This window comes from Rhipicephalus sanguineus, chromosome 5, assembly GCF_013339695.2.
Source record: "Rhipicephalus sanguineus isolate Rsan-2018 chromosome 5, BIME_Rsan_1.4, whole genome shotgun sequence".
In the NCBI taxonomy this organism is placed as follows: Eukaryota; Metazoa; Arthropoda; class Arachnida; order Ixodida; family Ixodidae; genus Rhipicephalus; species Rhipicephalus sanguineus.
The window spans coordinates 58,241,807-58,385,985 of NC_051180.1; the positions used below are offsets into that span (position 1 = coordinate 58,241,807).

Genomic DNA, 144,179 nt, shown 5'->3' on the forward strand with positions numbered 1-144,179 from the left:
ATTAGATAGATAGACCCGCAGTCTGCTTTTAGTTAACGTGCACGCTGCGAATCTTTATTGTTCAACTATGCACAAGAAAAATCTCCCAGCGGCACTACATTGCAGGTCAAGATCCAGTGTCTACATATACGGGGTTGCCGGTGAACGGTTGTGCAGCGCGAGCAGTCGGTTTTAAATGCGAAGCATTTCGCAGCGAACCTCAGGCGCTTTGAGCATTTCTATCTATCTATCTATCTATCTATCTATCTATCTATCTATCTATCTATCTATCTATCTATCTATCTATCTATCTATCTATCTATCTATCTATCTATCTATCTATCTATCTATCTATCTATCTATCTATCTATCTATCTATCTATCTATCTATCTATCTATCTATCTATCTATCTATCTATCTATCTATCTATCTATCTAGCCGCCTACGTCTGGGCGCACTCCAGGTCGTCTCCATAACTTGTAATATACCAAAATTGATACAGCAGGGGATCATTGCATGACAAACACGATTCAATGGTCATGACATGAATAACGCAAAATACCTGTCGCGCAAGTCATGAAATTCTCTCTCTCAGTCACGTGTGGCACATACCCGCATACCAGAGTTCATGTTATGCGGGTGTGTGCCTCAGGTGATACAAAGACTCAACCAACACAGTAACCGCGAACACACACATTGACACGTAAGGAAAGTGACAATAATAATAATTGTTGGGTTTTTCTGTCCCGAAACCAGGATACGATTATGAGAGACGCCGTAGCGAGGGGCTCCGGAAATTTTGACCATCTGGCATTCTTTAAATTGCATCGATATTGCACAGTACACGGGCATCTAGCATTTTGCCTCCATCGAAATTCGACCGCCGCGGCCGGGATCGAACCCGCGACCTTCGGGTCAGCAGCCGAGCACCGTAACTGCTACAACACCGCGGCGGACGCAAGGATAGTGAGGAAGCTGAAGACAAAAGACTCCTGGAAGACACTCAACTACCATGCGCTCGCTTACGTGGTCCGCAACGTGGAGCACATCGTATGCGCAAAGACCAGGATCAATGCTTCCTACAATAAATCTGCCGAGAGAACCAGGCCTCTCAACATTACCGGTGACTTCAACATTGATTTATCAAGACTCAACAACGCCTGATCTTTATACTGCGTGAAAGAAGGCTTGAATATGGACAGAGTATCAAGAAACCTCGCTGCCACGTCCAGGACAGGAGGCATCATAGATCATTTCATCGTAAGAGGCATCCATGATTTTCACCAGCTTTGCTATACCTCGCACTTCACTACACTTAGACCCCTCGCCGCCGCGATCACGAACGGATCCTATTAACAAGTCCGGTCCAGCTGCTGGTGCTCACTGATCACGGTGCTGGTGCTCACTGAACAGTTCAAAAACTGTCAAGAACCCCTTCTGCACATACACACGAGTTCGTGAAATGTGCGTGCGTTCTCCGTCATAACGGACAAGTATAAGCATAACTGTAATGCAACTGTAGCATCCAAGTGTGACTAACATGCGTGCAGTGCGCCTGTGCGTGCCACTGGCTGTGTGTATATCCAGGGAAACTTTCCTGAATGAAACTTAGTTGCGAGTAACACCTGTCCTGTGCATATGTTTCTTTTTTGTGCTGTTCGAATTCGCGCTATCCAGTATTGAAGAATATAAGCACTACATGTCAGCTTACCGCGTCTGGTGTTGGTAACACCCAGTGCTGGGCAGTATCGAAGATACATGTATTTTCGATACTATCTTAGATACTCTTTGGGTATCTTGTATCTGTATCGCGATACATCTCGCAAAACAAGTATCTGTATCTGTAATTCCGATACAATGAAGATTGTATCGTGTATCTTAAGATACAAGATACTGCGATCGCCCCACCACCGTGCGAAGCAACAAACGTTGGCTCAGCTGGAGCTTCTCGAGCTGATACTGCTGCCACTAAGTCACCGAAATAAAACTAAACGCAGTGACATTATTTTATCTCCTCGCAAGAGTTTTCCAACGAGGATAGGCGATAAGCTCTGAGCGTCCCTATATACTGGTTGAGCAGAGTTACGAGGTGGCGCTCGCGTCGTCTCGACAGACAAGCGCGCGAACGTCTGCGCCCAGCCGAATTTTTGTTCAATTGTTTTTTTTTTAGTTTTGTCAGTGCCATGACACTTGCCACTTAGCCACTCTCCTGTACCGCGTACTACAATGCGTGCGGTGCCTTTCGCACACATGCTGATGACGCTGTGGAGTCATTATCGAAGTTCCTCTTGTGTGGTGCTTTGTTACGAAGTCTGAAGCATGCAAGAATGGCGGGCTGCTTTGCGTCTCGTGGCTTTCACACATCGGCGATTTGAAGGATCTCGTGGATGTAAGTTTGCATTACATGCGACGAGATTGACTTATAGGCAAGTAAGATTCTAACAGTTACAGCACCAGCAGTGCCGATGCTGGATTTAACAGAATAAGCATTCACCTAACAGGTGTTATCTTGGCGTACGTCTGTTTTCATTTTATTGAGAGTTCTTAAAATCATGATTTGATTGTTAGCAGACGTTCTTTCTTAGCTGTCCATCCCATACATTACCCATGTTTCTATATTTTTTTTCGGCCGGTCTGCTTACTGCAATATGCCTTTAACGTGCTGCTAGGTAAGCTCTCTGCTTTATTCCTAGTTTTTAACTGTCTGCGTCATTTCTGCTGGGTGACTCCACGTAAGATCGAACAAACGATGGCTGGTCGACCTCTTAAATTTATTTCAAAATTTCATATATTATTGCCTGATGAGTGGAAAGAAGAGATCCGCAATTTGTTTTGCCGCCAAAATCTTTTTCGAAGCACAGGAAATCAATAATGACGAAGAGGTGGAGTGGAGCGCTCATCCGCTCTGCTGTTTTGGCCAACTTTCGTTATGAATTGCACAAAATATATTAAAGTTAAGTAGATGAAATTTCTTTAACTAAATAGATGCATGATTTTGCTTCTGCTCAGGTATTTTTAGTTTTTATGTGTAGTGTAAATGTTTTTATAAAAAACCTCAAAATTGGCCCAGGAAACGTTATTTTCTTTACTTTGAAGGTCTTTATCTCAAAAAAGCCTTGTAGCAGAGCGACAAAAAATCCGCATTACGTTTTTCGCATACTTATCTACCAAACTGCCGAATCTTATATTTATATACTTTTTCAGTAAAGAGATACGATTGGGCTAAGTTCAAGAAAACACCGAACAATGGAAAGTTCTGACAGTTAAAAAAACCCATTTTTTTATATTTCCTAAACTTTGTCCACTTATTCTCCTCCACATCAGATTTCACAATCATTGAAAACATATTGCATAATTTTGTTGCACTAATAGTTACGGCCCCTCCAATGAGACACTTAGGCAAGGATTGGCAATTCCGACTTCTTGCCCAGCAAGTATATAAAATGCAGGCACGATTGAATTTCTTTTTATTAAAAGGCTTGCAGTACCGAAAAAGGTGTCGTCGGCACTGAAGACGTTAATCTTGAAATTATTTGGTCACTGAAGCGGTCACGAGCGCGGGGCTACCAAGCAGGCGTGTGCGCACCCGAGATGCTCGTTGTAAGAGACGGCGCAGTGAGAGCTCGTTTTCGCGTCCTCCGAGTCTCCGACCGACTGCTCCCCCTAGGTTGCGGCGGTCGTAACTCGATGCCCGTGTGCTTACATTTAAGTTTTATAATACCACGTGGTCGAAATTTCCGGAGTCCTCCACTATGGCGTATATCATTATCATATTGTGGTTCTGTGCGACGTTAAACTCAACAATTATTAGCTCTTGGGAGTTCCGCCTGTATCGTGTTCCCATACTTATTCCCCGATTTTGATACAGAACCGCTTTTCTGGTTTACTTAGTTATATTTGTTTTTCTTTCTTAGTCTTCTCTAAATATTTTTACTTTAGTAATCACCAGGTAATCGGAGCATAATTGGCGATATAGTGTGAATAGCGACGGTGTCCTGCGGCACTTCATGCAACTTTGAAACACGTCTGACACGTTTTCTGGGCTGCAGATGTTCTCTCATCAAAGAAAAATTCTTAGAAGATCGCGCATTACTGAATACGTCGCTAACGAACGCTTTACGCCAGCAAATAAGTAGAATATAAAAGTAATTGCAGTTTTATGTCCTCTGCGTAAACAAGGTGGATAGCAAAGAATGTCGCTACCAGCGTTCTCGCTGATGCACGCCTGTCTGGTGATCGGGTATTGCGAAAACCATGATATGTTTACGGGCAAGGTAGAACTTAACAACGGCATTTTCACCATTGTGCGGAGCCATCTTATTGAAGATGGCAGTCCGTTAGCTGGTCGGCAAGCAGAGAATCGACTTCACTCAATTACAAAAGCGGCAAGCAAAACCGTTATCAGCGAAGTGTATAAAGAGCTGTCATGGTAAGCAGCTAGATCAAACCGAATAAGTTGTTTTGGAACAAAAGTAATATAGCTTCAGCAAGAAATACAAAACTTTGGAGATACTAACAGACATTTCATTCAAATGAAACAAAATTGGTCGCAGTTAATAAACAATGAAGCGAACATTTTTGTTCATGGACGTTTAGTGCTGCATTACCGTAAATACCGATATATGATAAAAGATTTTCGAATGTATCGAAGTATCTTTAGATACAATTGGAATGTATCGTATCGGATACAATCGGCGTTGTGGTATCTTGTATCTGTATCTCAAATACTTATTGCCTGAGTATCTTGTATTGTATCGCGATACAATTTCAAGGTATCTTTGCCCAGCCCTGGTAACACCCATGTTGCTGTTGGCATCGTTACGTAACTGTAAACAACTCGTTATATAATACATATGCGACTCTTCAACATATGAGTGTGCGTATACCACTTCCACATTTCTCTAGCGTCATTCCGTAACGTTTGGCTCAATGTAAAAAATTACGCCACAATCACCATCCCGCGCATGCTTCGCATAACATCGATTCCCACAGTACATGGGATCTGCCGAATTTTTTTCAATCAAGAAACTCGCTAAAAGACGCTGCCTGCGACGGCGTTGTCTCTCGCGGGCGATGGCGCGTTCTCGTTCCTTGCGAGCTGGTAGTTCTGCGTTCATTGCAGAAAGAGCGTTTTTATAGTCAACGCACGCCGTTCGCTCTCTCGCCACACGGCGAGCGCTGAGGCGGTGGCGCCCTCTTGCGCTCAAGCAAGTGGACAGGACACGACGATGCCCGCCGACACGCCGAGACCCTAAGGTGCTTCGCCCCTAAAAAGTAACTTTGCAGAGAAGCCCTCTGTTTACAATAGGAAAAAATAATATTTGCGATTTTACGTGCCAAAACCTCGATATCGATATGAGACACGCCGTAGTGGAGGGCTCCGGAAATTGCGACCATCTGGTGTTTACTAACGTGCGCTTACATCGCACAGCACACGGGCCTCGAGCATACCGCCTCTATCGACATGCGGCCGCTGCGGTCGGAATCGAACCCACGACTTGCGGGTCAGCAGCCGAGAATAGGAAAGGAAACCAACCTGGGTGAGGTAGGAGACCATGTCGTAGCCCAATGGCCTGTCGGTCCGGGATGTATTGGCAACGCAGAAGTAAGCGCCGATAATCCGAGCTGCGTAACGAGCACCTGCGATAAGAAGTGCCCTATGTTATTGCAGTTGAACCACGTTCAGCAAAGTATATCGTTCGATTTAATCAGATAGCTTATTATAACCAGTGCCCCACAGTATAGGACCACGAGCAAATAGACACAATAAAGCGAAACCTAATAATCATGTCACGACATTACTTTATTGTGTCTACTTTCTTACGCTCCCACAGTGTGAACGCATAGTTTGCAGCCCAGCTCTCCATTCTTCCGCTGTTAATCAGCGTCAATGTACGATCTATCTTGAAAGAACCGAACACATATCAATGCAACAGAATTCCTAACCCCCTCCCCCCACCCTCGCTTCCGCCCCATTCCTATATTTTCCTCGAGGGGCATAACATTATCCCGTGTATTTATACCGAGACGATATCACACGCGATAAGAATATACTTGTGCTGTCAGTTCTTTGGGACGAACTATCACGTAGCAGAGTGTGCGCAAACGCATTTTGCCGTTCTGTTTCGCTTTGTTTTATTTATTTATTTCTGATCAAAAATACAGTGGTGACGACCCTACCGGTTACTGTTAATTTGATTTCCTAAATTCAAAGATGCACCTCGCTCGCCTTAAAAAAAGACGTAGGCTATTCGGGCTCTCAGGGCTCTTCTGACGACAAGAGTAAATTTTTTATATATATTCTTGTAGGGGATAACTTGCTCATAGAAACCGAATAAAGTTCTTTTTTTTTATAGTGCCTATTTCTAGTGCTAGTATCAGGAAAATGGTTTCTTGGGGCATGTAAGTGTGCACATTTTCTTTCTAGTGCCATGCATTTATACCAGATGCAGTCATACCCATAGCGTAGTGTTGCCTGTGCTCCAGAAAACGGGAGAAAGGGTACGTGACCATCGATGCAGGCATGACACGCTCCATCGAGTCTCTGGGCGGATAGGAATGTATGCCGATCTCGGTCACAAACCGCGGCATAGGGAAACTCGCCGGCTTCCAGAGCTCGTTGCTGTAACTGTAAAAATGCACTGAAAGTAATAAAATACCAGTGTTTTGGAAATTTCTTTCCAGGTCAGCCTTTTCATACATTATGTGAGTCTACTAAAGACTTGAATGCTCACCTCTGTTATTTGACAAAACACATTGGCACGTACATAAACGCACACGGCCCCTTACGCATTCCACTAACACGGTGCCTAAGATGACTCCAAGGCGAAAGCCATCTTCTGTTTGTTCTCAGTCGACTGTATTATTACACCCCCTCCCCTTCCCCCCTTTCCCAAAAGATTTTTGCACTGCCTCCAGTATCGGAGGCATTGGAAGTTTTCTCTACCTCACGTGGTGCCTCCGAGATCGGCCCACCTTTGACCAAACGACGATGTCATTTGATGATGTCATCACGTGACGTCATCATATGACGCGACTTGTCCAGGGCTGAACACGCGTGGATTTGATCAAAATCCACGCATGAAGATATTTTTGCAGGCAATGGAAAGTTATGCTAGAACGTGATCTTTAATTTTGGATAGAGATGGTTTTCGTAATCTCCCAAATGCAATCGTAGAAAGCGCGATTTGTGCAGCCACCAGGGGCGTAGCCAGAAATTTTTTTCGGGGGGGGGGGGGGGGGTTTCAACCATACTTTATGTATGTTCATGCGTGCGTTTGTATGTGTGCATGTATATATACACATGCAAAATTGAAAAATTTCGGGGGGGTTTGAACCCCCCCAACCCCCCCTCCCCTTGGCTACGCCCCTGGCAGCCACGTACGTCTATAGCGTTCGGCACATGCGCTTTTCATACAAGCTGCTTTATAAAATGCATATAAAATGCACAAGGGTTTTTATTAAGGTTTTTACAAGACCACCTGTCGCTATGATCTACCAGTGACATATATGTTAAGCTTGCACTTACGATCGCCATTCATTTCCCCGTTGGGCGTCGAACTAATCCAGCCATTTTCGGCAGTCTTTCTGCCGTCGCTCGGTGTTGATGACACGAAAGGTCTCGTCTTGTCTTCGGCCTCAACGACGGTCTTGACAACGCCGATGTACAGTTTTATGTAATCGGTACGGTATAGGTCGTAGGCGTTCTTGACTTCAACCCTTTAAAAACGTGCAATAACGGTCTTATCCATTGTGTGCTGCAATAAAGGCCTATATACGCCGGCGTGCGCACACGTAGGGGGGAGGGGGGGGGGGGCAGGCTACCCCCCTAATCACCTAAGGGCGGTGCTAAGCTGCCCCAAAGTTTTACTCGCTAGGACGTGTCCCGTCATAATTTAAAGAGCATGATTATGTCCACGCATGATTAAGGCCCTTGATGTTTCATTCCTTCTGCTTACTTCCTATCTTCACTCACGGAAAGCCAGGCACCAAAATCAGGTCATTGTGAGAAGTACGTGATCACTTCATTTTCATTTTTTCATCAATGCTGAAGCATGTTGTCTTTTGAACTCGACGCACGATAAGCAGGGGGGGGGGGAGGCTGCGATGAAACTTTGCCTTTAGGTAGCTCTAAATCCTTCCCTCCCCCCTAATCGGAGCTCTGCGCACGCCTAAGCCTATATAAGCCCCTTATTCGGTTACATATGGTAATAAAGGCTTCCTAAATTTCTTTGAATGATGAGCTGACAGGCACTCCTTATCGCTGATGAAGTTTCATGTCTATTGTAATTAGGAATAGTTAACCTTACATTCCACATCTATCATGTTGCATGTATACCCAGCTGATTTCATTCAACGTAATACCAGATGTAACTGAAACTGTTATGTTCTTTAGTGAATATCGACAACAGGGCGTACCACCAACCAGAAGCAAGGGCGTCTTCGTTTTCGTTGTTTCCCGCCCAAACAACAATAGAAGGGTGATGTTGTAGGCGCCGAACCTGAAAAGGGAAAAAATGTTTCTTTCGTGGTTGTTTTTGTAAGATATGTACAGACCAATTAATGACTCTAAGCTACTGTGAGATATGACCAACACGCCATGAGGGGTGCTTGAAGTGTCCTGATACAGAGACTTTTCGGCACTTGAGCACAAAGTTTCAAAGGGGGCTATCACTTTTAGATGAAACTTTGAGAAAAGGCAAACTTAAACTTACTTATTGAAACGTGCGTGAAACATGAAAATGGTCTAACTTCATAACGGTATAAACGCTTTCTAACTACGTCTTAGTCCAGTTATGTTCGTTTTTTATGCTGCCGCGCGTCGCCATGTAAAGGACAGCGGATGCCTTTATTCCAACCCCAACGGATTTCAAACCTCCCCCCTACCGTTGCGAGCGCGAAAGGATATAAAAAGGGCACACTACACTCAGTTTTCTGTTGACATGTAGCCAATAAAATTTAAAGTTCACGGCTATATGACTTCATTTTCATAGCATTTCTTATATTCATCGGACGATGGAGTTGAATCGGCAAATGGGGTTGGTCAGATTGATTTCGTGCAAGAGGATTCGATAATTCAGCTAGTGAACGAAAGGACAGCACATGACGAGCGCGTGGAAGGCTCAAGTATTTTTTCGCTTACATAATTACGCAATTCCTTTAGAATGAACCGAATATAGCCCTACAAAATATCCTTCTCTACTTATTTGATAGAGTTCACAAAACTTTCCACGTCTAGAAACTGCTTGTCGTTATAGTCTCCGTCAGTTGCTGGTCGTGTGCATATCAACACACTTGACTAGAGTCTCCACTGCAGAAAATGCTTAGCCCACAAGGTTTCTTTTTTTGTGCGTGAAACCTCCTCCTAGTTCGCACTCATTATCTCTTTTGTTGAATCTGCGCCAGTGATATCGGAAGGTAAACGCTTGTGCGTTTCGTTGCATCAATGGAAACAAGACAAGCTGCGTATGAGCATACTCCTCGCCACGCAAATAGGCCGCCACAAGGGCAGGAGTTCAGTTCACTTCAAGCAGGTCTTTCTTATGCTCGAAAGTTTCAGTTAGAACTACAGGTCGAGTCCACGCCAAAGCTTGAACACTCTAATATTTGGAGATTGCAACAAGGCAGCTGAAACGACACACCACATTTGAACTAAATGCAGATAAGGAGAGAGATTTGTCATTACAAAAGCAGAGATAATTTCATCACAAACATATTTGATGAAAGTCACTCATAGTGCACTAGCGCAACAAACACAAGGACACAGGCAAGAGAGACGATACAAGAGAGACGGCCTGTGTCCTTGTGTTTGTTGCGCTATTGCACTGTGGATTCGCACCAACTAGCTCGGCTTTGCGTACTACTGAAAGTCACTCGTTCCTGCATGTAGATTTCGTTTTCGATCAGTGTCACGCACCATTTGACAGCGCTCTCATGGACGTTATCTATCGGATGATCACCTGCTGCTGAACTTCGGTGGCGACGCTTTGGAGAAAAGAGCGATCCGCTGGATAGAGGCTGGCTGAAAACATCATGTCTTGCCAGATCAGGATCCCGAGCTCGTCGGCAAGGCTGTAGAAGTAGTCCGTTTCGTACACGCCGCCAGCCCACACACGAAGCATGTTCATGTTCGCCTCCTGCAAAGAATGGGCGCGGACTCTTCTGCCTTTCGATTGCCTTTCTATTAGGCAATTGCTTTTCTATCGGGTGTGAGTAATGCATTCCAGTTCGCTGAAGTGACGCAATTTCAATATAAAAAAATTGTGACAGCAACGCACTAGTGACGCCAAGCCTGAAGGAAGAGCGCAGCTGGGTGGCCATCCTTTTTTCTCTTTTTTTCTTTCCTTCTCCTGTTTTTTAACACGAAAGTGTTTTATGCCGGGGTCCACCAAGACTTCACTGACGTATTTCCGTCACGGATATGACGTTCTTAAAATGTACACGAACATAATACAAAGAAAAAAAAACCAGAAGAAAAAGTTCCACAAGCATGCAAAATTTAAAAATCAAACCCACGACCTCTCGGGTCCGCGACGATAGATCGCCGAGCGTTTAACCCATTGCGCCACAAACGCACTTGCAGGGAGCTACACAGACGCGCCTTATATATTTAACACTCCTCCGTGTACCTGCGCTCTTGCTCGCGGCGGTGCCGCCGCCTACGAGCAGAAAAGAGAAGTACTGCATTACGAAACTAACGCGCACCGACAGTGAACGCTTCGGTGGTCTCAGCACTACGACTCCTCGATGTCAGCATTCGAAGGGACGCTGGTAGGGTGGCTAGAATGGGGAGGTGTGAAAAGCGGCCTCGGAAACCGGTCCCCAAAGTGCGCCGATGCCGCAAGGGGCGCTGTACGCAGGGGCGCGTGGCGTTGAGCAGACGACGTATTTAGCGCCGCTAGCGTGCGGCGAACTTGGCTCGCGCTATTTTTTGCCTGTTACACTTTCCAACGCTAATCGTTTTTGCTCAGCAAGTGCACTAATAAAGGGTTGACTTTATCTCCTATTTTCAAAAACAGCGTTCGTATGCATTATCATGTAGCAGGCTGCATACCGAGTAACACTGCGCGCGCCAGTAATATCGCTCGCGGCATATCGGGCGCGCCACTTTTAAGCACCGTGTTATCTTTTTTTTTTTTGCGCTTGTGTCGAGCCCTTTTACAAATTGCAATTACGCATCACTGCAACATACTGAAGTCATTTTCAATGCTTATTCACACTGTTAAAACCTTACCTGCTCTCGTACTTGGACTCATTACTATTCACTTGCTTCTGGTCAAAACGTCATCATGATCGACGTTTTGAAAACGTACACATGACAGTCATGTGTACGTTTGGCTGGCAGAGGTGGAAAAATTAGTTGAAAAGAAAACGCATTTGTACACGAAGCAAGTTTATTTTAACTGTGCAATAAAAAGTTTTTTACAGAACACAGGGCTAAGCCCACTTGGCTTTCTTTTCTTCCTCCTTTTGGTTGACTCCTTTTAAAAAGTGCACCCGACTTACGCAATAAAAGCGTGCAACAGATCGCGTTAACGTAATGCTATGCTCACTGCATGCCAAGCTGTGACGTTTGCCCGATCTTTTGCCACATGTCTGCAACGGACTGTGCGTGGCGGCGAACTGTGCTAAAATGTGGTCAGCTTGCCCTCAACCGACTAAATCATGCCGTACGGCGCACCTGATAGATAAAGGAGTCCACCATGGTCCTACTGCACGCGCCAGCAGATTTAGGGTCCCATATTGTCTTTGGTGATGAGGCAAGCTGCTTTGCAAGGTTCACTGCAAAGAATCTGCTTCCTTGTCACATAGCCCGCGATGTAGTTGACAAGGCGGACACCACTTCTTCAGCTTCAGCTCTCAGTATCGCGCGAGCCCACTTCTCAAACAGCTCCTTTTCTTCCTTTTTTTTTTTTTTTTTTGCACGCCGGTGATTGGAACAAAGATGCTTTTTCTGTGGACGACCTGTACCTGGGGCTGTGCGAATAGTCAATTTTGAACCGAATCGAATACTAATTGAATACTATTCGAATAGTGTTCGAAAAAGTCAACAATTTTCAAAACAGTTCTATATTTCAGCAATATTTTATTTGGAACAAACAGTCACACACATTAAGAAAGGAACATTACGATTAACTTTAACCGGCAAAAAAATGCCACAATTTTGTAAACTGAGGTAAGCTCGTATAAGCATGCAGTGACAGCCTACGAGATATTTTTAAATGTACGTTGATATGCAGCGGTTCCTTCAGAATTCAAGGCGGTGCTTTGTCGCCAAATTTCAAATAAAACTGAGACATAGAAATCAAACGATGTTTAATAATGAATCAACCTCAGGAATCTCATCATGAGCATAGCAGATTGAGGACACTATCGCTTGGCGACGCTAAAGTTTTAAATAGAAGCACATTCATCTGTGATTAGCACGGTATCGATAGCCCCGTGAGAAATTCGGCTGCATGCATGTATCTTGGTAATCCAACAGTTAAAACAAGAAAAGCGCTGCCTCGATCTCGATGTTCTAATGTGTTGCACTTTTGGGGTTTTTCCACCAGTCTAATAATTCGAAAAATATTCGGCATTTCGAATATGTGCTATTCGATTCTAGTACCGGATTGAATAGAACACCATTCGATTTGTTATTCGAGCTTTTCGAACTTTCACAGACCCTTGTGCCCAAAGTTGCAGTCAGGAATTAAGCAAGAAGGCTCAGCTTTCTTCTTCGCTTTATACGGCATTATCCTCACAGCTCAAAAATCCATAATCCATGTGCAATAAAAACCACGTGAAAGCTGAAAGAAACGACGCCGCGCTGCCGAGCGCTAGGCTCCATTCGGCTAAAATGTGCGTCAGTGGCGGCTGTCCCATGCAGCGTCCCTTGCACCAGCGCCCCTTGCGGCATCGGCGCGCAGAGGGACCCCGTCTGGCAAGGGAAACGCGCTGCGCTCAGCACACCTCCCCATTCTAGCCACCCTAACGCTGGCATCAAGATGCACTACCAACGCCACCTAGGTGGCGTTCGCCCTACTCAGCACAGCGGAGCGTGGCCTCCGCAATTAGCTCTGAACATGGCTCTGAAAATGTTTCTGAAGTTGATCGCGGAGGCTGCAATTGCGACGCGCTATACGCGCTGATTTGACTCGGTGACGATTCAGTTACGTGCTCTGTCTTTGGCGTTGTGTTAGTGTGTCAGTTACGTGCTTCGTCTTTCGCGTTGTGCTAGCGTGTGCAGCGTAGTGCAGCTTTCATATGCACCAACGGTGTTTCTCCACTGTCTACTGATACGAGTGTGATGGCACCGACTACGAGAACTGCGGCATTAAGCGCCGTCGAAAGACAACGACGTCGGCGAGCTAACGTCGCGCAAGTGAGTTTGGTGCAGCGATGGACACGCCAGGGGGGAGCGGGAGGCCTTCGCGCGTTCACGGCTCAAGCTGAGAACTCTGCCTCTCGCTTTCCAGAAGTTGACCGCATCGCGACCCAACTGGCTGCCATACACACACCGAACCAAGACCGAAATGATCGTACCTTCGCCGAAGCGACCCGCCAGTGGGACGCCGCTCGAGAATACGACGCAGGATGCCCAGCACACCCACAGGATGGTCCACGACCCGCAAATCATGCACCCTTCGCTGCAGCGGACCGCGAGTTCACCAAACGATTCAGTGATAACCTGTTCGGTTTCGCCTGCACGGTTTGCGAACGCCTGTGGTTCACGTGTGACTTGCGCGATGCTCCGGCGCGTGCAATGCAGTGTCTCCGTACAATGTATCCCGGTCGCAAGTCTTTCCAAGACTTCTGCTTATGTGCCAACTGTTTCACTTTCGTGTTCTATACCGATTCCTATATCAGAGGGATCAACGACATTTTTTCTCTTTCTCTCTGTTTCTTGTATCTATTTTTGTATCTGTTTCTTTCTATTTCTTTCTCTTTCTCACTCAATCTTAATTTACCTTGTTTTTTCTCTCTCTGCTTCCCTCTCTCTATCTTTGCTTCTCTTTATTTCTCTCTCTCTCTCTTTCTGTTTCTCTGTTTCGCTCTCTTTTTTATAATGTCTCTTTTTCGTGTTGGTTTCTTTCTATATCTTTCTCTGTGTGCTTCTTTCTTTCTTTCTTTCTTTCTTTCTTTCTTTCTTTCTTTCTTTCTTTCTTTCTTTCTTTCTTTCTTTCTTTCCGTTTTCCTTTTTCCATCTTCTTTTCGTGTCTGTTTCTTTCTTTTCGTGTCTCTTTCTCTCTCTCTCCATGTTTTTCTCTGTCTCGCTATCTTTTTATGTCTTTATTTCATTTAATTCTACGTCTCTCTTGTCCTTTCTTTCTATTGCTTTATCTCTTTCTTTCTCTCTATTTTCTATCTCTTTATTGCTTTCTCTGTTTTGTTTTCACGCGTTCGTTTTCGTTTGACACTCGCGCCTGTTGTACGCGGTAATGGGGCTTGCCCAATTCCTGTGGCGCATACTCAATTGGGTTTTCTGGTGACATCGCACCAACTACGGCGAGCCACAACAACTTCGCTCCCAAAACAGCCCCAGGAGGGCTGTATTTGACAACAGCGCAGTGAGAACACTATGGAAGACTGCCTCAACGATGAGTTTACAAGCAGATAGATTAGCTGAGATAGACACGTGCATCTGAGAGCCTGGCAGTACCTCGCTTATGAGACAAACAATTACAAACAAAAGCAAAGAGGACACCAGCGCTCGTGCTGCGCGACTTTTTTGTTACCTGCGTCCTTTTCGCGCTGTACATCTTGCAGCTTTCAAAACCGTCCGCGTCGTTCAATATTTGTTCCGCAAAAGCGGCAATAACTGGTTGTAGCAGCCACGAACATAAACATGCATCGCTTATTACTGTTCTTTGAAATCCTATATTCGCGCAGGTAATCCAACTTTTAGAATGTCGCCAAGCTTACCTTGACAGAAAGCAGCAGCTCCTTGACGTAGTCGTTCGTGATTCTCTCGGGAAAGATATCTGGCGGCACCCAGTTGCTACCTTTGGCGTATACGGGGATGTCGTTAACCACGAAGTAGAAAGCAGTCGCAGTGTCGAAGCCCTCTGTAACGCAATGGAACCGAGTGCCAAAAAGGCAAGCTCTATGTCAACCTGCCAGTGCGACCTTATATTGTTTCACAGCAGACATGGACCTCATATTGTTTCGCAACAGACACGGTTTACTCAATACGCAGCGTGAATGCTTTAGCAAATCATCTAGTAATAAAAGGTCGACACGGCGTGTATCTTCTATAGTTTCCAAATAACTTACGGATCATGTCTTCGTTTAGCTGAACTGTTCGAAATCCAATACGGACGGTCTGCTCGAACAGATCGTCACCTACGGAGACTAATATCTGGAGCGTGTACAAACTCTGCTGACCGTAACCGACTGGCCACCAGCGATGAATTGCGATGCCCTGCGTTTGATAAAGAACCATCAAGTTTTCGAGTTAACGTGCGAATAAAGCAAATAAGTATATATTTGACGTCTTCTCTGAGAGGAACATTATATCGTCCATTATTATGAAATAAAAACCAGGCGTTACAAATTAAGTAGCTTTCCAAAAATATGTGTGCTATTTATTTGGACGAGTATGCTTTTAAATGTCGCTGTTGCTTTATCAAGAAAATGTTATTAATACGCCGGTAACTGTGCGTGACAGGCTGTTTAGAGAACCGCTATAGCGTGATAGCAACCGCGAATTAAGCCCCTTCTTATAGTTTACAAAAAATGGCCAACACGCAATAAAAATGAGCACTGCTTCTTACGAACCAACCGAAATGCATATTACAAGATTAAAAAAAAATAGCTTACATCTGGTACTGGAACAAGTATCTGGAGCTTGCTATTTAGTTGCACCGACGACTCAAAAGTAACAGATTCCATTCCCAGAAACGCATCCTCCAATGTGATCCAGATTGTTCCAATACGCGGCTTAGTACTAGAAGACTTGTAGCAAAGAGTAACGCTGAGACTCCAGCTGTCGATGCCATTCTCTTGCTCTGGAAAGGGTACGCAAGTTACGTGTAGTCAGCTCCACATTGATATGCAATGCGCATTCGTCTATGGAAGGGCGTGAACTGCATTTGAGTAGACCTGCTGCATTATAAGAAGTTAGTCCGTACTATTATTTCCTGCTACGTAGTACTACGCTTATCTGCTTCTCTATCGGTTAACTTTAGGACCCCCCCCCCCTTTGAACAACAAATATGAATCACCGTTTCAAATGTTCACAGGCGTGACTGAAAGCCCATAAATAAACAGGAGGATGACAACAGATAAGAGACGCTAATTGTGTTTATATTTTAATCATCGCATACCATGTTGTTTCCAATACTAGACTATAGTCGGTGACAAGCTAAGAATAAAAAGTAAACTGTACCGCTGTCCATTTGTATTATGCGCGTCCAACTACGGCCGATCTTTACATTGACGTAACGGTTAAGACGAACCAATGAAAAATGCAACATGGCGCCGTTCGCGACGAGAGGCGAGGTACCGCTGCACCGAGACCGAGATCCGTCATTTCGAATTTCCTGCGGTGTTTGTTTCTTCCAGAAGATGCTATTTTCTACTGTTATTCGCACGTACCCAGCATCGTCCTCGCCGGTCGTCATCCGATGCAGTAGAAGCTTGCGACTGTGCCGCGTTTGAAGTGCACCGAAGTGGCAGCAGCTCGGAGTGTTTTAGAACGCTTTAGATCGTTCCGTCGTTTCCGCAGCGTCAATTGCAACACGGCCTTGTGTTCCCTCCATCGCTCGGATACATCAAGCATATCGCCTGAGGGTCACCACATCGGCGATTGTCGTCGCGTTCATTCGTGTGCAGTGAGGTGAAAGTGAAGTCGGAGTGTGCGCGTCTGTGTACGATTTACCGCCCGCAAAAGCCATGGCATTAGCGTTGCCACATGTGCGCGCGTGTGTGTTGCCTGGAGCTCGCGACATGGGAATCTTGGTGATCTATTGTGATATGCGCCGTGCTGTGCGCCTATATAAGTGACGTATGTGCGAACGAAGCGTCAGAGAAAGAAAGCGACCAACGTAGCCCGTTAGCGCAACACAGTGCGAAAGTAAACAAACCATGGTGTGGAGAATATGCAAGTGGTGTGTGATTTATAAGAACATAATTGTGGTCATATGATGCGTTTGTGATTATGTGACGTGTGTCTATTGGCGCAGTTGCGTCGTATCAACGGAATTTAGTTCCACCAGCCCAGAATGATTTGCTAGGTTGAAGTGCCTGTCGCGTAAGTATCGCGCTCGATGTACGAACGGCTTGCTATGAGAAACGCCGTGAGAAGGTAATCGTTGTCTGCAAACCGTGAAATGATGCGCTCGCTATGACACGTCGACTGCATGGATCATGATCGTAACTGAAGTGACGCCGCTAAAACTATTATTGAGGAAACAAAAAAGCTTGTGTTTTTAATGACGTTGCATCATACTTCACGATATCATATTCGGAATCCTTGTTTTTGTCTAACGTGCGTTTTTTAGCATTTCGCGTGTATTGTGTGCACGTATTACGCAGTGATAATTTGTTTATATTAAACTCGTGAAACTTATAGTGCATAGACACTTTTTTTTAAGCTCTTATCCCTTCTTGTGAAGCCTCACCCCCTCACTATGCTTCACGAACAAATGAGGAGGGGGGAGCCGGAGAGCTGGGGCTTGACAATGTACGAAAGGAATGTACTTACTCATTGTGTCCACCGAGATTATCTATGTAGACATCTATATGTTTTCCTTCTTTTTCTTTGAGGATGCATGTGCTTTTTCTATGTCTGAGTGTATATATGTGATCTTTTGGCTCCTGATTTTTTCATTTCCGCATTTTTTCTTCTTTTTTTTGGCGCTCTACCTGCACGGAGGACGATGCTATAAAAGCGCATCGAAGCCTCGTAAATTTTCCCTTGATAAAGATCTGTCTCCGATCAAAACGTTGACAAATAAACTCTTTTGAGAAGCGTGTATCCTTTTCCTATTTGTCTTACGGCAACCGATGACAGGCTCTTCACAATCTACGTATACATATACCTTCGCACAGATACACACATATATAGAAGGTAGGGTCCCCTCTTCTAGCAAACGTGGGCCCCCCTGCTGTAATTCCCACTGGGGTGACACAGTTATGTAATAAATAAATAATAAATTAACTAAAAACTTGAACGTTCAAGGGCTTAAGGGGTAATGGCAGTGCCAGTGCAAGTTGTCGAAGCGAGAAGCAATCCCACGTAAAGCTTTTAGTCAATGCCAATTTAGCCGCGTGCACCTCCTTGGCGTGAACGGCAACGCATGCAATGGCCCCGACAGTTGAACGCCATATGTGTGCTACAGGCTTTTATTTCGTTGAAACAAGACGTCAGATGAAGCCTTGGCGTCTTCCTCAAACACGATGACAAGCACGGCGACTAGAGACGCAAATGCGGTATTTTCGGCAACAGAAAAGTCGAAATTCTCAAAGGTGATCTCAGACCACTTCGCCATACATCGCTTTGAATCACAGTTGCCATAGTTACAGCAGTCAGTGAAGAAAACTGGCGGCAAGAGTTTCGCAAAAAAATTACAAACGACCTCATTAAACGTGAATAATGTCCCTGTTTTGTTCTGTGAAACCGTAAAATAACGATTCCTTTATTTTAAGTTTTATGTTAAATCTGGCATTCTTTGTTTTAATATCATATTATATACTGCTCAGAAACATCGCCTTTGAGATGTACATTACTTTTTCATATAGACTCCGAGATGAACGCGGCGGGGGGTGCGATTTTAACAACACATATATTGTTATGCTGACGCTGAAATCCGTGCCTTCACAATTTATTTTATCTAGCTTTGCTTTCTTTATTTCAATATCAGTGCAGTATTGCAAAATAAGGTATATATGCGTGAAAATTATTGCCATTGTTTAGGAACTGCTTCGTTTGTAGCGCGGAGGCATGCGAAATATGAACAATGCGGCCTCGTGGGCGGAGCTTATATTTATTCTTAGGTTGTCACCGACTATAAGTCTCACACAGGATGAGCTAAGAGATCATGCTTACTGTGAGGGATCGTTTCCACTAAGACGTCACGGATGACGACGCCATTGCTCCCTTCTAGCCGGATAAGCTTCCTGACGAGAGAAAGAAGGAATATTCATATTACAACTATCGAAATAGTTGCCTGCTTGGTCAGTTGGTGCGACATGTAGCACGGCTGAGCGCTGAACAGAAACTTGAAGCTTTCGCATACACCTCTATTCTTCCTGTCTTTTTTTTTTCCCACAATGCGTTATAAGCATCTCTCGTTCTTTTCAGGAAGATTTTCCGGAACCGACTCGAAAGAATTTGGTAGGATGCTGTGGTAGACTGGTAACCCGCTGTTACACTGTACAAACACTCTTTATGAAGCCAAACAGAGCTTTCAGGTGCAAGGTTAACAACTTTTCTATTGTAAATGAACTATAGAGACTGGGTTGACGAGGACGTCGCGGAGGCGTCGCATACTGCCACGTATTGTAATGTGGCAAGTAAATAATGTACACAACCTATGGGACGTTACTCTAAAGAAGACTGTTTTGCTGACAGCTTTCGCAGATTTTGGAGCGCAGCTTTTAGGCGCCCGTCCCTGCGCTGAGCGGCGTCGCCTTCACCGTCGGTGGCGTAACCACGCGAACAAGCACGTTCCACAGGAACTGGGCGAGCCCCACTACCGTCTCCAAGAAAAACGAAGTATGTGCCACAGGAATTCGGCAAGCAAGGAAGACGTGCATTGGTCGAAAGCGCTCTTTAGCCGTCGCTGTGCAGAGGAAACACATCGAGAGCCTTCGAAACAAGTACAAAGCCATGCACCAGGCCCTGGAAGCGACCATCTATGACTCAATGGCGCAGTTATGGGAACATCACGGCGTCATGGACAAGGCAGAGTACATTTCGGTTCTCCGAGCAGGTGCTCCTCGTCCCACCCTCATGCTACCCCGCACCGTACAGCAAAGGTGGGTGAATTACTTTAACCCATGGGTGGGGTCCATCCTAGATTCAAAGATGGATCTTCAGATAGTGCTTGACACGTACGCATGCGCCGCTTACGTGGTAGAACATGTAAATAAGGCCGACCGAGGTACGTCCAATCTGAATCGGGCAGCGCAAGAAATTGTCAAAGAGAAGGGCGACATGGATTACACGGAGGCACTGACACGTCTGGGTGTGAAGGCGCTCAACGCGATCGAATAGCAGTATGCAACTGTACATACGTACATGCCTCTCTCAAATTGTTTGCCTGAACTTATCCCAAAATCAAATACCTAAACAGCTGCGCTCAGAATTCGCATTAGGCAGTATCGTAATCGTCGGTAAATTTTTTTATGCCGCCGCTGTAAAGCATAAGGAGGCGAGCTGTGCCTTCTTGCCCGAAATAATGACTTTACAACCTGACACCCTAGTCTAATCTTGCGCGGTTATAGCGTGCATGGAACTTGGAAGGGAAGAGCTTTAGAATTACGGAAGCCGTGACCTTGCCGTAGAGGTTAATATGAGTTTTCTTTCTTAAACGCACGTTGTTTTCAAATCTGTGAACATGCAAGTAATCACACAAAAATATAGAAGGAAAAAACAACAAGTGCATTGACGCAATAACAGATTGCATAGCTAAATGAAAACAGTTCGTTACAGAGCATAGACACCTTGCGCTGGAGCTGGCATGCGCGACAGCAGCGCCAGAAAGCTTACCCTAGTGTGTGGAAGGAGCAAACTTGGACACACGTAATAAACCTTACCCGTGACATAAAATTTCTATGAAAAGGCAAGGATATCCGTAACCTGAAAGTGCCTAAACGCGCACGCGCTGCATGTGGAGGAACAATGAACACTCAAGCGTGTTTTTGAGCTTTACCGGCCGATGTCGGTGAACTGGATGGATGGATGGATGGATGTATACGGCTGTGCCCTTTAGATCGGGCGGCGGCTCACGCCACCTAGCCATAAAGTTAAGTACTATCACTATGTATTGAAGGATTGCAATTCACTCGTGCCTTGATTGTAGCCACCAATCGGTTAGCCTCCTCCTGGTTTCATGTTGAAACTTTTTTAGCGCGCACAAAAGACGGAGGACACAGAAAGAAGGTACAAAACGAGCGCTTACTCACAACTGATTTCACAACTGAAGTTTCAACATGAATTCATACCAACTCGCCCAGCGTTCAGTTTTACTACTCCTCCTGGTTATTTCTACTCGTTTAAAGCCTATTTTGCCTTCACTGTCCCTAAACCCCAATGCTTTGAAATATTCCGCGCCATTATCTTGGACTGTAGGGTGAAGCCCTTTACAGAACCTTATCAAATGTTCAGCCGTTTCCTCCTCCTCTCCACACGAACTACATAACGTGTCTGTGCCTTCGTATTTGGCTCGGTACGTCTTGGTCCGCAATACTCCCGTCCTGGGCTCAAACAGCAGAGAACTACCCCGAGAATTATTGTAGATCTTTTCTTTTGCAATTTCCTGCTTGAAAGTTCGGTAGGTCTCCAGTGATGATTTCGTAAGCATCCCCATTTTCCACATGTCCCTCTCTGTTTCCTTCACCTTCTTCTTAACCGATGTTTCCTTTTGGCTTGGTATTCTGCTGTTGTCTAAATACTTGCTTGACAATTTTCGAGTTCGCTTCCTCCATTTAGTATCAACATTCTTCATGTACAAGTAGCTGAAAACTTTCCTAGCCCAACGCTCCTCTCCCATTTTTCTCAATCGCTCCTCAAATTCTATCTTGCTGCTAGCCTCCCTGCCCTCGAACGATGTCCATCCCATGTCACCCTGTACCCCCTGATTTGGGGTATTCCCGTGTGCTCCCAAAGCAAGCCTACATATGCCACGTTGTTTAATTTCCAATCTTGCTTGAACCTCTGATCTCATGCACAAGACCGCATTGCCGAACGTCAAACCTGGGACCATTACCCCTTTCCAAATCCCTCTCACAACGTCATACCTATTGTAGTTCCACAGTGCCCTATTTTTCATTACAGCTGCATTCCTGTTGCCCTTAGTCATTACGTATCTTTCGTGCTCCCTTAGGTACTCATCCCCGTTGTTTATTCATACGCTCAGATATTTGTATTTATCCACTATCTCCAGCGTGACTTCCTGTATCTTATGCTCGCTGCCTTCATTATCATTAAGAATCATGATTGCCGATTTTTCCCTACTGAACTTCAAATTTAACCTATCTCCTTCATTACCGCAGATGTCTATCAATCCCTGCAGATCTTCCTTGTTGTCGGCCATTAATACTATATCATCTGCATACATCAATGCCGTTAATGACTGTTCAACGTGTTTTCCTTGCTTGGCAAAAGAGAGGCTGAAGGCGAGTCCACTCCCCTCTAATTTAGCTTCTAATCCTTGTAGATACAGCATAAATAACAGAGGTGAAAGGGACACCCCTGTCGAAGCCCGCGTTGTATCTCTATAGGTTCGGATACCAGTTGTTCCCATTTTATAACTACCCTGTTACTTTTATAGATGTCCTTTAAAAGATTAGTTATTCCATCTTCCACATCTAGTGTGTCCAGTATTCTCCACAAGTCTTCCTGAATCACACTATCGTAGGCTCCCTTGATATCTAGAAATGCCAGCCACAGGGGCCTGTGTTCTTTTTCCGCTATTTCAATACACTGCGTCAATGAGAACAGATTATCCTCCAACCTCCTTCGTTTACGGAACCATTTTGTAGTTCCCCCAGCACCCCCTCATTCTCCACCCATGTCTGTAGTCTTTCCTTTACGATCTGCATCACCAGCCTGTAAGCTACTGATGTCACTGTTATAGGACGGTAGTTGTTTATATCAGCCTTGTCCCCCTTTCCTTTATAGATCATGCTCATCCGGCTTAGTTTCCACCCATGGGGGGCTTCACCATCCATTATTGCTTTGCTCGTTGCTTCTCTTAGTGTTTGCTTAGAGTTTGGACCTAATTTCTTTATTAGCATAATTGGGATGCCGTCAGGGCCTGTTGATGTGCTATTAGGAACCCTCTTCTCTGCCCTTTCCCACTCTCGTTGTCCCAGTGGAGCCACTGCGCTAATTGGTCTATCCTCATCCATTAGGGTGCATGCATCGCTTCCTTGTTTAAATTTTTCTGTCATCATTGTTCTTATAAATTGCATTGCCTCATCCCCTTCTAGCCTAACCACTTGAACTGTAGTTATAAACCTCTGTTCCATGCTTGTCTTATTACTCAGAGAATTGAGATGGTTCCAAAACTTTGCAGCTGCCTTTCTATCCTTTTTGTTTACTTCCGCCATCCATTGGGCCCCCTTTCTTCTAATCTTTTCATTGATCAGATTGGAAGCTTCCCTTCTGCAGCTCAAAAAGTTGCCCCATTTTCTTTCGACATCATCTTCCGGTTCACCCCTCTGTTTAGCATGCCTGTGTTCTCTGGAGGCTTCCTGACGTCTTACTATGGCTCTCTTAACTTCCTCATCCCACCAGCTCTTGGGTTTGTGTCTCCTTTTCCCGGTTGATTTGGCTCGTACCTTAGCAAGCTCCAACTCAAACAGTCTAGTTAGATTTGTGTACGTCCACACTGTTTTAGTATCCTCGGTGATTACTTTCTCAATCTCTTTAGTTGCTATTTCTATTTGCCTTTCTGAATAAATATTACCCTGTGGTTGCTCATATTGCCTCCTTCCTATTTTCATTTCTCTTCCAAAACTCAGCTTGATACGTTTGTGATCACTACCCAAGCTTCTGGAACCATATTCATCTATGTTCATCACCCTTAGCCTATCATACATACTATGTGACATCAGTGCGTAATCTATCGTCGACTGCAGCCTTCCCACCTCCCATGTTATCTGCCCTTCGCACTTCTTGGTACTGTTGCAAATGGTTAAATCATGCCTTTCACACATATCCAGCAGCATTCTGCCAGTTGGGCTGATAAATGAGAGCGCCCCCTGGCCACTGCACGGTGCCTATGCTCATTCATGTAAAAAAAAAAAAGATTTTGCTGCGGAACTTTGGCTCCATTTTAAACAGTAAGTGTAGTACGCTGCTTTTTGCGCACTATGTCCGCACCAGGTGTGACAATAACACGCTAATAAATGGTTACCAAATGCCAGTGGAAGGAAAGGAAGGCGCCCAGTCCCAGCTGAAGGAGCATGGCATCTTGCGGATCAAGTTGACGTGACACTGTCCCTTCTGCACCGCCGGTGGGCAAAGCGGATACACAGGGTAGGGGACCCGCTGCGCATCGTGCATTCGTTTCGCATACTTCACAGGTGACTCGCAACGCACTGAAATGGTGCTCCTCCGCTGCAAAAGCATAAGGCGCCTCCTAAATGCCCTGGTGTTTCACATCATTCTACATAAGCCGACAAACACCTTTACTGTTGCGTTCCGCGTTAAAAAGAAAGCTACATGTTCCGCTATCCACAGCACCAGGCAAAGGTAAGAAGATATGCTGTTTTAAAACTTCTCTTCCTTACTGACTACGTTTAGCGTGCACACGAGCGCCTTAGCGTAAGCTGCTTATGCTAAGCAGAACACGAGTCTGTGTTTTGCTACGCTTTGCGTCGGGCTTCTGCGCAGCTTCATCTTAGAAGCTAAATGTCGTCAGCTGTCTAAGCCGTCAGTACTGAAATAAAATACAGACAAAAAAATCATGCCGAGTCTCCTTTGGGAGTTGTCCAAGTGATGCGCGAGCGTATACAGTTTTTTATTGTCAGAAACGCTACGGTTACGGGCTTCTCCGGAACGTTCTTTTCGGGCAGCATCGGCACGGCGCCTTTCATCTTCTTTCGAACGTTTGTCAGCAGCTTGAAAGACCCAACGGAAGGCGCATCGCACAACCGAAACTAGTTTTTGGGATTACATTTTCACAAAGTAGGAATTTTGCTGAAGTGCACAATGCTCCATGTCGGATTTACAGCTTGTCCTAGAGAGGGCTTTTATCCTACAGTCACGAAATATCTCAACAAAGCCTTCACAGTAAGTCTTCTTCTTGTACATTTGTTTTGTACTGCATATACGACGCATTCATATGGCTCAGATATATTCCCGCACCCTCTGTGGGTGTGGGTCTGTAGCCCCGTCAGTAAAACGCTCGGCGTTGGAGCGTCGGGTCTTATTTTTACATATATAGGTTCGAAACCCAGCACCGCCAAGATAACTTTTGCTTTACACATTTATTTGTTTATAGTGATTCGTCGTACGCGACAGAGGAACGGACGGACGGATATAAAGTTTTCTTTTTGAGCCGGCATGAAACGATTACGCTGTTTAAACAAAATTTCATTCATGTTTTTCTAAGGGCTTGTGGCCGATGCCTACGCCGGGGCTGAGACCCGCCCCCGCCAACTTTGCTGAACTGTATAAATAAAGTTGTTTCATTCATTATTCGTACTGTTTCTAAGGCTTGGTGACCAAGACGATGGATGAGCTTCGCCACAAGTGCTGTACTGATTGATATTTGGAGGCCAGCGTTGGTGACAGGTCCTTTAGTATTTGGGAGCGCTGTCATCCCAAATATAACGCACTTTGGCAGGGAAGCAAGGAGGTGTCTTTAAAGAGCGGAACCACTGATGACGGATGGTAAAGTGACAGGACACCGAGGTTAGCTGTCAGGTGTTGGTGTGCAGCCCTCGAGATTGAGATAGCTGAGTGTAGTTAATTCGTTATGGTAAGAAAAAACGTAAAGTGCGGAATAAATAAAGAATATGCTAAAACGAGGTTGCAGTCGTTCATGGTATCCGCATAGAATGATATGAAATAGAACAATCGGAATAAAATATGGAACTGTTAGCCCGCTAGCGTCCAGCTGGAACTTTGATGTGGCATTATTGATGTAATTGGTATACATATGCACGGTTCAACTTCGCTTAATTATGGAGCTACCGTATATGTGTTTTTTTTTCTTACAATCCTGCTACCTCGGAAGCCGCACATCTGGTACACTCAAAGCAAGTGCCATCGACACTCAGGGCATTTGCATTTTCCCAAAAGTACAGTTTCCACTGAGAGCGCTGGCCTTCTTGGGCGACGCCACGTCTTTCATTTAAAGTTGAGAAGGCGTGCGCAGTTCAGACAACTTCGAGATGCCTGAACACTGAATGAATCTGCACATTATGTAGTAACCAATAGATGAAAAGAGCCATTCACTTTCCCATCGTTTTATGATAAGCGTACTGAGAAAATCGTACTCGCAAATTTTCAACATTTTCATTACTTAAAATGAAGTCTGTAAACTACAAAAAAGTAGCACACGCTGAATTAAAGTTCTCATAGTGTTTTGTACAACTGCGCCGTCTGAAAGAAACCGATGTCGACCAAATGTCACAGTGAAGACAGCAGAGTACTTCCGTATTCCCCTGATAAACAGCTCTGGGTGCAAAACACTTTTTTTATATAGATTGTAGTTCTCAGTGCATTTTGCTGTCGCAAACTGTAGCCACTAACTTGAGCCTTCATATTATGTCACAATTGCGAATTAAAGAGTACCGGTGAAAGGCACGAACAAAACCATATTTATTTCGTTTACAGCTTACCTTCAGCACAGACTTCACGGAGACCTCGTATCTAACGAACATGTTGCTCGCATTGAGCACGCGAACACCGTTTACCACAATTACGCACGCAGTGTCGATGCCATGAGCAACGAGAGTTACCTCCCGTTGTTCCAGAAGGTCCTTCGGAGCTGCGTGCGAGTGAATCGTGCAGAAAACGCTTTCGTTAGGTATCTTTTACGTTTGCTGGAATGACGTTAAATTTGTGCAAGAACTGTGTAAGCCCTACCTATAAACGATCTGTAAAACGTCCAGTCCTCCAAGGCGATCCACTCGTAGTTCACGTCGTTGAAACCGTAGTACGGTTCACTAATTATGCCACTCCTCATTAGGTCCGTGTATATGCCACCAGGAACGATGGCGCGAACTTTGATCGCTAAAAAAAGAGGGGGCACAGGAGAGTGGAGACTTAAGAGTGGCAAATGATTGCGCTTAGTCAATAAAAAAATCGAATTAAAGATAATTTTAATAACACACGTCGTTTTTAGAATACCGCTAATTCTTGAAAATGTATAAAGGCTCACTTTGGTTGCTATCATGGGAAAGATTAATACCGTCGTATTGTGAAGGGTATAGGTAAGGGTCAGGCGATCTTTTCCACAACCTGTTCTAATCTTGCGTACACTGCTACTCAAGGTTTTTGCAAGGTCAGCGAGTGGTGTAAAATTTTGAAAATTTGTTGCCCAGTCTATAGAGCAGCATGTGAATAGGCTAAATTTGCCACAGCGCACAAAATACTCGAATCGGGGGCTGAAATTTTCTATCCAGTCTTTTCAGACTCACGTTCGAAAAGCCTACTAAGAAACCGGAACAGTAATGTAGTAGGTACTGTAAGATTCATCGCTGAGTTCCTTTTTTGTTGGCCAAAACGATATTAATAATTTTCCGGGGATATATTGACGAAGTAAAAGTGGATGAGCTTCAACTAAGGTCGTCGAATACATAGCTAATTTTTAAAGACAAAGACATTTAAATTACCGCGAGAAAAGAGGCTTACATCTGTTGTGGTTGTACGCTCTCCACAGGCCATCGAGCGGGAATTCAGCATACGTCTTCACACAAGGTACGCAGCAATGTAAGAAGACAATAACCACGAAAAGATATGTCATACCTTCGTTGACACCCCAAGACATATTTCTTGGTTCCGAGTGAAATGGCACAACCCACTACGGGAGGTTTTCGATTAATCAAACGGTAGTAGATGGATGGATGGATGGATGAATAAACTTTATTTCGGTCCCTCGGAACGCGCCCTAGCACGTTGCGGGCCGCTCCCACGTCGGAACAGAAAGACCAAGTCTCTCTGCTGCGTCGCGGGCCCGTTGGACTGCCCATAGTTGTGCTTCGAGTCCGGAGCTTGTAATAGCTTCTTCCCATTTTGACGGCGTGATGACTTCGCCGCCGTGTAACGCGGGGCACCGCCAGAGCATATGTTCGAGATTAGCGATATCTGCGCATAATGAACATGCATTAGTTGGCTGTATTTCAGGATAGATCTTGTGCAATAGCGCGGGGTTAGGGTACGCCCCGACTTGAAGTAGCCTGAGTGCCAGAGCCTGTGGTCTGCTTAATTTTCTGTGTGGTGGAGGGTACTGTCTCCGCCCCAGGTAAAAATGTTTGGTAATTTCGTTATACGAGGTGGGCGGGTCCCGATTCTCCAAAACCTCAGCGCGCCCTCCGGTAGCTACGCGGTCTACTAGTCCTCGCGCAGCTATGTGGGCCGACTCATTGAGATTGGGCGGGGCTCCCTTGATCTGTCCCATGTGAGCTGGGAACCAGACGAGTGTGTGTGGCTCGATGTTCTTGTCCCGGAGGATCCGCAAGGCCGGTTCCGAGATGGTGCCCTTGGCAAATGCTCTAATCGCTGATCTCGAGTCGCTGTAAATCGTGGACCTCTTGTTGTCCAGCAAGGCTAACGCAATCGCAGCTTGCTCCGCTATTTCGGCTGCTGTCGTCCGGACCGTTGTCGAGTTCGTGATTATCCCCTCGTGGTTGATGCTCACTGCCACATACGCCTTCCCCTCGGGATACCGGGCCGCGTCGACGAAGCAACAGTCCCCGGCCTGATCGTGAGCCCTTTCTAAAAGAGCCTTTGCCCTGGCCCGTCTCCTACCATCGTTATGCTCGGGGTGGACGTTTCGCGGGATGGGGACAACGGTGATTCGTCCTCGCTGTTCACGAGGAATGCCACGAGGATGACACAAAAAAAAGTGTTAATGCTACATCTTTAAATGTAGCCTTACATTACGTGTGGTCGGTATGATGGCGCGTCAAAGTTTTATATTACCTTTTAAAATAAAGCTTCTTGTTTACAATGCACTCTTTTTTTCTTCCTTATATTATTGTTTTTCGGTACGGGGTACGACGACATATACCAATCTTGAGAGACTTCATATACTGCAGAAAAAGTTTGTACGAGCACTTTTCAATGTACCCTATATTTCCCACACTTCAGATTTATTTCTGAAGGCAAATATAATCCGCGTGTTTAACCTGTACAATTATAAGTTAAGTCTAGCGTTCAAACGAGAGATAAAAGAAAACTTAGTTTTTTCCATGAGTTCTTATTATTCTCACAAAATTAACTTGTAAAAAATACTTTTGTTATACAAAATAAGAAATTATTCTCATTTCTAGTTTTTAACTATTTTTTTCTAAGCTACCCGATTCTTGGCCAATCCCCCTGAGTGGGTGTGAGCCATCAGTACAGGATCTACATCTACATCTACATCTACATCTAAAAAGACTCATTCATATGGCACTCGTTACATAGAACAGTAGAAGGTGGTCACTGCGCGGGCAAATTTTTCTATGCAGAGAATATTATACACGCTACCAACCCTTTTAAATTCATTTCATAAATTACACATTGAATTGCAAATAAATTTTGCACGAACACTGCGCGAGCATTTCATCAATCCATGCTCACATAGTAAAGAAGAGTGAAATATTGATTTCTTCATTCTTTCTTACTGATGTGGCTGCTTTTTGTATGACATTGTATAAATTTTTTGGATATGTTTGTATTCTGAATCTATATGATTTCCTTTTCTTTTGTTTTTTTCTGAATGTGTGCTATCGCTGCCTGCATTGTAGAGGTGGCTGCGGGCCTCTGTCAAGTTGCTTGTGTTTCAAGCAACTTTTACCCGCAGTCTCCTCCATCGTTGATGGAAATAAAGAAGTTATTATTATTATTATTATTATTATTATTATTATTATTATTATTATTATTATTATTATTATTATTATTATTATTATTATTATTATTATTATTATTATTATTATTATTTCGCACTATCCAGTAGATATCAGCTTACTGCGTCTGGTGTTGGTAACACCTATGTTGCTGTTGGCATCTTTAAGCAACTGTAAACAACTGGTTATATAACACATGTGCGACTCTTCAAAATATGTGTGTGCGCATATCATTTGTACATACATTTCTCTAGCATTATTCCGTAACGTTCTCCTGCAAAGCTATCTCCTGCACAGCAATCTCCTGCACAGCTATCTGCCAATAGATCTTGTTATGTTGCCGTAAATGGCCAAACCTCTTCTTTGTATAAAGTGACTGGTGGGGTCCCTCAAGGGTCGGTATTAGGCCAACTCCTATTTTTAGTTTACGTTAATGATGTTTCTTTTGACAATCGTAATTCTTCTGTCCTCTTGTATGCCGATGGCGTCAAGATGTTTAAGGATATTCATTCAGTTAACAACTGTCGCTTGCTGCAGTTAGATTTGTGTTCTTTTTCCGAATGGTGCAACGGCAATAACCTTTCTCTGAATACCTCAAAGACGAAATTCATGTCTATCACTCGCAAAACATCTAGCGTGTCATTACAATACTCTGTCAATTCTGTGTCGTTATGCAAGGTTTATGAGATCAGTGATCTTGGTGTTGTTGTTGATAGCACGTTAAACCTTTGTGCTCACGTTTAAGCGTGCTACTATGCGGGGCCTTCTTTCTCTCGGATGTGTTTGCAGAATATCTCGAGAATTCAGTTCTCCTATAGCCCTCCACAAATTGTACCCCGCAATATGTCTTCCACAACTTGAGTACGCGTCCGTTATATAAAATGGCGCTGCTCAATCCAGCGGTAACAACACTGAACGAGTCCAGAAAAAATTCCTCAGCATATATAACCATCGCTTTGCTAGAAATGAATCTGGATCTCGTTGAAGTGCTGCTGAATTTTTATCATTGCCATCACTTTATTGCTGACGAAATCGTTATGATCTGTTATTTATTTACAAGCTAGTTCATGGTATCATATCCTGCCCTGTACTTCTCAATTGTGTTAAATTTCGAATTCCGCGTAAGTTAACCAGAGAGAATAGACCGTTTCATGTACCCGTCTGCTTCTTCCAACACTACCGTTCACAGAATACAAAGTCTCTATAATGTTAATTTTCTTGATCTTGACGTTTTTCATAATCTACAGTCATTGTTTTTATCCGAGCTTTGCACTGTCTTGACATAGTACGGCAAATTGTACAAAATCTTCCCTTCTCCGTCTTTCCGCATAGTTGTATATATGCAATCTAATTTTATTGCGATAGCAATTATATGGACAGTCTCGACGGGTTTTTACCGTCGCCGTCGTCGTAATGTCCCGTCGCCGTCGCCGTATGAAGTCGAAATTGATAAGATCCCCCCGCGCATCGTATGTTCTAACGCGGGTAAAAGCGCGCGAGCGGGGGCAACGAACGCCGCCGAAGCAGAGATCAAACGAGCCGGCTCATTTCCTTCGCTCGGAGGGTGCATGCGATAAACATCACCCGCTCGGGAGGCCTGCCGTCGAAGCAGACAAGAAACGCCCCGCCCGTCTTTAACGAGCATGAAAGACACATGCACCCTCCGTCGCTCGGAGGGTGCATTCGCCTGGAGGGGGGGGGGGAGGGGTTGTCGCGCGAGGAGCAACTTTGAACTTTGAAACGAAGGGCGCGGTCGCGATCGCTGGCGCGCGCGCTATCTCGAAAGCTATCTCAGCGGGCAGCTCGTATACCCTTCTACGTGCTGCGCTCTCAACGCGAAGTGACTATGCGGAGAGCATCTCTCCCTGGAGCGGCCGTATTCTCTTACACCAGCGTTTTGTAGTTACGCGAGATTGGATACAAAACAGCTAGCTGCCAGCCTCACTTCGAATAATACTACAGTTTGTTGCTATCGCATTCATTGCTTCGCCCTTGCGGTGAAACTAACTTTTTTTCATTCCCCTTCAATATTTCTCGTGTTGTCTTATTTTACTCTTCCCCTTCTGTGTTCATTTCTGTTTTTCTACTCGTTTTTACTCTTGTTATTTCTGAAGACTGTGTGTATTGTATGATTTATTTTTGTTGTTTTATTTTTGCGTGCGCCTGCACAAAGACCTTACGGTTGTTCCTGGGCCCGTTAAATGATTGATTGATTGATTGATTGATTGATTGATTGATTGATTGATTGATTGATAATGAAGCAACATGAATACATGACACCGGTTTCTTTCGTTTTATCTCGCGTCATTTACAGCAACATGTGGTGACGTGAGTCGTTTGGACATGAAAACAGCTACAGCTTTCATCATCACTGACGTAGGGTTTCTTTAAGGACCCTTTTGGTCAAAGAACAAAATAACAGTAAGATGAATGAAAAAAAACGGAGGAAGTACGTGATTCTCATTAGGACTGTCCTCTGTAAATGACGTTGCTAAATGGTGTGTGAGCCAATCTTTTCTCACACACGCGCTCAAATCCCACACGTAAAACAACCTCCCACACACTCCCTGAAGCAAAGCACTTATTCTCGGTTCTAAGAACGATGGCCGCGGCGTTTTCATGTAATACTACGAAAGAAGGACCACAGAAGATTCTCAAGCTTTACGAGCTAGCTCTTATATTTCAAGCACATTGCCGTACCGCGTCGTCTTAAGCTTGAATGGGGAACTTAGTTTTAACAACGGTGTCGACATGGTTGACGGACGGATATACCTTTCGTTTTTTTGTTGTTCTGCGTTCTCTGAAAAAGCAAGTGACCTCGTTAAACCGCTAAACGGGTGCGCCGACGGTGATTCACGTTAAATAAGAACTCTAGAGCGGTGTAATATATATAGCGCCTTTTTGGGGACTGCTAATCTCAAGGGCTACTTGTGTTGCATAATATACTACGTACGAAGCATCTTGACGCTGTTCGTGACAAAAACAAAAAAAATGCAAATCCCACTAGAATTTGGGAACGAATGTGAAACCAAGGTTTAATGAAGGAATGATGTAAATGATACCGCACTGTGCGCACACTGTTTTGCAGCGTAGAGAGTGCTGCGTTTCACCGCAAAACAGTCAGACTCGGAGAACCTCAGCGCGTGGCAGACGTGACCCACGCAACCACGGATTACCCTAACTCCGGGATGGCTCAAGTGTTCATTACATCATCTCCGGGATGGGCCCACATCACTGTTTTGAAACCTCCAAGATCGGCCGCACTCTACTCAGCGAGAGAGCGATTCAGCAGACGCGCCTGAGGCCCCGAGGAACAGAGGCGCAGAAGTACTTGTCTAAACTTAAAAAAAAAAGCACGGCACTTCACGGCGTAAATTTTCTCACTCGTATTACAGCAAGTTTTTTAGAGAACAGTGTCCACCACCAGTACATCTTTGGGCTAGTACAGATTAATTCTTGAAAAAAAAATGAGATACGAGAAAAGAAAAGACACTCCCTGTCCACAAGCGATTTATTACTCGGGAAACAGACATCCAAACATTCGTAGCACAATTCTTCCAAGAATGAATCGGAACCAACTTGGCCAGCTGTCAGTGCTTTTCATAGTACATATGGTTATGTAGACCGATTGATTATACCAGTGCTTGTTCGCAAACCAAGCTTTACTTTAATATTACCTCAGCGAAGTCGCTCAGCATAGACGGCACGTTCATCCGCCATCTCACGCTTAGCTTTCAGTGCTGGTGGTGGTGGTGGTGAAACTTTATTTCCAAAAAAGGGCTGCTGAAGGACACCCAGCTAAAAGCCAGCTTTAAGTGACCTTCAGGGTTTAGAGAACTTGCAAGAACTTATTGTTTTGCTATGGGTGTTGTTTTTCTACTGGACGCCAACATAAAATTTCGATAAATAGGTTGACGATTCCATTCATTTTATAACAGTGCGGAGTAGGGTTGCTTTTGTGTGTCTGTTGCATCGGAATGCCGCTGTAAACCCAAAGCATCATTACGTTGCTTTCTATGCGTGTCTCTCATTTATCGAATATCGAATTGCTGTTGCGAAATTGCGAACTTAATTATTACTGCCCCATTTTCAGTAGCAGTTCGTCAACAACTGTAGCGTGTGTTAACGCGATAGCGTTGAATAGCTAGTTTTGCAGCAATTCCGGTGTCCGCGGTCGGTGTCGTTGGCCGTGAGCGAAAAAAAGCTTAAGATTTTTATAACTTATTTTATTTGCGTCTTTCTCGATTTTTCGGGCACGCACAAGATGATTTTCGTTCACAACCAACGACGCCGACGCCGATGCAAATAACACAAATAATAAAAACTTCGGTTCAATTGAAAATCGAATCCAGGCCTTCTGCATGGCTAGCAGGTGCTCTACCACAGAGCCACAATATTGCTTGAAACTGCTTCGGACAAAAACACTATATGAATGTCATGTAGTGGAAGGAGTCTCCTTAACGCATGTTATATTGCGTGGCAGAAGCGTAGAATGACGCCAGGCGTAAAAACATGTGAATTGAGCAATGAGGGAATGTTTTAAACGTCCACCCATTAAAAAGCGCTCACACATATTTAATCATAATGAGCTACAAAATCATCAACAAATTGAGCAATTGCGTAGGTTACGGGTCGACTTACGGACGCGTAGTGGGCCCTTCGCTGATTCGCAAAAGGAATAATTATGGCGTCATCATCATCATCATCATCAGCCTGTCTACGCCCACTGCAGGGCAAAGGCCTCTCCCATGTTCCGCCAATCAACCCGGTCCTGTGCTTTCTGTTGCCACGTTATACCTGCAAACTTCTTAATCTCATCTACCCACCTAATTTTCTGTCTTCCCCTCACGCGTTTGCCCTCTCTTGGAATCCAGTCAGTTACCCTTAATGACCACCGGTTATCCTGCCGACGTGCTACGTGGCCGGCCCATATCCATTTCTTCTTCTTAATTTCAACTATGATATCCTTAACCCCCGTTTGTTCCCTGACCCACTCTGCTCTCTTCCTGTCTCTTAAGGTTACACCTATCATTTTCCTTTCCATCGCTCGCTGCGTCGTCCTCAATTTTAGTTGAACCCTCTTTGTAAGTCTCCAGGTTTCTGCTCCGTAGGTAAGTACCGGTAAGATGCAGCTGTTATATACCTTCCTCTTGAGAGATAGTGGTAGACTACCATTCATGATTTGATAATGCTTGCCGAATGAGCCCCATCCCATCCTTATTCTTCTAGTTATTTCACTCTCATGGTTCGGCTCCGCGGTTACTAGCTGTCCTAAGTAGACGTACTCCTTTACAACTTCCAGCGTCTCGCCACCTATCGCGAAGCGCTGTTCTCTGCCAAGATTGTTCCACATTACTTTAGTTTTATGCATATTAATTTTCAGACCTACTCTTCTACTTTCTGTATCCAGTTCAGTAATCATGAGCTGTAATTCGTCTCCCGCGTTACTCATCAATGCAATGTCATCAGCGAAGCGCAGGTTACTGAGATACTCTCCATTAACTCTTATCCCTAGTTCTTCCCAATCTAGGGCCCTGAAAACCTCCTGTAAACACGCGGTGAATAGCATTGGAGAGATCGTGTCTCCCTGTCGTACGCCCTTCTTTATTGGGATTCTGTCGCTTTCTTTATGAAGGACTATAGTGGCTGTGGATGCGCTGTAGATTTCTTCCATTATGTTTATATAGGCTTCGTCGATGCCCTGATTCCGCAGTGCTTGCATGACTGCTGATGTCTCCACCGAATCAAATGCCTTCTCGTAATCTATGAAGGCTATGTATAGGGGTTGGTTGTATTCCGCGCATTTCTCTATCACCTGATTGATAGTATGAATATGGTCTATTGTTGAGAAGCCTGTACGAAATCCTGCCTGGTCCCTTGGTTGATTAAACTCTAATGTCGTATTAATTCTGTTAGCAATTACTTTTGTGAATAGCTTGTAGACAACGGACAGTAAGCTGATGGGCCTGTAATTTTTCAGGTCCTTGACGTCCCCTTTCTTATGGATCAAGATGATGTTGGCATTCTTCCAAGATTCTGGTATCCTCCCTGTCGAGAGACACTTCGTATACAGGGTGGCCAGTTTCTCTAACGTAATCTCTCCACCGTCATTCAACAGGTCTGATGTTACCTGATCCTCACCAGCGGCTTTGCCTCTTTGCATTCCCTTTAGGGCTTTCTTTACTTCTCCTGTTAATACTGGTGGGATGTCAGATTCCTCTGCGATATTACTGCTTCTTACGTTATCATCCTGACTGTCTCGGCTGCTGTACAGATCTCTGTAGAACTCTTCCGCTATCTCAACTATTCTATCCATATTGGTTGTGACCTTGCCATCCTTGTCCCTTAACGCATACATCTGTTTTTTGCCTATGCACAGTTTTGTCTTCGTAGCTTTAAGGCTTCTTCCGTTCTTTAGAGCATGCTCAATTCTCTCCATATTATACTTTCTTATGTCGGCTACTTTACGCCTATTGATCAACTTCGAAAGCTCCGCCAGCTCTATTTTGTCTGTTGCATTTGAGGCTTTCATAGCTTGACGTTTCTTAATGAGGTTTTTCGTCTCTTGGGATAGCTTACCAGTGTCCTGTCTAACGACTGTACCCCCGACTTCCACTGCACACTCCTTAATGATACTAGTCAGATTATCATTCATTGTATGTATCGTGATTAAGTTTAATAAGAGGTACAGGATGAAGGTGATACAGGCCTATGCGCCTACATCCAGCCATGATGATCAACTGGTTGAACGCTTCTACGAAGACGTAGAATCAGCAATGAGTAAGGTAAAGACACAGTATACTGTACTGATGGGCGACTTTAATGCAAAAGTAGGGAAGAAGCAGGCTGGAGATCATGCAGTTGGGGAATATGGCATCGGCTCTAGAAATGCCAGAGGGGAGTTACTAGTAGAGTTCGCAGAACGCAATAATTTACGGATCTTGAACACCTTCTACAGAAAACGGACTACTCGTAAGTGGACATGGAGGAGTCCTAATGGCGAAACTAAAAATGAAATAGACTTCATAATGTGCGACCACCCGGGCATTATACAGGATGTAGAAGTAGTTAACAAGATCCGATGCAGTGACCATAGAATGGTAAGATCTAGAATTCAACTAGACGTGAGGAAGGAACGGCATAAACTGATACGCAAGAAGCCGATTAATGAACTAGCTCTGCGAGGGAAAGTACAGGAATTCAGAGTTTCACTTCAGAATAGGTACGCGGCTTTAACCGAGGAAACCGACCTTAGCATTGACGCAATGAATTATGGCGTAGTGGGCACTTAACAACTGCACTTGCAGTAGGCATTCTAGGACAGTTTGCAGCGGCCATTGTTATGCGCACAGTCATTCGTTTCCTTACGGCACGGTTGATTCACCCACCGAGAACCGAAACCAGGCTAGCAATTGAGAAGGCGATGCACACGGGCCCCATTACGCTATCGCGTTCTACTCTTGAAGGTGAAGGTCAAGCGACCTCCAAGTTTTTGACCTCACGGCTGATGTAACAATGTTTAGAGCTAAATAATGAAAACAGGCGACACTCTTTCCCTATATATGTATGATGTCAAACACACTGTGCTCCATTAAACACCCGCTGATTTAAAAAGAACCATTCAACTAAAGAAACTCTTGTTCATCACGGTAACTTAATTTCCATGCCGTCGTATTTTAGTTATCACCTGTCAACTTACTCAGCCTTTCTGCGCGCTGCAATTCGGATAGCTGCTACTTTGCAATAGCGCAGCGTAGTATTGAACGCTAATCAAGTTCATCTACACAATGTGATGAAATTGGCTATTTTTTTCGCACGTTCCACGAAAAGACGGTCACCACTGTTGTAAGCTTTATTTACTGTATGGTGCTCGTGCGCAAACTTTAATAATAAAGCGTGAATCTACAGCACTTAATCAATCTTTCAGGTGCGCGGAAGTCGCTAGAGAGCAACTCTAGTCTTTCGCAATTATCTCCCAATGTTCTTTCCTCTTGCAACAGCTTACAGACTGCGCAAGGTGTTCTGCACTCGGTTAAAATTTTCCTAAACAATGTGGCGCAACTGACCGCTTACTTAACGCTTACCAGAAGGCATGGCCGAATAAACACTGTTGGAGGCCGTGCACAGAAAACTTTGAGCCACGAAACTAAAATACTCTAACTACGCTTTCAGGCGTGCCGCAGGAAACAGAATACGACTCTGGCCACAAGAGGGAACTTTGAAAGTGGAAACCACGGATTTGAAATACCTCTTTAATGTAATTAAGCTTTTAGGCGAAGTCGTGAAGGTTGGGAAAACTGTTGTTGACGCAGCACTTCGCCATTCCTAGACAAAAAAGGCACATGCTCCCGATGTTCACGTTATCAATGCGACTTAGTGATTAGCCCACCAATAACTTGCACTCTACAAGAGTGGGCATGAGTAATAGCTTCCGTGCACTATTTAACCATTAAGTACGTCATGCGCTGCAGCTTCTGTGCTAAGTAAATGTGCTATCCAACTTTAAACGCTTCGGTCGGCGTTAGAAGCTCGAATAGTCCTTGAGCGAGTTGACCGTAAGAGCTTCTTCGAGCTCGGCTGCGGTCGCGTTCTGGCGGGTGTAAAATTGCACCGTAGTCTTCGGGTCCTTCTGTAGGAATCCATTGTCGGAGAAGTGGCCGCTAACGTTGTGAGCGTTTAGCCACACAAACAAGGCGATGTTGTCCGCCTGAAGTTCAACGTCGAAGACCTTGAAGCCTGGCATCGAGGCTGATGACGTAGGCCCGCTCACCTTCGTCACCTGAAAACAATGGCGCAGAAAACATGGACGGTCATTGTCGATGCGAACATATAGTCGAACGTTTTTATGAAGCTAAGTGATTTATTAAAGAAATGATAAGCTTGAGGGCATCGGCTGTAAAGTGCACAACTAGGCTAGTGAACATTCACGTCCAAAGCTTGTTTAGCGCGACGAAAGACGGGACAAAGGGAACAAAGCGCCTTTTCCGGTTGTTTCCTTTGTCCCGTCTCTAGTTCATCAAAATAAGTCTTGAATACATATATTTGTTGCAGCGGGAATATGTAGGTAGCACTAGATGCGGTACGTCGGCCAGCAGAGGCACGACTCCTGACCTAACCTTCATCAGAGGAGCGACGGAAGCTAAGTGGTCCAACCTCAACACAGACCTGGGAGCGGCCCGCTATACTTGCTAGTTCACGCCCCGAAGGACCGAGATTAAGTTATTCCACTTCATTTGCTATTTCACTGTGTAATAATGCAGATTGCAGGGAATAAAGCTTTCAACGATATCACCGAATAAGGAGCACTTCTAATGATGACGTGCAGGGGCGTAGCCAGAAATTTTTTCCGGGGGGTCAACTATCACCCTTCATGTGTGTTCGCGCGTGCGCTCATATGTCCGCGCGTGTACACACACATGCAAAATTAAACATACCCTGGCTATACGCCACTGATGATGACATGACCGCAAAGTACTATATTTTTGCTCTCGTAATGCTGAGTCAGTACGAGAAAGCTATCGGTAAACAAAGAGCTCTTACGTATATCGAAGCATGCGGCAGTGCAAGGTTTTTGGGCTCTCTCAGAAGTAGGAAATTGTCGGGTGCCAGCGCAGATCGGCTGTGAGGATCGGAGAGCGTGAACCAAAGGAAACAGGTGGCGGGGTCACAGACATCTTGCTTCCACTCGTATTGCATCTTGTGCGAGTACACGTCCGTCGACGCGGCTGCGGCCTGTGCGAAAAGAAAGAATTAAGACGTAAAAGTGTAATGTGCCGCAACTTATTACATGCGTGCGTTTATATCGAAACTCGCTAAGTGGCGCCGTAAATTAGCAGCTCAAGAACTATGCATGCAAACTGAAGCCTAGTTTGTATTTAAATACGCCAACAAGTAGCACATACACTGGTGCACGAATAATTTGGCAAATAATTTCTGCGGAAGTCCGCAAGGTGGAGGAAGGGTTATGAAAGGGAACGCTGGCATTCACCCGTTTGTAGCGGAAGCTACAAAGAAACGTAACTTTGTGCTACAAGCGGGCGGAGAGTGTTTTTACTGAATTCACGATACGGAAGGCAGCGACACATAACCGCGCTTTTTTAATGCATTGCGCCTCAATGTCAACTGCCGTTCCATTTTAAAGTTTGACATCGCATGGATGATTCGCCGCAAAAGGTAAAGGGATTCCTTCGCGGCAATTCGCAACCATCTGAAGGGGCACATGCACGTTAGGATGGCATAAATAAGTCAGTAACGATTGAAATAAAGTTGATGGGCTTTGCTACGTGCCTGGTTTGGCTTGATGGGCACGGCATTGCGGACGCTGTATGCGAGACAAGTATGAAGCCTTGCAACATTAAAACTGTTCTATTATCGCGGAATAAGCAGGACACAGTGTAGCGTTTGTCGTCTGATAGCATACCTTGATCAAAACAATTTCTTCGTGAACTTAACTTATAGCAAGGTGCCTGCAGGCATAACGGCTCTCCCGAGCGATCGATGACATCTCCTTCAAATAATTAGCTAGTACGTTAGTTCTTCATAATTTAAAGAGTGTTACGCTTTTCACGAGAGGAAACACGTATGTACAACGTGCGAAACAATAGGACGGGTCTCCTTGTTCATACTTCCAAGGTTCACCTGTCATGTGAACCCCCAGCCTAGAATTCCGAGTTGCTTTCTCTCCAGAGATTTTGTGGTAGCAATACAAGATAAGGTGCCTTCATAGAGCAACCAACTACATGTAAGTGAGATTTTTTCTACAAAGCATGTCTGTTCAAGAAGTGAAGATGTGTGGTAGAGCGTGTAGCCATTAATTTTGAAGTGACGCGTAAGCAGTACGAGATCATACGGAAGCAACAAAGACGCAAGACTGCTGCTACATATAGGCAGAAGCTTGTGATCGACCAAGATTATTCCTGTTATTTTTACACGCGCTTGGAGAGGCCACGACGGTATTATCGCGAGATTATTTTTGCGTAACTTTTCTTTTTTTGAAAGTTTCCACTGTACACGAATGCTTTTCGGTGCGTTATTGTTCACCAAAGCGTAAGCAGACGTTGCCCATGCACACACCCCGACTGATCCCAAATATATCTACCAGTATATCAGTTTACCTTGAAGGCATATTCGCTGGGCAGAGACATTGCCCGCCTTCGAACGCGATAAGAGAATGCAAAGAAACTTGCCAGCGTAACATTAATGGTAGTTGTAGCGACCGGCGTGAACGAGGTCCACATGTACTGCGTAATTGAGAGCACTGCCCCGTTCACGGGTTCCAGGTTGTCATTGACGACGAAAACCCTCAGGTTACCGTTCGAGTGGAAAATGTAGGGAACCACTATAATGGGACTGAAGAACTTCTTCGCGAAATAGTGCACCATCTTCCACCGGCCACCATATTCTGAAAAGGGAGAGACGGGGTTTGTAAAATACCCGGAAACCATGGCGCATATTTCACCACAATTTCGTACGCCAAGAATGACAGGAGCAACTACATATCTATCTTTATTTTTTATTTTTAAATAAAGAAACCACAGGTGCTGCTTAAAAGTGCTGGAGAACTTACTACATCTCGTGAGCAATTTTCGTTCGTAAATAAAAAATAATCTGACAGAGAATACGCATCGAAGGCTGCCCAAGCAGCTGAAACTTTGAATAGGAGCAGCCTCGGTTACCTCCATATTTCGTATACGTTAACGCCTCAGACTGCGCCGGTGAATAACACCCGTTTGTCGTCATCACGACATGAAAGTTGATGTACTCTGCAATGAAAGTTGATGGGCATGTGAACCATGCCCATCAACTTCCATGCAGAGTATATCAAATATATATATTCAAGCTGATCATTGTGACAATCATATTGTTTTGTGCAAAGGGCTCCGCTCTTATATAAAAGCCTTTGGGGGTACTTAAAAAATACAGATGAAAGGAAATGAAAGTTGTGCAGGTGAAGGCGTAATTTGTTTCAAAATGCGCTCGTCAGGCAATAGCTAGAGCAGACAAAATATTACCGAGTGAGGATGGACTTTAAAAGAATGATTTTATGATTGAACTCTTTCATTGTGTCCCGTGATTTTATAATTTGTATAACTGTCAAGGAGACACGTTGTCTGAAGCTCAATTATACAAGTAAACTTATTTGCATGATGAAATCAGACCTTAATGTTCGCACTTAAAGGACAACAAGGCAGGGACTCTAGCCGGTTAATGTATGCGTATATTGCATTTCTTGGAAGCGATAACCTTTCGCAAGCCCTTTTAAAAGGTTTCGCAATGCTGACGTTAGTGACAGGCCCATTAGGCCGCATGGGAATAAGTTTTAACAGGATTTCGCAAACTGATTAGCGTCTGGCGGTGTTACATAAGTACGTAAGAGGGTCGCCGTATTATTTTTCTGAACTACCTTTCGCTCTAATCTTTGCAACTTGATTGGACACACTGCCAGGCTGCTCATTTAATTCTGCCCAATTTGTCTCGTTCTGAGAAAAAATTTTTATTGCTGGCATTGTTATTAAAATTTGATGTGGGATAAACGGCGAATCACTTCCTCGTACCTTGGAGTTCTTTCGTCAAATCATCTGCGACAACTCGCAAAACACTTTTGAACTACCAAATAGTGGGCCGCACCCGTTAGGAAGCACTCTTTGTTGAAAGGCTTCATACTACACGTGATCGTTCGGTATTATCACCAATGTGCACTTAAGTTTCAGTTCAAGGGCATCTGGCACTTTGCAGCGTTCGAAAGGTCACGGTGTTCTTGTATCCAACAAACGATCACGCTCTTAGGAGTAAAGCAACGTTGCCACTGGAAAAAGCAGTAGGTAAAGCTTTTCTTGAGTAACAGCTGCTCCTGATTGGCCAGCTTTATTTGCTTACATGCTACGTACAAGAGTTGACTGAAGTGCGTTCCTGTGAAAAGCGCGCACACGCGCGGGTTAGTTTTTTGGCTTTGTTCTGTCGAAACCACGATATACATAAACAAACAAACAAACAAACAAACAAACAAACAAACAAACAAACAAACAAACAAACAAACAAACAAAAACAAGACACCTTGTTCACTTTGACGTGAAGGCCTGGAGAATTCATTACGTATAACAGTTAATAAATTATTGATTGATTTGTTGAAATATGCGCCACTGAACAATATGTGAACTGACAAACGCTACTAAACGCAATGCGCTAACTAATCCGCACCTAAATCAAAACATTGGAACGTCTAAGTCAGCGTGCCATATTATAAGTTGAGCATTACAGCGTTCAGTACGAGCCTTGGAGAGTGTGCTCATTGCGGGGTTCGTTCTGAGCTGTGAAGCTCAGAATACTGTGTGTGACATCGGAGAGAACGAATAGGTGGCGCTCTTCTTTTTTTTTTGCGACAGTCGAAACGCGTGATTGCGCATGAGTGAACGTATACGAGGGCCTCACCTATGGAAGCCCACGACGGCGCCTGCCATATGTCGTTCAGTTGCCAGTACAGGAATCCCATGTTGTGGCCTTGACCCTGCGGACCTATGAAACTTCTCCAGCGTCGCAGCGTCTCGGCGGCGTTCCGCATGCCCATCGCTTGGTTGATCTGCGCAGTCCTTCATTTTAGCCGGCTGTCGCTAGTAATACCATTAGCTAGGCCTTAGTTAAACACGAGAACGGTCGTTGCTCGTCTCATTTCATTCTAGTCGTGCGTGAGTAAAGGCGAAAGAACAAAGCTCCCCGCAACGCTTTCAATGAAAATGGACAAAAATTTTGTCAGTGGTACAAGCAGTTGAGCATTTCATGCAGCACTTTACTGTATAGCCAAATGCTGCCATACGATCAGTTATAATCCTCCTCTTCTAAAGGTATGGACTTAAACACCCGTAGTCTACAGCAGATAAAAAGAGGGGCTTTTTTCTTGCTTGTTAGAGTTCAGGGCAGGCACGTATGCAAGGGGGGGGGGGGGGGGGCAGGGGGGCCTGGACATCCCCCCCCCCCCCAAATTCGTCCAGCCTTCTATACTCCCGGGCAACATTGTTTTCTTTTTGTCATGGAAAGACTTTCTTTCGAACATTTAAGCCCTGGGCCCCCTTTCCCCACCCCCCTCCGAAAAAAATCCTGGCTACGTGCCTGGTTCAGGGCGTTTAGAAATAGCCGCCGCTAGCCTTTGTAAATTACAAACACGTTGGGACGGACAACACACTATGAGCATGCGCCCTTGATAAATTGAGTGCCGGCGCAGAACGAGGATTTAGAAAGAAAGTTTATGCGGGTCATTGCTGTACACCATCGAGCAAGCAGACTCCACCCGCATCTGCCACCGAATCAAGAGGCAACTCCACTAACTCGTCCCAGGTGTCTCAATAATTACGATTACAATAACGAGTACTTCCATCCACATGCATATATTTTATACATTGTAGTTCTCTCACGAAGATATATTCTAAAAAAAAAACTGCAGGTGATGGTGTCAAGCTGCACGACCTATGGTTTCTGTAACAAGAATACCAACCGGCAAGGTCAGTGATGGTCTTGCACGATGCCTTTATGAAAGAGAATCGTTGTGATAATGACTACGGAAATACTGTTGCAGATACTTTTTTTGAGCCCTGCTTCTTCTTGCTTTAGATATGTAATAAACGCGGTTTGCAAGAGGAAGTATATTGAAATCATTAGTTTACCTTTGTCATAGCAAGAAAATTTTAACCCATTTAGGCGTATTTTCAGCGGCTAAAATAAGAGTAATAAACAAGGATGATTTAGGCGCCTATTTGTCGAGCGGACTCGTAAATTGACTTACCTGGCTCAAATACGAGATCATGTCGTAAGCCTTGCTTGTGTTTTTGATCCAGCTGGTCATAATGAGACCATTCACCTTAAAGTGATCCGAAATTCCGTGCTTCACGTATATGTCTCCTGAAATAAGCAAAAGTTGAGAACGTCGAATAACAAGCAATCATATCAGACCTATCGTAACAAAACAGGATTGTGTGATTGACGACTATTGAAAGCGTTGAACTTCAGGTTTTATAACAATCACTGACAGAAAAGAAAGTCATGAGGCAACAGAAGTGACTGAAGCATAGAAAGAGATATAGGTGAACGAGAAACAGTGCTTCCCATATGCACTTAGCCCAAACCTAAGCGCTGGTGCTGCCTGTGGCGCATGAGGATGGGGAACGGGTACTTGATCATGGAGCTCGGCATGACTGGCAGCAAGGTGTCTCTCGACGGGTACGACTGCAGCCCGTGCTCGGACACGAATCTTGAGATCGGAAATGTCGACGGCTCCCACGCATTGGACAGGTAACTGTAGTAATGCACTGGGGAGGAAAGGCAGTGCATGGACACTTGACATCAAAACATATACTAACGATGGTGTTCATTATTGATTATGCAGCGCGTTTCAAGTATTCTTGCACCCTACTATAGAGTGCAGCAAGAATTTGCGCTACAAATGTAAGTAAGCTGTATTTCGATCTGCAATTGATTTAATACTCGGAACATGATCTCACGTGAACGAGCGACATGTGATTGAGAGGAGGTTCAACCGTAACTTTAAGTGCCAGACATTCAAGTGTTTCTGCTCTGAATGATTCTACCTACAACTATAGCACTTGATCACAAATGTCTGTGAGTAAAGAAACATAATTCTACAACCCGCTTCGAAAATTAAAATGTTGGCAGTGCACGCTCAAAAGATGAGAGAAGGATTCAACCAAGAAAAGCAGTATTTATAAGCAACCGTATCATACCTGTATATTAATAACCCGCTAAAGCTGTCTTTGCTGGCGCATTGTCAAAATTTCGAGCCGCATTTATAGCATGTACAATACAGTTGCTTGTTTTCGTAAAGCAAAACAAGCGTATACTCACTGTCGCCGTTATACAAGCTGTTTGGGTTGGATGATATCCAGGTCTTATTCGACGTAATTATCCCGTTGCTTGGGCTGGACGAGAGGAAAGGGCGCGACTTATCTTCCTTCTGAATGACGGGCATCATTGTGCCGATGTAGAGCGTCCGATAATCTTTTCGATACTGGAACATTCTCAGGAACATCTGAGGCCTGCAGAGGCGAAAAATGAAGTTGGAATCTTTGGTTAGCTGCGACCGATTGGACTGAAACCTGCGGTTGTTTGTTCCGAGATAACTTCAAGTCTTAAATAAATAAATAAAGAAAAAGTCCACTAAAATTTGGATTTGAGATTAAACAACACGTGGTATTGATAGCCGAGGGTCACTTGCATCTCCTCTAATAAAAGTATTCAATGAGCTGTTCACCATGTTCACACCAAACTCTAATGATCAGAGGCTGGCTCATAATCATGATCAATTTAATCAAATTGGGGGTTCTTAAATGCCCAAAACGAAGGACGTTTAAGGCTACAACTGCTTTTTGATTGTGAGGCACATCGTGGAAGGGGACCCAGCCCTAATTTTAACCACTTGGTTTACTTATGAGCTCGTGCAAATAAGCTAATTAAAAACATTTACCCTAATAAAAATGCGTTCGCGACGACCAGTATCGCATCCTCATGCTCAGCAACGTAACGCCATGATGACGCTGTCACCGTGGATATTGTAATTATGAATGAAATATTGCTTCCCGGCAATACACATTACTATGTTCAAACTGCTTTTAGTGAGCTGGGAAAGCGTTAGTTGTTACAGCAATGCGTCATCCAGACCAATCAAATCAATCTGTAATTTTAAGGAGAAATGTGAAACGAAATAACCAAAACGGCTATTTAAGTTGTATGACATCGAACTGTTCTTGCAGATATACTCGCTTTTATGCAGCGAAAAATGTGCCACTTACAAGCGGCACGTAGCGAGGTACTTAGCCATGCTTTTATACTGCACGTTGTGAAGTTATAGCATCGAATTTCTTCAGTTAGTGTGCGAGCAATTTTCTTTTATAAAGATAAAAAAAAATCACGCTCGTGCGGTGAATACGGTGTGCACTCACACGTTTAGGTGGAAGCTATCAGAGATTTATTTGCAATAAATAGATAAACCAAATTAACTTTCTGTCTGATCGAAAAAAAGACCATGCCTTTTCGCCACGGAAAGTTTTCAAGATGCGTTCCTTATCAAACTCCACAACCAACTTTTACATGAGCTTGTTATGCAGTTATAACATAAACACTTATTCAATAACTTCGGAGTTGTACATACCACCACGCAGAAGCAATAGCCTGCTCATTTTCGTTATTGGCCGCCCAGACGACGATCGATGGGTGTCGGTGCAGACGCCGTACCTGTTAGAAAGAAAAAAAATAACAAAACGGTATGAAACACACCTTGATCAGATGCCTCTTCTTTGAGTTGCCTGCTGACACAAGCTCCCCTTGTGAGACACCTTCAATACATTACCAAAGACAGCTGACGCCCAGCTGTCCAATTAGGCAATGGGTGGTCCACAATTCTCACGTGATGAGTGACCTGATTGTCGTCATCGGTTCTCGGTAAGCTGGAACAAACGGCCCTTTTTGTTGCGATACATTTGTATGATTTTTGTTCTGAGAAAGACGCACAGAAATCACAGAAATACAGTCAAAACTTGAGGGAAGTTTCACGGCATCTTCTGTGATGTGAAGCTATTTCGCAAAGTTCAAGGTCGGGTGCCTTTGGATAGCAAGACTGACAGTTCGCCCAGATACATGCTTATAGTCATGTTAGATATGACTGTCACATTTATAGTGACCAAATGATTGCTCTAGTTATCGTATATAAATCCTATTACACTAATGATAATATCGGTAACCAAACACCAAGAAATATATTTACTCCACTGAAGTATAGCTCTTTCAGGGTAAAAATAACTTGCGAGTGGTTCAGAATGAGACAGAACGTTATTTCTGAGTCGCAGCTTAATAGGGACTTTTAGCTTGTATGTATACCTTTTTATGCTACCGTTTTACCGGATACCGGATGGAATCTACGCATGCGCGAGACTTTACAGAACGTAGACTTCCTTTGACGGACCGTAAACTTAAACTAGACGCCGGATACGTTTCATGTTTGCAGCCATAGCTCGCGAAATCACGTTTGTTTGTTGCCACTCGCGATATCCGATTTTCGTAGACTACAGCCGCTAAGTCAGAATAAGCCGACGTGCGAGCGCCAATTACGGCCAAGTTGTTTGATCCGGATTACCGAAGCTATAGAGTGAGCAAGAATACCGAAGCCGTAGGCGTGAGAGGCCCAAAGCCACCGAGTTGATGTTGATGATGTTAATGATGATGACGACGAAACTGTGGCTTTCCCTTTGCATCGGTTGGTCGCAAAAAATTTTGTCCTAGCCTTCCATTAAAATGAAAAGAAATAAAAGGAACATACAGAAAAAAAAAAGAGTGTGGATAGATTGTGCCATCTAGCGGCACCGATGTGTACCAGGCAAGCACGAAATTGTTCTTGTACAAACTGTGGTGCATTCTACTTCCAGTGTAAACACCTTACAGCGGCGTAATTACGAATGAGTGCCTTTTAAATCCGTTTTCCCCTGAAAAACGCTAGGCGAAGACAAACGTGTTCATGATTGTGGTTGCACGAAGCTTCACAACATGTCGGCATCATCGTTCGGTAACCCGGTATTCCTACACCCCTTTGCGTATACCGGGATGCCGTACGCGCTAAAAACCTCTATAGCGACTTTGCCGCAGTAGTGACTGAACCTTACCTAAATTAAATATAGTTTGAATACAGTCATTATTATCATTTAGTGGTTTGCACAAACGTAAAGGTGTACGTTTACGTACGTGCGTGAACGTTTAGGTATAGGAAGCTAAAACTTTTCTAAAACATGAGTTCCGGTAACACGGTAAACGCAATCCGGTATTCCGGTAACACGGTAACGTAAAAAAAGCATACATACAAGCTAAAAGCCCCTAACATTCACGCTTAAATCAGAAAATTCGGAATTTATAGTACATATTACTTCTCAGTTAGAAAGATTATGCGGACAAATTAGTTAAAAATTGAAGGCACCAGTGATTATGTTCCGTGACAAGAGGCGTTGCCCTGAACTCCTGGCAATGGAATGTGACAAGAAGTCCAAAAGTCACATGTCTAACGTGTAGATTGTGCGAATTAGCCTATTAGTCCACCTGCGGAAGTTGGTCCACCGTCTTCGCTGGTATTACCGTTCTCTTAAGAATTTTACATTATTTTTAATTGCAATTTTTTTCTCTCATATGGTAACCTTGAATTCAGTGTCTACTGGCTACATGGGGTGGTTACCACGCTCCGTTTTATACATAGCAGGCAACGCTGAGAAGGCTATAGAGACATCTGTGATTGCACCCACTGGTGACCAAGCTCTAGTGTGTCACCTGTGAAAGAAATATTTTCGAAACGAGTCAAGTAGCTTGACGCAAAGTAAGTGTGTTCCTTTCTCCCCTCAAATCTGATGTGTTCATTACGTGGTAGGGTTGGAGACTCCACCCTATTTCTCACCAAACGACCAGAGTGACCAGCGATCGCTCCGCTTGTGCTTGTGGCAAAGAAATAGTTCGTCACATAGTGGATGCACAAATATGCACGAATAGAAACTTAATTGGACATGACGCAGCGTCCACAATTTAATGCATAAAGCAGTTATCACTAAGAGTCGCACACCAAAAGCAACTGCTCTGCAAAGCGCTTCGAGTAGGATATCCATGAGCGCACTCGTTGCTAGCCTCTGCAACTATTGCCCGCTAAGCATGAAACGGCGTATCGCAAAAAAAAAAAAAAAGAGACCCTGAGGTCTCACGGTTCACACGTCATCAAACTCATCCCCCGCTCACAGGCAACTTGCGGATGCATTCGCACATGCACAAGCTCCTATATATGTGGTATGCGCATGTACCTTATAATATACAATTTTAGAGTATGACACAATTACTTATCTCCATGGTAAATACAAATCAGCTCATATCCTTCTTTCTGTCTCTATATATATATATATATATATATATATATATATATATATATATATATATATATATATATATATATATATATATCACACACACACACACACACACACACACACACACACACACACACACACACACACACACACACACACACACACACACACACACGCGCGCGCAGGCGCTCGCGTAGCTGCGTCTAACCTGCTGCTGTACTTCATTCGCGACGTTCTGGAGAAAGTCTGCGCCCACAGGGTAGAGGCTGACGGCAAACATCATGTCTTGCCAGATGAGAATTCCCAGCTCGTCGGCCAGGTCATAAAAGTAGTCCGTCTCGTACACGCCGCCGCCCCACACGCGAAGCATATTCATGTTCGCCTCCTGCAGGAAAAAAAAAAATGCGAGAGAGTTCAAGGAAAATTAGGTGTGCTTTCATGCTGAAGGTTAGGCATGCGGTACACGCAGATGACGTCATACTGCGCTCCGAAAGAGTTCCTCGCGAGAACCCGACACCTCCGAATACTGCAGATAAAACTTCCAACTACGGATTCTGCCACCTTTGTATGGTATCCGACTGTTCTATATTTGTGTTCCAGTTGAAGTATTTACCTCTTGTTTTCTCAAGGTATTCATGTCCTGTAAGGCTTTAGTTTGGTCGATCCGGTTCCCTCTTGAAAACACGTGGTAACTGAGTGCAAGCCACCCTTTGTGATAATGTTTATTGCCTTACTGAACAGGGTATACACTTCAACTCTTCTCATTTACGTGGGCGTTCAGTTTATGGTTTTAGTTGATAAGAATGTTATTCTGACTTCTGAAAACATGATCACTAAAACCTGGCATTCTTTGATACACCGGACACTCCTATCATTCTTTTACAAGGTCACTTAGTTTCTTCGAACTCTGCTGCTTTGCTCGTAGTGACGTCAACTAAGTTCACTGTAAAAGTTTGAAGGAATTAATGTATCGGCTAATACTCAGTTCTGTGCCGAGAGAAGTGCATGCAGGGCTTATGCTCTTCCGAAAAAGCACCTTGCTAATGTTTTCCAGCAATGTGTGCTTTTAAAGCGAATTTTTATTCTTTTTATGAACGACTTTGTAAACGGACGTGTCTAAGTCGTCGTCGTTTTTGGCTGTCTGCGTGTGTAGAACACTGCTCTACCCACAAGGAAGGTTCGTGTCGCGATACTGCGCGTGCTTTCACCAGTAAGCGTGCTTTCACCGGTGAGCTCGGTTGCCTGAAATACACGCACGAGCGGAGAGCATTGCACTTCACGGACGGCGTAATTCCCACCGATTGCGACCTCCGTACAGTGTGCAAGTTTTGCTGTGGCGCGCCTCGTCGTTCCTTGCATCCGGTTGCCTTCGCGTGGATGGCCGTGACGGCTGGCGCGGGCGTTTGCCACCGCGTCGCGCTCTCTATCGCTACGAACACACCTTGCGGTTACAACTTACCTACTTTCTGGTGAAAAGCTCGCTATATTCGTACAGTGCCAGGAACGCTTTCAGCCATCTAATTCGGCACGTCGGGAGCAGTGCACGAAATTTCGCGAAGGCAGTACTATACAGGTTTTTCTAGACCATACAGATTTTTTAAATAGATTTCCTATGACAATCGGGGTCCTGTCGTTTTCATACAGGGACTTTACGTCGAAAGGGAAATACCTCCCCGCAGTTAAAATGACACTGAAGTGACTAAATGCTAAAAACTCGTGAATTAACATAGTGTCAATTAAAAAAATCACAGCATATCCACGGAGTGAATGATGATGAGTGGGCGAAGCTGCGGAGGTTCATCGGTAAACCGTGAATCTTCCGTGAATTCTGCCCAGTACATCATCACCGACGTGAGATCGGGCGCGTTTATACTAAATGTTCGATGAGTTATAACGACTTGCAGCTCACTTTAATTTTACATGTACGCTGTGAATTTTCATTGTTTAGAAAACCATTGCTTTAGAAAACATCTGGCGTCTTTCGTTAAGCAGCTGGCGTCTTTTCGTTTTGCTTTAGAAACATCTGGCGTTCTTTCGTTTTGCTTTTACAAAACATCTGGCGTCTTTCGTTGGTTTATTTCATCAATCAACGGCGTTTTGAACAAAATTTTTATTGTTTAATCACGCACAGGAGAAATCTCACCAGGCACTACCTTGGAGGTAAACAATAGACAGTTATAGTTTAGCGTTAGCGTGATAGCCGGGGTTAAGGGAATAGCGTTACCGTGCCGCAAACGTTGGTTGCGGAAAGCGTGTTTTAGTTTAGCGGGATAGCGTTTACGTGCCCAAGCCGGGACGGTGGCGCCACCTAGCAAAGAGTGAATGCGTTTAAAAAAAGTGAAAAGAACAAAACCGAGAAAGCTCGCCTGTATCCCCGCACGCAGCAATATTACTCCTTTTTCTGGTGAAAATAAAAGTAAATAATTATGAACTAAGCACCAAAAGCGAACATGCCAATGGCTGCTAATGGGGAATGAGAGACAGAAGAATTCGGCTTTTAGTTAACGCGCACGCTGCGAATTTTTTATTGTTCAACAACGCACAGGAAAAATCTCCCACCGGCACCACTTTCGAGGTCAAGATCTGGTACTAGCGTTACGACTGGTTACGCACTACGACTACGACAACTACGAGGGACGAACGGGTGCCGCCTTAAGGAGCTTCGCCCCTAAAAGTAGATGCACATCTTCACCTACGCTGTCACAGTCACAATAACAATTTTTGAGCACCACATAGGATATAAAAACTTTTTTTTTGTATGCGTCATCAAGAGTCAGACGGTGAGTAAGTATTTTGAGGCGCCTGTTGAGCTGTTCTGTCTTGTGGGCTTATGAAATCTTCACTGAAACCAATGCCTATTATGCATGAGATCGGAACTGGTCATCCGATTATTTACGACCTTCATATATAATGTTACAGAAAAAGCCGCTAACGTTCAACAGAGTAATCATTACATAATGAGCCATACGCCGTCATGCTCGCGATTCACACCGAAGGAAGAAATAATTCAGCTAAGAAATGCTTTTATGTTCTTTGAGCGACGGTTGGCAATAGTTTGCTGCAAGAAACCACTAGTCGTTACGATTTCAAGACGTCTATCAACTTTAAGCGAGAGTACAGTTTGCGACAGCACGTTATCATTCCTAACTTCGGCAAGACCTGGTTCTTCAAGTGACGCCGGTACAATGCTGGAGATCAGCACAACGCGCCCTACGATGGGGACCACGATCCCGTCGAAACTATCCTGCTGGAAGCAAGTTGTTAGTGATTAAAGTGGTTCCCCTTTGCTACGATGACCATCGCCAGATTTCACTGGGAACACCCCGTTCATGATTTCACATGAACACAAATTTAACAGGGCTTTTCAGTAATTGAATGATACACGTGAGTCAACGGTAATCCATTACTGTAGTATGATTGTGCAACAAAAAGGACGCGGACAAGAGAGAAGAAGACACACCCAGCGAGACATTCCAGACACAGAACTTGACTTTTTTGGCGGTGGCATCTTCTAACTCGTAACTGTTGTTTCATTATATGTACACGCAGGCGTAATCTGTATTGGGCCAATATATAACCACATATACGCACGGGTAGTCTATACTGCATCAATGTATATAAGCAGGTTCAGTGGCACAATAAATTTAGTTGAAAGTCTGCGCTGGTTGTGTCCTCTGTTGTCCGTCTCCTTTCTGCTGAGCAATCGTACTGAAGTAATGGATTATCAACTTGCCCAGAATGCTGCTCTCATCAACGGTTATGTCACCGACAGTGAAATAAGCCATTTGAAAATTACCTTTGTGGAAAGAAGTAAGTCACGGACGTATTCGTCTGTTGCTCTTTCGGGAAATATGTCCGCAGGTATCCAGTTGCTGCCCTTAGCATATATTGGGACTCCGTTGATCTCAAAGTAAAATTCTGTTCCGTCGATCACAGTACCTGTTGCACGATAAACAACATTTTTATACAGCATAGAGGTTTATTCACGTAATATAACACTTCACAGGTCTTTCTCTCTTGATGGAATTTCTATCTACAGAGCCAAGTACAGCTTGAATGACACAAAATAATATCTGTGTCTGGTACGCGGCGTACGTAAGGAAACACACTAAGATTACGTGAATATATAACACTAGCAATTGTAAAACGCGTAAAATATTTTCACGAAACGCGCCAAGGTTTGATATTGAGAAACGAAAATTTAAGTTTTAGAGAGCCTTCTTTAAAGGTTATGCCTCGATATTTAAGAGAATATTCCAGAGAAGCTAGAAGTCTTACTGCGTGACAAATTTGTCGTAATACTTAATTAAGAAAAGGTTGGTAGACATCTTTCGGTAACAAAAATAATTAACAAGGTACCTTTATAACACAAATGAATAACTCACCCGTATATTCTTGGTTTATCTCTACAGTTCGAAAGCCAAACCTCGCGGTCTTTATTGTCGCTTGCCCGTCGACGGAGATGGTCACATTTAGGTTATACAATTTCTGGTCACCGTAGCCAGATGGCCACCATTGTTCAATTTTCATTTGCTGAAAAAATGAAAATGCATGTGCAGCATGTTCAAACAAGACATGGGTTCACAGAAATGTGGGGGCTTGGAATAATCAATACTTTTTTAATAGAAAAAGCAATGTGTCAAGCTAAAACTAATCCTTCAGCCAGGAGACTCTACCTTAGTATAAAAGTATTATATTGAAGAGGCAAATTTGGCCGGTCGAGACGTCGGCTCCATCCTCGTGACACTAACATTATCCGACCACCGTAAATCAATGGAAGACAAGCGTATGTGAGAGTGGACCCTGAAGCATCGCCTATCGAAGCACGACTTGCTTATTTTATTTCTAGTTTTTTTTTATTGTGCGCGAGACAAATAGGTTAAAATGATGACTTCAGAAGGTAAGAGAAGTACAACGCGTACGATAAATTTAGTAAATTACGAAAAATTTAGATAACGTGCCTGAAAAGCAGATTGTGTTTTACTTAGTACGCTACAAGAGTGTTGATGGAAACGTTGAAGTAGCATCAAGGAATTATACCAGCTGAAAACAGACGAACACAGGAAACGGTGAAGGAGACAGGAAAGTGAGTTGTAAACAGTGCAAATGTAGGCCGGTACTGAATAATTTGAGAATTTTGGGCCGAAGTCATGAGAAAATGGCACGTGAAATACTTGAGGCCTTTCACATTGCGATGAAGGGCGAAGCATGTTGTAGTGATAGCTCTGTGGCATTGCGCAGAATGGAACAAGATTTCCTGCAATCTTTTTTGTAATCTCGAGAAGGAAATGAGGATGCGAAGATGACACACAGTAATAGCATGCCATGTTTTGTGTTATGCATATAAGGTTAGTTCGGTTGATGTAAAGAGCGATAGTGATATGAAAAAAAAAAGAAGAAGAAGAAAAAAAGACTAGCCACTTTCCTGTCTCCATCACCGTTTCCTGTGTTCGTCTGTTTTCGGCTGGTATAATTCCTTGATGCAATGTACCAACTAGCCCAACAACGAGTTCTACTAGAACGTTGAAGTAGATTCAGCGAATTTCTGCAAAGGCTAAAACGACGCATCAACTTGGTCAAAGAAAAACTTAGGTAGCAGGTGAGTACTCCTGTAAAAGAGTGCGCTAGCAGAAAATCCAAACACGCTCCTTTCCAGGATCATGACCGCTTACGGCATTGCTGAATTGGCTTCAAAATTATACTATCTGAAAGGGCGTGCGGGCAATACGAAATTTCAGGTGACGTAACTATTAATAAAAATTTTTACGTACAGTTTGCACTATTCGACCACCAACAGTGAAGTGAACGTCTCTGTGGCATTTTACATTTGTTGAATTATAGAAATGCGGGGTCATTTAAATGCGAGAAGGAAGTTCAGAAAAGACTCAAACGCGCCTGAGAAACGTACATTAGTGAAGGATCGTAGAAAAAAAACATGTACAAAGTTCAGAACTGTTGAAGCAAGGCTAACCTTTCTAAGTAGGTCACGCAGTCCACTTAATAGGGCAAGTTGTAAAGGTTACCACTTTTACTTGTCGAGACCTGACATGGCTTTCTCGCTTATGAGAGGTTACCCTGAAAGTAAGATGATTGAGCAGAAAGTTTGCAAGAACACAGATTTACTGACGTGTGTGCACAGTGCACTTAGGTAAACACCTGTGGCAATTCGTACGCTAAAGGTGAGTTAAAAGAATACGCCCTGATAACGCGACGTGTTAAATCTGACAACAAGCGGGCAACACTTACGTCAGGTATCACAATGGAAAAGTCCAGCCTCGCATCTCGTGCAGTACGTGGCTTCAGCGTCACTGGCTCATTTAAAAGGGTACCTCCGTCGAGGCCGATCCAGGCAGTGCCATTATTTGTCTCGCTCATGGACGAATCATAAAATACGCTCACGTTTAGGCTCCATTTCGGTGATTTGCTGTAACGATCTGAAAGCAGCATACAAAAGAGAAGACACGAGTCAGAACTTTAAAGGAGGCTTCAGAGAAGACTGAATTCGAAACAGCTTCTTTTATATCGTCGCACGAGCGGAAATATTAAAATAATGCCGGAGTTTTATTTCACCTACATTTACTCTTAAAATGATAAATTAATTTCTCTGTTTGAGCCTAGGCCGTAGTTTGACATATATTGCGCTCGAGGCAAAGATGCTTGAGGGGCTGTCCTGCGGGCATTCTTGAAAAGTAAATGCGACGCAGGACAACACGAAAGCTCACGAGTATAAAACAAAGACGTGAACTTGACTCAAAATATATATAGTCCTTGACGAGTGAAGACACGTTCAGAAGCTTGGGAAGCGCGGCATTTTTTGCCATATCATTTATACGTACGTATAGTCTACAGAAACACTTAACCAAGTCCATCTGACAAAAACAAGCCTAGGTATTCAAACGATATGCCCCAAGGTTCAAAAGAGAAGGAAGACAGACATGAAGCTTACACAGAAGCAAGTTGGCTCTCTGCTTCATTGGCATAGAGGTGCGCTCTTTTATTAAACAAAGGATATCTTAAAACGATTTGACAAACATTAGTGGCTTAACGAACAGTTGTAACCACATCAAAATGCTTAGTTAAGCTCAATAGGTTGCGAGAGAACTACTCGTTCAAATTGAACTAACAGAATTAGAATCCAGAAGATCGACCATTTCAGATTATGGCTAAGCATTCGCTAATAGATTATTTAATGTAAGCTAGTTCAGCACCTCCTGTCAACCTGTTCACGGCAGTGCGTTCGAAACACGTGCGGGTTGTTCCCGTTTTTAAAAGCTTCCAAGCACTTTGGACAGTTTAGGTGTCAGACCGGCTGCACCGCCACCTCGTAGTCTATGCTCGGGTGCAACCTCAACTACAGCTGCTGAACTAGTAGCGCTCCGTGCTGCTCTTCAATTTGTCATGGAGCAGACACCTAATTCGTGGTCGATATTCTGCGATAGCAAAGCAGCCCTCCAAACTCTACCCTCCGCTTTACGTCATGGCTCACATGAGCAGCTCGTCGGGGAAATTAGGCAAATCCATCATGCAGCAATAGAAAAAGGGCACCAAGTAATATTGCAGTGGCTGCCTAGTCACTGTAGAATTCAGGGAAATGACCAAGCGGACGCAGCTGCCCGATCCCCTCACGACGGTGTCAGCAGTATCTCCATTCCCCTCTCAAGATCGGACGCCGCAAAAGAACTTCGTGTGCTAGCCCGTCGTATAACGTTGAACTTGTGGAAATAATCGACATTTACAAGTGCACGGCTGCATACCTTGGACCCTGATCTTGAATTACGCATCCCGTCCACCTTATCACGACGTGACTCTACCCTGCTGGTCCATCTATGGCTTGGAGTGGCCTTCTCAAATGCATATTCCTTTATTATTGGAATGGCGGAGAGCCCGTCATGTGAAGTCTGCGGGTGCAGCGAAACAGTCGCGCACCTTCTTTGTGGGTGCACTCGCTTCAACTCCGAAAGAGCGGCCCTCTCAGCCGCACTGAGCCAGCTGGACAACCGCCCTCTCACGGAGAACAAAATCCTAGGGCCCTGGCCTACCTGGTCTTCAGCACGAGCCGCTCTGAAGGCGTTGTTACGGTTTCTCCAAGCAACCGGACTCAATGTCAAACTGTGACTGATGGAAGAAAACGTGGCTGTGTAGTACTTGGACTGCGGTTATGAGTTCGTTTGGTGTTTTTTATTGTTGTTGTTGTATTTTGTCGCGTGCTGTCGTCACAAACTCTTCTTCTTCTCTTTCATTCTTTTACACCCCCCTCCCCCTTCCCACGTGCAGGGTAGCAAACCGGAGACTGCTTCTGGTTAACCTCCCTGTCCTTCCTTTCTCCCTCTTCTCTCTCTCAAAGGGGTTTTAGCAACCACTTGCGAAACCACGCAGAAACATAACTTTGTGCCTTGGTGTTTCAGAAAGTCATAGTTTCCGCGTATAAATGCATCCGGAAATCATCTCATCTACAAAATATACTTTATTGACAGACGTCTTGTTCTTCGAGACAATGTCCACAGATTTATAATTCCCAGGAGGCAATTTTGTATGATCCGTGTTGTAGCCTTAGCGTGCGTCCAAAAATATTCGTCACCAAGAGACTGTCGGCATTCATTGAGTTGTGCGCTAGTTAAGCCAAAAATTGTCTAACTTCAGTATCTGATATGCTTGAACACAGTTAAACGCAGTCACCAATAAACTGCACTGCGCTGACATGCTTGAACAAGTCATGTCATTGATGAAAAAAAAATGACAAAAGCTTACCTATAAGGATGGGCGCTACTAATACGTCCCTGATTATTACGCCATTATATCCTTGAATTTCAATCGGCTTCCTGAAAAAAAAAATGCGAGTAACGCTTCAACGCCAAACCCACATATGAACACGCAGTGGAGCCAAGACCTCGCTCGCGTAGAGAAACCACTGCTTCACAGGAATACTAATTGAAAATGCATCGCCCTTGCAGAATTTCTTCACGCCTTTCTGCACCGAGTATGACATTCGCGAAACTTCGCGCTGGACGGTTTTCCAGATCATCGTGAAAATAAGGTTCATCTACGAACTATATTTCTCGTTATTCTCTTCTCCTCTGCGCTTCCCTCCCCCTTCCTCAACACTTCCCCGTTTTGTCATCTCATAATAAATATTAGAATGACCGCATCATGAGCTATAAAAAAGTTAAAGAGAACTGCCAGCCAAATCGAGGGCCAGAATGGATGGGCCCAGCTTCGTGAGCTGAGTGTGTCATCATTTGAACATTTATGGCCATTACTTGCGGTGAACAGTAGATACATAGACAAAGAAAAGCTTGAAAAGAGACGGCTTGCCGCTTCCTTCGCAGAAATCGCATTCCTTTTGATTTCTGCGAACTCACTCGAGGGCGCTTTGGTATAAACACGGACGATAAAGAGATCGTTCAAGAAAGGGAAAGACGTCGTGGCGTCGAGGTGAAAATAAAGCAAGCAATAAATAGAGCGTCACAGCTGCTCTAGTAAAAAAATAAAAGTGTGTGACAAATTCCTGTAACCCCGCTCGTACATGAATGATTCTAAAATCTTTTGCGGCGCTGGATTCGTTAAGCAATAAACTCCGATACTGAGGCCATTCGATGATTTCTTGCAAAAGTGTTGCAGTGCCCCATCAACGCAGATGTGCTCATGTACAAGAGTGCACTGACCGTAGAACTTATTATATACAAAAGAGACGTCTGGCAGCAATGTTTTGGCACTGCTTTTGCATACCGACCAGATTCCGGTGGAGGGAAAAGAAGGTCCCCAGTCCCAGCTGAAGGAGCACGGCATCTTGCGGATGTAGTTGACGTGGCACTGGCCGTTCTGCACCGCCGGTGGACACAGCGGGTACACCGGGTAGGAGGAGCGCACCTGCTGCTCGTGCTTGCGTAGGGCGTACAGCACTGGGGACTCGCAGCTGACCGTGATGATGTTGCTTTTACGCTGAACGGCAGACGACAGAAGACGTGACAGGGATGCAAATTAGGTGTCCCTCTTGCCTTCCTGCTACTTTGCGCACGTACAGCAGCGCTCAGTATGACTTGCAAAACAGGAACGCGTCGCTTCAGGAGCTCAAAGATTGCGTATGGCTGCTCTTAGCCCTTCTTTCCACAACTAAACGCTGTTCTCACCCTTGGGGATGATCCCAAATAAGAAAACAACATTTAGTTGTGGAAATCAGGGCAAACTGAAGCCATTTGCAATCTTTGAGCCCGTGAGGCCACGCGCTCATGCGTTGCAAGTCATATTGAGCGCGACTGTACATGCTTTGTTTTGATCCCCCATGTCAACCACAGAGTCGTGTTTCAAGCAAAAAATCAATGGCTACGTCAGGTTTACTACGAAGATAGCACAAGAGTTACACGAAGCAATGGTTTAAAATTCGGTGTTTAAAGCGCGAAAGAGAAGTGTGAATTTGGTGTTGACCGACAACGGTGAGTAAAAACAATAAAATATGGCGAGGTTGTGACTATCCGCCACCTTTCCCCGTAAAGCAACCTTTACTTGTTTTTAAATTTTGTGTCCCTTTTTCATGATAGCAGCGTGCGGCAACACGAATGCAGAGAAAACAGTAAAACTGGGAGAAGTGCGCTCTTTGAAATGAAAGTTGAATAGAATTGAACTACATTGTATACAAAAGACACAATAACAAAAACTGGAACCAATGGCACCAAGAAAAAAATCGCAATGGCACATCAGTGTCGATTTGGCAATTCACTGGAAGTGTTTTAAGAGAAACCATTTATTTTAGGCCAGTCAGATTTTCTGACATCAGCGAACATAACTAGGAAACGGCAAAAGATGTAACTCAACATAAAGAAGGATATCTCAGAATAAAATTGACCTTACTTCCTGTCGGTATATAGATTATCCACATTGCGACAGAATGGTTTAGTCTTCCTAAGGAAATTTCCTACATTATACAAAAAGAAACGCAACACACAGAAGGATATCTCCGAAAGAAACTGACGTTACTTCCCGTCGGGATATAGATTATCTACACTGCGATAGGATCGTTTAGCCTTCCTAAAGAAACTTCGTGCAGTGCACAATCAGAAACGTATCGAGAAAAGGCGCACGATGATCAATATGCACCTACGTGAAGAACATCGATCACGTCGGCTATGTACCGAACGTACATGTTGTCGGCGTCGAACAAGACGACGCCGTTCAGCTTGACCCTGCACACAGTGTCGATGCCGTGAGCCACGAGGGACAAGCGTTCTTGTTTGAGCAACGCATCGGGCACTGCCAGGGAAAAAAAGAGAGAGAAGGAAAAGGTACGGTGAAAAAAAGAAAAAGAAGGAAAGGTAAGCAAGCTACGCCGGTTTATTTGTTGTACTACTACAGACTTTCACATGTAGAGTTTATTAGCACGACTACACGTGTTTCCTTTAATTATATCATTACTCATGCATGTACTGGCTGCAAAAGCCAAGCGACTCTTTCTTCATACGCGTATAACAGCTATTGACTTTTAGCCTGGTGCAGATTCTTCACAGTTTTTACGTTCTCAGGCGATAGTGTTTATAGGCACGCTAGCGTGACTGCCCGACGCAAATGAGAGGCTTCACCTCCCCACTGCTCTAAATCACCTGGACGGAAGCGCATTCACTGCCGAGAAGATATGGGAACCGTGGGGCTGCCCATCAGAGTTTCGAAAGGCAACGAAAGCGCTGCTGCGTTTTCTCAAGGATACCGGACTGATTCACCGCTTGTGATATCAAACGCGGAATTGTTACGTCGGCCGGAACAGTGACTTTTCTCTCCTCCTCTCCTCTCCTCTCCTCTCCTCTCTCCTCCTTTCCCAGTGCAAGGTAGCCTAACAGGCTCAGCCCTGGTTAACCTCCCTGCCTTTCTTTTATTCTTATTCTGTCCCTCTCTAGAGGCGTATTCACGTACGTGGTACGTACGTATCATAGTCAACAACCGACAGCTCGAGTAGCAAGCCAGGCGATGAAGCAGGCTAACATCTCCGGCGAAATCATTATAAAATTGTTATATATCTACCGGCTGTAGATACGTGCTCGGTTTGAGTATCATCATTGCCGCGTTTGTATCTTTTGGCAGTCTTCGCTATTTTGCCGCGCACGACGCCGAATTCCGTGTGAACGCAGTGCTATCCTTGCCAAAGAAAGAAGTTTCCATGCGACTGACATACTGTAGTACTCCCCCAGACCGGTATTACTTGTCCTGGCCTCCGAAATAAATGCGGTCTCAGAGTCTGTGTTGAGCTTCAGTGTAATGTCCAATCGCTGTTTTTACAATATAGCGCAGTTATTAGCACGACACGTTGTTGACAAGAACACGTTGTTCACATCGAATATCAGTGGTGGTCGTCGTGGACTTTTTTCGCATTATGGAAGAACGGAAGCTAAGGATGAGTAGGTGGTCTGAAGATGACAGGCTAACGTCAGTAACAACAGCGATTACTGTTGGCGTAACCAGTGTAATGTAAGTTTCGTCCGCTTACTAGAGAAATATGCAATCGAAAAAAAAAATAAAAAAATCAAGCGACCCCAGAGTACATACCATCAAAACGTTTTGAGAATGTCCAGTTCTCATAGCCGACCCATCCGTACCGCACATCGTTAAAACCGTAGTAAGGCTCGCCGATGACGCCACTCCTCTTCAGGTCTGTGTATATACCTCCGGGAACGGTGGCGGAAATTTTTATGGCTGGAAAGAAAACATGAAGCAGCAATCAAGTGACTAACATGCATTCAGGTGACTCAAGTTCGGGTAGAGGCTAGAAGCTCGGGTAGAGGCTTGAGGTCCACGAGCGCTGACGTACAACAATAGTTTATTTGGAAAGAAGCGACCACCTATATGGCGAAAACAAAAACCGTAACACATCACGTGGGCACCACCCGCAGATAATTTCTATCATTACGCAAAAATAAAAAAGACAGCTTTTTCCTAGAAAGAGCGATTGACGATTTTTACACACAGTTGCCATCCAACCTGTCAATCAGTTCTGCTTCAATGATCTCAAGAATTTACTGATTCCTACTTTTACTAACAGTTGAGCAGGCGTCACACACCGGACAACACACGTATGTATTCTTGTGGCCATGCATGATTATGCATGCAGTTTATACAGCGCGAATTAAAAAAACAACAACTCATTTCAGATACATTGTAGCTATGCTTGCGAAGTCTCTTATACAGACAGCGTCCACACTGACCAACATAATTGGTCCCACAAGTTAAAGGCATATTGTAAATGATTCTTTGCAGACATTCAACGAATGTAGACTGATGCCTCTTTTCGAAGCAAGCTTCATGGGTGCATATGCCCTGGTCAACCTGCACAAGGATTGCAGTTTATCGGCGGGCGTGTGTATCAAGAATGTTCTCTGTTGTCGTATTATGCGCTTTTAATTTCTGTTATGACTTACCAACATGCCCCAAACAGTCCCTTTAGTTAACCTCTGCGCAAACAAGACCAGGCACCAGAAATGCTCTTTGCGTCATAAGCCCGTTATATCTCCTTGAGGTTCGATGTCCACACATGTGGAAGAAACTTGTTTTCATATTCATGCGCCACGTGATTCACGTGGGTAGTGGTGTTTATCATGCCTGATCCCGTGCGATGATATCAAATTTTGCTCAATAATACGCCGTACAAAGTTTTTTTTTAAGGCGTCTGTTATCAGTTACCCTGGATCTCTTGAGTTGCTTTTAGCCTACCGTCCCTTCCAGAAAATGCTATTCGTAATTTCCAGAAATACGGCTATCACAGTACGTGACGAAGAAGAAAGACGAAATGAAGTCACACATACGTACACTTGTTAGTGTTCACGGCTGTCCACTGCCCTTCCAGCGAGAACGTGACCACCGCCTTAGCGGCGCAGCAACATGAAAGCAGTAGAGAAACACCGAAGGCCAATTTGTGTGGGATCATAGCCGTCGCTGGTTGGCGCCGGCGGCGGCCCTGGAAATTAAAAAAATATGTTCGTGCCTTCGTCTTTCTTTCCAACATTCACCATTCACGTGTCTACTTAACCACGTGATAACGTAAAGAAATTTCTATGTCACAACAATGACCCCGAAACGGACTGTAACTCCGCGAATCTCAATTAGCATTTTCCTCTTTTTGATTTACGTAAATATCTGTAACATTTAAACGTACGTAAAAAAAATGTTTGTACTGGGAAATCTCAGAGCAGCTTAAGAATTTTATTACGTTAGATTTGCTACAAATCAGCGCCCTTATTAACGCAATACTCTTATGGTACAGTTGTTCGCAAGAGAAAATTTCTGCCAATCCTGACTCCAGACACTTCATTAGCAGAGGCGGATGGCCAATGGCGAAAGCACTCGCCAACGAAAAGAGATCTTGTGAATTCGGCCCCAGTTTCGGTTTCGCTTTCCTAGAGCTGCGTTTGTCATGTAACAGGACACAAAAGGTGGTAAAGGCCTGACCACACGTACTCTCTGCAGCGCGTGAGAGAGAGGGCGCGCAGCTTCGTGTAGCCACGCGCTGACGCGCAGCAACGCGTACGTGTGGTCCGGCTTCAACTCGAACGCGAGACATCGCGTGAAAGCACAACGTTTTGGCACTCGGTGGTCTGTTGGGCTGCCACGTCGGGCTGTGCAATGAGCGGCGGCATAGAGAGGACGTTTTCAGATGAAGTTCCCAGAGCCCAGCTTCCGTGATTAAATTACGCTGTTTCAAACGTCATATTACTTATATGATATTCAGCCACGCATTTGTGCGCGACTCCGGATTGCTTCTTGGCCATCAGGGTTTCATTAAATTGCGTCTAAATCAAAGTACGTGGCACGCAAAATGCATTACTGCATTCGGCCTGCCATGCAGTGTATTCGCCATGACCGGCACTGAACCCTCAACCTTGATCTCAGCAACGCAGTGCCATAGCCCTTTAAGTTACCGCTGAGGGTACCATGACGTCATGACACATAGAGACACTGGGAAATGACCGCGGAACTGCGGCCTGCGTTCTCCAAGCCCTGTCAAAATGATTTCGGGAGGAGTCATTGCGATCATAGGCGTGCGTAGGGTTCTCCATAAGGGCGGGGGGGGGGGGCGAAGGTTCATCGCAGCGCCCCCACCCCTACTAAGTCATTGCACGAGGCAGATTTTGACACCCCCCCCACTTAGGAGACTAGGCGCGTCAATGTATGGGGCAGAAATTGCGCCCCCCCCTTCTTAGGTCACTTGGGGGGGCGACGCCCCCCTCCCCCCCCTCTTACGCACGCCTATGATAGCGATATATTCGCCCTGAAAACCCGGACCGTGCTATGCACAGTGGATGGCTTGATTGGGTCCCGGCCAACAGCTTTAAGAAACGGTCAATTTTATCTATGCTGTCGTCTCCACAAAAGGGAAGCGCGCTTCGAATTACTCGAGATGAAGTGGAACTTCTGGACGTGCACCAACAACGCAGTCCACCACGCAAATTACACCTTACGCAAGTATACTTACGCAAGGAAAAGTAGTCACTGCCATAACGAATAAGGGGATGACTGATTTGCCCACTATTTCGATATGCTACTGATGACACACACACACACACACACACACACACACACACACACACACACACACACACACACACACACACACACACACACACACACACACACACACATACACACGCGCACACACTAACATGCACACACACATACGCACACGAGCACACACACACACGCACACACACATACACATACACTCACGCACACGCACTCCCAGCACAGCACAGCACATCGACCATGCTACGAGATGCACATCAACATAGCTGTGCACTGGCGATAACCTGTGTGACTAGTTGAACCTAATATGATAATATCATCCCGCACAACACAACTAGATCGACCTCCTGATAACAATGGAAAATAGGCCAAATGTGGAAGTAGGGATTACGTTTGTTTTAGATGTCTTGACATTCCAACGTCTGTTTTTTTGTAACTGTCTAGGGAACACAGAAAATTCACAGTGATCATCTCACCAGTGAGTAACTAGTCAGCCACGCATAAACCACGATCTCATTTCGTTCTTGCAGCCTTTCTTATCTTCTGTCGTCAAAGCGACTTGCACTTGTGACGCACGGCAGCACAACAATCGTCATTCCGCCGGCTACTGCAGCAACAATAGCCCCAACATCGCACTAGCAGCTGTTGTAAAATCTTTGAGACGTCATCGGGCCTAGTTCTTTTATTTGAACAATAAAACTGAGGCCCGAACAAAAAGAAAGTACATAAAAACCAGTAAAGTGCCGATATACGCAGGTAAACACGTACGACGCGAGAGAATTGATACCGACAGGTGCTTTGGGAAGCTGAAGAACTTCGAAAAATGAGGTTGCAGAAAGCTGTAAAAATTTATCACCCCTTTCATACAATAACTCCGTGTAACATATGGCATAAGTAACAGCACGTTGAAACTTTTAACCAAATGCTACAGGAGCAGCTGCGAGAGATTCCAAGAAAGAAAAAAGAAGTTCTAGTTGTAGAAGATGGTCATGACGTCACCTAAGGTGTTGCCGAAGCGCCCGATACGAACTCGACAGTGATCGTTCCGTGCTGTTAGCGCAAAATGCGAGAAATTTTGCAGCAAAGGCGGCGATTGTATTTACTGCCGAACACTCACTCTGATCGCGTGGACATGGCTGTAGTAGTTTCGAAACAGCAGTACAGTGAGGAATAACGTAAGGAAGAGCCATCCTCCGGAAAATTGCTGTTTTTCCCAAAAACTGGCAACATTTTCAAATTTCATCGTTAGTTCCAATGACAGCCGCACAAAGCGCAGCACGCGCTTTGTTTTGTTTTTGTTGCCATTTATTTATGTTTAATATTAAGTGGAAGGGGCATTTATAAGCAAACAGTTCAAACAGTTTGGTGCACTGAGCGGTTGCCTTGTTTTGTTCATAACTGATACGAGAGATTGCATGCTCTTACTTTTATATTGCACTATTTCATCATTTTCACACAAAATATTATTAGCTCGGTCACTAATATTTGTTACATTGCTAATATAAAACATAAACATCAAGGCTTCCTAAATAGTTTCCTGAATGACTCCTGTGCCTGCCTGCCTGCCTGCCTGCCTGCCTGCCTGCCTGCCTGCCTGCCTGCCTGCCTACCTACCTACCTACCCACCTACCCACCTACCCACCTACCCACCTACCCACCTACCCACCCACCCACCCACCCACCCACCCACCCACCCACCTACCTACCTACCTACCTACCTACCTACCTACCTACCTACCTACCTACCTACCTACCTACCTACCTACCTACCTACCTACCTACCTACCTACCTACCTACCTACCTACCTACCTACCTACCTACCTACCTACCTACCTACCTACCTACCTACCTACCTACCTACCTACCTACCTACCTACCTACCTACCTACCTACCTACCTACCTACCTACCTACCTACCTACCTACCTACCTACCTACCTACCTACCTACCTACCTACCTACCTATCTATCTATCTATCTATCTATCTATCTATCTATCTATCTATCTATCTATCTATCTATCTATCTATCTATCTATCTATCTATCTATCTATCTATCTATCTATCTATCTATCTATCTATCTATCTATCTATCTATCAGATGAAGGTAATGCTATAGTCATCATTTTTGCCATTTTCTCCCCGTTACATCAATGCATCCCATATTTTCGCCACGAATAGAAAGAGCGACCTTTCCGATCAGGGTCGGTTTCAATTGAGCTAAAAAAAGACCAAAAAAGGTAGGTGAAAGAAGGATAGTCTAGAGGACTCTGCTCCATAATGCTTTGTTTGCCAACGCGAGAAAAAATCGGGTATTTCGCAAGCTATACCAGCGCATAGTCGACCTGTTTCCCAAGGATTTCCTTTAGAAATAAGCTTCATTTGAATCGCGTGAAACTGCCCTTGCAACACGAAACAGCCGTGCACGCAGAAACTTCGCAAAAGCAGACATACATCGCTGCAGATGGATATTGAATCTCCAGTCTACGATCCAAAATACGCAAAAAATATTCTTACACCACAGACGCGCAAGATCTGCGCACGTATAGAAAACTGCTGACGGCGAAACACCAAAAGCAGGCGTGTTAAGGTATAAGAATAAAGGCAGCTGGGAACGATGAGGCGCAAGAAAGACAGTGGGAAATAGGGAGAGGGTGCCGTAGGGAACAGCGTGCAAAAAAGGCTGCGGGGAATTTCGTCGGCGGATTTTCCCTACAGTTGCAGGCACCTCAATTCACGGGACGAGAAGCTTACGCGCTCGCAGACAGCGGACCACGCATAAGCCGCCCTAGTCTCACGCCGGGCAGTGGCCGGAGAACAATCGTAAGAAACTAAGAAAAGTAAAGGAAGTGGCAGCAGAGCTCGACAGGGGAAGCGTGCGCGGACCGCCACAGGACGGCCTGCGGCCGTATACCCGTAGCCCCCACACCATCACAGCATTATCGCGCGCCGCAGAAACGACGAAGGAGTGAAGCTTCAAGACACCTGCGGCCTCCCTCGCTGGCGAGCGCGGGTAGGCACCACGTAATCAGAAAGGCAATCATGCGCACCACCGAGACCGTCCGGTCAGGAGCGGTGCGAGCTGGCGCGTGCACGGAACGGACGTGCGTCCGCTGCAGGTTCTACTCGCTAACGGCGGTCCCCGACCAAGTGGGCTGCTTCCGTTTTCGCGAAGCTCAGCTGTTCTGGTTTCGGTGGCACGTTAGCGTTGCACCGTTTCGCCATGTACAAGAATGGTTGTATGCGAGATCAAGATCAAGTAAGAAGTGGGTGTCTGGCGGCAAATGAAAGCTGGAGACGAATGAAACCCGAAGATGAAAAGAAGCACACTGTGAGAAATAAAGCAACAAACGGGTATCTTTATCTATTTTGTTTTGCACCTGCCGCGGCGGTCTAGTAGTTATGGTGCTTGACTGCTGACCCGCAGGTCGGGGGATCGAGTCCCGGGCGCGACGGCCGCCTTCCTATGGAGACAAAATGCTAAAGTCCCGTGTGCTTAGATTTGGGTGCACATTAAACAACTCCAGGCGGAGGTCGACCTCCAGACGAAGGTCGTGTAGTGGAGGACTCCGGTAATTTCGACCTCCAGACGAAGGTCGAAATTACCGGAGCCCTCCACTACACGCCGTCTCTTTGAGACGTTAAACCCGAGCAATTATTATTATTATTATTATTATTATTATTATTATTATTATTATTATTATTATTATTATTATTATTATTATTATTATTATTATTATTATTATTATTTGCATTGCCCGGTGCCAAGATGTACGTACCACATATCCCGCTGTGGTGGTTGTGTAATGTGGATGGAAATGTCATCGATGCGGTTACACATGAAATTCGTTATAAGAACACATGTAGCTGCTCCGCATGCACTGTTAACGCGGGGCTTAAGTTAAATCTTGCCACGGCGGGCTGCAAGCCGGACTTAAGAGGGAAGTGAGTTCCATACGGTCGCCGCTTGGAATGCGTCTTAGACTTCGTACGTGTTGGCGTGTCTTATTCTCCACGCCGAGCTTTATTGGAAGTGCGCCTAGCTAGTGCTCATCGGTGATTGAAACGCTGAGTTTGGCATCACGAAGCAACACACATGTGCGATGATAGACGACGTATGTGGGAGCTTCGAATAAGTAATGACCACATGAAGTTCTTCGACCCGAACACAAATCACGGTACACTAGTGTTTCCTTATTGTATATCATTCAGGACGGCATACCGTGAAAGCGGCATTCAATCTAATATTCTACTGATAATGTATTGGTCTAGTATGCTATAGAATCCTATCACTAGAAAAATGAAGGCCTCCTAAGTACAGAGGCATGCTTTATTGGATTGATATCAAGATTTAATGTGATACTGGAATTATTCTTGATTGACAAATACGGCTGTCGAAGGTGACAGTATCGAAAGTGAATCTGCATACGAAAACTGGAGCGTGGGGAAGCAAGTGTGATGCATTATAGTGATCGCGCGGCTTGGGGAGGTCATGTAATGAGATTAGTTTTACTTATAATGAATTACATTTTGTGCTGCAAGGTAATCAGCAAGGGAAGATCACTTAGCGTGTCTGATTTCACAAAGCATACGCTCAGGTGTCATGAGATCTGCACTAAAGCGCAGGTTTTAATAAATAACCACGCTTCCCTTTGAACACTGAGAGGTTGGCGATTTCAGACAGAAATGAAACAGGAACAAGCGTATGTATATGTAATAAAGAAACGCAGCTTCGTTTGTCGCACACATTGTCTTTGCGTAAACAACGTGCATGCAACCCTTCCTCGTGCATACAACCCTTCGAATCGTCGAGCGCAGTACACCGAACTGAAACCGGTCGTCCTATTATTCACCGTAAGCGAGAGCTTACTGTGGATATCCGAGACGTCGCCTCCAGGCTGACGAGTCACATTTAAGCGCCTCGAACTTTTAGCCGGGCTGGGATTCAAGCGCGAGACCCCCCACCGCTCCGTCGCACCGAGGTGTCTGCGGTCGGCCAAGCATTTTACGCGTCGACCAGCACGTGCTTGCGCACGCGTACCTACGCCACGGACCTAACAAGATTGCTCCAGTCTGAGTGCGCTATTCGCAGAGTCAGCAACGTGGCAGCCAACCTTTCTCCGACACGCTGATCTAGTTTTCATGCACTGCTCCGGGATGCAGGATTAGAGGCACCGCTCGTATGCGCGTTGCCTTCGCTAAAGGACCCGGCACCGTAAAGTGGCACAGCTTCCTCGGAGTTCATCTGTTTTCGCGAGGCCATTCGCGCATAGATGATGAAAACAAAAAGCTGCAACTCATATGTGGACGATGCGTAGAACGTACTTATGCATCACGCAGCCACACAAGTTACTGCCTACGCGGGCGCTCGTTTTCTTGCGAGGGGAGCAAAGATCGTAATTTGTACACAAAAGTGCGCGGAGTGGTCATAGGTACCGGGGATAAGCGTTCGCCCAATGTCGAGAGATAAAGCGCCGGAAAGCCCGGCTTTGAATTAGTTAGGCACTTGGCGCTCGTGCCGGCGTCATTAAAAGAAGTGTCTGCTGCGTTTTGTTGGAAAACTATGGCGTGTAGTCGGAAAAGACATTGTCTCTCGCGTTCGTGAGGATTCAGTTGAACAGGTGCGTGAAAATATTCTGACAACCAAACGGACACCTATCTGTAGTATTTACGTTAGCCTCTGGGCTTGTGTACTTCTGTATGTAACGTTTTCTGATGCCTGCAGGACCCGACCGAAAATAGGCCACCCTACTTTGTCGTTTATGTCCAGGAGTGGCATTCACGAAGTCATTTTCCTCTTCGTGACAGCCCTCTTTGTGATAACTGTGGTAGCGAGGAGACTGTAAAACGCATATTCTTGCGACTGTCCAGGATACAAAGCGCAGAGAAATCGGTCGCAGTCGCTCTAACTGACCCAGGCCACAGACCGACGACGGCGGTAGCCACAATGTCGTCCTGAGAAGTCATCGCGGACGAAGGCAAGAAGGCACTGTTAAAATTCTTGAAGGCAACCGACTTGCACCGGCGGTTATATAGCTATATTGTGACTGTGCGGAGTGTGACATTGTGCGTGCGTGTGCTCGCCCTCTTCCTGTTTCTCTTTCTCTCTCTCAACTTTCAAGCTCCTCTATCTCTTTTCTTAGTGGAGGGTAGCATACCGGTTTTTCTAGACTGGCTATAACGGCCCTGCCTTTCCTCTCTCGCCCGTTCCTCCTTTCCTTAAGTACAAGTGCCTACAGCGAAACCGTTCATATAAGCAGGGAAATATATTTTACTACACCCGAACAACGAAGTCAGTGACGACGAAAGAAGCAACAAGAAAAAAATTGCTCGTTCCGTTAAAAGCAATGGCGTTTTTATGCTATAGGAGTTACAGTGAAGGGCCGTTTTTGTTTTAAAGATTATTTCCGCACGTGCTTCCAAAATATTCTCAGTCATGTAAAACATGGCTTGGCAGGAAAATTAACCGGGAAATTATTTCGCTGTGTAACATTGCAGAACCCCTGCGGTGCAATACACAAATATTAGTCTACGATATGTATTGGTATTGGTTTTGAGGACTTCGAAACACATTCGAGCCATTAAGTGCTGATGAAATTGGCGCTACAGTTTAAACCCACGTCAACTCCGTCGTTAATAATGCTAATCGATCATCAGGTTACTTACGCCACAACTTTTCAAGGACGTCATCGTCTCTTAAATTAATGTCATATAAAACAGTTGTAAGGTCTAAGCGTGAATATGCATGCGCTTTGTGAAACACAAATAAAGCACCTTCTTAACCATATAGAATCACTAAAAAATCGTAATGCACGTTTCACGCTGCCAAATTAGTCCCCGTTTTTCAGGCGTATCGTCGACGAAACTCACTTTGTAACTTCCCAAGCTCGCTCTGCGTGCACAAGTGTCTCATTCATCGTTATTTCACATGATTTTTCATAATCCACACATGACATGTGAACTTATTAGTGAGATATGTTATTTATCGTGTCGTACTAATCACTGCCATACATTTGAAGTCTCTTTTTGTCTTAGGGACTTTTTCGGTGATTAATTTATGCCAGAAAGAGCCGAGGAATGGAGCCACCTGCCCACCTCCGTCATCACCATTTTAAGTGCACCTACATTTCAATCGGCTTTCAACGATCGCCACTATATATACTTGCCGCTGGCAATCGTTACCAGTGACGTATATTGTTTTCCATCACCACTCACTTCTGTAATTCCTTCGGGCATTGAAGGTATTGAATCAAATAATTAAAATATTAAATAGGTTAAGCGGTACACGTGTTAACTGCCTGAAGCATGACTGCCATTGTGGTGAGGGGTGAAGCGGCGACAACGAAAATATCCCCCAGCATGGTTAATGGGTGATTATGAAACATGCATACCTTGCCTAAACCAAAAGTAAAACAAAAGAAACTACGGAAACGGTAATCCAGCAACTTGGTCTGTCTTATGTTCTTTATGTCACATATCTTCATGGCACACTTCACTGTCAAAATCATGACTACAAGTTGATTAATAGCGACTTTGGTGCGCTTCTAATTTTTTCTTTACTAAATCTGGGCAAGATACTGACAGAAAAAAATTATTTGTGCAATCTACGTGTCTTCAGCATTCATTAGTGAAATGGTTAAGATGAACAAATGAATTGCCGTTTTTTCATTATATATTGTCAACGTAACTCTTTTTCAAAATTTGGAACTTTGTTCTTCCTATAGGCAACCAATAAATGCCACTGCATATATGAAGAAAAAATTTTGCAGGTTAAGCAGGTGAACTTACGTGTAAAACACTGAAAATAACTTTCACATTAATTTCCGGGCAGAGATGAATAATCCTTGAAGACTTGCTACCGCTGGAGCCAACGTCTAGTCAAGGATTTGTCTTCCGTCAAGGCTCTAAGTGAAGACAAATTCGCTTGTTTAAACGTTGGCTAAAGCGCCACCTCGTGTCCGATAATTTTTCGTCTCCTCCAGCTGCCGTCCTTCGGTGAACTTCTGCCTAATTTCCAGGCAGATTCATGTATCACGTACTTGAGCAAAACAGATATCTAACGTCTAAAAATAGTTGCAGCATAAATGAAATCGAGAAATACTGCGAGTAAGTTTTTTTCTTTTTTTTAATTGCCACGTATCATTTAACAAAACACTTGAGATTGGTGAGCAATATGTCCGGAAGACTTGGCACGGAACGAGCCAAAGAAAACATATCTGCGATGGTCAGCGTTTCTGTGTCCATCTCTCCCCCCCCCCCTTTTTTTTTAATGCGTTTTACTCTCTCGAATCTTCTGGTAGCAAGAAATCGTACAAATGTCAAGGATATCTTGAACAACGATCAAGCTACGATAAGATATTTGCCTGCGTTGGGTAACGCGCTAATGACTTTAAAGTACATCATTTCAAGGCTCATTTGCAAGAAGCGTCTAGTACGGATAAGCCCGTTATTTATTGAAATATATAAAGGTCAGTTTTAAAAAACAATTGTATTTTTCTCAAAAAGGAAGTAGAAGTTCAGAGGGTATTGGAACAACGAAGAAAGGTCAAAGGATGGAGCTAAAAGAGAAACTTCGCTTATTGCGTGGCTACATGTCGCCTACTCTCCAGTTCAAACTCTTGCCAATATTGCATTTCTTCAGTCCTAAGTACCTCCACGGCATTAACAATGACTTGCTCTGACGCGGTGTTATTCGAAGCAGCCGTTTGCCTACTTAGCTCAAAATTATTATTCTCAATATGATTGAGAAGTCGACTTTGCAACCGCCGCACTAAACAACATTATGCTAAGTAGTTCAATGGGTTTACTGATATTCTGCTGCTGTTGAATCTAAGCCAGGCTAAGATCACAGCATATCATCACGCAAGTCTAGTCCAGCCAACGAAATTCCGCATTGACGAAGAAGGCGTATTTCTGTTCGGCTTACACCGTCATATCGTATATTTTACGACGTACCTCGATTGTTGACGCTGCTTGACATATTTTGGATCTCAGTTTTAGCCTTCGCTGATAAGTGTATTGTTCTCGCCGACCGGATACGCCTCTTAGGTTACGAAACTGACCCAGCCTTTGCTCAGTTTCGTAACCAGCCTGGCACCTGATTAGCTTTCGGAAAAGTTGTGAAGCGATGCCATATGACATTTAGCATTTGTGCTGTTCATTACTTTGAAGTAAATGTGCTTTCTTAAGCATAACTTCCTCGGCATTTGATAACCAGTGCTGTGAGTGCCTTCGTGTTTCATTTTGCAGGTGTGTATGAAGTTGTTTGCATATAGCCTCAACTTCAAAGAGATGCGAGATCATTAGTGCGTATCTAGATGGACACGAACACTCATGCAGGGGCCCATGCGCCTACAGAGGCGCGCACAATAGCACGTGCACGTGCAGCACGGGCATGTTCGCGCACGTGCGCGCACAAACACAAATACAGGCATGCACGTATCACAGCATTCACGAGGGCACATTACACTAGCGTAAGTCGGAACCATTGTTTGGAGGGCAATGAAGCGAAAAAATTAAGGGAGCTTCGCGCTAGGGCTGCCAAGCCTGAAGGAAGTGCGGAGCTGGGAAGCCTTCTTTGTTTTTCTCTTCAGTTTTCACTTTCTTTCCTCCTCTCTCTCTTCCTTTTTCTCTTTTCGAGCCTTTTCTGTCTCTTTTTTCTCTCTTTATTTCTATTTATTTGTATTTTTATTCCTATTTCTTCCCTTTCTTTCTCTCTCTTTCTCGCTTGCTTCCTCGTTTTTTTTTTCTGTTTTCACACGTGGTTTTGAATGCGTTACGCCAAGTGACGACAGCATACGACAGCCCGGGCCCCTAAAGTGCTCCGCACTTAATACCGTGGTACTAACATACGGCAGTGAAATGTATTGCAAGTTAAACAATTGCTTGTGTAGAGGGGCTTATAACCTATGCCAACGACGCACAGGAATAACAAAATAAGTGTTTCGTGAGAAACAAAATCACACACAGATCGCTATAAACACGGCGAATACGCAAAACAAAAGAATCTTTAAGTCACGAGAATTGAGACTAATGCTAATACTTACATTGTCAACCAAATAAAAGCGTGTCATTGTTATAATAAGTTTACGGTGTAATGCAGTTAGAATGTTATAGCCAACATGTTAAGGCGCCCCAACGGCTACTTGGAACCCTCTTCAAAGCCATCTCCGTGAAAAAAGTTTCTTACGTGCTTCATACGTGCTTTATACGAAAACCGTTTCATCTTTTTAAGGCGCATCGTTCGCACTTTCTGTAATATACTTCATTTCACCAGCGGCCATTCAACCAACCAGTCTGGTCTCGAATGCTTCTTACGACACGCCCGGCAAGAACAACCTTCTCAAGAAAAAAAGGGAAAACATTGGACGTTATTGATTTCTCTTTGGTTGTTGCATGAAACCTGCAGGCTTAAATGGTAAATTTAAAAAAAGAAATGCACATGGCTCACCTCTATTCACTGTACCCAACTAGACAGATCATGTGTTGCTTCAAACTCGGAAAGTTGCTAGAGAAGATAGATCTCTTCGGACTTGCGCTGCAGTAGGCATCCACGTTGTGGTGAGCGCCGACTCTCACTCGGTTCACGACCGGCTATTTATCAGCAGCAAAAGCAAGCGTGCTCCGTCTGAGCTGATAGGAAGCCCGCTGAGGCACGTGATCCTTCTTACGTTCTTTCTTTCTTTTTGTTTTCTTCACTTACTCGCCGTATGGCGATAACAATCCGATCGTGCGATTGTGTAGTATGGCCAAGGTCTCCCGTGGGAAACTGAGTGCGACAGCGTTATCGCTATGCAGCGCGTAGAAAATAAAATGTTACACGGGTGCTCCCAGAAAACAATGAAGCCTTGCCGTCGTAAATCGCTGTTACTTAGGTCATACAGATTCACCAGTATACGTTGTCGTGTGATCGCACCAAAAACGGCCGAGTATGGGATTTTCAAAGCGACGACGTTGACTGTGGCCAGCCGACGTCCAGAATAACAACGAAAGGCAATGAATTGTGGGCTAGTTTCTTTGTTGGACACGGCCTAGTTAAAGCAACAATGGTGCAGAGGGAGGCATAGGGAATATTATTTGTAGTTTTTAACTGTACTGTAGTAATAACTGCACAAATGGAAAGGAATGAAAATGGATGAAAAATCAACTTGCCACCGGTAGGGACAGAACCTGCAACACTCGGGAAAGGCGCCCTTTGCCCTACCAATTAATAATAATAATATCTGGGGTTTAACGTCCCAGAGCCTTACCAATTGAGCTACAATTGGTAGAGCATCGGACGCGTTATCCTAAGGTTGTAGGTACGGTACCTATATAGCGGCCTATTAACTTTTCATCCATTTTCATCCGTTTCAATTTATGTCGTATTGCTACAGCTAAGAACTACAAATAATGTTCCTTATGCCTCCCTTCACTTTATTTTCTGTTGGTTTAATCCACAATAACAAGTAACTTTCGCAGACTTGCGAAACGCACTAATGCTGGTTGTTTGGTTGGTTTATGGAGCTAAACGTCCCAAAGCGGCTCAGGTAATGAAAGACCCCGTAGTTGAGAACTCCGGATAGTTTCGACCACATGACGTTCATACTGACGGCGTACTGACATCGCGTAGTACGCGCATTCCGTCTCCATCGATATGCGACGGCGCCGCGGCCGGGATCGAACCCGCGCCTTTTGGGTCAGCAGCCTAGCGCCGTAACCACTGAGACACCGCGGCGGAAAAGCCTCGGGCCCCCAACACGCACACCATGAGAAAAAAGTGCACTAAGACTGCTTTGCGACTTTCAGGAAAAAAAAAAATTTGCTAAGCTTGCACTAGGCCGTGAAATCTGAAGACTAGGCTGGTTGCTTCAAGGTTGTTTCAAGGCCCTAGCTAGGTGATGCAGGTTGTTTCTAGGTTGCTCCTAAGTCGTAGCTCGGCTTTAGCTAGGTGATGCTAGGTTGTTTTTACATCGATTCTCACTGCATGGAGGTTCGAGTTAAACCACAGTCAGTCACAGACACGACACGGATGTCCAAACTCCAGAAACAGAACCCCGCGCTGAAACCAAGAGCTTGCAACTGTCATAGATCTGCGCGCCAGTGGCGCAGGCGTACCAACTCCTTCGCGAGTGGGGGGGGGGGGGCTGGCGTCGCTCACTCCGCCGTGTATATATATATATATATATATATATATATATATATATATATATATATATATATATATATATATATATATATATATATAATATATATATATATATTTGATTCGAGGTGATTTTTTATATACAAGATGACTTGCTTTTCAAAACTGTTTGTTTTAAATCAAGGAAGAATCTGCACAAACAGATTGTGCAGGCTGGGCCGCCTTCAGCAAACTTCCCAGTCTTAGTTTGGCGTTGTAGATACGATGAGTATGAAGAACCTGCTATGACTGTAGTACCTTAAATTCTCACTTATTAAACAAAACATGATGTGACTGACAAAGCAAGGTGCTTCGCAGAAGTCTTCAGGATAAGCTGAGTGCCAACTTCTTTACTGTTAGAGCCCTCTAATATACAGTCTTTCTTAAGAAGAAGACCAGGTTCATTCTATTAATACTTCAGCAAACTACATTGAGCTGGTTGTGTATAGTTATAAGATTACAAATGACTGCGAATTTATATACTAGGTGTCGTTCCTTGCCCTCCTACTTTTCCCAGCTTAGTTGGGGGGGTGGACGAAGAAGCGGTGAAGTGGCCCTGTACTCCTCCCCTCCGATTCCTCGCAAGTAAATAGCCTACGTAAACTGTGTAAGCTCAAAACGTTTACTGGTTCCCGGCCATATTTGCGTCGCGGATTACTTAAATTTCAGGCCAGGCAGAACAAAATAAAATCATGACAGATCGATATAATATTATAGCACCCCTGCTGACCGATAGCCTCCTCTGCACTGCTCGAGCGCAAGATGCACAAGCGTCGATTAGGCAGCCCGCACCTCAGGTAGCCTACAGTGCGTGGTCATGACACACGGACGACAGTCGTCACAGCGGAATCGTAGGACAAATTTTATTATAAAATTACGTTATTGCTTCGTTAAAGTAAAACTTTGCCTGACTTGTTAGTTTCCCAGCCTGCAGCCGACAATAACCACTATCGAAAGTGGGGGGGTAGATACGCCTATGCTACGGGCTGCTTATTCTAGTTGTAGCTAGGTTGAACTGGGTAAACTTGTCTATATTGAGGTTAGCTTGGTGTGGCTAGGTTGAGCTTGGCATTAGCTAGGTTCGGCCGAGGCTCGGCCGAGGTGGTTATTCCGGTAGTACCACCTACCAATTTCCGTGGCACATACCCGTTTATGATGATTATAGTTTTCGCGTAGGCCGCAACGCACATACCCGCCGGCCGCACAAATTACGGCTAGCCTAAGCAGCCTCGCTGTTAAAAACTGGGAGCCGCAGTACAATCTTGAAAATCGCTGGGCTGACACAAGCTTCGGGAAGTTTCGGTAACTAGAAATAAATTTAAATGAATTCCTATATATACTGGCATAACTGGACATGAGCGAGCTAACTGGCAAAATGATCATACGAATATGGAGAAGAACAAATTGCACTGTTCTGCAGCAAGGAAATCAGAAACATATACTACAAAAATTCTCAGCGAAAGAAATGTTACCTTTGGCATGATTCAACGAAGAGTCCAAAAGCCCAATTTTGAATGCTGTAGGCCCTGTGCTACAACTCGGCGCACGTGATAAGACATCATGACGAGTGGAAACGTTGTTTCACCGTTTTCCCCTTGGTATGGCATGCACAAAACACTCGCGTCATAAAGTTCCTCGCGTGAGCTCCGCGCTGTGCTTGTGTGTACTGGCTGTCCAGAACGTAGCCCCCATGCTTCTGGGCTTCCAGTTAAACGCGAGCAAATGCAGCAGCTGCGCTTCAAACTTAGCGCTCTGGGAAATCATCCATTGTTTTTTCGGACAATAGTTTGACCACAGCTGGTTGAAGCCATGAAATAACAGCGTTCAGAGTAGAGAAATACTTCGTCATAGGTATTAAGAATCTAGTAAGGATATTGTCTGCGTGTTTTTATCTTATTAACACACGTAATTATATTTTAAAAGCAAACCTAACTACTCTTTTAGGGGCGAAGCTCCTTATAGCGGCACCCGTTCGCCCTCGTCGTAGTAGTGTGTAACCAGTCTTAAAAACGGAGGGGGCGTGCACACATGAAGGCTCCCTAAAGACAATGCGCTGCGACAGTAAGTGATATGTATCGCCCTCTCCTCTCCTACGCTTCCCCCTCTTTCTCCTCTCCTACGGTCCCCCCCCCCCCCCTATCATGCCTCGCGGCGCAGCGGCGCCGACGCAGGCAGCGTCGCGGCAGCGTCTTGATTGAAAAAAAACCGACCGCTCGCGCTTTTTTTTTTCTTTATTGCACCGACCGCTCGCGCTGCGCAACCGTTCACTGACCACCCCGTATATATAGGCACTGGATTTTGACCTCCAAGGTAGTGCGTGTGTGCGATTTCTCCTGTGCGTGATTAAACAATGAAAATTCACAGCGTGCATGTAAAATTAAAGTGAGCTGCAAGTCGTCATAACTCTCATCGAACCTTTAGTATAAACGCGCCCGATCTCACGTCGGTGATGATGTACTGGGCAGAATTCACGGAAGATTCACGGTTTACCGATGAACCTCCGCAGCTTCGCCCACTCATCATCATTCACTCCGTGGATATGCTGTGATTTTTTCTTCTTTCTTTTTCTTAGAGGTTTAAAGACGCAGCCCCAGAAGTATACCACTTCCAACGACTCCCGTTTAAATCCATTTTACTATAGTTAGGTAAGAGTGTAACAACAACAATGTTGTTGAGGAAGCGCATTACGGATTCTGTTCAATACTTTTGGCGGTTAATTTGTGTCGTGTGCCTGTGTCGCAAGCTCTTGAAATCGGATAAGAAATTCGCGTTCCTATATAATTCTTCTATAATAACAGTTTCTGGGGTCTTACATGCCAAAACCACGATATGATTATAAGGCACGCCGTAGTATGGGTCTACGGAATATTTTCGACCACCTTGGGATCATTTACGTGCACTCATATCTAAGTACACGGGCGTTCTCGCATCTCGCTCCTCGATCCCGTCTAAATGCGTCCTCAGCGTACATAATTCATCTGATAACGTAACTTTTAGATAATAAATTAAACAGGGCATACTTTATCGTGTAGGCCATTAAATCTAAACGAGTGATGTTTGAATGACTGACACTACAATGGGTGTCCTTTTTGATAAGACAAAGTACTCTTTTTGTACCTTTGTGTGAAAATAGTTCAGGGGCGCTAACGACTGGATATACAGGACGAGTACATGACACTCAATGAATTTAAAATACTAAACCAGTGATAGAGACGTCAGAATAAGGCGTTTCGATAAATTGTCATGCACTTTCCGTGACTAACAAACCACGATTAGCCACCATACCAAATGAGCCACAGAGAAGCTATACACTCTAAGAAAAAAAAAAAGAGTATGCGTTACTCCTTTAAGTGAGCTCTGACTTGCCGCGTAATGACTCTCTTTGAAGAGCCGCGTTAACTCTCTTTTGCGTGCGTCTTAAGGCTCTCCGAAGATAGTATAATGACCTCCGAACAGAGCACATGTGTCTATTTAAACAGAGTCATATACGTGGCAAGTCACGACTCGCAAAAAAGAGTCAAAGGAGTCTTTTTTTTTTCTTAGCAGTTTAGCATCATATTTCTATGCCGTATTTGATGTTCGGATGTCACCGTTCAACTTTCCTTTTTGTCTTTTCGAACAAAGGAACACTTGTTTTCTTTCTCTGCACCTGCCTTCACCAATAGTGCATGTGATCAAGAGATTACCATGTAGAGAACTATATTAGTGGTGATCAAATAGATTTATTTATTTATTTATTTATTTATTTATTTATTTATTTATTTATTTATTTATTTATTTATTTCCATCTCCAGTAGGCACATTACGAGGGGATGTAAGGGCTCAAACATATTCCGTTACGCAACAAAATCCTTGATCCTGTTAACAAGCAAGGACAATGAAATCTCGCTAAGCTTACTTGGACAGCCGGGTAAAATAGCGGAGCTTACTTTTGGCGGCTAATTCATCCGTCCGAAAGTATGATGCGCCAAGAATTCCACGATGTGCAAGACGTGAATGAGACTAAAGAACATCCCTCTTCAGCTTCTACTGCCTGAGTGCTAGATACGTAAGCACATTTGGCGTAACGAGTTCAAGAAGAGCATGCGTGAAGACGTGAAGAAGCATGCAAGAAAAGCATACGTGAAGAAGATGAAGTGGTCTATGGCGAGCTTGTCGCTTTTAAAAAGTGCCTCCTTGTCACTGGTGAAAGGACGAAAAATAATATACAGCCTTTTGTTTATTTGTTCGTTTTGCATCTGGCAATCATTTGCTCAGCTTTCTTTGTAGTCGCAGCAGTTCAATTCAACTGGAATGACAGCTGCTGCTACTCGTGATATTGCTTTTCCTTTCATGCTTTTTTTACAGCGACTGCATGCGTGGATATGCATATGCATGCTTAAAGGGGTCATGAACCACTTTTCCAAGTAATGATCTAATGACCTCAGTATCGGAGTTTACTGCCTCTCGAATCGATTGCCGCAAAAATTTCTCGAATCCGTCAAGAATGAGCGGGGTTACGTGGGTTTGGCGCATGCTTTCAGCGCTTTCTCTCTTTTCTCGTGCCGACGAGCGCACTGGAAGCTACACAGGGAGGGATGGCACGGGGGAAATAAGTTACGTCAGCGCGCGTTATGAAACGCGATCGCTCTCCTGCTGCGATTCGCGTGCGCGAGTGCAGCTACCGTGTACTGAGGAGTGCGGCGCCAGCAAGTGGCGGCACCCCGTGGCAAGAAGCGCATCTGATCCGAACGCCGCTCTTGATTTACGCCGGCTACCGGCCAATGAGGATTCTATGTCTTTTGCGACGCGGCGATGCAGATCGCGACGTCAACCGGCATGACCCCCGCCCACCGACGAGAGTGAGAACCGACCTCTGTTTGAAAAGAGGGCGCCTGAGAAAACGGCAACTTCGCGTTCTGCTTGTAGCCTTTACGCGGCGCGCACAACTGCAATATTTGGCTGAGCAGTTCATAGCCGTGTCAGCTTTCCGCAGGATGTGTTTTTCAAAAAGCCCAGGGGGGGGGGGGTGGCTTCATGACTCCTTTAAGTGTGCGTGTACGCGTGCATGCTTGCGTTAAGTACATGTCGAACACCTTATGCATAACAATCATTCGCGACGTAGAAGCAATGTCACTTGTTTGATGCCCGAAACTTTAAGCAAATCAGAGTTTATTTACCAGCAGGACCCTTTTGAGACGCCTTTTCTATCAACGCGAAGAGACTGTGGCGAAAATTATAACGTTCGTAATCGCAAAAAATATCAAAGCCTTCGTCTGATCGACGAACACTTACACAAGGGGGATCAAAAAATAAGTGGAATCGCTGATAGGAACGTGGCCTAAGCCTGATTACATTGATAAGCACCTCAACAGACATGCGTGAAACGTGCCCCTCATAAAGAATCAACGCTATAAGAAGTACATTTGTCCGATAATGTATACAAACGCTCCAGTAAGACAAATCCGATAATTTTAGATGTTATCTTACACTCCAGAGCTTAGCAAAAAAAAAAAATTACACCATCTTCCCGAGGGGAACCATGGGGTGATGCGGATCATCGTTATTAACGGTGTTATTAACGTTGTATTAACGGTGTCATTAACGTTGTTTAATTTCGTGTTATTACGTTGTTAACTTGCGTTGGTTACCACACATCGCGTGAACGTTGTTGAGGTTGTTGTCGAACCAAAGTCTGTCACACACCTTGCAAGTGTGTCCGAAGCTCCGGTCCAGGAAGTCACGTTTGAAGCGAGCGTCGGGCTGCGCGTGCTGCTTGGCTCGCGCCGCCGCTTTCGCTGCGCGCTCGCGGTCCCGTGCAGCATCGGGAGCAGCCTCTCGTTGTTGACGTTTACACGCGGCTTCCCTTTCTCGAAGGTCGGGTTCCGCCACTCGGTTCGTACGTTTATCTTGAGCTTCACGGTCCTGAACCTCAGAATCTGCTGCTCGACGTTCACGTTCCAACGCTGCTTCACGTTCTCGAAGGTCGGGTTCCGCCGCTCGCTTTGTACGTTTACGTTGAACGTCACGGTCCCGAACCTCAGGTTCTGCTGCTCGACGTTCACGTTCCAACGCTGCTTCACGTGCTCGAAGCTCAGATCTGCTGCTCGACGTTGACGCTTCGAAGCTCCTTCGCGCTGATGAAGTTCAGGATCCGCCGCTCGCTTCAAGCGTTTGCGTTCAGCGTCGCGTGCCCTTCGCTTCGCGGCTTTGTCTTGAGTGGACGTAATTGGGCTGATGCTGACGCGTGCTTGCGTCAGCCCACTCATTGACGGGACTGTTTCTTCCTTCACACTTCATCGGAAGCATCAACGGAGTCAAGCGGAGTCAACCGATGCAAGCGCTGCACTGAACGCGCGCAGCGCTCTACCCGCTTAGAGGAGGAGAGTAGCGCATGCACCGCGAGAGCAGAAGCGAGAACGCAGGAGAAGCACAAGCAGGTGGCAGTAGAGAAGTGACGAGAGTAACGCGCAGCTGTTGGAGAGAGGGAAGGAGGAGAGTTGCGCATGCGTAGTGTGAGTGCGGACGCCAAGGCCAATGCCGCGGGACATACCTTCGAGCAAGAGATGCGCCGCATCTAAAAGTAATCGGGAGAAGAATAATAGGTTTTTCGTACTAAACCTGCGATGTTATTATGAGGACCCTGGATTAAATTTGACCGCCCTGGGTTTTCTAGCACTGCACTTAAATCTGTGTGGGTGAGAGCTTGTCGCCCTCGTCGAGATGTGGTCGCCGCAGCCAGGACAAAACTAGCGACCGAGAGCTCTACAGCATTCCGCACACTCTTTATACCTAATAATTGCAGTTTAGTAGGTCTGTTGCTTGTGAGTCGCCACGACTCAGGCACGCCAACCTGAACGCTAGACGCATTAGTGCACAACTATAGTGGAAAAGTGCAGGTATCAGCGCATTTCAATATATTTCACCAACGTTACGAAAATTTACTAAATTATGATTTCATCTGACATTCTTTTTGCCTCGAAGTTCTCCTTGTTCAAGTGTGTGAGTTGTAACAAGCATGCGGTATCTTCGTTACGCAGCACACATTTCGCATGTTTTATTTTCTCTGTCACTATCTTATCCCTCATGCTGAGAAGGCAAGAAAGCCTTAGATGCCTCTTCAAACGCGAAAGCTGACATTAGGCGTCCCGCGGCGTCGGGGCAACGCGAGCGACGCAAAAAAAATTAACGGAATGTCGTCGTCATGGCGTCACTGTGACTTCATATTGTAATGCGCTACGAGGTATGACACGGGCCGCAGAGAACGAAAGACAACATAGATAATACAAGATAACGACGTACCAACTGCCCCCCTAGCAGCCTTATTAGTCACTGTGACGTCGCGTGACGTAAGGTCACATGATGACGTCATCGCATGACGTCGTAGCATGGTCAAAGGAGGCCCGTTCACGAAGGCAGTGAAAAAACCACGTGAGGTGCCTCCGATCCTGGAGGCAATGCAAAACTGCGTCAGGTGCACAAAGCTTTCGGAGGGTGGTGGGGCAGGATCAATACATTAACTGAAAACAAAAAAATTCACCGACGATTACGATCCTGCCTAATGCGAATTCTGAGCGCAGTTTCGTGTTGGGGAAATGCCAACTGTGTTTGAAGTTTTGGCTATCCGCAGTCGTAGCAATATAACATTCGTTACATATTGCCACAGAAAATGCCAGCGCTCGAGTGCTACGCACACCACTCTGCGCATTGCGGGCGTCGCGAACCAAGCGAAACGCCGACAGCCCCGTTACGAGCCGCAGTGCACCTGCAAGCCATGCATACGCACGAGCTCCGACCGAGGGGCCAGTGCGTGACGGAGGAAGAAAACGAGGTGAGAGGTCAGTGGCTCGTGATATCGACAGACTCCGCGTTCACTCTCTTTCGTCCTCGTTCGCTCTATCGGTTACGCCGACGCCATCCAACCACGCGAGAACGGGCGCCTAAGAGCTGCGCTTTAAAAGATGGCTTTCACCTTCGATTTGTCTTAGGTGAATGCGTAAGGGACCCTTAAATTTTTGGCGAGTGATCACACGCGTGCTGAGTTTCTTATTTTACAGAGCACTCAATCAGTAGAAGTTGAAACCAACAATCAACAGCCTATTCCCACAGAAAACAACACAAGCAAGAGACTCCAAGACAAGACTGAAGAGCTACCACTTTCAAGATTCAGAAGCGGAAGATTAAACTCTGTGAAACATGTTAGCAGCAAGAATACCATTGTAAACAACGAACTGTAACTTTTTTTTTCTCCGGCTTTCACTCTTAAAAAAAAAGGCCTTGAATACGGAAAAACCTGTAGGTAAAATGCTGCCGACCACTCTTCCGCATAGGTAAACGGTAGACAGAGATGACGTAGAATCCATGGCACGTAAAGCCCATTCATGCTATATGAAGCGCTCCGCAATCAAGAAATGAAGCAACCGATGCTACAAAACAAGAGCCGTTACGTGAACCATTTCTCACACATTATTCGTAATGCCATTACTAAATGGACGTAAAAAATTAATGTGTTTTCTGTACGTGGACGATTTCTCACACATTATCGTATTGCCGATACTAAATGGACGTAAAAAGCTAATGTGTTTCTGTAAGTTCAACATTAGGCATACGTAAAAATCAGATGTATCTTCAGCAGATACGGGGGTAGTCAAAATTTCGCAGGTCGCTATCCCACGTAATCCTATGGCAGCATGGCCTGGGAACTTTTGACCAGCCCTGTATATGTAAAAAACAAACGCGAAGAATATATGAAGTGAATTCGCATGCTTAAAAACAGACAAGGTCAAGTTTTATCTTCACTGAAATCAAACTTTATTGTCCTAGAATTATAAAACAAAATACATCAAAGGCATTCAACATATTGTGTAAATAAAATTGTCAGAGAAGCTTTATTTCATTTAATTATCTTTAATCTCGAATTTATATTACATAGAAGGAATATCAAAACTTCTTAACACCCATGGTACCTGTATGATTTCCACAATGCAACAGTATTGCGCAGATTTGTTCACTGAAAAAGAAAAGAGAAAAGATATCGTGTTAGTGCAATCACACCAGGCAAGTACAACAGCAAAATAGCGCGAGCTCATTTAGCAGTTCTATGAGTACATTACGCTAATACATGCAGATACAGATAATACATGGAACCTCAATCTGCGGCTAAAGTGTAGAACTTCACACAAAAATTTGGCAGATTCCACACATTTTGGGAACCAATGTAATGCAAAGCAGTCAACAAGGAGCTGCATAGACCGCATTCTTTGTTTCGAGGCAAATGAAGGCATTCACGTTTCCCCCGTAATTATTGTTCGTCATAGAGTCATTCCACCCCATAATATTTTGGTACATATCCATTTAACGAAACGACTGCAAGCGTCCCAAGACTGTGGCATGTGAATCAAACCGTACATGGCATACATGTTATGATTGCATCTTACGCCCTTGTCACTTATGTCACTTTTTTAGTCGCTCGTTAAGGCATCTTCCTCTCTGCCCTATATATTTTCCTCCACACAACAGTGGGATTGAATAGATGAAGCCTTCAATACAGTTTACATATAGGTCTACGTGCTTTATGGAACACAACTGAGGCTGCTGCCTTCCTGTTTCGTTTACTTTGTAATGTCTATTCACTTTGGTTTGGTTTTGTCGTCTATTCAATCCCACTGTCCTGTTAGGAAAATATATAGGGCAAACAGGAAGATGCCTTACTGAATGATTAAGAGAGCATAACTACAACGTAAACAGTGCGATTAGTGGCCATCTAGGCCTCCACTGCAGGAATGGTGGCTGCAAACCAATCTTTTCAGAAACAACGTTATAGCAAAAAACAAAGATCATACAACCAGAGAAATAACTGAAGCTGCAGAACAGAATGTATAGAAACTAACTGTGTCAGCATGCCATCTGTGACCCTTTCACCAAAAAAATATAAGATTTTTTTAAACCGTCGGTGATATGTACAGCACGTGCTTGTGGTGCTCAGCGGTGATGCATGTTGATGAGAGATAGGGGCACCAACCTTGTTACTTTTATTTTAAAATTTTCTATTTTTTGACTGTCATGGTATATATGTGCCCACATGTCGAAAAATAGGATCAGTTGTAAGCCAGCATTGTTGTCGTCCCTTCTTCGTCTTGTGTCCTGTCATAATTTTGCACCGTTTTTTCCCCCGTTATGTCTGAATGACAATTCCATGGACGCACCACAGTGGCAATCCAACATGCTCTCTTTTTTGCATCTCAACACCACTTTGTAGTGATGCAATGAACTCTCACTCAAGTGGCTCCCCCCCCTCCCCCAAACGCTTGGCGCACTTGTATTTACTTGTTCACAAATGCCTGTCGACTGACTGTTCTCAAGCTGTAAACACGTGCTTTTTGAACTTCTGGTAATTCAAACAACATTGGGGGGTCCCCACGAGTTTGAATTATCGAGAGCCTAGTGCATGTTGTTAGTTTTGCAGTATTGCTATTGAGGATGTAAGTGGTTGGAATGCGAGCTGCATGACGAGGTGAAAGACATGTTTGTTTCCAATCAGAACTGTTTAAGGTCAGTTTGTAGGGATTGCAGGCCAGTGTGATTGGTAATGTACAGTAAATCATACAGTCAGCAGCGAAGGTGTCGAACATTACATTTTACACAGGCAGGCACATCATTAATGTAGATTAGAAAAAGCAGAGGACTGAGCACACTTCCTTGGGATACACCACATGTCATATAAGCAGAATGAGAGTTAGAATTATAACAGAGGTGAACAAAGTTCCGGAAGAGAGAAAGTCTTTAATCTAGGTGAGCACATTAGGATGAATGATAAGCTGTGTTAGTAAAGTCGATGGTGAGGAACCCGATCAAGAGCTTTAGAAAAATCTGGAAATACTGCGTCAGCCTGGGAGCCCACCTCAAGCAACAAATGTAAGTGGTTAAAAAGGCCAGCAGGTTGAGGTTGAGTGCCACATAAAAAACCCTTACAAAAGCTCTGCTGATACTTGAAATAATGTTATGATCTTCGACGTAGTTACTGGCTGTGACCGACATTCTTGAGAAGTTTGCAAAAGGTGCTTGTTAGTGAACTGGCTCGATAGTTAAGTGGGGAGGAATGTTCACCTGACTTGAATATAGACATTACCCTGACTAAATGCCAGTCATAAGGAATTAGCCCATTTGACAATGATTGCGAAAACACAGGACAAGACAGAACAAATGCTTTGTGATGTACTTTTAAGCAAATTATTTTTAAAGCCGAGGTGACACAAACTACTAGTAATTTTAAAGGTGTTTAGCAAAGCTGAAATACGCTTCATCAGGAACTATTTCAGGGGTGCAAATGTCGTGAAATGTATTTAATTCAAGAAATAAGCTTATATCTTTATGGTAAAAACTAATTAGAATGAGTCATTAAATCTGAGCACAATCACATACATCAGTGATGACACTGCTAATATCTCTAAGCAAGATGTCAAGATGAAAGCTAAGGTTTATAATGGCCAGATTTACGAGGGTTGTTGGTTGACAGAGATGACATGTCACAACTGAAAAAGTGATGCCTGAGTGTACTTTAGGAGAGACTCTTGCCCACATTTATACTTTTCCCACTCGTTTAAAAGACTGCTTCTTTTTACTGTCTGCTGGTAATATCACTTTTTTTCTAGGTATTCATCCGCCGCAACCTCTGATTAAACCTATGGTGTGCTGTGCTGCTGCTACATCTATGGATATGAGAGGCATGAATTCTGGCTAAGTTTAGAGAGATTATTTTAAACAAATTCCAATTCTGCTTGACAGTGTGCAAGGAATAATGAACTTCATAATAATAATATCTCGGGTTAACGTATAATGAATTTAGCAGAGAAACTATCCAATTCAGTTAATTAGTCGGCTCTGCTGCAGCACCTGATTTTGTTTAGCAGCAGTTTCTTTTTTATTAACTGAAATATACTGCATCCTGTTATTACGTCATGATCCAAATGCCCTTCTAAATTAATTATGTTTGAACAAACATCAGGGATTATTGTTACTACAAGGTCAATAATTGTTGGCGGTGCTTGATGTGCGACATGTGGGATTAGTAATAGGTTGCAATAGTAAAAAATCAAACACACGACTAAAAAACATATGAGCTTCGCTCTCACTTGCTGTGAAGGATTGCGTGAACCAGTATATATTAGGGAAAGTAAAATCTGAATATGACAGAATATGAACACAGTAGGTTAGGGAAATGTGTACATATTTCACACAGAAGCGATGAAATTCTAAAAAAAATCATTCATATTAGGTGACAGTAGATACCACCAATAATTGCATCAATTGAACAGAATTTTAAAGAAACACACACATTAACAAATTGAACTAATAATTAATGGCATCTACAACAAGTCATCATTTATCACCAAGATTATGCCACCTCCTCTGCAATTTGATCTATCCCATCGAAATATATTGTAATGTGTTTCGCTGACAAACACCAAGTTCTTCAGAACAACATCAGTGAGCCATGCTATTAGTGATGTGCAACATGAGTCGATTAGCAAAAATATTCGGTACTCTTTGACATGGCACGTCTGATGTTAGTGTACAAGAAAAAAGGGATTTATCGGTTTTAGTGATTGAGCATTTTGAGTGATGTGAAACTGGGGTCTGACCTGAGATCAGAATAGAAGAATGTCTATCTTTCATGAAGTGTTGAGAGAGACAAGCAATGCGACCAGCCTCATTGTCCCACACATTGTTATTGTAATGCTTATTAAAGGTAAGGCAAATGCAGCCACCGTCTTTCCTTACTGATTTTGTGTAGTGCCTTAAGTGATAGAGTTTATACCCGTGTCACACGGGCATTTGAAAGAGCTTCCAACCGGTAGTCTATTGACTCAGTGGTCAAGCTTGAGCTGCTACACAGGACGCTTCAAAGGCCGTCGAGTCAATAGTCTATCAAGCCAACGAAGCACACCACAACTCTATTGAAATGTCGATAAGCATTCAGCAGCGCAAGCGGAAATAGCGGCAACGTGCCCTCTCGTTCACAGTGTGCTCGTACTCCCGATTAGAAACAACAAATCTAACCAGTATGCTTTAAAAGCAGTACATGTGAGCGTTACTTAATCAAGTATATTCGCCACTTTAAATGTGCGAACTGCACATATTTTCAACAGCAATGTGCTTGTCTTCATCATGTCGTCTTGCCGTGTATCGTTCACCACAGTTTCGGTGCTCAACAACTTAAAAAATTAAATATGTATTCATAACTACGAATAACAATTTATTAAAATGTTTAAACAAAAACAACAGACATATCCATGCTTTTAAGCAGATTTCTATTATTTAACTTCGAAGACAAGAATACGAAAATAAATATCCACAGCACCATGCAATCTTTGAGAGAAACAGCCCTTCAAAACTGCATTGTAGAAGCGTGACAACTCCATCGAGTCAATAGAGTTGTGGTGTTTTGATGGCCTTCGAATGAAGGCCGTTCAAAAGTGCCTGTGTGCACAAGTATTAGTCTGGACGGCCTCGGAATAATCATGAGAGGCGCCGAAGCTTGTGTTCTTGAGCTTGAAGCTATCAGAATCGAAAGTATAGTCGCTGTTTAGTCGAACACCTTTGCGGCACCGCAACTCGTCCCACAAGGAGTAATGCACACTCTCAATGGAAAATTTGGATGCTCCACTGTGTGCTGTTTGATTTTTCGGACTCCTACTGGCTGTTTGGGTACGCCATCAAACGCAATGACAAGATGTCAGCGATGTTACAGTACTTTTACTATGCTGCCAGCACTCGAAGTTTGCATTGGCTATGGCTGGAGGTCGTGCCAGCGTCAAAATCCATGCAGAAATTGCATTTGCCGGGTCGAAGGCTATGTTTATTGGCTATGTGTAATGGTTGCCTTTGGGTTTTAGCCAGTCAAGTATTGATTGAATGGCTACAATGGCCAAACCGCACGCCAAGCCACGCTCGGAGTCAGCTGGTTGGCACTGATCGGTGTGTGTGGCCACAGCTGTGGTGTGCCGTTTCATGGTTTGATCAATTTGATGTCTGAAGCGAATGACAGCACTCACAAGACGGACGAAGAGAGAATGACAGCACGAGCACTGCAACACCACCTACCGTATTCACTCGGAATCTAGGCCGGCCCCGATTCTAAGCCGACCCCCGAATTTCGCAAGGCCAGAAAAAAAAAAAACCTTAATCATTGTACTCGAATCTATACTCGAATCTAAATCGAACCCCCACTTTCGCACATTGTTTTTTCGAAAAAAACATCGGCTTAGATTTCGAATAAATGCGGTAGCCCAACATCGTTTCCTTTTGGCATTTGAGGGTTTGTGTTTTCTGTTGTTTCTGCGGCTAGGCCTCATCTGCATCTCACTCTCTCATTTGTTGCTTGGCGTGTGAGGCCTGATCTGCTGGGATGGCTCTGACGCCACCCCGTTCATCTGCGTGGTCAGGACTAATGAATAAACGTGGCAACTGTAAGACCACTGCCGATGGTGCAAAAAAGCAGCGATTATTCGTCAGGTGGAAGGTGGCCAACGTCACTCCGATGTTGCTCGGAAGTTTTCACCGAGCTGGACAATGTTGAGATGACGCGTCGGGTTCTCGAACCAGCGCAGGTGGACAGTGACTCCGCTGATGACGCGTCGCCCTCACCATAGCAATGAAATGCGAATTTAAACGCAGCGCTAATGACAGCCTACAGCGATGGCCAAATACTGGCTGAAATACAAGCTGAATTGTTTGCGAGTGTGTGTGTGTAAATGTGTGTACAGACGTACATTGACAAGTTTTTCCAGCCACTGGGCTAATAAGGGTGTTTTTTTTTTCTAGCAAATCCTTCTTTTTTCGGACTTTCGATTGTCTGACTTTTCAATGATTCCCAACGAGTCTGAATGAATGGTTGGCTACTGTACGACACTAAGCCTATTGCTACAAAAATCGCTCATGAGTTGCTCTAAAGACGTGCAAATTTCATTGCCTCTATCTGGAACACCATAAAAAATAACACCAGATGTCTTCTTACACATTAGATGTTTCTAAATTAGGCGTTAATAATGGCTGTGCAGATGGCACCGCTGCGATTTTCGATTCTAATTCAGCACATGTTGTGTCCAAGTCATTTTCCCAGGGTAATACGAATGTTAAGGAACTATTCAATGATTCCAGGACTGTATTGCAGCTAGTTTACAAATGTGGGACAGAAAAAGTCAAATTGTTAATTCGTCCGTCTATGCCTTAGTCCTAGGCTTAGGGTTTGATTCAACGTCGCTACCAAGAAGTAGAAGTCAAAGGTACATCAAGGTATTTGGTAATTTGTATCTAGTAATCATGTACAGAGAGTACTAGCACTTTCTCCTGACCTTGGGAGCCTCTTCTGTATATCCTTCACATTGTAACCATACTATGCAAAATAAATGTTTGATTCGAAAAAAAAAAGGCAGCACGAGCCCATTTCAAACAATTCAATAGCGACAACACCACAACAAGGGAAACATCGTCTTCATGGTACCGGTGTGTTTCCTACTGACCATAGGTCGGCAAAAAATGTGAAGCTCACTCAGACTCACTCATACAATATATTTTGCCCTTAGGGCTCACTCAGACTCAAACTCACCAAAATTTTCCTCAACCGGACTCACTCGCGCTCAGACTCACTATAATTTTTCTCAACCGAACTCATTCGGACTCAGACTTGCAAAACTTTACTCATACAGACTCACTCAGACTCACGTCTCGATACGAGTCTGAGTGAGTCGACACATGAGTGAGTTTGCCGACCTATGGTACTGACTAACCTGGAAGAACGTCAACAATAAGCATGGCATCGTAACTGCAGTGCCAAGGCCCCATGCATTGAAGAAATAGGTGTGCTTATGAGCTGCTTGGTCACCTGACTGTTCCATCTTGCTGAATGGAGAACGCTGTACCATCCAGAATTGCGAGGCGGGATGCGGTGGAAATGATGATGCTTCATACTTTGCTGACGATGTGGTCACACAACGATTCTCTGCGACATCAGGACACCAAGACGCTTGTGGCAAAACCAGTCATAGTGGTGCCGGCGTGATGGGTGACAGCTGGCGCAAGAACAATAGAAGCAGCACCTGAAAGAACATCAATGGTGAGTGCGACATCGCAACTTCAGTGTCGTGGCCCATTCACATGAATAATGTGACATGCCTGTCCAATACGTCATGAAACCCTTTCCCTTAGTCATGTGTGGCCATACTTGCACACCACGGCCTGTGGAATGTGGGTATGTGCCCCACATGATTCACGGTTCGTTAACCTAGGAAAGGAAAGAATGCACTTTGGCAATCTTAACGTGATAGCACTAAGGAGACCGCGGCAGAGAAAATATGTTGCTGGTGTCAACGGCTTCTCAGAGAGAAAAAAAAATCCCAATGAAAGGAAACGATAATATCAGTTTGGGATGGATTTGAACCCTGGTGGCGTGCAACCTGATGACTGTGCTTTAACGTGAGTGCCGACATTGCATCATAACATAAGCTACTCCTTAGACATCAGTGCACTCAACATGCCTGGTAAGCCCTCGATATGCCTACAGCTACTCAGTTTACACAAAGACGTCAATCAGCCTAGTAATGCTTGGCTCAAAGAGTAAAAAAATGCAGCATGGGCAGCTTCTCACTGACTGCTTCGCATAAAATCTATTCCCACAGAGCATGGAAATTCGCTGTACTGTGTTTTGATTTAATCCATGCGAATGTGTAAAGAGCACCACTTTTCAACATTATTTTCGTGCCTTCTACTGCAATGTGAATAATAGTATATCCCATGAAAACACCAGAAGTACTTTTAAAAATCCAGTATGTTTAGAACAAGTGTCTTAAGTTAAAAGTATGCAACAGAATAATGAAAGCAAGGTCATCTGGGCTTTAGAAATACTTCACTAGCCAACGTGAGCAGATCACTCGCCCATGTCAGATTCATAACGAGTTCTCCCTGAAGAGATAAGGGCTTTCCAATTTTGTCACGAAATGTGATCGCTATTGCAACCCATCATGTAAACACAATTACATTTAGGAATTATTTATGACAATTGGATGTCGGCTTGAAGTGTGCAAGAAAAGCAGCTGTTGTGTGAAAGCAAAAGCTCTGCTGAAATAAACTGTCATGTATAAAATTTGCCAAATTTGCAGTACCAAGACAACAGGAATGTGCGAATAGTCAATTTTAGAACCGAATCGAGTACTATTCGAATAGTAAAGCAACCATTTTCAAAACAGCTCTGAAATTTCGTAACATTTTATTTTCAAGAAATATTCAATTACTTTTAACCGACGAAAACTACTACAATTATGTAAACTGAGGTAAGCGCGTATGCATCAGCAACTAGAGCATTCAGGAGATTTTGTAACTATACAATGAAATACAGCAGTCACTACATTATTCAAGGTGCCACTTTGTCATCAGCCTTTTATTAAAACTGAAGTGTGGCATAAGAATTAAGCAATAATGAACTGAACATCACCCATGCAGCTAACCATTTAGTGAAACACACAAACTGGTATTCACTTCATGGGCCTTGGCACCAAAGGCAGCTAAATATCATGGTTGAATACTGCATCTGCAAGAGCAGTTTACATCAACATAACATTGTGTCTGTTGTCAGTCATGTAAACACGTACAAAAATTGCACTTCTGAATCCGAATGCAGCCGTCATCCCCACAGTCTCATCACCGATCTCATGGTGATGATAGTGGGTTGGCGACACATTAACTTCTGTGACACTGCAGTTTTTAGCAACGCGCCTTTATCCGACGATCAATACAGTGTCGATAGACCGTTAAAAGCTGAAGCTGCATGTACCTTGGTAATTCAATTGTAAAAATAAGTAAAAATGACCCCTGGCAGTTGCAATGCATAGTTACTGCGGGGTTTTCCCGCCCATGCTGATTATTTGAAAACTATTCGAAAAATATTTGGTATTTTCAATACACACTATTCGATTCGCATGAAGATTATTCGATTTGTTATTCGAAATTTTTGAATATTCGGACACCCCTACAAGACAAGGTGGCTGCTTGCGAGCTCTCAACAGCTTTTTGTAATAGTAGGCATTATGTCACATTAGGATATTGAGACCACGCCAAAGACAGGCTTTTTGACAGAGCACAATAGCAAAGGTCAGTGCACAGGTATAGCAACCTATTAAATATATATACTTAATAAACATGACACAAACAGGCATTCTATGTATAATAACTAAGATTATCGCCTAAGAACTATCCTTCAGTCACTATTTGTCACTACCCAAGTGACCCACAATCCATACTTAATACTAATCTATGTTAATTTAACTGACTCAATGCTTCATAACTCTTGTCTATCTTAGACAACCTGAAGATAAAGGCCCAATCAATGGTCACCAATGGAATGCGTGACTACTACAGGAGAAAAGAATGTTTTTTTTAAATAAATTTGAAGTTCACGAACCTGAACAATTGATGCTGCCCCTCTCTACCATGCTGGCCTCATTTACTGCCTCAACAAACAGTGTCTGCCCTAGATTATTAGTTTGATTAATTTATATTAGATTTATATTAGGAGCAAAGGTGTGCACTAGCTTATTAGTTGGAGCCGATCACTTGTCCAAAATCACTGACATTGTTTAAAATCATCCGTCAACGTATCTTCACACAGCTGCTGCCTAGATAGCACGACAGCTCAGATGGTAGAACCAGTTCATCCACAAATGCAGTGAGGATGGGTATGGTTTGTAGGGTTTAATGTATCAAAGCGACTGAAGCTATGAGAGACGCAGTAGTGGAAGGGTTCAGATCATTTCGACCAGCTGGGGTCCTTTAATGTGCAACTGACATCACACAGTAACATGAACCTCTAGCATTTAACCTTTGTCAAATTGCGACCATCACAGCGGAATAGAACCCACGTCTTTCAGGTCAGCAGACAAGCGACAAAACCAATAGGCCACTGAGCCGGCTGGTGGTGAGGGGTATGATTTCCAGACTACAACTAAATTTCTTCAGCTGTTAAGCTGCATGCAGTTCAGTGAATACACAACACTTTAATGATAAAGCCTGCCATGCACTCTGCATGTGTTACTGAACTGTAGTATGGCCACATAAGCAAGATGGAGAAGGTCCATTATTACGCATAACCAACTCTGGTAAAAAATTGTCGCATGAGATCCCGAACCGTAATATGGAAGTACTCATAGCCCACAATTAGCCCGATGCCATAAAAAGAGCACTGCAATAATGACTGCCTTCTTTGCTTGGTGAGGTAACAAAAAAAAAAAAAGACGCGTGACCACAAAATACAGAGCCCACACAGCTCTTGTGTGGGCATATGCATTTCCTTCCTGCTTTTTTTGCAATGTACCTTTTTTATGTCAAGAACTGCATGTTAAAAGCAATTTTGGCATACCTTGCACAGCAGCGTCTGCCGGCGACACATCTTTTGCAACAATGAAGGCCCTTTGGCCCATGGGCACCTGAGCTGCAACGTCTTGAAATACTTCCAAGCTCCATCCGATCTAGAAGGAACACCTGTCGCAAAACAACAGCACCATAAGCTCAAACAATGGCTACAAAACTTGATTTCCTTTGTGTAGAAATGGTGTTAATCAAACAAACGTTTCATCTTGCCACTGTAACAAAATAAGTTACTTGGGAGAGTTAGTGGAAACTCGAAGTTGGTGCACACTTTCAGACATCACACTACGGATAACTGCTGCCGGAGCCCTGTGGTACAGCAGCCTGTGTGGTAGTACTCATTAAATGATCAAAGGTACCCACTTTCCTTCAAAAGTGGGAGCAGAGCTGCCTCTGCTATGAAAAGCATGTCATCCTCACACTTGAATGCACGAAGAAGCAACTATAGCCATGTGATTTTCTTTTATTGTTTTACATTTTAAAGCAACAATATTAACTTTTTCCTTTTCAAGTAGAACAGAATACATTTTGTATTGCTATATGTAACCACATATCCACACAGGCTTCCCCTGTTATGGTTACCATATCCTCTTTCCAACCACACTTGTGCTATGACTAGTTCTGCTAGTTAACCTGCCACTTTTCTGCTTTATTCTATCTTTTTGTTGAACAAAGGGTAACTAGACACATATGGAAAACTACAAATGCATGTTAGACACAAGTAAATTGTAGCTAATAGATGCACACTTATTCAAGGTAGCAAAGCACCACATGGAGTGTGCTTTGATGATGGAATTATGTGTAAGAAAGTTGGAAGGCAAGATATTCTCAAGTGGTTTCACTTCAGAATACCGGGGCGTTTTGAAACACATCATCATCTTAGAGCTGTTGCAGTGGTGAAACAGGCACATCACCTTTCAGTACACATACTGATGTATTAAAAAAGCTGATCTGCCACAACAAAAACCACTTCAGAAGCAGTGTGAGATGCAGACTTACCATACAGTTTCAACATGAATTAAAATAGTCAACATACCATATGTGGCAGGTCAGGCTATATTTGTATCAACATTGCTTTCGAAATTAAATGAGCAGGCTAATTTCATTCAATTTTAATAGCTTGCTCTTCTCCATGGGTATATCATGGTCTAAAGCCATTTTTTAGAATTTGTACTTGCAGCATGCTTACACATCGGGCATGCAGCAAGCAAGCAAACATAAAAACAAAAAGATTTAAGAGTAACTATGAATACAGAACATGCCTCAGTATGTGCACAACTGAGCCATAGTTACAATGAGGGCATATAGTACGTTTCTTCACCTGTAATGCGCAAAGTTTATTCTTGACAACTATGCATTGTGTTGTATGAAAGCTCCTTAAATTGCAACCATAGGCAGCAGTGGTTAGGCTTCCTTCTTTTTTTTCTGAAGCCAGGGGTTGGGTACAATGATGCTGCACTGTCATCTACTATGCTAAACAATTTGCAACGAACATTCACTGAAGCTGCTTTTTCACCTGAAAAGCCTCTTTATCAGGCTCGCCATCACAGTAGCACGAGAAAAATAGCTGCGCAGCATCAGAACACTAAAACTCCAGCCAGAGAGAAACGCAACATAATTAAACCTGCAGGTGCTATGGATTGCACCGGCCATGTTCGCGACTATGACCCCTCAAGTTTATCACCAAGACAATGATGGCATGCTTTAGGTCTTCAATTAAATTTTACGAGTTGGCTAGCTTTTGTGCCTCTATGGTGTAAGCTTGGAGCATTTTTTGTCTAAAATGCTGTTTGGTAGAGGAAAAGCAGGAAAGACCACTTTCAGTACAATTTGGCGCAGCTGTTAGCTGCTTATCGGCTGCACTAGTCGTGCAACAATGTTGCATAACAACGTAAAAGCCCTAAAATGCATACAAATGTTTTGGTTGGGAAATACAGGCAAGCAATAGATTACCCACGTCGAGTTGTTACCTTTGCACTGCTTGAACTGCAGATACCTTACTCTTCCGCTTGCTGTTAACGTGTGGTGCTGTTTCAGCAGTGAGCATTTTCTTGATAGCATAATGTGCTCTTCAGATATTGAAGAGAGGCAGGACTGCTGTTTCTGCAATGATGAAAGCAACTTTACCATTCGGCACCCAAAATATTTTTGCGCTCATAAACCAACCAAACTGCTTCTAAAGGCAGTTTGGTTGGTTGGTTTATCAGTTTAGAGGTAAATAATAGCTCTAAAGAGATACACCACAGTTCTAAAGACCAAAACAGTGTCGGCCTTTGAACAGTGCTTAGCAATTCTGATACTGAACTGCAACAGAACCCTTTGCAAGCAAACTCAATTCCTAATGCAGATGTTGTTTTCCACTGCAAAGCATGGTGCACTCAGAAATGATTAAAAGTGATACGTCTCTAACTGAAAAAAAAAAAAGTTGGTTCATTTCAATCCGGATTTTTAGGTATCAACTGTGATCCTTTCGAAGAGGGAGTGAGAACGAAGATGGTAGGTCGCGCCTTTTCAACTTCAAATAGAACTGAAGAGAAAGAACGCAACTACTTCTCAGAAACCAATTTTGTGGCTTGCCTACTCTCAATGTTTGACTAAGGCGTCGCGTTGTCAAGTGTAGGTTCTGACATCATTGTTGTGATGATGCTCCTGCTGTTTTTTTTTTGTTTTTTTTTTCCCACTGTATGCTGCTTGTCAGTCTGAACAACTGGTTTGGTAGATAACCCCTTTACTTCTACAGTAATACCTCGTTAACTCGAAGTAGTAAGAACCAGAACAAATTTCGAGTTAAGCAGGTTGAAAGCGCAAAAGACGAAGACAGAGAAGAGGCTTGACACACACGAGCGCTGCGTGCTCGTGTGTGTCAAGCCTCTTCTCTGTCTTCGTCTTTTGCGCTTTCAACCTGTGTCATGCCAAACCAACAAGCCCAAACAAGCTACCCTAGTGAACTTCGAGTTAAGCAGATTTTTGAGATAAGCAAAGTTGCGCAAATTCTATTGAGAAGTCCAGTCGTATCTAAAAACGTTATCACTACCGACCAGTTTCTTAACAGGAGGGCCTAACTGACTCTTTGTAAAGAACTTAAAGAGAAATAATGACATACCAGAGCTGTCAACCAGCTGTGTTTTTCGGCGCTGCCTTTGTATTTTCGGCACTGCCTCGCAGTAACACTTGCACCTAGCAAAGCTTTCTCGAGTTGCTTAACACACCGCATGTGGCGATCATCCGCACCGCTGCACTTTTCGCATCATACGAAACACATTTCTTGTCTCAGCTGATGTCGTCACCCCTGGAGTAGCTGCGTCGACACTGCCGCGATCACCGTGCGTGACGTTAAGTTGTTTCACTTAAATGGTCAAACCAGTCGATGTTGCAGGCGAGATTAGTGTAGCCCACCACTAAGTCCAGAGAATCGGCCTTCTCTGTCAATGTTGTGACTCGAAGGGGCACCTCTCGCACGGTGCAACTACACAATCAGCGCCGTTTTGACGTCCGGAACTTCGAGCCTCGAATCCGCTTCTTTGATTAGTGCTACCTTTCTTTGCAGCATCAGTGACTTGCTTGGCTTTTGGTGGCGTTATCCTCACCACATCGCACGAGCGACGAAAAAATCCACGCGACGTGCCTTGCGTAAATGAAATGCTGAAATCGCATCTCTGACATTCTAGCCACTGTACTGACGGTAAACAAAACGTGTACGACCCGAGCTATTTTGCAGGGCCTGCTTATGTGCACGTCTATAGCGTCACATGACGTGACACAGGGTTGCTCGACAAAGTCGTTATTGCCGCTAGGTTTCGACTTTACTTTCGGGAACAGTGTCCACTTCGTCGTAAACGCGACAGCCTTGCGCGAACCTTGTGAAACGTATGACATTTTGCCGCTAGTATTTTGTGAAACGGTTCGACGGCGAAGTTTTGGTTCCATTCTCAGTCGAGATTTTGAGATAACCGAAAGTGGGCACAGAAATACTTCGAGATGAAGGGCAATAAATACATTGCACCTATAGGAAATCGTTCGGTAGCGAGAAAATTTCGATTAGCCGATTTTTCGAGATATGCGAGTTCGGGTTAACGAGGTATTACTGTATATGTTGTAGCATGGATTTTGGGGGTCAGTAGAAGGATGATATTTATATCTTTCTTTAAAGGGGTCATGAGCCACTTTTCCAAGTAATGATCTAATGGCCTCAGTATCGGAGTGTACTGCCTCCCGAATCGATTGCCGCAAAAATTTCTCGAATCCGTCAAGAATCAGCGGAGTTACGGGGGTTGGCGCACGCTCCCAGCGCTTTCTCTCTTTTCTCGTGCCGGCGAGCGCACTGGAAGCTAGACAGGGAGGGATGGCATGGGGGAAAGAAGTTACGCCAGCGCGCGTCATGAAACGCGATCGCTCTCCCGCTGTGATTCGCTGCGCGAGTGCGGCTACCGTGTACTGAGGAGTGCGGCGCCGGCAAGTGGTGGCACCCCGCGGCAAGAAGCGCATCTGATCCGAACGCCGCTCTCGATTTACGTCGGCTATCGGCCAATAAGCATGCTATGTCTCTTGCTACGTACAGCGGACAGACGCCCCCGCCCACCGACGAGAGTGAGACCGGCCTCTGTTTGAAAGAGGGTGCCTGGGGAAACGGCAACTTCGCGCTCCGCTTGTGGCCATTACGCGGCGCGCACGACTGTAATATTTGGCAGAGCAGTTCATAGCCGTGTCAGCTTTCCGCAGGATGTGTTTTTCAATCAGCCCAAGGGGTGCTTCATGACCCCTTTAAAATTCGGCGGATGACTGCACTGGTACCTATTCATAGGGGAGAGATAAATTAACACAAGATACTTGTTTTTGAGCATTGTTCTTGGACATGCTTTTCTTTCTGCCAGGTTGTCTTATGAAGGAAGAGATGTGGGCAGGCTGTTTCTTTTCTTTTTTTTGGGGGGGGTTCAGTGAAAATCACACTTCATTTGCTTCTGTCAGATTCTAACTTACAATGCTTTTCATTTATTCTGAATAAGCTATTGACAACTCATGCTTTTGACTTACCGGATGGCTCAAACTGAAATGCACGTAGCGGTGTGAATGTGTTTGCTTGTGGTAGACAGAGAACTTTTGCCTCCTGTTTCGGTTACTCATACATCGAAGGAATGGGAGTGATTCATTGACAAATGAACTGAATATGCACTAAGTTTAGGTGGATGTCTGACTTGTGATGTCACTATAATTCACGTACAGTCAGCCACGAAATAATATGGCCCATGGGAGCACGTGCCAAAATTGCCATCTGCGCTGTTTAGTGGTGAGCCATCTGCTGTCAAGAGTGCTGCTCTGGAGAATGCGTGGCCACAGCTATGCTCTCGAAAGCGGATGGCTCGCCCCTAGACAGTGTAGACGGCAATTTCATCACACACTTGTGTGGCCCGTATTATTTTGTGGTCGATTGTACCTGAGAGACTTTTCGTTTAGGGTGAAATCTGTTTTTCATGGTGATGCTCCAATGAGGGCCTCAGCCTCAGTGAACGTGACCAACGTAATCGTAGAAATGAGGGCGCCTCATCAGATTTTACATGAAACGAAAGTCTTCCTCAAGTACATTAATGAGAACCAACAGACAATCAAGCCAAGGAAGCTATAGGGGATGTTATTTGTAGTAATCAAAAAATTTAAAGTGGACAAAAAGACAACGTGCTGCCAGCATCGACCGATAAACACAGATACACTCGATAAAATGGCAGGAGAAGACCGTTGCTGTAGCTCAATCGGTAGGACATCGGATGCATTATTCGAAGCTTGCATATTTGGTACCTGCTGGTGGCATACAAATAACGTCCCCAATACTTTTCTTGGCTTGACTGCCTGTTAGTTGTCATTAAGGTTGTCTAACAAAGAAAAACGAGCCCTTTAGTCCCTTCTTTTGTTCATTCCTCAAGTACATGACATACAGTGACATCACAAGTCAAGCTTACACAGGCACCTAAACTTCGTAAAACTTGATATTCAGTTTACTTGTGGATGCAGAAATATGAAGCAGAGAGTCTGTATTAACTCATTATCAGGAAGTTTTACTGTAGGTAAAAAGTAATGTGAGATGTATATAGTGTGAAATGATGTGTACAGCTGGCGACAAAGTTGCAAAAACGTTTGTTCTGCACATGTTTAGTCGTAAACTTAGCATTGAGGTGGTCCTAGTAAAAATATGGTAAACAACGCAATCACTAGTAACCTTCATAAATATTTTTTTGTTTTAAGCAATAAAAATATTTTTGAAGTGTTCAGCCAGTTTCTGTGCTTGCGCGTGTTTATACCTCGTAGCAATGCGTCCCAGCGGCATGTACAAGCTGCGCGGACACGAACATTTTGACAACATAAGCAGCTTTGTACGTGCCTATTTAAATGGTTTACTATTGAGTGTTAGCCTGAGTAAACAAGAAATCCAGCCCCTACTTAAAGTGCGTTTAACCACGTGCAGCTGTCCGCTGACTGCTCGCACAGTGTGCTTACGCAGCAGCACATTACCTATACGCTAGGATTGAGAAGCGGGAAGAACACTATGATTAAGAAAAGGATCTATCAAAATAAAAAAAAAGGATATGTTGCATGGTGAATAAGTTGCAGTTATGAACCAACACATGGTCAATGGTAAAACATGGTCACTTGAATATGAATGTGTTGGTTCATGACTGCATCTTATCCTGTTTTTTATCTTTATAAGATCTTTTTCCTAATCGTAGTGTCCCTTCCCACTTCTAAATCTTAGCGCATAGGTAACGGGGTGTTCCAAACATCGGTATTACTTCCCGGTGCTGTAAAAGCACACTAATGGGGCCGTTAGCGGAGAGCTGCATGTGGCGACCACATGCACTCTAGTATGGTTTGACTTTCTCGTTGGCTCAGGCTAAGATGCACTAGTAGATCACTGAAATAAGCACGGACAAAGCTGCTTATCGTGTCTAAATCTTCCACATGTCCGTGCTGCTTGTACTCGCCCGCTAGGATGGATTGCTACGAGGTACAACACGCGCAAGTACACAGACTGGCAGAACACAAGTTCAAAAATATTTTTCTCGCTTAAAGCACAACATTATTTTATAAAACTTTCTCAATCAGTAGCCAATGAAGCTTACTAGTAAATGCGTTATTTACCATATTTTTACTAGGGCGACCTCAATGGTAAATTCACGACCAAACATGTGCAAAAACAAACATTTTTTGCAAATTTGTCGCCAGCTGTACGCATTATTTCACACTATATACATCTCAAATTATTTTTTACCTACAGTAAAACTTCCTGACAATGAGTTAATAAAACTATCACATATCACTGAATGTTATCTTTGTATTAAAAAATCACCAATATAGACCATATTGCCCATATAAAGGCAGTATAAAAAAACCACTAAAGCGTAAAAGTTTGTAAAACTTAATTTAAGTTAATATCCTACCATCGTTGTACAGGGGAAATTTGTCCTAACCTAATTAAGGTAACTCAGATTTTCTGACAACGCGTTTCACGAGCCGTGGTTTCTAAATAGCTTTCCGCAAAAAATTACATGCTGCTTGAGTTCCCTTGAGTTTACAGTTCCCTTCTCGGGCTTCTCGTGCCTTTTATCAGACACCGCGGAGGAGATGCACTTTCGCCCGACGGTGATCACACGCGTGAAGGCTGCAGCGCGCCACGATTTCACGGTAGATCGTCTCGTCTTTCGGAAGCAGCGGCATATGGGCAGTGTAAACAGAGGCTCACCTAACGGCGGAGAGACACACACATGGAGCGGCTGCGCTCCGGCACTGACAAGCCTGAACAGTGCTGGCAATCGCATATTCTTGTCCTACACGATCATTCCGCGATTTCCGTAAATGCTGCAGTTTGTGCGCTCACTTTGAACTCCGCCTCAAAAAAACATGCACGGTACAATCCGCAGGGTAAGAATCATACTAATTATATCTGCGTAGTGCGGGGATCAAAGTTTAACGAAAACGTTGGCGTAACCCGCACATTTCCCCGCCTTTACTCGAGGCGGCCTCGTCTCAGATATTGCTGAGCGTGAGCATATGACAGCAGATCGATTTTTAGCGGCACGATCTACAACCACAAAGGCGAAAGATGGGAAGTCAATCACTCACCTCGAAGACGTAGAGCGTATGAAAAAAGCAGCTCCAGCATGGTCCCGCCGTCCCGCTTCGTGCGTACGGCGTTAGGGTTAACCGTTAAGGGGGTAGCGGCCGTGGACGAATGAGTCAACGAGTGACGATCGCAGTGCGCCCATGTGCGCCCCCTCGGTTGATATGTCGAATGGATTCTCTTTCCGCGATGGCCTCCTGAACTGCCGTTTGGGATCAAATAGTTTCGTGCATAAACAGAGGTGCAAAACGCGTAGTCGCAGCGATGGTATGCGACGACCATGTTGGTATGAATTCCTGGAAGTCATCCGTATTACAAGAGATACTTGCGGCCGATTTTTGTCATGAAGGAGGAGACGCTTGTGTTTTGCACTATTCAGCGAAAAAATATTGTTTTACGTGTGCTGTGTCCATGATATTCGCGAAGTATTGGAGTCATTCCGTATTGTAAGTCACTACTTGCTGCGTGATTTTCGTCGTGAAGGAGGAGACGCTTGTGTTTTGCAGAATTCAGCGAAAAATTATTGTTTTAAGTGTGCTATGTCCATCATATTTGCGAAGGATTGGAGTCATTGTTTTTTCCTGGATAATGTATCCGCTTTCTTGGTTCCTAAATACGGAAATTTCTTTGAGTGTTCTTGGTAGAAGGTCCCGTTCTCCTTCCCCTTCAAAATTTAACTTGGCTCTGCCCTGTTCATTTTTCTTTTCTAATTGGCATTGCCTGCTATATTCTTATGGTGCGGGCTGAGGCTTTATTCTTTTCGTACCTCAAAATAAAGGAATGTGACGTACGCGCCCATAGACACGCACATGCGCGTGCACAACACACAAACGCACGCACGTGAGTGGTGTCAGTGCAATGGATATTTGCACCAGATAAACATATATGAAAACATTAATAAACAAACAAATCACTGAATTGACATTGGATGAAGGGAATGTTACATTTCTCACATTAAGTTCATTACAAATGAGGAAATGTTGCACATTTGTTGCTCATTAACGTCACTAAATTATTATGATCCAGAGCGGGCTACAGTGTTTATCTTTGTGTATTTTTTTATTTCGTAACCTGGTTATTTCCTTTTGTTTGTTTTTATTTGTTAACCTTTCTCATTTTTCCACTTCCCTTCTTTTTAGCGCTCGCCTACGCCATTTCGCAGGTGTGCACATGAAGGCTTCCTAGACTGTGACCCATGTAGAAAGATCGTGGTAAAAAAAAGCCGGCAAATCCCACGCATTGTGGGAATCGATGTAATGCGAAGCAGCCAGCAAAGAGCTGCATACATCGTCTTGTATGTCATTGAGGAAAATGCGTGTCATGGTTTTCATCTTAACTCCTATTACTTATGTTCGTGACATAGTAACGTCGCGCAATACCAACTTCGGGTTCGATCAGGCTAGCGAAACGGCCGCCAGCGCACCATGAGCGTGGCACGTAAGTCATGCTGTACATGACATGCGTGTCATGACTTTCATGTTAACTCGTGTTTTTGTGTTCGTCACACGGTCACGTCGCAAGATACCAATTTTGGTGTATATCAAGCTAGCGAAACGGCCGCCAGCGCCCCATGAGCGTGGCACGTAAGTCATGCTGTACATGACAGGCGTGTCATGATTTTCATGTGAACTCCTGTTATTTATGTTCGTCACACAGTCACGTCGCAAGATACCAATTTTGGTGTATATCAAGCTAGCGAAACGGCCGCCAGCGCACCATGAGCGTGGCACGTAAGTCATGCTGTACATGACATGCGTGTCATGATTTTCATGTTATGACTTGTCATTTATGTTCGTCATACAGTCATGTTATGCCATACCAATTTTGGTGCACATTCGATTAACCAAGCGACCAGGAGAGCACAAAGTCGTAGGCGGCTAGATAGATAGATAGATAGATAGATAGATAGATAGATAGATAGATAGATAGATAGATAGATAGATAGATAGATAGATAGATAGATAGATAGATAGATAGATAGATAGATAGATAGATAGATAGATAGATAGATAGATAGATAGATAGATAGATAGATAGATAGATAGATAGATAGATAGATACGCTCAAAGTCGCAGAAGTTCGCTAAGAAATGCTTCGCATTTAAAATGGTATTTAAATAGATTGCCACATTGCGTGGTATTTCCTAGTTGTTTTCCTCAACGTGTTCATTTGAAGGTGACTTGTTTCTTCCAACAGTCTTAGCCGTTTGGGCTCATGGATTGTGTAATAAAATTCAGAATTTTTCAGTTATGACCCTTTAGCACCGGCTGAACTTTAATGTAAAACTTTCCAACCAGTGCCAAATGCCGGTGCAGAAGGAAGGAGCGTTCGAGAAGGAGCTCAATTTTCGAAACATTTCTCAACGTTTCGATTTTGAACCGTTGCGCAGTCATTCCCAGCATCGTTGCTAAGCTGCAAGCAAGGTCATGAAGGAAAAAAAAAATTGCTAGAATCATGAGAGCGAGGAAACGGCTGGGCGGAAAGACGGAGCGGGGAGCCTTTCAGTTTCTTGTGGCTGTTCGCGCTGCCATAAGGCTGAGCTTATGACCGGCGCATTTCTATGCGAACAATCCTGTCAAACGCACGCCTTTCGCGCATGCTTTGCGATTGGTACGCAGGCTGCGTGCAGCGAACAAATTGCGCTTGAGCCCCCGTGAATTTCCAATAAACCTTTTACTTCCACACTGGTTCCTTACGCATAAACAGCGAGAGAGAAAAATATATAGAACGAATACTTCAAGAGCTTGATTGCCGCTGATCATTACAAGAGTAACAATGAATGAAGCATTTCTCGCGTGGAAGTACAGTTTACTGCACGAATACGAGTGAAAGTTTCGTTCAGCCCTGCAAGTTTCGAATGGAGCGCACACTGAGAACGACAAAACAAAAGCCTCCACGCGGACGTTGAAAGTAAGGCTTCTCATGGTATATTCTAGACCGAGACAGAGGCTTTTCATGTACACGCACCACTTAAGATGGCGCTTTAACTATTAGACAATATTTCTAGTCATATTTTTCTGCCAGCCGTAATTAAACATTGCGGAGAATAGTATAGGCGCTGGCAGCTCAAGCGGCACTCTCGATTATTACGTTCTACCAGCGCGTCGTGTTATCAAACTACAGCACTGGGGTTGCAGCAACATTTTTGTTCTATTCACCGGGACATCCTGCCTACCACCATTGAGGTTAAAGTTGTTTTCACAAGAGGGCCCCTTTGGCTGGCTCGCATCGAACGTAAGGCATTAGGCAAAAGCAATGTCTATTCTTGGCAAGCCTTTCAGAAAGTTTAGACAGGGCTTAGCTCACTCGTCCTTTGCAAAGTGAGACTTTTCAGAAAGCTGCCGTCAAACACAAGGTATAGGCAAACACTTTCTAAGGCCCTCGCTTTTTTTAATATTTATTTTTTTTCTCTCTTGAATTGCTCTGCAATTTGATCTTGGAGGGACGGCCGGCGCTTGGTATAAGCTTCACGTTTGGTCTAGATCCATGTTGCCGCACGTTTTTTTTCTTTTTTTTTCGAAAACCTGCCATACATTTTAAACGCAACATGTGTGTTTAGTGGTTATACATTTGCCGAGCTCGCTCGCAAATGCATGCGAAAAAAAGCAAAAAATAAACCTAGGTGGTGTGGAGAAACGCTTCACGTCATATTTTCAACTCTTTTCTTTACTTTACATATATGTGGCTTCAAGGTATAAACTATTGTTATGTTGGTATTGCTTTATGACAACGTGGAGTAACTGTTTTGCGACCGTGCAACTTTTTATGAAACCACGAGACAATGGAGCCAAGGAAAGCATACTGACAAGCATAGTCTGCTGCATTCTTAACCATCACAACTACGTGACAACATAGATAATTTAGCCTATCCTTTTAACTGAATTGTATGAATAAATTGGCCACGTATCTGCGTGCTTCGCTGCAAATGTCCTCTAAAGACGATAGAAGAGGCGCTGCGTGAGATATGGAGGCCATCTGGCATCACGTTGGGAAACATGAGTGCTGTGTTGCGGGCTGGTAGTCCCGGCGCAGCAGCAGGCGAAGACCGGCGGTGACAACCGCGACCGGCGGCGACGCCAGCCAGTCCGAACACGCGGTTTGGCGCGAAGCGCCGAAGCAGAAGAAACGTCCGCACTCAACGAGTAATCTCCACACACTCTTTCATTTACACGTCGCCTGGGTAAAACAGGCATGCCCGAGCGGCGCCCTGGCATTCGTACAGTGCAATACTGAACCGAAACTGAAACGCAACAATGAGCTCGTGCAGAGGGCACGGAGGAAGGCAAGTTTCAGCGCACTGGCATTTTCAGCGCAGCTTAAGAAACTAGGGTCTCTAGAATTACGTATCTATGTATTTTCTATTAAAGGAACACACCACCTAATACTTACCTAGTGATGTTGCGCCTCAGATATGCGTAATGTTTGCTTTTTTATCAACAATGTACACAAGTATGAACCTAGTCAGCCGTTCATGATGGCTGGCCTTTGGGCAAGTGGTTCAACTTTGGCCGAGTGGCTGAATCGAGTGACGTGCCGACAAATAGAAAGACAGACCGAAATTTCTGCGTTTATGTTCCCCAAGAAAGACTATATCGTCTTTAAAAACACAACGAAAAGAAAAAAACGCCAGGCCTGCGCGGAAAGCGCAGCACAGTCACAGCGAAAGCTAGAAGAGCGGTATTTCTAGAGCCCGTTACAAACTCTCTTGTGGCTACTGATACAAGTAAACTAGCAACGTGCCCACTACGCCACAAATCATACTTTTCGTGAAGTTGGGAAGCATCCACCACGACATGATTCGTCATTCTTCGGAGAAACGAGCTACCAAATGTAAGGTATTACGCGCAGTTTGTTGATGCGACGGTTGATGACGATGAAGAATAATGGCTGAGCCATTTGTAATGGTTTGGAAGCTCTAGACGACCCACAATTCACATCGTGTGACGACCGGTCGTTATTTTACTCTCCCACGACGCTATACAACATAGGTCAACGTGAGAAAGAGTGAGACAGGGAAATAACTTTATTAAGACCCTGAGGAAATGCATCATGGGAGCCTTATAGGCTTCCTTGGCAACCTACCGAAGTGCACTTGCGAGAAACCCACTACGCTATAAATGATCATAATTTTTTGAAGTAGGGAAGCAGCCACTATTTCATTTTTCGTAATTCTGCAGAGAATCGTGGTACCCGCTAAACACTTTTAAGGCATTCTGTGCACTTTGTTGATGCTGCGGCTGATGACGATGAAGAATTATGGGAGAGCCCTTTGTAATGGGTTGGAAGCATTCAAAAACCCACTCGTTGCGCAATTCGCAAAGTGTGACGCCTGGTTACAAAATTCGCGTTTTGTGACGCTTGGTTGTTATTTCACTCTTCTACCACGCTACATTACATATGTTAATGTGGTTCCTTCGCGACATGAAGCCTGCATACGGTCTTTTTTGCAACGCAGCTTCAAGCACCGGCATGGCTCCGAGGTAGAACACGGGGCTCCCACGCAGAGGGCCCAGGTTCGAACCTCGTTCCATCCTAGAAATTTTTCCTCATTTCGTTTTTTTTTTCTTATTTCGAGCGATAGTGGTTACGGACACCGGCGGCGGCGGCGGCGGCGGACAACTACGGCGCCAAAAACGGCTCTTGTTGTGATCTCATAACAGCTTTCGCTGTAAAACACTTGCGGCTGGTGTAATTCGAACTCATAAACTTTGTACGAAGGGTGCAATGCTCTACCAACATTTTTATAACACCTAGCACATAACATTACTGGTGTACCAGAAAAGCAATGTTGTGCCGTGATAAAATTTCAACTAATGTCCCCGGCATCGTCCGGCTACCGAGCACTTTCATCAAAGATCGCGGATACAGAGCTGTTTACACAATGTGTTTACAAATAGACAGATTTTTGAAGGGGACCAAGAAAGCTCAGCAAGGCTGTTGTGTTTTCTTCGCCATCTTCGGAGCTGTCGCCATTGTGTTTCCCTTTTCCGCGTAACAACATAGAACCAGCTCCAATACGGCAACCACGCCTGGCCGTGCACTTTTACGGGCATGTGCGTGCCTGCGCGTGTCTGTGCCCAAGTTTTGCTGCGTGGCGAGCACGCCAGACTACGACGCAGTAGTTTATTCGCAGGATCTCTTATCATGAAAAGCGTGTGAGTTAGCCATACTCTATGCTAGAAAAATTGTACTTGCAATTTCCTTACTTATGAGTGTAATGCTAGCTTAAAGGCCCGGCCAAGCATTACATGGGTGTGGTATAATGCATATTGCGCTAATACATAAAAGAAAATGGAGGGTTGAGGGGGTAAACAATATAGTTGAAGGTGTTCACAGCGGCCCTTCAATGTATAATGTGTTTCTTGCACCTATTAACCCTTAAACACTACACTAGGTGCACTCTCACCGCTACAGGTCCCAGAAACAGTCCCTCTAGACTCTAGACAGTGTTAGCATGCCGGGAACTACAAGTTTCACACCAGAAATCCCACTCAGAACTTCCTTGTTCTTGTGCGCGTGTGCGTGTGTGTGCGGAGGGAGGGTAGTGTGGGCGTGTGGGCGTGTGCGTGTAAATGCGTGCACGCGAGTGATAAATATGTTGTTCTCTCCTCATTCTTTTCTTTTTTACATTTATTACTGCACTTACCCTCTCCACAGAGCAGGACAGTAAACTGGACATTTCTCTTCCGGTTCAACTCTACGCCTTCAACTCTCTCTTTAACGTACTACTCTTCCGTGGATTTAGAAAAAGAGGGTGATCGACCACTCTCAAGCAATTCGTGGAATGGTCCCACAACGTAGGGTATTTTCTTTCCTGTCAGTGGATATATACAGAGCCCACTAACTCACAAATAAGGTTTATAAGTGCAGTTGGCGACATATCTCGCGATACTGAGGCATTTCGGCCAAACGTGTTTTAAGTCTGAAACACGTCCACCATCATGCACGCGATCGTCGAAATGACAACTTCTTTCAATTGCTGCTGGGAGACGCGGCAGAAGCATAAAAGGGTGCGCAGACAAAGCCGATGTTTATACGACCACGCCTGATACGTTCCGACTTCGCTTCCAATAAAGGAAGCTGAGGTGCATTGTCCTCCTTCGCCCGCAAGCAGGCAATGCGTGATTCATAGGCAGTAATGAACACGCACGTATGTACCCTCGTCTCCTGATGTCTTACTTTTCTTCTTTCATCCCACAATGCCAGGGTGGGAACAAAGAATCATTGCGGCGTATGTGTTTTTGGGCTTTCAATTCGTTAGCTCGCGATCGTTCTTCAGAGTGAAATTGCTGCCAGTCCTGTCTGCGACACTTGTAGGTGCCAGTGGAATGAGGGTTCATTTGTGCATGGGGGTTTATGGAAAGTGAACCATGCGCTTTTCACCCCAGTTGATAGGGAAAAATCGCTCATAATCGGAACGAGAGATCCAACGCCAGTGGCTACGCCAACCTTTCGCCTAAACGCTGCTATAGCTTGCTGTCTCTGCCGTCTACCAACCGACTATAAGACTTAGACAAAGTTGTGTGCAGCGCGTCAGTTTCGTACGCTGTATAAATTGCCTTCCTATTTCTCTTTCAAAGACGATAGTCTGTCTTTCTGTTTGTCGGCACGTCACTCGATTCAGCCACTCGGCCTAAGTTGAACCACTTGCCCAAGGGCCAGCCATCTTGAACGGCTGACTAGGTTCATACTTCTGTACATTGTCGATCAAAAAGCAAACATTACGCATATCTGAGGCGCAACATCACTAGGTAAGTATTATATGGTGTGTTCCTTTAATAGAAAACGCATACATACGTAATTCTAAAGACCCCAGTTTCTTAAGCTGCGCTACAAATGCGACTGCGCTGAAACTTGCCTTCCTCCGTGCCCTCTGCACGAGCTCATTGTTGCGTTTCGGTTTCGGTTCTGTATTGCATTGTACGAATGCCATGGGGCACCGCTCTGGCATTCCGGTTTTACCCAGGTGATGTGTAAATAAAAGAGTGTGTGGAGAGTACTCGGTGAGTGCGGACGTTTCTCCTGCTTCAGCGCTTCGCGCCAAACCACGTGTTCGGGCTGGCTGGCGTCCCCGCCGGTCGCGTTGGTCACCGCCGGTCTTCGCCTGCTGCTGCGCCGGGACTACCAGCCCGCAACACAGCACTCATGTTTCCCGACGTATTGCCAGATGGCGTCCATATCTCATGCAGCGCTTCTTCTATCGTCTTTAGACGACATTTGCAGCGAAGCACGCAGATACGCGGCCAAATTTTTAAATGGGAAGCATTTTTTAGCGAACGATATGCGCTTTGAGCGTTTCTATCTATCTATCTATCTATCTATCTATCTATCTATCTATCTATCTATCTATCTATCTATCTATCTATCTATCTATCTATCTATCTATCTATCTATCTATCTATCTATCTATCTATCTATCTATCTATCTATCTATCTATCTATCTATCTATCTATCTATCTATCTATCTATCTATCTATCTATCTATCTATCTATCTATCACGTCTAGACGCTCTCGTGATCGCCTCCCTAACTTGGGGTAGACCAAAATTGACATGGGATGGTAAGAGGATTTGACGAATATGATTGTCCGGTCATGACATGAATAACGAGAAAATCCTGTCGAGTACGTCGTCGAACCCTTTCCTCCAGACACGTGTGGCACATACCTGTATACCACGGGTCGCGGTATGCGGGTGTGCGCCACAGGTTCATGTCTACCACAGCTCATATCTACCAAGGAACGTCGAGAACAGACATTGGTAATTTGTCGAGGGCGTTAAAAAAAATTCAACCAGCTCCGCTTCGCGGACTCTGATGAAACAGCGAAGCCGGTGGCCTTCCCTTCGTCAGGCTAACTCATTTCTACGTTTTGCAAATCTTTCAAATATGTTGTATGAATGCTCTTCATTAAACACTCTTTCTTAAGCTTAACACTCTTAAACACTCTTTGTGGCAGTATAGTTTTATTGCATCTTGAACTGACCACTCCCATACACAGGTCTACAAAGACGCTTCAACTGTTGCCTCCATATTTAGTGGAGCAGTGGCGAGTAGTGGCATTTACCCAATTTCTGTGGCACATAGCCGTTTTCTTCTTCATTTTTAGGGAACCATGTGGTGAGTAGTGGGATTTACCCACTTTCTGTGAACATACACGTTTATGATCAGCGTTACCGCGGCGCCGGACATGAAGCCTCGATGAAACCGACATCGGCAGCGCTGACCCAACGATAAAACTCAGGATCCCAGCAGGAATCGAACCCAAGAATTCTGCGTGGCACTTATGTATTCTACCACACAGGTACGCCAGGTCTTCAAACTGCTTTGGAAAAAGACTCTATGCAGGCGTAATATCGGTGCAATGTCAATAGTGTTTGCAGTGCTTCTATGTAATTTTACACATGCTGGCTATCTAAACATTAGATATGTACTCCTAAGATACATGCGTCATGTCGGGTTAACGCCAATTGTGGCTTCAGTGTTGGCTCCGCTTTTATAGCGGTCTAATAAACACTCAATTTGTATTCCTGTGGTTCAGCAAGCAATATTCAACCGTTGCTTGACCCCGGAGGAATACGATAACGAAAGTTACTTATGATATTCACATTATCGCACCGTAAAGCGCACTCCGTTTGGATAATACTGACGTCTGTGCTGTAACGTGAGTGCTGACGTTACGTCCGAACATAAGTTACCCTTTAAACGCCAGTGTAGTCGACGTGCCTGGAAAGCAAACAGCTACTACACTTACAAAAACACGTCGATCCACCTCGTTACGCTTGGCTCAAAGCCAAGAAATGCAGCATAGATAGCTACTCGCTGACTGCTTGGCATGAAACCGATTCCCACAAGGCGTGGCATCTGCCGAATTTTTTGCATCTGACCTTAAGCCAATATTATTGTGCATACAAGTGACAAGCCAGAAGCACATTTACCTAACATTTGTGTCTGTTCTACACCCTTTTGATCTCTTGTTCTTTACTTACCATGGGTTAGCTGTCATTATACGCCAATCTTCTCTACAGGCCTTCCTTATCTGGAAGTGAATATTTACGTATTAAGACTTAGCATGTCCATGTTTAACTGCAACGCTATAAGTAGGGCTCCGTGTTTTCGGTGTTTATATTTGTTGAAAATCGGCGGCTGTTTACCGGAGTTTATATTTTTGACGGGAATTCGTCGTTTATCGGAGTTTATTTCTCTTAAGTCCCCAATTCGCCGAAGTTCGGAGTTTTGCATTATTCTCAAAACCCAAAAATTTTAGATCAATCTATGTCTGAATACTAAAACATCAAAACACACGAAGCACATTTTATTTTTTTCCAGGAGGTATGAATGCTCAAAAATATATGCACAAGCAAAATATTTGAACACAAAACACCTGCATTTGTGCGTATAGCAACCTTAGCTTAAAGGGACACTAAAGGCAAATAACAATTTATGTCAGAGTGAAAGCCCAATGTATGACAACTTCTAAAATGGCAATATTATCAACAGCAGTGCCCTACTTACCGAGAATTAAGCTAAATGTATCACATGATGAGCGCCACGAGTGGGACATTTTCGAAGTGATCCCGATGACGTAGGGAAGTCGGCCTACAATAATTCACTAGTAATCAAACTAGCAGCAGTAAAAAAGAACATTCCGAGCATCAAAAGACGTAATAAAATGCTGTTTGTTCGTTTCCGCTTGATTCATGGAAAACAAAACCTCCGTGGCGTTGCCATGGGGAACGGCGCGCGTGGTTCAAAGGTTCCGTTTTCCGCCGAACTGTGCCTCGCCCGTCTCAGTGGTAGTTTCGGGATCGCGTACTGCCGTGCGTGTTTTGCGCGCTCGTGAAAGTCGCTCTGACAGAAAGTCGACAAAATGCCGCATGCGTGTGATATTGCCGGATGCCCGAATGGTGCACAACGCCAGTGCTGCAGCAAGGAAACCGGTGTGTCTTTTCACTGGGTGCCGCGGAATGAACCCTTACGCTCGAAGTGGCTTAGTGTCATGCCATTGCGCCAGCGTGCTAAACAGTCAAAACATCTGCGTGTGTGCTCGCTGCACTTTCGTACTGAGGATTACGGGACCAACCGCAACTTGGTGACGGCTTTGAATGTGCCCATCCGAGCAAGTCTTTGCCGCAGCGCCGTTGTTGCTACTGTGGGTCCCGCTACTTCCGCTCGGCTGCCACTAGTGTCGGCGGCCGCGCAGTAAAAGCGGGCAACGTTGGGCACGGCAGCAGTGACGTAGGAGAGTCGTATTTTCAGGCGGGAGATTTGAAGCGCGCTAACGCAATGTGGACCACTAAAAACGTGATTTTATTTCAAAATAAGCACTTCCTTGGCACAAAAGCAGCGCTACGAGGTTTCTGGACCGCTATTTCAACAATCAACGTCGACTTAATATTTGCCTTTAGTGTCCCTTTAAAGCTTATTGTAAAACACGCAAGCATACTTTGCGAGGTTGCTGTCAGTGATCGGAGCGCGCTCCTTTCGAATGTCGACTCTCAGCTTTGAAAATGCCCTTTGAACGTTAGCGCTAGAAACGGGAAGCGCCAGATGACGCAGAGCGGTGCGAGAAAGCACTGGCCACTGGACATTCAGAAGTCTCCAAAACGACAGGGGTTCAACAATGTTACATATTTCATAGCACTGATAGTTCGCAAAATCACTCAGGAGCTGGCTCATGTCGTCAGTTTCAAGAAGCACTAATTGAAAAATAGGCGCATAGGTTTGGAACGCGCCGGGCAGCTCATGTTCCACATTTGGATTCGCAATTTGAACACCGTAACAAAACGATTCTTTGGTGTACTGTAGTTGATCGCACAAGTTCCTTTCAGATGTCTGTCTCCACTTTTCGGCGACAGTGTGAAAGTCTCCGAACGTCGTTAAGCGGTCATTCTCGTCAAGGAGGTCCAACAGACTTGCGACATCTGATGCGAAGACCTCGGTTGGATCACGCCATTGACTGATGAGTGCGTGCAAACGAACCTCCAGTATAGGTATAAACTTGGTGCACCCTGCAGGGTACTCTCTGCCTCAAGTTCCTTAATGACTGAGAGCACGGCACACGAGTTGTTCTTCAGAATCCTCATCTTAACGAGCAGGTTGTGCACATCTACAGGCGATGAAATAAGACTCTTGAGATTCTCACACTTCGTTCCCTTGGCTTCGTCGCTTCTCAAGAAAGACAAAAGGCGCCGCCAATATTCCAAAATATCTTTTAGAGCTTCATAAAAAGAGAACCACCTCGACAGACATATGGTTTTCAGCGACTTGATGGACATGCCCATGGCCAAGCATACTAAGATCAAACTTGCGGCGCATTTCCCGCGATGACTTTAATAGGCAGGAAAGTGCACAACAAAATCGTGAACTAAGTTAAACGAGCTCGTCCTGATTCCATTCCTCCAGAGCGTTGTTGAGTAGGTGGCACTGATCTTTGAAGTGAGGCGCCTTGAATTCGGAGTTGGAGAGTTGCAAGTCCTTGTGAAGCTCCTGCATGTAGGAAGCTGAGTCGGAGCACAATACAGCTACGTCGCCTAATACAGCTGCGCGCGCTAAACTTTAAATCGGCCAAACCAGAAGATGTTAGAACTTGCCCTTTCAATAAAGAACGGAACCAGGTCATATTGGCCCTAGAAATCGGGGTTTATCGAATAAATCCGAATTGTGAAAAATTTTACCGGCGAACGTTTATCGGATTTTTTTCGGATAAAACCGAAAACACGAAGCCCTAGCTAAAAGCTAACGAGCAACGAATAACACATTTTTAAAGTCACTTTTCCAGTACGTTCGAGAAAGTGATATTTCATTTCAATAACGTGCATGCCGTGTGCAAGGCCAATAGAAAGAAAAAGATAGGCGACACACACGCCTATAGGTTGGCGCGGTGTGCTATAAACCTACACCACCTTGCCCAACTTTGTGTTTTAACAGCGCAGTTGTTAAAGCCGGGCGTAAGGTGTGGTCCACGGACTGGAAAAACCAGTTGGCGGGTATGCCCCACGAGAATTGAGCAAGCCCCACTACAGACAGACTACAAGCATAAACCACCGCGGCGGGTCGAGTGATGTGAGGGTGAACAGGAGGGAAAGGGATAGAGAAAGGGTGAAACATAGCATAGCATAGCTACGCATAGTATAGTATAGTATAGTATAGTATAGTATAGTATAGTATAGTATAGTTTAGCAATGAGGTAGGAAAGGAAAGGGAGGTTGAAGAGTAGGAGAGAGTGTGAAACATAGCATAGCCACGTATAGTATATTGTCAAGGGGTCGTGACGTCGACGAAGGCAGCAGTCGGCGTGTCGAAGATGAAACTCTTTATTTGGCCGAACTTGTGGCCGGGAAACGGAAAGTCAAACAACAGCAAAACACATTGTACAGTGATAGTGGCGAACAGAGTGTCGGCCGTCGATAAAACTGATCATGGCTGGGACGCGCCGTCTTTTATATAACGTCACGCATCGAACTTTCCAGCCTTATCGCTGGTATTCGCGCAAGCTCTGGAATAATCTAGTCTATCCGCGTCCTTCGCGCAATCTTAAAGTTATCTACTCCAATCGCGAAGCTTCTCAAACACTGCAACGCCGTCTGCGTCGAGCGTCGCTAACCGTCCTTGCGGGTCAAACCCGAATACATAGATATAAAACAAGAAGCGGGCGTGGCAATATCAAGAAGTGGGAAAGGGAAGTGAGGATGAGGAGGAGGGAAAGGAAGATGGAAAACAGTGAAACACAGCGTAGCCATTTATAGCATAGTATAACAAGAGGTGGGAAACCGATCTGAGGAGGAGGGGAACTCCACCAGCTCCGCTCTTTCCTCAGTCATCGCACCACTAGTGCGTAGCTGCCAAAATGTTTTTAATGGGAAGCATTTCTTAGTGAACCTTTGGAACTTTCAGCATTTCTATCTATCTATCTATCTATCTATCTAATCTATATACGTCGGGGTGCTCTCATGATCGCCTCTTTAACTTGGCGTGGACCAAAATTGGCTTGGGAAGACAAGAGGGCTTGACTAATATGACTGTCGCGTCATGCCATCAATAACGTGAAAGTCCTGTCGCGTACGTCGTCAAACCCCTTGCTCCAAGCACGTGTGGCACATACCCGTTTACCACGGGCCGCGGTGTACAGGTATGCGCCACAGGTGACTGACAGTTTATTTCTACCCAGGAACTGGGAGAACAGACATTGACAATTTAAATGCCAGAGCGTTAAGAAAAACCTACATCGGCAGCGTTTACCCGATGAATGGAAAGAATAACAATTACGACCCCAGCAGGAATCGAACCCAAGCATTCTACGCGACAGTCAGGCATTCTACCACAGAGCCACGCCGGGTATATAAACTGGTTTGGAAAAACAGCGCACGCAGGCGTAATGTCGATGCAACGTCAATTGTGGTTATGGCGCTGGTTATCTAATTGTGCAAGAAAGCAATAAACACTACATATGTTCTCCTACGATACAGGCGTCATATCAGATCAACGTCTGTGGTTGCAGTGTTGACTCCACTTTTATAGCAGTCTAATAAACATTACATTCACTATCCTATGATTCAGCAAGCTATATTGAAGCATTGGTCGACTCCGGAGGTATACATTAACGAAAGTTACGTATGATATTCACATGATTGCACCATAAAGTGCACTTAGTTTCGATAATGCTGACCAGCGTTGTGGAATGGGCGCCTCTATTCCATTCCGCGGAATTAGAACTTACCGGAATTATATTCCTTTCAATTCCTCGGAATGAAAAAAAACTTAGCCCATTCCTACTCCGGGAATGGCCGGGCAGTTCATTTCCATTCCTGTAATTCCTCAGCGTAGGAAAGGCATCATGATAGTTTTATCGAGCCAAGAATGAACGCCCCATAAAGCTGATATCACCACATGCATTAAGAACTGCAAAAGTACGTGGCCGTGGTTACGTGGGCTCTCCTGCTTCGGCTGGCTTCCCGAACCAATGCTTTCAAAAGTTTATTCTCTCTCTCTCTGTACGGAGGAGGGGGAAGCCACACAATTCATCGTGTACGACTGTGTGCTGCGCTGACCTACAGACCTTCGCCGACAGAGTTTCGGGCAAAGGCGCCCATGTGTCTATACAGGGGGGACAGTATTGCAAAAGGGTGGGGGAGTATGAGGTGAGACGGCGCGCAAAGATCGCAGCAAACACAAGCATCGCGCCAGCGTCAATGCGCATCACAACTTAGAGAAGCGCTTTTAGATGCGAAGCATCTTATGGCGGAGTTCCATCCGGTGGTGGTGGTGGTGTGCGGCGTGACCACCCTTACTGCGCATGCGCAAACCCTCTCCACACACACCCTCTCTCGTCCCTTCTCCACTTCCCCTCTCCGCTGGTATCCGCACGACGGATACCAGCGGCATAGAACCGCGGTTACGCGAAGAATAGAGACAAACTTCGGAGCAACACAGTCTATATCAGGACAGAATTGTAGTAGGCGCGTTGCTTATAAATGTACCGTGCTTGTTATCAGCTAAGCCATTTTAAAAATACTGCTCTATTGTTAAGTTCGACACTCTGACCTACTAATGTTTGAAGTTTGAAAAACAGCGCGCAGACGAAAATGTGCTGTATTTTGGAAAAAAGACGTAATTCCAGTCCCGTTCCATTCCATGCAAAATGCGCTTAATTCCATTCCCATTCCATTCCTCCAAGCGTTGTCCATATTCAATTCCCATTCCATTCCGGGGTCGCGAAAATGTGGAATGATTCCGGAGTCATTCCAGTTCCGGAGTGGCAACTCCGCAACACTGATACTGACGTACGTACTCTAACGTGAGAGCTGACGTTACGTCGCACCATAAGTTACCTTTTAAACGCCAGTGTTGTAGACGTGTCTGGTAAGCCCACGATGTGCACACAGCTACTACACTTACAAAAACTCGTCGATACACCTCGTAACGCTTGGCTCAAAGCCATAAAATGCAGCATAGAAGTATTCACAGAATGCTTCGCATGAAACCAATTCCCACAACGCGTGGGATCTGCCGAATTTTTCTGGAGTACCTTCGTACGCTTTTGAGTTCATTCATTCATTCATTCATTCATTCATTCATTCATTCATTCATTCATTCATTCATTCATTCATTCATTCATTATTTTGTATTAACTTGCATTTGCTTCAAGGAACGTGCATGTCGTTTAATCGCTGATTTATTTCTCTACGTTGACTATTCGGCCACGTTTACAGAAAGCGCTTTATTGTCAACATTTTTCAGATGTACTCATGTTCCCATTCTTTGACAACTGAATCAGTCATACTGTTTGCTGGAAAGCGCATCCTCGACGTGTCAGCTTTCATTCCCAATGCGACGAAGAAGCAATAAGAGGAAACAAATTTTAGCACATAAGCAATTCATGGCCAATCTCCCACTGTGGGCGTGAGCCACAGTGAATAGCTTAACAAGAACATAAGGAACAAGCACTGTGATATCTGTGCTCGGTAAACGCAAAGAAAGATATCCTTTCGACAATTAGAATGGGTGCGTGTTGATGGGTCAGTTATGCGTCGAAACTGGTGTAACGTGTGTTAAAAGCATCTTTTTTATCCTCGTCTTCTGCGCATTTACCCTGCGTTATGTAAAACCAACCAGCTCGGACTCTTACCTTAGTGAACATCATCCTGAGAAGCTTGACGAATACCGGCGCTTTCGAGTTCATTTCTTAGCAAAACGATTTTGATGGCTATTTGGCTGCAGTCAGATAACGCTCTGATTTGGCACTGCGCGGCAGAAAAAGTAAGCGCGGAAATTTTATTTTTCAATTTTAACACGGTGCGTTATTCTGAAGCGTGTGTTCATGTGGGCTTGGAAGCTCCATGAGCAGAACTTGGAGTACAAGTCTTTAGGGAAGTTTCAGCCACACTTACTTTTTTTAAACTGCTCTCATCATTGATATATGTCACACTTACAAAAATAATACGGCAATGTCGCAATGCCCTATTTTCTATTCATAGCCTTCTCCCAGAAGTGGGCTCAGTTTCATCCAAGAAACTCGGATCGACGAGTCGAATCTTCTCTTGACAGGGAACGTGACTGGGTTTTTAGGAAGACACATCGGAAATTTGACAAAATTGATCCTTCGGGCGCTGAAAGCTTCTATAGCGAGGAAGCCGTGTCTGCGAAAAGCCCATTCGACGCGAGAAGTAATGAAAACTATGAAGGTGTAGCTATACTTAAGGGTTATCTTTAGCGTCTCTAGTCACTTTCTACGCAGCGCTATAGCGAAATGTCTTAGGCAAGCAAAACTCCTGCGCAACACTTGCTATATAATATGAAAAAAAAAAGATCCTCCTCTGGACACCCGCACTCCCCATTATTATTGCATCGTGCACAGCTGTTAAAAGCAATGTAGCTTGGACGTTCAGAGAGCGAGAAGCCATGACTTGAAGTTTCACGACCCGATTAGTTCCACGACCTGAAGGATATATCGATCAGGGTAGTTGAACGTAACGATTCTCTCGTAGACAGCGAACTTATATAAAAACTTTGTGAATGGTAGTTATTGCGCATTTGATTTTTTCTTGTTTTATTGTTTACAAGTACAACCACTGTTTGCATATGAAGGTATTTCAGAAGTGAAGGCACGCATAGTTTTGAGTGATAGAACAGTACAGTTAAGTAACAAAAGAATGTAAACAACGCAGAGGAAGCAATACAAGGATGAGACAATTGAATAATGAACCTAAGTGGGCACCTGCTCGGCAAATTCATCATTCGGTAAATTGCACAAAGACCCCTCACGGTCATTCGAAATCTCCACAGTATGTGCAGAGAACGGAAATCAAAAGCAATCAGGCGATGAATTGAATGAAGTAATGTTAGGGCAATGTTAAGAAGAAACGTACGATGCAGAATTATCGAACATGAAACTGTTTACTGCACTTGTGGCTTGAACGGATCGCAAAGCGCACTTTGTTAGCTTGTCATAAAATACGCTTCCAGAATCGACGTCAAGGTGAGCTTTAAGAGCTACTTACACAAATATTAATCAAATGTAAATGTTTTGCCCGGTTCTCAAGCTTCTGAGCTACATACTCCCTTCCTCTTGCCTGGCCCCAGATAGATTCCTGCTCTGTGCAATCTACGAATCCACCGTGCAAGGCAGCACCGTATTTGACACGCCATGAACCGTGAGCTCGATTTTATATATGCTCTATAGAGACCACACTCGCGAGAGCATATAACAGAAACGTAAGCGCTAAATAGCATTCCGCTACTAGGACACTAGCAATCATTGGCCCTTGGGACATTTGGAGGCAAGGAAGCGTGCACTGATGTCGTTAACACGAACCGCTTGCATGCCTACTACACCGTAAACTTCGGACTATTACGGAGCGCCATCTGTATCGCAATATGTCGACAGCACCGGCAGCCGTAGACGACGGCAGTGATGGTGCGGAATCTTAATGGTTCGAACGGTAGGTAGATAACCCGCGCAGCGATGTCTCTCTCAGCGTCTCACTTATAGCTGCGTTGACTGGAGCAGTAACGCGTGAAGCAAGCTTAACGCTTGGTGTCCCCTACACGATGGAAGCAAGCTTGTGTGGCGGCAAGACACGTTTTCAGGGATACGCGACTGCACTGTATAAAGTTCCTCGAAGTTGCGGAGGTCACTGAACGACACGAACCGTCTTCACAACATTTGTTCAAGACAACTACGACTGATTGTGAACAGATATATTCTTTTTTTTGTTTAGCTTTTTGTGAAGTACAATAAAGGTGTCCAAATTCTTAGCAAGACACACAATGTTTCTGCTAAAAGTGCCAATGGTACGCGCGCAGTCTTAACTTGAGCCTGCTCCGGAATGTTCATGATTCACATACTCGGCTGGTCAGTTGTTCACCAATAATTATTGTGCACGCAGTCAAGAGCCCTTATTGCTTGCCGGTCTTCTCTAGATGATTACAGATATGGAGTATACGGAGTCGTTTTGGCTAAATAATGTTATCGGCGCTATAATAAAGAGCCAGGTGCATGACGGTCAGCACGACCAGTTCTTATCTAGTACTCCGTGTTAGAGAAATAAAAGCACATAGATATCTACGAAGCTAAATGAGAACTGCACAAGCAAAAATTATTCAAAAAGCCGATTCGCAAGGATGTCATACAAGTTTGTTGGATTGCGACGCTAAAGCCTGGGCGATCATATTGAGCGTCCAACTAGCGTGTCGTTTAACACCCTTCGATACCCGTACGTGTTCGAACCCCTGTGCTTAACTGTTCTTTCATCATATCTTACGCTTCGTTTCACACAAACTTTCGCATAAACAGACATTGTAGTTTCGCGGCGTTCTTTATGAACATCGAAAATGCGTATGATTATTTTTAGAGAATCTGTTCATACGCACCAATCGCATAACGTGAAAAAACAACAACGACAGCAACAACAACAACAACAACTGACTATTGAAACATGGTTTTAATAAAACTACTTTTATAAAGCTTAAGAGTGGATCGGAGGGCGCTTTTTTGCTAGACACGACTACTGCAGACGGAGATGTACCCTAATCCGAGCTCCCTACACGCCACTTATCCCGAGGTGTTCCAAAATGACGCTTGCCCCGCATGCGGGGACGTACCCCCGCTAGCACATGTGCTCTGGGAGTGCGAGGCAACGCACACTAACCCCGATACTGCTTCGGCCAGGTGGGAGGCGGCCCTCCGCAGCTCCCTCCTGGCTGACCAGCTCTGGGCCGTCCAGCAGGCCCGCGAAGCGGCCGGCAGGCTTGGCCTGACGGTCTTGACGTGGGAGTCGCCCGCTGCGTGCTGACGCGCGCCTTGTAGGACCTCAATAAAGTTCTGCAACCAACCAACCAATAATCAAATCAAGCCAAAATATAGTGAATCTATGAAAATCATTAAGAGGCAGTGTCTAATTGAAGCGTAGTAGTTATAAAAATAATGTATGAAAATAATGGAAAATGAGAGTGCAAGAAAAAAAAACATGCCATCGGTAGTGACCACACCCGTAACCTTAAAATTCAGCACTGGGAGGTGCGCGAAGACCCCCTCCACTACTAAAATTGAATAATGAACTTTGCAATGACTGCTGCAAGCCGGCATGTTTGTATGCATTGGCTCGCATTGCTACGCATGCAAGAAAGTGAGTGCCGGCACAAAGTCCCCGTGACGCGCAGTCATTCCTTCATATCGCTAGCCGGCAGTGAAAGGGTAACCGTTTCGTCATCTTTGCCTATGCCTCCAACCCGTTCTCAGATTAAACGCGACACACAGTAGCCACGTCCCATTAGGGAGAAGATTTGCGCTGATCCTCATTGTATAGGATGCGTAATCATGGGAAAGGCTATTATTAGACTCCACACCCAGATATCTCGGAGCACGGACACGCTAGAATAATTCTGCCAAGTGGAAGTGTGTAGAAATATGACTGCCTCCAACTTTTCCATACAAACATGCCCTCTTACCGTAGTCACTAAAACGTTAGTTGGGTGGGTGACAGTGGTAATCGCCATCTCACCTTGTTTCCCCCTGGCCAAAAAAAAAAAAGCTATTTGCAGAAGTGGCCCTCACGTACCTATCTGTACCTAATTTTAAGACAACTATAAAACTTAAAGGGACGCAAAAGAGCAAAACGATTTTTCTCACATTAGTAAAGTAGTCTTCCACGATACCAAAAACACCACACTCGCTGCGAGAGGACGCTTAATAAGCGAGAAAACGCGCAAAAAGAAAATACAGGTGGCGACGCCACCTTGGAATTCCCGCGCCATTTGCCGTGACGTCACATATTTTTGACGGTGCCTGCTTGGGCCTACGTAGTTCCTAATCAGTTAAATCTAAGTACATTGACCTCTGAGGGGGCCAGAGACTTGACATAACGAGGTTGTGGAAATTTCGTCGAGCCAGTGACGCCAAAATACGTTAAATGCTCGTTGAAACCTTTTACGTCACGAATTACAAAGTTCGGCGCGAAATTTAAAAATGAAACTTTGAACTTGGTTTTCTCCTCTAATAATAAACCTATGGTGGTGAAATAAACTACACAAGAGTTCTCCGAGCACACTTTATCAATCTAAAACAATTCATTTTTTCTCTTAAGTGTCCCTTTAATTTTGATGAGCTTTTTTGGGCACTTTCCTTTAGATACAAATACTGAACGAGAATTCACGCCAGAAATTACACCCTGCGTAGACTAGCTTTGTACAGAACGTTGTTTACGAAATTTTCAAGCTTCCCGCCAGCATGAAAGTCACGTCAGGAGTGCAAGTCAGATGGAAGGATAAAACGCCGAGTTAATTCCGGCACAAGGTGGCTTACGGCCTGCGTCCCAACAAATAACGGAGAAACTAGCCGGAATTCGAATGCAAAAGCGGAGAAGAGAATCGAAATGAAGGGCGGTAGAATCGCGTTTGCGGACGTCGTCAACGCGTTGAAGTGAGCCCGCCTTTCCGCATCTCGGAAGCTATTTCCGGCCATATACAGAGGCACGCGCCAGTTCTCTGCTACGGAACAAAAAATCACGCCGCCCGTTTCCCCCGTACGGAGTTGCCTCCCAAGGGTCTCAGCGCCTGTTCTCGTGGAATAAACACAAGGTTGCGTAGATACGAGAAGCTGGCGAGAGATGGACGGGCGTGTTTCGGCGAGCACGGACGCTAATTTGCGGGTAACGACGCCTCGAGACCACTTTTACGGCCCTCCCTCCCTTTTCGAGCAAGCGTCCTTGCACCCCTTACAGCGGATCGTTGCGGCGTGGCCAGTTTTAGGGTTCTCGCGCTCGCTCTGTAAGTGTTAAGAACCGAGTCGGAGCTCGTATCCCGCACGTTCATGGGTACTGCACGTGTCCGCTACGAATGATGCCTGATGGCACGCCGGAGGCATTTGCGACGGCTGGCCTGAGCCCTCCCTCATAGGAGTGAGGGCCTTCGGTTGTTTCGTCGCGATGTTGCACGTGGCAACCTCTGGGTTCAAGGTCGTCTTATTCTTCGAATAAGGCGAGGCTGTTCAGCTGTTCCCGCCAGTGGTATGACTTGTTCGATGTCTCGCTTTAATATTAAATGACATTCCTAGACAGAGCAGGAAAACAATGAAGTAGAGCGCAGGGAGACGCTAGAACCGATAGCTGGCGTTAGGCAATAGCCTAAACATGGCAGCCATGTTACCTTTACTGTATTACCCACCACGTTGGTCTGGTGGTTATGGTTCTCGACTGCTGACCCGAAGGTCGTGGGATTCAATCCCGGCCGCGCTAGCCGCATTTTGATGGTGGCGAGTACTTAGATTTAGGTGGACGTTAAAGAACCCGAGGTGGTCAAAATTTCCGGATCGCTCCAATATGGCGCCCCTCATCATGATATCGTGGTTTTGAGACGTAAGATCGCAACATTTATTTTTACCGCATACGTATCTAGACTAGCATACACTATATGGGAGGATTTCGCGGCTCTCCGAGACCGGCATAGGATCATTGTGAGAAATCTGCATCGACAGTAAAGAGCTAAACGAAGCGGGTTATGCACTGCCGTCGGAAGAATCAAGGTGAATATCTCCTATAGAGCTTTCGATACAAACAAAGGACGCTGTGGCCCTGTAGGCCGCGAAAACTTAGACCATCACCGACAACGTGCTACCTGTCCACCTGTTTATGTCACTGTCACTGCTCGTTTCACCAGCATGATGTACTACGGACCATTTGGTAGGTGGAGGAAGCACATAGCCCTAAGATTTTCGCAACTCTTGGAAACCTACATTACAAAGTAAAGTTGTAATACTGTGGTTGCAGCGGCGTCGACAAGGACCAAGCGGTCGCCGCATGGTGTTGCATGGTCGTATAACCCGCCGCTACACCAATAATATTTATGCGTTTGTTTACAGATGTTAAAAATTTTTCGCACCGAAAGACAATCACCTGTTTCTACTTGCAACGGCTCAAAGTTTACCGTTTCACTCTTTTTATCCCTCCGCAGCCGTAGTACTACAATATATATTCACTCCTTTATAAAAATGAATTTAGTATCAGCGAACAGGCAAGAACCCTGTTGTCAGGCGTCAGACAAGAACAGCTGATGAAGGCCGCCGGCAACTCGAAATATGGCCGCGTCAGCCGCTCAGTGCATCGTCCGTCTTTCAATCGAGAGCAAAATACACCGACCGATGTCCCACTCGAGATGTCTGCATTCTTCATTTGTTGCTTCAATATCATAGATTTCTTACAAAACACTGAACATGTGGCAAGGACACGCGCGCGTCCCTATTATTTGCATTTCTCTTGAACCCGCTTCATTCGCGGCTGCCTTTTGACCCACGGCTGGTTTTTGACCCACACGTGTCAATACAAAAATACGACGGTTCTCGTTCTTCGTATCATTCTTCTCTTTTTTTTTTTTCGCACCGCTTCACCCGGCCACGGCGTGATTTACCTCCAGCGTCGCCATCGACCGTTTTCTGTCATCTCCGTTTATGCTTTTTTTTCTTTATTTCCGGTTGTACATCACACAAACGGGGACAACAGAATTATGTTACAAGACACCACAAACATGTAGGCACACATCTAGGGTAGAACCCCTGCTTACTATGAAGGAATTTTAAATCATAATGTTGGTTATCCAGTGGTCGTCTCCGTTTATGCCGAAGCAACAAGCAACGTGAGTGAACAAGGATAACACGCACAACTCACTTCCTGAAAGCACAGCAGCTCGCTGCAGCAGACTTCCAACGAGTGTGTACATTATAAAAAAAAAGCAATTTCGCCGCAAGGGCGAAGCAAGTGAATTCGATAACAATAAATTGCAACGTTATACGAAGTAAGGCTAGCAGCTAACGCTTTTGGATCAAATGTCACGCAACTTTACAAAACGCTGGTTTAAGCGAATACGGCCGCTCCAGGGAGAGCAGTGATTTTCGTGCTGTCTGTCGTCTCAACGCGAAGTAGGCGGTGAGAGCACTGCACGTATACGTCTACTGATGGCTGTCGAGACAGCGCGCACGCCAGCGCTCGCGACCACGCGGATATGATCAAAGTTCGCTTTAGCAGAGAATTATTTGCCAAACATAGCTGTTGAAGTTAGAGTGCGGCACTTAAGTGAAAGAAAGAGTGAGAAGAGGAAGGCAGGGACGTTAACCAGATGGTAGAATCCGGTATGCTACCCTGCACTGTGGTGGGGAAATATGAGATTAGAAAGAAGGAAAGAGATAAAAATAAATAATAAGGGAAAAAACACCCACACACACACACACACGAGAGCGTTCCACTTAGAGTCGTTCAGATAGGCCACTAGATGGCAGAAAGCCTAGTAGCGCTTGCACGGCTTTCATCTGCGACGTTAAGTCTGTACGATGGCGTAATATTCTTTCCTTTGACAGAGGCTGGTCATCTAACTTGTTGAGAGCATTACAAAGAGATTGTCTCTGTGTGCTATACTCGAGAAAGTCGCACAGAAAACTCCCAAGTGACTTATATAGGTTTTGACGACATATTAGCGAACTTTTATGTTATGTGTAGGAATTTCAATTGAGTGAATATTTGTGCTTTGTCAACTTTTGTGTTGCGTGGACAGGCTTTTGCATTGAAGGACTTTGACGGAGCGCGTGAGTGGTTTACTATGTGTCTAGCTTTCTGTTTGTTTTCTATACTTTGTGACGACAACTGTCACGCAAGAAAAGAGGAGTATCCGGCGCCACGCATTGACACCAACCTCTGCTTTTACCTCTGTTTTTTTTTGTTTTTTATTTGTTTTTTGACGTTGTGTGTGGCCGTGTATATATCTGCTCTGTGATATGCAATAAACTTTAGTTGTGAGTCGGCGCTTGTGTTCGTGTGATCTTTCGTATTTTCGTCTTCCTTGTTGCGCCGTTCTGAAGCCATGCTCTGCTTTTACACATTAAAAAAAAAGAAAGAAAACGTTCTTAGTTGCTGCTCAAGCGATGCAGTCTTCCTGGCTTCCTTTGCTTTTCGCGTGAATTGCCCGAAACGTGATCGACGGCATCGCGATGCGATTCACGATGCCCAAACAGAGGATAACTAAACAGACACCTTTATTTCGATGTGATTTCCTACTCTCTACAGCCTCAGCCCCTTCCGAACCACCACTTCTGAAACGGCAGTCTCATCACTCGCATTGGCTGCATTCGCGTAGAGCGGGGAGATCGCATTATGACTCCCACGATGGGGGCCCTCCGTGCTTCGACGGTGACCGCAGCAGCCCGTAGTGAGCGGAAGGGCTCTCCTTAATTACGCGATTGCTGCTCCGCCACCTAATTTATGCCTCCCGCATGGCGCGCCGGCCCAGAGCAACAATTAGGTGAAGCGCCGCCGGGACGCAACACCGAAAGCCAAGAGGGAGAGATCAGCTCTCTTTTTGCCACAGACGTTGCAGGCCGTCGCCGACCGCTTCTGCGGCGAAAAGTGTTTGCTCGCTGAGCTGCAGTTTTTGTTGGCTTTCGGCTCTTGCTTGCCATCACTGAAAGAATGGCAGGCGTATGTCCTAACCTGTCTTGGTGTGTGAGTGTGTGTGTATGTGTGTGCGTGCGCGCGCGCGTGTGTGTGTCTGTGTGCGTTAGTTAGTTAGTTAGTTAGTTAGTTAGTTAGTTAGTTAGTTAGTTAGTTAGTTAGTTAGTTAGTTAGTTAGTTAGTTAGTTAGTTAGTTAGTTAGTTAGTTAGTTAGTTAGTTAGTTAGTTAGTTAGTTAGTTAGTTAGTTAGTTAGTTAGTTAGTGAGTGAGTGAGTGAGTGAGTGAGTGAGTGAGTGAGTGAGTGAGTGAGTGAGTGAGTGAGTGAGTGAGTGAGTGAGTGAGTGAGTGAGTGAGTGAGTGAGTGAGTGAGTGAGTGAGTGAGTGAGTGAGTGAGTGAGTGCGAGTGCGAGTGCGAGCACGAGCGCACGTGTATGTGTATATATGTGTGTGTGCATGTTCCATGTCTGTGAGCGAGCGAGTATGCGTCTGTGCGTGCGTGCGTGTGTGTGTTTGTGTGAGTGTGCTGGCGTGAGTATGTGCGGACGCACATTTATTTCAGTGCCCACGCAAGTATACCTGTGCTTGTGTGTGTGCGGCTGTGTGTGCCCGTGCGCAGGAACGTAGCTCGCAGGGGCTCCCAAAACGCAATTGAGGAGATTTAGGCAAGGCGCTAGCCAATTCAGTGAATTACTAAAACACCCCAAGAATTACGAAACGAGACACACGCTACAGCGTACACGCCAAGGGAGCACACTAAGCCCTAAGGAGTCTTGTGGTTGTGAAAGCGTCAACTAAAATTTTTATTTCGCAATTTTTCTGTACATACTCTAGCACTTCCGTAATGTACACTCATTTTTAAAGTCGCGAGACCACCTCGGTTCATAGCGGTTTGACATTACACCGCTTCAGCATTAAATGATTAAAGTGATAACATTGCCTCAGGCAATGGATAAACAGCGCAGGTGTATTAAAAGAGCGCCAGACGCAAACTCGCCGGGCCGTCTTTAGCGCTACCGTTTAATAGCGTGTTGGTTGATCAGGATAAAGAATGAAGCATTGATGAGCTGCGTGGTCAATGACTTGCTGTTTACGGCATATAAAGGGATATGTGCCAAAAAAGAAAAATGAAATGGCCTTATGTAGGTGGTAACTTTGTCAACGTGCTTGCTCTGCTAATGAAATTTAAGTTTTTTAAACTTATTAGTGCAAACACCTTGACGAAATTCTTGTGGAAGAAAGGTTCCCTTTTTTTAATCAGCCATAAAGCGAGTGGCTCTGTGTATACATGCGCCACATTGGACGCACTGATGGAAAAACAAAACTGCTTCAAAGTGATATGAAACTGCATTCTTTTTTATTGCGATAGCAATTATATGGACATTCTCAACAGGGTTTTGCCGTTGGTGTCGCCGTCATGTTGCGTATAAAGTCCAAGTCGATAACATCCCCCCGCGCGTGTTATTTTTTACCCGCGGGTAATAGCGCGCGAGCGTGGCGGCAAACGCGGCTGAAGCAGAGATAAAGCGAGCCGGCCTATCTCAGTCGCTCGGAGAGCGCATGCGATAATCTCCCTAATCCCTTAATCTATCATTAAGGCAACGGCCCGTCTGTCCGATATAATATTGTTTGCCACAGGAAAGCGGCATACGATATGCAACGCCTATTGTTCAAGAAACAAATGCTGTTTGATGCTTGTTATCGCAGCCTTCGCGTTTGCCGTTGCGGTAATGAAGCCGACTGCAAGGCTAGCTAACTTTTTGGGAGCCGAAAAGCTACCCTAACTTCGGAATGCTTAGCTAATTTCTTTAGATTGTGCGAAATCTTGCGATGATATTGTATGACAGCTAGGTACTTCGGTTTCTCGACACAGTGCTGCACTGCACCTTCCGGGTTGCGAAGCTTACGAAGCAAGCATTCCGCAGCAGAAGTTTGAACGTGCAGAGGATAACCTGCTTTAGACAATCTGTCCGAGTATTGTGAAAGCGTTTCATGATTTCGTGCTCACATGACTCACTTGAAGCATGACGAAAACAATGGTTGATGGTGCCTCTTTTGACTAGCTTAGAATGAGCGGATTGGTATGGTAGGACATGCTTTTTCATACTTGGTCGGTATGGCCAACATATGCGGTTTGGATGAAAAGTGAACGGTATATCGAGGAATTTGATGGCATTGCTCTCATGAGTAAGGGTCAAGGGCTTAAAACATTCAGAAAATTGCGAAATAATTTGTGCCAAACATTGCTCGTCTGCAACTGGGTCATTGGTTAACAAAACAAGTTAGTAATCGATTTTTAATAATAATAGTAATAATAATAATAATAATAATAATAATAATAATAATAATAATAATAATAATAATAATAATAATAATAATAATAACAATAATAATATATCCGGGGTTTAACGTCCCAGAGAGAGAGATAATAAAATGAGAGAAACCAGGATATGATTATGAGATAGACCTGGCCTGGCTCTGCGGTAGAATACCTGATTTCCACGAATGCTTGGGTTCGATATGATTATGAGGGACACCGTGGTGGAGGGCTCCGAAAATTCCGACCACCTGGGGTTCTTTAACATGCCCCTAAATCTAAGTACGTAGGCCTCAAACATTTTCGCCTCGATCGGTTTTTTCGGCTCCCAAACATTTGGCTAGCCTCAGTCGGCTTCATTACCGCAACGGCAAACCCAAAGGTTGTGACAAGAAGCATCAAACTGCATTTGTTTCTTGTACAACAGGCGTTGCACATCACATCACGCTTTCTTGTGGCAAACGATATATCGGACAGACGGGCCGTTGCACTAATGAAAGATTAAGGGAGCATTGTAACAGCGTAAAAAATGGACATGGTGGATGGATAGCCATTCGTTGCAAATCCTGCGGCTGCGCACCGCTCTTCAAGGCACGTACAGTAATCAAAATAATACGTGACAAGCTTACCAGAGAGATTGTTGAGGCTGAGGCTATCTCATCCCTGGGTTCCGTGTGTATCAGCACTCCGTTGCTTATGCTGAGAGATAAAGAACTGTGGTTTCTCAGAAATTTGTGCGCATCATATGTCATGTGGTGTGTTTCCTCGGGCTATATTAGTAAGCGAGTGTGGAAATAAACTTTATGTTGGAAGTTAGCGCCTGTGTTGTGTGTCCTCTTCTTGTGTCCTCGTTCATTCAGCGCCATTTCTGTCGTCAGTATGTACCAATAAGCCCGAATTTCAACAGATTTGAATCGTCCTCTGCCTCGAATTTCTTTTTTTTTAATCCCGATAGCGTTAAAGAGCTCTTTTCGCAGAAATTTCGGTGTCGATGTCGGCGTCGTTGATTATGAGCGAAAAGTCGGCGTTTTCCGTGAGCGAAATTTCGAGGAGATAGATGCAAATAAGCAAATGTTAAAAAAAAATGTTCGGTCTGGGGGAGAATAGAACCCAGGCCATCTGCGTGGCAAGGAGGTGTTCTACCCCGGAGTCACGCCAGTGTTTGAAACTTCTTCGTAAAAACAAAAATGCTATAAGAATGTCATGTAGTGGGTGGATGTCTGTTTAGCGCATCCATATTGTGTGGCAGAACCGTAGAATCGCGTGAGGCGTCAAAACATGCGAATTGCCCAACGAGCGAATGGTTTAAAGCTGCCAAGCATTACAAAGTGTGCAGCTGCGTTGGTACGCGCGGCACCTTACGGACGCGTTGTGCGTACTTCGCCAGTTTGCAAAAGGAAGAATTATGGCGTAGTGGGCGCTTCGCAAATGTACTGTCGGCCGCAAAAGTTTGCGGGATGTGCAGCGCGTGGCCGAGCGACGGAAAACTGTATTGCTGCGTCACCTACCGTGATGCGGCTGGTGTTGCGGCTATCGGCCTCGGCGATTAGCGACGGCACGTTTAGACAACGTGCCGTTGCCGGATCTGATCGCGGAGGCTGCGGCCTATAGCCTCAACACCAGCTGCATCACGGTATGTGACGCAGCAATGCAGTTTTCCGTCGCTCGGCCACGCGCTGCACATCCCGCAAACTTTTGCGGCCGACAGTACATCCAGTAAGCATTCACGGATAGTTTGAAACGGCCAATGTTACGCGCACAAACCTTCCCTTTCTTGCGGCACGGTTGAAGGCGATGCGCACGGGGCCCGATTACGCTATCGCATTCTACTCTTGAAGGCGAAGCTCAAGCGTCCTAAAAGTTCCTTCTTTCGCAATGTTTGAACGTTGGCACATATTTTCTTGAAGGTTATTTGAGGGAACAGGGACGCTACTGCCAACACGAGTTGCAAGGTGACATTAGGGCCAGCACAGGAGTACGACGCAATAGGTGGATCTGCCTAAACGTCTCCCTTCTGGCTTCAAACGACATTGCGTCATTGCGAGCAGTAATTCTGAACAGAATATTACGTTACCAAATAAAACAGTTCGCAATAATTACGTGTGTCCTAAGAAATCGCAAATGACCTTCCTTGCTTAAGAAACCATCAGTGCCAAGATATTTACACGGATGAAGGACGAGAACAAGTCGACGTTACAAATACGCATGATAAATCTGTGCCAGCCCACAATTTATTTTCACCGAAGAAATAAAATAAAAAGGTTACGCGGGCGTTTCTGCGTTGAAATCTTAGCTATATTTGTTTTTTTTTTCTTGCAATCTTTTTTTTTTCTTGATATCAATACGCAATACAGGGCCCACCTAAAGGTTTCGCACGCCCGTACGTAAGCAGGAATCGGAGGTGAGTGCACCTGTGATTTCGTAATCCGCTCAGTGCTTCACTGTTATCTTTGCTTAACTCTTCCACTGCCTTTCTTTTTTTCCTTACCATCTCGAAAACAGATACAGTTACACGGCGTCAAGAAAAGAAGGGTTATATATACAAGACCGCGCGTCATCACTTGCTCCGCGACCAGCGGTTGGCGTTGGAAGTAGCGGAGAAAACGTCAGTGTCTCTGCTTTCTCTCTTCCCGTTGCGACGTTATTCGAACCGAACGCTCCGTCATTGGCGACGACCGAAAACAGGGCAGGGAGGAACTCTGGTCTGGATAGAAACGCTCGGACATTTGGGCAATGAAGACGGACTTAGTTTGGATTGATCGTCGCTCAGAACGAGACACCCTCCCCCTCCCCACTTCCCGCTCTCCCCTTCCTAGCCCGACGGCGACGCTGCCACCACGACCTTCAAGCTTCTGCATGCATAACGGTGACACAGAGCCGCCGGGCGCGCCCGCCTGTTGTAGGTTTATTTGCGCGGTGCTGGTTGCCTCGTTCCCGAGGCACGCTGGGAACAATAACCGTAATTACTCCATTCTGCTCTCGTCACATCGCATTGGTTTGCGGGAAAAGCGCCCGTACGTAAATATACCGGAAATATGTTGGCTCAGAATGTAGCGAGCCACTTTAGCTTGAACAAAGGTCCGCAGTGAACTTTTGTATGCTTGGTCTCCTTAGTGTACCGAGAAAACAGTTGTGTGACTGTGCAAAGCAAACTATGCTGTAAAAGCTCCCATATTCTTTTAAGCCTGTATAAGGATATTGAATCTCGCGAAAAAAGAAAATATATAATATGCGCGAACGCCTTCATGTTGAGTTTTTGGAAGTTGCCATACAAAAGCAAGAAAGTATAGTACAAGTAGAGCATTGCCCTTACTGAAGCAAGACGTACAATGCAAGGTCCTTCATGTCATACCACGATATCTGATAAAAAAAATATCAAAGCAATTCGTTACACGCTGGTAGTTTTATTAGTAGCCTGGAAGTAAACATGTTCGTCCATTGTCAATGGAGTTCTAGGAGTTCCATGCATTCTTCCAGAGCTATAAAAAGGATTTGTAGCGTACTACAAGAAGGAAATTTTAGTGCATTATATTAAACGAACAGGCTCTCACACACATATGCATAGGCGTGTACGCAGCGCCCAGACCCAACATGTTGCGCAGCGTGTGCACACGGACTAATGGAAACTTCGTATACCTAACGTGAAAGCAAAGATGCATGACTTTTAAAAGTCAGTCGTTTAGCTCAAACGGAGGTAAGCCTTCTTCCATAACGTATTTCCCCCGGTGCGCCACGGGGTTTGTAGCACACGTCGAGTATCACATGCGCAGCGCCAGAAAAAAACAAAATAAAGCACAAGAGTTTGTGATTCCCAGCTGTAGAGGCAACAGGCATTGAAAGATCCGGGTACGACGTGTCTGAGTCGATATCGCACCCGCAAGTGAAAAAAAAAATACTGAGGCGGCTGGTCGCGACATACGGATTAGTGTGTAACTGCGAAGCGGGTGGCAGCAGAATATGTTGAAACTGAGTGGCCGCATTGGTATGCAGGCATTCTACCGCAATGGTGCAGACTTCGGGAACTGCACAAGTCCTCCCTCCTATACACAACGCTAAGCGGAGAACTATACAATCACAGCGGCCGTATACGGTAGGTGCCAGAAGAACAGCTCACAGGCGTTACCCGCGGAAGATGAAAATAAATACACACAGCAGGCCGTCTCCATTCTCAGTGATCGCCTCGCGACCGCGCAGTGGTTGACAAAGCGCCCGCCATCATCCTGAGCAAACGCGGCCGCTCTCAGTGCCTTTGCTGCCTCCATCTTGGGGCTCGATTCTTGACCGGATGCATGAACGCAAGGCGCCAGCGTTGGTGTGGATGGATAAGAGAAAAAAGAAGTACGGAAAAGTCGAGTTCCTTTTCTGTCCTTTTTGGGTCTATTTGCTCGCCTGGGCCCGGCCTGTTCACTATGCAGGAAGCATGCTTCGGCGCTGCCGCATTCGCGTCCCTTTCCCTATACGCGACGGCGGTTAAGGGCTCTTCGAGGCAAGGAGAAATACCAGAATTTTTGATAAACTCGCCGAGAAAGCACATCCAGATCTGCAATTGACGAAAAAAGGAAATACACGTCGCAGGATTCTTAGTATTCCGCTGGCGCGTCCATCCTGTGCTTTGAAAGGCTGTACAGTATTTCGCCGTCGTCTTCGATGTTGTTGTTTCTTGTTGTTGCTACAGTTGTTGCTGCCCCGATGTTCCTGACGGCTACATTTCATAATGCCGGGCTCAAGGAAAGTACTCTTGACCGAAAGATATGAACGAACGTAGTGCCTCCTCGAGAAGCGGCAGTTCCTTAAGGAAGCAACACTGCGGATGCGCACTGCTACATAAGAACCATATATTACAATACTCTTTTGCCAATTGTAGACGCAGTTAGCTTGACATATATAATGAATCTTCTGAGTGCGAAGATATTGCAGGAAGGGTATATCTTATTAGAAAAGGCCCCATAAGGACACGATGCCCTCAAATTCAGGCAGTGTACCGGATGTCTTCATAAAAAAATTAGCCCCATGCACTGATGCAAATTACTCGAAACTGAAGTCTGGGTCCTGTCATGGAAAGAGAGCACATAAGCGAATACAATCTAATAAAAAAAGATAACTTTCTCAAGAGTTATGCGAGAGAAGCTCAAAACCCATCTATGAACGAGTACTGGGACCTTAGTAAATGCTGGTCTATTGGTTCCTGTAGCACACATTACGCCCAACGAGGTTCGTCTGGTCTACAGACAAGCCGAAGCTTTCAATTCTAATGCGCAAAATTATGTTTCAGCAGCTCTACTGCATAATAAGTATCAACTTGGTGTAGGGTATCACTACCTTCTTAGGCAATTTTCGAAATGTCAAAGCATCACTGCTAACTGAAAGTAGGCCTCAGTATGACATTTCTGTGACTTTGTGCTGGTTGTATGGCACATGGCTGTGTGCAAACAAAATTTCAATATTTTGACCATAATCATAATTTTACGCAAATGAATGGCGTAAATTATTTGGCACAAATTATGGGTTGAAAAGTTTATGAGTTACAACCTTTCTACACCGTTGAAAGTTCGTGATGAACATCTATAAATTATGAAAACGACAGTGTATATTTTTCTTGCGAAGATGTGCACAAAGTACACTATGAAGGGAAACTTAAACGTCGCATCAGAAATGATAAGCAACGTGGTTCAGTACCTCGGAGTCTTCAACCGGACTGCATTACACGGTCTCAAAAATACAGATGCTATAAATGAGCACAACAGCATAATAACAAAGTTGCGGTCTAGAATATTGAGTGTAGAATAAGCGCTGTGATTCTTTTTACACTTTTAGCACTAAATTCCTCTTCATTTTCCACTCTTCCTGCCTTCACTGCATTCGATATCATCCACTTCCAACTACACTCATTCGAAGCACATTACAACCGAGTTGATTTTTGCACAAGAAACCCCGTGTCAAACCAGATTTCGAGAAATAACTGTTCTTGGGCGGCACGAACACGAGTCTAAATTGCTCTATACGGGAAAGCACAAATGCGGCCTTCGTGGCGGCTTATAACGTAAAGAGGCTAACCACTGATAATTAAATTTCGTCGAAGAAACCAGGGCAACGCATGGTTGTCTGGTCTGCAATGTGTCTTGAGCGAAAGTTATAATTTCTTACTACGTGTGGGTAGAAGGGTAGGAGGAAAGGTGCTTTAAGACAAGGAGTAAGGCAGTAGAAGTTCTAATACAATAATTATCCCAATGTTCGACGTAGTCTGGTTTACTAAAGAGCATAACTTAACAGCATCTCAGCTTGTGTCCACCGAGGGTAATTGGTTTATTCGGTAACTGGTGAGTTAGTTGTATAATATACGCAAACAGTGCGGATATGAATTACTTCTTTGTTTTAGAAAAGCAAACAAAGCCACAATAAAATAAAAAGCTCACAGGGTTCCTTACGCATTCTCTTAAGACGACTCGAAGGCGAAATCCATCTTCTTCTTTTTCTTCTCCCTCGATGTATTCAGCCCGCCCCGCCACAATTCGAAAGCTTTCAGCACCTAACGCGATTTTGCACTGCCTCCAAGATCGGAGGCACCTAACCTGGTTTTGCGTTGCCTCCGTGATTGAACCACATTTGACCAAGCTACGCGTGTCATGTGGTGACGTCATCATGTGGCGTTACGTCACGTCATGATGACCTCACAATTTTGGCGACCATCGCGTGATGATGATTTTTTGCATCACTCATCCCCCAACGCCGCGGGACTCTGACGCCGACAGTCAAATTTCGCGTTTTAGCAGGCATTTAAAGCTTTCGCCTTAATAAATATATACAAAAGTGAGTAAGGTGCGATATATAAATAGTTCTCAGGCACTCATGATGCACTCTATAAAACACACGCAGTGGACAGAAAGAGGTATAAGCCCAGAAGCATGTCTGCACATGGATAGAATATTCTTTTGCTTCATCGTAGCTGACCATCTTAACACAATTGTGAACAAAGTTAGCTGCCTTTTCATACACACACACACACACACACACACACACACACACACACACACACACACACACACACACACACACACACACACAATAATATCTGGGGTTTTACGTGCCAAAACCACGATATGATTTGAGGCACGCCGTCGTGGAGGGCTCCGGAAATTTCGACCATCTGGTGCTCTTTAACGTGCACTGACATCGCACAGTACACGGGCCTCTACCATTTCGCCTCCATCGAAATGCGACCGCCGTGGCCGGGATCGAACCCGCGACCTTCGGGTCAGAAGCAGAGCACCGTAGCCGCTGTTCCACCGTGGCGGACGGCACGCACGTGCAAAACACAACACATCAAATCAAAATTAATTTGATTAACGCCCGCAAAAAAAAAACACATTGTGGAACTGTCAACGCCCATCTGTAGAGCGGGCCATGACCAGCCGGCGAGTACTTTCGCAGTAAATAGCTCACGTTTGCCAAAATGGCTCAGCTTATCTCAAAAACGGATTCGCTGCTGATCGTATTGTGGGCAGCCTATGAAAGAGTGCTCCATAAAAGCGTCTGAGATGACGAAATAGACAGACTGCGAGGTTTCTGTACTCTGCGCTACGCGTAGAAAGCGAGATGCGTAGGCCACTTCCAATTGTAAACGATGCGCAATGGTGTATAGGTTGTACAGTGTATCTTGTCGTTCTCGGAACATTCCGGAGTACACCAGCGACAGAATGGGTCGTGCACAGCTTACGTAGAACGATTCTGGTGCCAGAGCGTGGACGATTTCTGAATCGGTCGTTACATTTAGGTGTGAGTACTGACGACAATTGGTCGACTACCTCGTTTTCAGTTAAACCCATGTGAGAGGGGGTTCCACTGAAACAACGGTCATCGAGAATACCGATATCAATTGCAGCTGTTCTTGCCGCATTTGTAGACCTACACTCTGTTCGTCTTCTACGCAAGCTCCGTTTTTATTACGGTCATACCACTGTGGTCGAGCACCGCCTCTTTTGTGATATTTTGGCAACATGGGCAATTTTCTACAAAGTTTTTACGTTTAAACGCCAACATTTTTAGTTAAATGTGAAACTTTTGGGGGGATCTCCTTCATACAGTCGATATTAGCTTTATGCTGTCCACTTTTTCAGTGTGAATGGTGTTAGGGGTGCAGGTTATAAACACAAAAAAAATTCTTCATTAAGACTACTGTTTGGCAAACATTTTTCTGCGTTTATCCTGCAGTATTTAGATACATCCAGTAATTTTCACTCAATAAATGCCTAAAGTTTACAAATTTTGACTTGAAAAGTTAAGCCCTTTAATTTGTTCCTTCTATTTCTCAAAAATGCAGTTTTATTTCTCAAAAATACAGGAGCGTGGTAATATTCTTGAGTCCTGCTAGTACTTCCAACCCGTGATTTTTAGACTCGTATCCCAGTGTTGGTTGCAGTATCACTGATGAAAGCTGTGGAACACTCAACCAGATGTGGCTCGAATAAAAAGAGTCGTAAACCAAGGGAAATAAGTTTATTGGTACTGTAGCTGTTGTACACGTTTAGGGCATGTGGCTCCGTGCAGCAACGTAGATGCCATACGAATTTCCCACTCTTGTGTTACACTGTAGAGTTGTACCGCAACGAGCCTAACCGAAAGCTTTCCCTTAATGGTTCATAGCAAACTCGCGCCCTACGGCAAGCGTATTCAAAGTGAGGACTCGTGCCTGCACGTAAGGTTTGCAAACATGTTGGAGAACACGTTCAGATGAATGAACAAACATTGCACCGTACGCACGACGCTTGACGGAAACGCACCAGTGGTTCGGCGCAACAAGTGTCAAAGTGAAGCCAACGTCGTAACATTGTGACCTTATTATAACGCCGAGCAAACCACCCGTGAGCGCAGCACGACAGCGTGTTCTTTTCACGGTTGGCCTGCTCGCTACTCTGCATCAGCCATGGATAACACCGCTTAGGACATTATCTTAACACATGGCCGTGGCTGTTGGAGGTGATTACTACGGGTTCCCACGGCCAGATTGAAACGAGAATGATAACTGCGAGGCGGTAATGTCATTCGTCATTCGACATGAAATAAGCTGTCATTTATTCTATATTAAAAAAAAGATCGCTCGTGCGTGCGCATGTGTGTGTGTTTTCATTATGCCGCGACGGTCAATAGCAGTGCGAAGACTCAAAGTACAAGGAATTGAAGACACGAAACACTCACTCGCGACTAAAGGTTTATCTTTGCGGAGCGCACGTACAACGAAAACGAACAACCACGGGCAAACCGACGTGCCTAAGATTTTACGTATACTGAAAGGGTTGAGGACATCGAAACTGTTGCGTGGGTTCGCGCCTGTTTGTTCGTCAGTCGTCAGTTTCGCTTGTGAGTCAGCTGTTGTCGTGCGTTCGTTTCCTTGCACGTTTTGTCTTCGCGTAGTCAGTAGAATATGAGCCTTTTCCACGGCAGAGCGCCACCGCAACTTCTTAGAATAGTGAAGGCACGATCCTCTCAAAACTGATGTCCTTCAAATAGCTACGCATCTTCAATGCACGAACTTCAGGCATTTCCGGAGCATTTTAGCATTTCCGGAGACGTTGGGATTTAGGCAATGCTTCCGCTATCGGAAGTAGCGCGCTTCCTGTCTCCTGATTTTTCTTTTCCAGACATCCGGTATTCGAGTTCAGCTACAGAGAATTGTAAAGCCGAACCTCATTTTAACAAGAAGACTCGTAGCGCGCTTCTTCCACATGCAGTATGGCCCAGACGTCCCAATCGTAGTTAATTAAGACCGTTGTGTCTGTGTTTTGGAAGAAACCACCGAAAGAGAAAGCTCTACTTTGTGCCCAAGCACATGCCCGCCTCAAAGTGCCATGCGTGCTCAAAAAATAAAGGCATCAGTCACCATATGTCGGCAAACTCACTCATGAGTCTACTCGCTCAGGCTCACTCATACTCAGGTACAGCCGTGATTCTGAGTGAGTCCGAGTGAGTAATATTTTGGTGAGCATGAGTCCGAGGAAGTCCAGTTGAGAAACATTTTAGCGGGTCTGAGTCTGAGTGGGTCCAGTCGAAAATTTTGGCGAGTCTGAGTCCGGATAAGCTCTAAGGGCAAAATATATTTCATGACTGAGTTTGAGTGAGCTCCACATTTTTTGCCGATCTATGTCAGTCACAAATAGAGAGGTTTTTGTTTTTGTTAAATTTGCTGTATACATTCTCCCTCCCCCACTCTGATCATTTCAAGTTGCTAAACCGGATGTTTGTTCAAATGACCTCGTGTGTCTCGAGCCTCTTCCTTGTCCTCGTCTTACGCGCTTTTGGTATCTATCATGTATTACTAACACGCCCGAACAGTCACCTCAGTGAATTTTCTTTTTCCTTTTTGTTTCGTTGATACGTGGGTACCGTGTCATTCCAAAACTCATGCATTCTAGATGCTCGTTTTTTTTTTTTTTAAGAACCCACCACGGTGGTCTAGTGGTTATGGTGCTCGACTGTTGACCCCCAGGTCGCAGGATCGAATTCCGGCCGTGGCAGCCGCCTTTTCGATGGAGGCGGAAATGCTTGAGAACCGTGTGCTTCGATATTTAGGTGCACGTTAAAGAAACCCAGCTGGTCGAAATTTCCGGAGCCCTCCACTACGGCGTTCCTCATAATCATATCGTGGTTTTGGAACGTTAAACCCCAACAATTATTATATTACTTCTTTAAGTGTGTGCTACTTACGCACACAGCCTACATATAGATAAATGGATGCGAATAGGTACTAAACTGGAGCACAACGTAGTAAAAGCTAGCATTATTTTTCTTCTAAAATCTCGCAAGAAAGCCATTTGTACGGTGATTTTGATACTTCACTAAAGGGCTTGTAATTTGACAGGCGAGTGCGAGTGAAACACAGTCTCGAATTAGAGCCGAATATATTTACCACTTTACGAGTAACCAACCAATAACCCAGCTCATGAGGACTTTTTTAAATGCGAAGCATTTCTTAGCGAACTTCTGCGACTTTGAGCGTATCTATCTATCTATCTATCTATCTATCTATCTATCTATCTATCTATCTATCTATCTATCTATCTATCTATCTATCTATCTATCTATCTATCTATCTATCTATCTATCTATCTATCTATCTATCTATCTATCTATCTATCTATCTATCTATCTATCTATCTATCTATCTATCTATCTATCTATCTAGCCGCCTACGACTTTGTGCTCTCCTGGCCGTTTCGTTAATCGGATGTATACCAAAATTGGTGTGTCATAACAAGGCCTTATTACGAACATAAATGACAGGTCATATATCATGAAAAACATGACACGCATGTCATGAACAGCATGATTTACATTGCACGGCCTTTGGGCTCCCTGGCCGTTCCGTTAATCGGATGTATACCAAAATTGGTGTGTCATAACAAGGCCTTATCACGAACATAAATGACAGGTCATATCATGAAAATCATGACACGCATGTCATGAACAGCATGATTTACATTCCACGGCCTTTGGGCTCTTGCGGCCGTTCCGTTAATTTCATATATACCAAAATTGGTACGGCGTGACAAGAGTTCATGACGAACATAATGACAGGTCCTAACATGCAAATCATGACACGCATGTCATATGCAGCATGATTTACATTACATGGTCTCGGGGCGCTCGCGGCCGTTTAAATGAAGGAATACATACGAAAACTGGTATGACGAGACATT

The 144,179-nt window shown here is 44.6% G+C and overlaps 3 protein-coding genes across 7 annotated transcripts; all 3 read right to left on the reverse strand.

Annotated features, from left to right (window-relative positions):
- Window positions 1–4,137: 4,137 nt before the first annotated feature.
- LOC119394679 (beta-mannosidase-like) lies at window positions 4,138–27,636 on the reverse strand. The gene is made up of 10 exons (XM_049415948.1): window positions 27,615–27,636; window positions 26,733–26,879; window positions 26,486–26,634; window positions 15,239–15,386; window positions 14,888–15,030; window positions 9,940–10,116; window positions 8,399–8,481; window positions 7,509–7,699; window positions 5,517–5,620; window positions 4,138–4,146 (listed from the first exon to the last, which is right to left on the reverse strand). The coding sequence occupies exons 1-10, from the start codon at window positions 27,634–27,636 to the stop codon at window positions 4,138–4,140; spliced, it is 1,173 nt and encodes a 390-aa protein (XP_049271905.1).
- A 9,336-nt stretch (window positions 27,637–36,972) lies between these two features.
- On the reverse strand, window positions 36,973–78,905 carry LOC119393673 (beta-mannosidase). 4 transcript variants are annotated; one of them, XR_005183963.2, is made up of 19 exons: window positions 78,718–78,905; window positions 63,373–63,520; window positions 62,116–62,262; window positions 60,683–60,831; window positions 59,318–59,526; window positions 58,336–58,406; window positions 55,834–56,021; window positions 53,973–54,120; window positions 53,384–53,526; window positions 49,796–49,972; window positions 46,851–46,933; window positions 45,548–45,738; window positions 44,812–44,994; window positions 44,472–44,587; window positions 43,127–43,274; window positions 40,885–41,099; window positions 39,239–39,430; window positions 37,277–38,477; window positions 36,973–37,246 (listed from the first exon to the last, which is right to left on the reverse strand). XR_005183963.2 is itself a non-coding variant. In XM_037660790.2 (18 exons), exons 1-18 carry the CDS (start codon window positions 78,724–78,726, stop codon window positions 38,220–38,222), a joined length of 2,775 nt encoding a protein of 924 aa, XP_037516718.1. In that variant the 5' UTR covers window positions 78,727–78,905; the 3' UTR covers window positions 36,973–38,219. The 4 variants fall into 4 exon arrangements, 3 of the variants coding, with proteins under 3 accessions (XP_037516718.1, XP_049272265.1, XP_049272266.1); XM_037660790.2 differs by having other exon boundaries at window positions 36,973–38,477; XM_049416308.1 differs by lacking the exon at window positions 78,718–78,905 and adding an exon at window positions 75,533–75,688 and having other exon boundaries at window positions 36,973–38,477.
- A 7,234-nt stretch (window positions 78,906–86,139) lies between these two features.
- Window positions 86,140–104,848, reverse strand: LOC119393675 (uncharacterized). 2 transcript variants are annotated; one of them, XR_007416355.1, is made up of 5 exons: window positions 104,750–104,848; window positions 98,611–98,743; window positions 96,633–96,754; window positions 93,108–93,321; window positions 86,140–86,234 (listed from the first exon to the last, which is right to left on the reverse strand). XR_007416355.1 is itself a non-coding variant. In XM_037660793.2 (5 exons), exons 1-4 carry the CDS (start codon window positions 99,852–99,854, stop codon window positions 93,265–93,267), a joined length of 423 nt encoding a protein of 140 aa, XP_037516721.1. In that variant the 5' UTR covers window positions 99,855–100,315; the 3' UTR covers window positions 86,140–86,234; window positions 93,108–93,264. The 2 variants fall into 2 exon arrangements, 1 of the variants encoding a protein (XP_037516721.1); XM_037660793.2 differs by lacking the exon at window positions 104,750–104,848 and adding an exon at window positions 99,744–100,315.
- Window positions 104,849–144,179: the final 39,331 nt, after the last annotated feature.

Bases quoted from the DNA above. Each gene is read 5' to 3' on its own strand.
- LOC119394679 (XM_049415948.1), bottom strand. From the start codon at position 27,636: ATGTCTTGGGGTGTCAACGAAG. The intron at 10,117-14,887 runs GTAAGCTTGGCG...CATTCTTTGCAG, and splicing joins AGCTGCTGCTTTCTGTCAAG to GAGGCGAACATGAACATGCT. The intron at 8,482-9,939 runs GTGATCATCCGA...TTCCCTTTTCAG, and splicing joins CCACCGAAGTTCAGCAGCAG to GTTCGGCGCCTACAACATCA.
- LOC119393673 (XM_037660790.2), bottom strand. The intron at 54,121-55,833 runs GTAAGTGTTGCC...TCATTTTTTCAG, and splicing joins TTTCCATTGTGATACCTGAC to CAAATGAAAATTGAACAATG. The intron at 49,973-53,383 runs GTAATTTTCAAA...TTTTTCCTGCAG, and splicing joins ACTTACTTCTTTCCACAAAG to GAGGCGAACATGAATATGCT.
- LOC119393675 (XM_037660793.2), bottom strand. From the start codon at position 99,854: ATGCGGTGTGTTAAGCAACTCGAGAAAGCTTTGCTAGGTGCAAGTGTT. The intron at 96,755-98,610 runs GTAACAACTCGA...GTTTTGCGACAG, and splicing joins GCAGTTCAAGCAGTGCAAAG to GTGTTCCTTCTAGATCGGAT. The intron at 93,322-96,632 runs GTATGCCAAAAT...ATGTTCTTTCAG, and splicing joins GGCAGACGCTGCTGTGCAAG to GTGCTGCTTCTATTGTTCTT.